The sequence below is a fragment of the Saimiri boliviensis genome, chromosome 1 (assembly GCF_048565385.1).
Source record: "Saimiri boliviensis isolate mSaiBol1 chromosome 1, mSaiBol1.pri, whole genome shotgun sequence".
Taxonomy (NCBI): domain Eukaryota; kingdom Metazoa; phylum Chordata; class Mammalia; order Primates; family Cebidae; genus Saimiri; species Saimiri boliviensis.
Genome location: NC_133449.1, coordinates 49202022 through 49346200, shown reverse-complemented (window position 1 = coordinate 49346200; position 144179 = coordinate 49202022). Strand labels below are relative to the sequence as shown.

Genomic DNA, 144179 nt, shown 5'->3' with positions numbered 1-144179 from the left:
TACTCTCATTTTTGGATATTTCTTACTAGTTTTTAAAATCAAAGCAATTTTAGCCTTATAAGATAAACAATGAAGTTTTGCACCTTTTCCAAGTAGTGAAATAGTTTAGGCATTGTAAGATTTGTTTCTTCTTTAAAGGCCAGAAAGACTTCAGGGATTAAAATCATCTGGATCTATGAACTTTTAAAATATAGGCCTTTATTATTTCACTCTCTCTATAGCTAATAATTCATTCAGGCTTTCTGTTTCTTATGGGTCACTTTTTTTTATATATTTTGACAAGAAATGTTTATATTTCCTCTTCATTCCTGAAGATATTTTTGCTGGGTGTAGAATTAGGATGAACGGTTCTTTTCTTTCAGTCCTTGAAAATGTTAGCTATTTTCTTATTGTCCCACAAGTTCCTGGATCTCTGTTCATTTCTTTTTCTCTTTGTCATTCAGTTTGGGAAACTCATAATAATCTATCTTCAAATTAATTGACTTTCTTCTGTCATCTCCATTTCTGCTATTGAACCATTCAATTAATTTGTTTTAATTATATTTTCAGTTCTAAAATTTCTATTTTTTCCTTCTATGTCTTTTTTTCCTGAATTGCAATTTTTAAAATTTAAGTGTGTTCAATTACTTTTTGAAGTATGTTCATGATAGCTGCTTTAAAATCCTTGTCAGGACTTTGTTGGGTATACATCACCTGAATAACATACATGTTTACCTATTAAGTAATTTCTTTTTTTTTTTTTTTTTTTTTTTTTTGAGACGGAGTTTCGCTCTTGTTACCCAGGCTGGAGTGCAATGGCGCGATCTCGGCTCACCGCAACCTCCGCCTCCTAGGTTCAAGCAATTCTCCTGCCTCAGCCTCCTGAGTAGCTGGGATTACAGGCACGTGCCACCATGCCCGGCTAATTTTTGTATTTTTAGTAGAGACGGGGTTTCACCATGTTGACCAGGATGGTCTTGATCTCTCGACCTCGTGATCCACCCACCTCGGCCTCCCAAAGTGCTGGGATTACAGGCTTGAGCCACCGAAGTAATTTCTTAACATCTGCTCCCCTCCCATCCCCTCACTCTTCCAAAGTCAACATTGTCTATTATTCCACACTCTGTGTCCATGTGTACGCATTATTTAGCTCCCACTTAAAAGTGAGAACATGCAGAATTTGTCTTTTTTCACTTAAGATAATGGCTTCCAGTTTCATTCATGTTGCTGCAAAAGACATGATTTCATTCTTTTCTTATGACTGAATAGTATTCATAATAGTATTCATGAATAGTATTCATAATAGTATTCATACACTGAAGTGTATATGTACCACATTTTCTTTATGCAATCATCTTTTGATGGACACATAGGATAATTCCATATCTTTTTTTTTTTTTTTTTGAGACAGAGTCTTGTTCTGTTGCCCAGGCTGGAGTGCAGTGGCACAATCTTGGCTCACTGCAACCTCCCCATCCTAGGTTCAAGCGATTCTTGTGCCTCAGCCATCCAAGTAGCTGGGATTACCACCATGTAATGATTGTACCGTCATGCCTAGCTGATTTATTTTTATTTTTATTTTTACTTTATTTTTAGTAGAGATGCAGTTTCACCATGTTGGCCAGGCTGGTCTTAACTGCTGGCCTCAAGCGATCCACCTGCCTCAGCCTCCCAAAGTACGGGGATTACAGGTGTGAGCCATAGCACCTGTTTGATTCCATATCTTTGCTATTGTGAATAATGCTGTGATAAACATATGAGTACAGGTGTCTTTTTTATATAATGACTTCTTTTCCTTTGGGTAGATGCCCAGTAGTGGATTGAAAGGTAGTTCTACTTTTAGTTCTCTGAGAAATCTCCATACTGATTTCCATAGAGGTTGTACTAATTTACATTTTCACTAAAAGTATATGAGTTCCCTTTTCTCTATACCCTTGCAACATTGGTAAATTTTGTCTTTTTAATAATAGTCACTCTGACTGATGTAAAATGATATCTCATTGTGGTTTTAATTAGCATTTCGATGGTGATTTGTGATGCTGAGCATTTTTTTTTCATATATCTTTTGGACATTTGTATGTCTTCTTTCAAAAGTGTCTATTCGTGTCTTTTGTTCACTGTTTAATGGGATTACTTGGGTTGTTGTTGTTGCTGTTGTTGTTTTCGAGTTGAGTTCCTTGTAAATTCTGGACATTAGTTGCCTGTCATGCATAGTTTGCAAATATTTTCTCCCATTCTGCAGATTGTCTCTTCACTCTGTTGATTATTTCCTTTGCTGTGCAGAAGCCTTCATTAAGTCCCATTTGTCTATTTTCATTTTTGTTGTCCATGCTTTTGAGGTCTTTGTCATCAATTTTTTTTTTTTTTTTTTTTTTTTTTTTTGCCTAGATCAATGTTCAGAAGAGTTTTCCCCATATTTTCTTCTTGGACTTTTGTAGTTTCAGGTCTTTCATTTAAATCTTTAATTCCTCAAGCTGATTCTTGTATATGGTAAAAGATAGTGGTCCAATTTCATTCTTCTGCAGATGGCAATCCAATTATCCCAGCATAATTTATTGAGAAAGGTGTCATTTCTCCTGTGTATGTTCTTGTTGATTTTGTCAAAGATCAGTTGGCTGTAATATGTGGCTTTATTTCTGGATTCTCTTTTCTATTCCATTGATCTATATGTCCATTTCTGTACCAGTATCTTGCTGTTTTGATTACTAGAGCCTTGTAGTATAATCTGAAGTCAGGTAATATGATGCCTTTAGGTGTGTTGCTGTTTTGTAATTGCTTTGGCTATTGGGCTCTTTTTTTTATTATATGTTAGTTTTTGCATGTTTTTTCTAATCCTGTGAAAAATGATGTTGGTATTTTGATAGACATTCCACTGAATATGTAGATTGCATTGGGCAGTATGGACATCTTAATGATATTAATTCTGACCCATGAACATGGGATACCTTTTTATTTCTACAATTTCTTTCATCAGAGTTTTGTAATTTTCTTTGTAGGGATCTTTTACCTCCTTGGTTAAATATATTTCTTGGTATTTTATTTTTTCAGCTATTATATATGGGATTGCCTTCTTGATTTAGTTCTCAGCTAGAGCTTAATTGGTTTATAGAAACACTACTTGTTTTTATACATTGATTTTGTATCCTTAAGTGTTACTGAATTGATTTATCAAGTCTGAGTTTTTGGTGGAATCTTTAGGTTTTTCTAGATATAAGATCATATGATCAGTGAACAGGGATATTTTGACTTCTTTTATAATTTGGATGCCTTTTATTTCTTTCTCTCATCTGATTGCTCTGGCTAGGATTTCCAGTACTAACTAATATGTTGAATAGGAGTGGCGAAAGTAGGCAATCTTGTTTTGTTTCAGTACTTAGACAGAATGCTTTCAACTTTTTCCCATTCAGTATGATGTTGGCATTGGGTTTGTCATATATGCCCTTCTATGTTCCTTCTATATCTAGTTTATCAAGGGTTTTTATTATCAAGAGATGTTTGAATTTCATCAAATGCTTTTTCTGCATTTATTGAGACGATCATATGGTTTTTCATCTCTAATTCTGTTGATGAGATGTATCGCATTTATTTATTGACTTGCATATGTTGAACCACCCTTGTACCCCCGGGATGAATTCCACTTGATCATGGGATATTACCTTTTTGATGTGCTGTTGGATTTGGTTTGCTAGTATTTTTTAAAAATTTTGTGTCTGTGTTGATCAGGGATATTGGTGTGGAGTTTTCTTTCCTTATGTGTCATTGTCTGTCTGGTTTGGGTATAAGGTATTACTGGTCTCACAGTATGAGCTAGAGATAACTCATTTCTCTGCAAATTTTTTTTGAAACAGTTTTAGGAGGACTTGTGTTAGTTCTTCTTTGTACCTTTGATAAAATTCAACTATGAATCCATCTTGTCCTGGGTTTTTCTTTGTTGGGAGATCTTTTATTATTGATTCAATCTAACTATTCTGCTTAGGTTTGTTATTTCTTCCTGGTTCAATATTAGGAGGTTGCGTGTTTCTAGGAATTTATTCATTTCCTTTAAGTTTTCTAGTTTGTGAGCATATAGTTGTTTATAACAGTCTCTGATGATCTTTTGCATTTCCATGGTATCAGTTGTAATGTCTCCTTTATCTCTTCTGATTTTGTTTATTTGTATTTCTCTTTTTTCTTGTTAATCTAGCTAGTGGTTTATCAATCTGTTTATCTTTTTGAAAAACCAACTTTTGATTTCATTGATCCTTTGTATTTTTTTGTCTGTATTTCATTTAGCTCTGCTCTGACCTTTGTTATTTATTTTCTTCTGCTAACTTTACGTTTGGTTTGTTCTTGCTTTTCTTGCTCCTTGATGTCTGATGTTAGGTTGTTAACTGTAATCTTTCTATTTTTTTGATATAGGCACTTAATACCATAAACTTTACTCTTAGCACTGCTCTTGCTGTATCCCACAGGTTTTGATTTTTTTTTTATTTATATTTGTTTCAAAAATTTTTAAAATTCTGTCTTACTTTCTCAATTGATGCAATGATCACTCAGGAGCATGTTGTTTAATTTCCATGTATTTGTATAGTTTCCAAAGTTCTTCTTGGTATTTATTTCTAGTTTTTAGTCCACTGTGGTCTGAGGTGAACTTGATATGATTTTAATTTTAAAAAAATTTGTGCTGGGTGCGGTGGCTCAAGCCTGTAATCCCAGCACTTTGGGAGTCCGAGGCGGGTGGATCACGAGGTCAAGAGATCGAGACCATCCTGGTCAACATGATGAAACCCCATCTCTACTAAAAATACAAAAAATTAGCTGGGCATGGTGGTGCGTGCCTGTAATCCCAGCTACTCAGGAGGCTGAGGTAGGAGAATTGCCTGAACCCAGGAGGCAGAGGTTGCGGTGAGCCGAGATCGCGCCATTGCACTCCAGCCTGGGTAACAAGAGCAAAATTCCGTCTCAAAAAAAAAAATTTTGTTTTGTGGCCTGTCATAGGTTTGTGTGGGAGAATGTTCCATCTGCTGAGAAGAATGTATATTCTGCAGTTGTTTGATAGAGGGTTCTGTGAATGTCTATAAAGTCCAATTTAAGTCCAATGTCTTTTTGTATATTAACCATTTCTTAAACTGCCTCTATTTCATATAGTTTGTGAGTCCATTTGCCATTGTTTGAACCTCTGAATCTATCAAACTGTCTTTGTCCCATTTTTTAATGTTTCTGCTAAGCCACAACCTATCCCAGATTTGTGAGGTGAAAATATCACCTCCAACTTATCCCTTTCATATTTTGTAGATTTCTTCCTCATCATAGAAGTAAAATTAGATGAACTTCCAAGAGAAGTAGATTTACATGTCAGTTGGTGTGAGTTAAACTATGTCGTAACTTCTGTTTACAGACTAAGAGAGATGGAGTCTTTCCTCTTGGATGATGTCAGCTCTGTGATACAGAACAAAGGCATTGAGAGAGTCATCTCACCAATGATCGTTCAGCTTTGCCATCTACTCATCTCAATGGAGAGGGAAGATGTGGGGAATGAAGTATTTGCCTCGTTGGAGAAGATGGCTGAGGAACTGGCTAAAGCCAGCGAAGACTTTGTGCAAGTTGCCAAAAGGTAATTCTTTCAAAGAACACAGTAAATTTTTACTGTGACAAATTTGCAGAAGAAGGAAAGTGTAACTAGAGATTTATTATAATCTTCTTAAGTGCTTTTGGAAAGAAGTCAGATGATAAAACAATAAACTGATAAAACACAAAGACACAAAGCAAATGTACTTAATATGTTGTTATTTATTAGTTGGGGTATAATTAAGGTATGCAAACATTTCAGAATTAATTGACTGAGTTTTCCACTAAGAAGGAGTTCTACATTCCATCAGAGGGTTTCTAGATTATCATTTCATTTCACAGATGAATTATTTTCTACTACAGGGATTAGAGTTTTCAGAGTTGTCTAAACATAATGCTCATGTCTGCCTTTTAGTGCATTTGGGCCTAATTTTTTACTAGTAAACCTGCATGCAAATTTTTTAATATTAAGTGTCAATTCCAGGGTTAATATAAAGTGGCCTAGTTATAACAACAAAACCAAAGACTATTAATACAAACTGAATACCACCACAAAAATGTTACTTTTTTTCTTTTTTTGCCCACAACTTCACGTAGGTGTTGCAGCAAACTGCCTATGTTTGAATCTTAGCACCACCATCAGTTTAATGCAATCCTATAAAAATTCCACAAGTTTTCTTTTTAAAATGTAATTTGAAAAGTTGATACCAAAGTCCATATGAAAAAATTAAACATAAGAACAACTAGGAGAACCCTGGAATAGAAAGCTGCAGAGTAGGAATAGCTTACCAAGTATTAAAACACATTCTAGACCCTCTATTAGGAAAGTGTGTGATACTGTCATATGAAGAGGCAGACTGACCACTGGAACAGAATAAAAAGCCCAGAAACACACAACTACACATGGATCTGTACACCACAAAGAATGGACTTTAGTGTATGCAAATTTAAAAAATGAACCAAGCTGTTAGGAAGTCCTGTGGAGAAAGATAGACTTTAACAAATGAATCTAACTATATTACAAATGCATGATACAGCCTCATTGAAAGGGTTGGGGGAAGAAGGATCTAACCTCAGCAACTTTAGACGACAGCCTTTTGACTGGATACTGTAACACTAATGACAAAACTGTATATTAACACAGTATTCTAGTTAGTAAATTGGTTTCTCAGTTAGCAATTTTGAAACTATAAGCATAATTAATAGATAAACATGATGCAGATAATGAAAGTCAGGGTCTCACTCTCAGAGAAAAAAGGTTACAAATAAGAAAGCAGGATAAACAATGAAATGAAGGCAGAAATAAATATATATATATTTTTTGAAACCAACAAGAATGAAGATACAATGTACCAGAATCTCTGGGACACATTTGAAGCAGCGTCTAAAGAGAAATTTGTAGCAATAAATGCCCACCAGAGAAGGGAGGAAAGATCTAAAGTCGACACCTATCATCAAAACTGAAAGAGCTAGAGGAGCAAGATCAAAAAAATTCAAAAGCTAGCAAAAGGCAACAAATAACTAAGATCAGAGCAGAACCAAAGGAGACAGACACATTAAAGATAAACCTTCAAAAATCAATAAATCTAGGAGCTGGGTTTTTTTTTTAAAGATCAACAAAATAGACTGCTGGCCAGACTAATAAAAAAGAAAAGGGAGAAGAATCAAATAGACGCAATAAAAAACAAAAAAGGGGATATCACCATCGATTCCACAGAAATATAAACTACTTTCAGAGATTACTGCAAACAACTCTATGCACATAAACTAGTAAACCTGGAAGGAATGGATAAATTCTTAGACACTTGCACCCTCCAAAGCCCAAATCAGGAAGAAGTTGAAACCTTGAACAGACCAATAACAAGGGCTGAAGTTGAGGCAGCAATTAATAGCCTACCAACCAAAAAAAGTTCAGATCCAGATGGTTCACAGCTGAATTCTACCAGACGTACAAAGAAGAGCTGGTACCATTCCTTCTGAAACTATTCCAAACAATACAGGAAGAAGGAATCCTTCCCAAATCATTTTATGAGACGAACATCATTCTGATACCAAACCCGGTAGAGACTCAAGAAAAAATGAAAACTCCAGGCCACTATCCATGATGAACATAGATGCAAAAATCTTCAATAAAATACTGGCAAACCAATTGCAACAGCACATCAAAAAGCTTATCCATCATGAGCAGTAGGCTTCATCCCAGGGATGCAAGGCTGGTTCAACATACACAAGTCTATAAATGCAATTCACCAAATAAACAGAACCAAAGGCAAAACCCACGTGATTCTCTCAATAGATGCAGAGAAGGCCTTCAACAAAATTCAACAGCTCTTTATGCTAAAAACTCTCAATAAACTAGGTATCAAAGGAACATATCTCAAAATAATAAAAGCTATTTATGCAAGCCTACAGCCAATATCATACTGAATGGGCAAAAACTGGAAGCATTCCCTTTGAAATCCAGCACTAGACAAGGTTGCCCTCTGTCACCATTCCTATTCAACATAGTATTGAAAGTTCTAGTCAGGGCAATCAGGCAAGAAAAAATAAGGGGGGTATTCAATTAGGAAAAGAGGAAGTCAAATTGTCTCTATTTGCAGATGACATGATTGTATATTTAGAGGACCCCATCATCTCAGCCCAAAATCTCCTTAAACTGATAAGCATCTTCAGCAAAGTCTCAGGATACAAAATCAATGTGCAGAAATCACAAGCATTCCTATACACCAATAACAGACTAACAGAGAGCCAAATTGTGAATGAACTCCCATTCACAATTGCTGCAAGGAGAATAAAATACCTAGGAATACAACTAAGAAAGGATGTAAAGAATCTCTTCAAGGAGAACTACAAATCCTGCTCAAGGAAATAAAAGAGAACACAAACAAATAAAGAAACATTCCATGCTCATGGTTAGGAAAAATCAATATTGTGAAAAGGGCCATACTACCGAAAGTAATTTATGGATTCAAGGCTATTCCCATCAAGCTACCAATGACCTTCTTCACAGAACTGGAAAAACCACCTTAAACTTCATATGGAACCAAAAGAGAGCCCATATAGCCAAGACAATCCTAAGCAAAAAGAACAAAGCTGGAGGCATCACGCTACCTGATTTTACACTATACTACAAGGCTACAGTAATCAAAATAGCATGGTACTGGTACCAAAACAGAGATATAGACCAATGGAACAGAACAGAGGCTTGGAGGCAACACAGCATTTTTACAACCATCTGATCTTTGACAAGCCTGACAAAAACAAGCAATGGGGAAAGGATTTCCTGTTTAATAAATGGTGTTGGGGGCTAGCCATGTGCAGAAAGCAGAAACTGGACCTCTTCCTGACACCTTACGCTAAAATTAACTCCAGATGGATTAAAGACTTAAACATAAGACCTAACACCATAAAAACCCTAGAAGAAAACCTAGGCAACACCATTCAGGACATAGGCATAGGCAAGGATTTCATGACTAAAGCACCAAAAGCATTGGCAACAAAAGCCAAAATAGACAAATGGGATCTAATTAAACTCCAGAGCTTCTGTACAGCAAAAGAAACAATGATTAGATGAACCAGGAACCAACAGAATGGGAAAAAGTTTTTGCAATCTACCTGTCTGACAAAGGGCTAATATCCAGAATCTACAAAGAACTAAAACAGATTTACAAGAAAAAAAAAATACAAATCCATCCAAAAGTGTGCAGAGAATATGAAGAGACATTTTTCAAAAGAAGACATATATGAGGCCAAAAAACGTGAAAAAATGCTCATCAGCACTGATTATTAGAGAAATGCAAATCAAAACCACATTGAGATACCACCTCACGCCAGTTAGAATGGCGATCAGTAAAAAATCTGGAGACAGCAGATGCTGGAGAGAATGTGGAGAAAAAGGAAACACTTGGCCGGGCGCTGTGGCTCAAGCCTGTAATCCCAGCACTTTGGGAGGCCGAGGCGGGTGGATCACAAGGTCAAGAGATCGAGACCATCCTGGTCAACATGGTGAAACCCCGTCTCTACTAAAAATACAAAAAAAATTAGCTGGGCATGGTGGTGCGTGCCTGTAATCCCAGCTACTTAGGAGGCTGAGGCAGGAGAATTGCCTGAACCCAGGAGGCGGAGGTTGCGGTGAGCCAAGATCGCACCATTGCACTCCAGCCTGGGTAACAAGAGCGAAACTCCGTCTCAAAAAAAAAAAAGAAAAAAAAAAAAAAGGAAACACTTTTACATTGTTGGTGGGTGTGTAAACTAGTTCAACCATTGTGGAAGACAGTGTGGCACTTCCTCAAGGACTTAGAAATAGAAATTCCATTTGACCCAGCAATCCCATTACTGGGTATATACCCAAAGGATTATAAATCATTCTGTTGTAAAGATACATGCACACATATGTTCATAGTGGCACTGTTTACAATAGCAAAACCTGGAACCAACCCAAATGCCCATCGACAATAGACTGGAAGAGGAACATGTGGCACATATACGCCATGGAATACTGTGCAGCCATAAAAAATGATGAGTTCATGTCCTTTGTAGGGACATGGATGAATCTGAAAACCATCATTCTCAGCAAACTGATACAAGAACAGAAAATCAACCACCACCCATTCTCACTCATAGGCAGGTGTTGAACAATGAGAACACAGGGACACAGGGAGGGGAGCATCACACACTGGGGTCTGTTGGGGGGGGCAAGGGAGAGACATTGGTGAGGGTGGGAGGTCGGGGAGGGATAACATGGGGAGAAATGCCCGATGTAGGTGATGGGGGGACGGAGGCAGCAAACCACATTGCAATGTGTGTACCTATGCAACAATCCTGCATGATCTGCACATGTACCCCAGAACCTAAAATACAATTAAAAAAAAAAAAAAGAAAGAAAGAAAGCAGGGAAGGTTAGAATGAGCCCTGTGGAGTACAGTGGGATGTAGGGATGTATCTCTCTCTCTCTCTCTCTCTGTGTGTGTGTGTGTGTGTGTGTGTGTGTGTGTGTGTCTATGTATATACATGTTTAATACACTAATCTGTGTAGTTTAGCTATATTTCTTCACTCTGTCTTCTGAGAAGTCCTGGAAGCAGTGACATCCCAGTATTTCTGTAGACATGCCTGACAAATTCTAGGTCTGGGGCCAGGAACAAACAAAATAAGGCTGGAACATCTTGCCTCACCAGAAGGAAAAGAAAGGAAGGAGGCATGTTAGAAGGTCATTGATGGGCTGAATGATGGCCCCAAAATACATCTAGGTCCTAATCCCCAGAATCTACGAATATGTTACTTACATGGCAAAGGGACCTCGCAAATGTGGTTAAGAACCTTTAGATAGGAGATGATCCTGGATGATCTGGGTGGGCCTGAGGGAGTCACAGTGGTCCTTATAAGAGGGATGCAGGAGAATCAGAGAGAAGAGAAAGGAATGTGATGTTGGAAACAGAGATCAAAGTGATGTGCTTTGAAGATGGAAGAACAGGCCACAAGTCAAAGTACACAGGCAGTCACAGAAGCTGAGAGAAGCAAGGAAATAGATTTTCCTCTCAGAGTGTCCAGAAGGAGCTGGACGTGCTGACACCTGACTCTAGTCCACTGAGATTTACGTTAGACCTCTGACCTCCAGAACGATGAGATAATAAATTTCTATTGATAGTAAATTTGTGGCAATTTGTTATAGCAGCAATGGAAAGCTAATACAGGACACAGAGCCACTCTGAAAGAGCCAATGGCCAAAGCTAGACCAATTCGAGCAGCAAAATAAGTAACAACAGTGTTTCATATACACTATAGAAATAAATGAATATCCATGAGCCCATACAAGGTTTCACACAATAGGGAGGGAATTCTACACTTCAAAAGTGTCATGCATGAAAGACAAGAAAAGCCAAACAACCAGTCACTGTTTGAAGACTAAGAAAACATGATTATTAAATGCAACATGATATCGTGGCTGGATCCTGAAACAGAACATTACTGGAAGAACGGGTGAAACTCAAATAAAATTTGTCGTTTAGTTAGGAATGGTGTACCAATATTAATTTCTTAGTTTTGATAAATGTACCATGATGATATAAGGTAGGGGGAGATGGGTACAAGGGTATACAGAATAAGGCCACAGGCATTTACCTTGAAGATGCCTCATCAGTATGATAACACACATATATGAGGTTGTTTATTTCAGCATTAATTGTAATTGCAGGCCATGTGTGGTAGCTCACGCCTGTAATCCCAGCACTTTGGGAGGCCAAGGTGGGTGGGTCACCTGAGGTCAGGAGTTTGAGACCAGCTTGACCAACATGGTGAAACCCCATCTCTACTAAATACAAAAAATTAACTGGGTGTGGTGGTGCACGCCTGGAGGCTGGAGGCAGGAGAATAGTTTGAACCCAGGAGGCAGAGGTTGTAGTGGGCCGAGATTGCACCACTGTACTTCAGCCTGGATAACAAGAGCAAAACTCCATCTCAAAACCAAACAAACAAAAAATTGTAATCGCAAAATATGTGGAGCAACACAGATGCCCACACATAGGAGATTCATTGAATAAACACTTAGTGATTCAAAATTCATTGAATAGTACACCCACACATTAGAATAGTATTGTACAGCTGTTAAGAAAAAAATGAGGATCATCTTTATAAGCAGATCTGGAGTAAGTTCCAAGATATAATGCATGTGAAAAAAACAAAGGAAATAATGACTTAAAGGGTAGAACAGAAGGAAAAAAAAAAAGGAAATATGTAGTGTGTATGGTAGATACCGTGATGCATCACCCACATCCCTTTGGGAACTGAGGACCCAAAGCCCTCAGATGTCAGACCACTGTGGCATCTACCTCTCCTGAAGAGAACTGCCTTGCCTAAGCTTACATTTTTTTCCTAGGGTGGCCCATGTTTAATGACTGATTAGTGCAGGGTATGAAGACCCCTGACTTTTCGCCTAACATGGGACAACTCTGAAGGGCCACCCCAGTTTCAGAATTTTCCATAAGGCTAGCTGAGGCTCTGCTGGGGCCACATGGCAGCTCAGCTTCTCCCTCTGTCCAATTCTGCTCTGTCCCTTCCCTTCTTAGGGGTCAATCTTAGGACACTGACTAGTAAATCTCCTGCTCACTAATTACCATCTCAGTATCTGCATCCCAGAGCCAGTCTGTGACAGTATGGCACCTTTTGGATAAGAAATAAGGAAGAAATTAGCAAATATATACAATTGTCTTGTTGCCAAAAGAAATACAGCAAAGGTAAAGTTGACACTAACGAGACTGGTTCCCTACGGAAGTCAGTACGCTGGGATAGAGGCGAGCAGGAGAGAAGGACCCTCTCTGGCTATACGTTTTTATATAATTTTGACTTTGGGAACTATGTCAACGTTTTCTACTTATGCAAAAACATTTAAATCTTCAAGTATAGGGAAAAACTGAAACATAAACTAATGTATCCAAGTTAATTAGATTATAAGTTGATGACATGATCACACTGAGGAAAAGTAAAAAGAGTGAAGGCAAATAACTTTTAAACAAGTTACTTTAATATCAGCCTTCAATTGAAACGTGAAACCTGCAAACCTATATCGAACTCCACTTCGAGAGTTTTAAAAATGGTATGGGTTAGAAATTCTTAAATTACTTTCTGGGTTCTATACTCATAGAACAAATGAGTAAACATACTGAGGACTTTGGAAGGCAGGTTTCTCAATAATAGAGAAGACAGATTATAAATACAGAATAAGGGAAGGATAGGGAGAACCCTGTTGTGTTGTATTAAAATTGAAGGTATCAGCATGAACTCATATTTAAATATATTTGTGTGTCTATACACTGGTGTATGTGTATTTCCTTCCTCTGTCCACTGAGAAGACTCAGAGGCAATGATTCCCAGAGAGCAATGAGCATACCTGTTACCCAGATCTGCATTTCTAAATACCGTCTGTTACCAAAAAGAGCCTGGAATCTTTGGAGAAACAGCTGATTCCAAGACTGGGGCAAGAAAAAATAAAAGATAAGCCTGGAATATCTTCCTTGCAAAAAAGTAAGGAAAGGATTAAAAAAAAAAAAAAAAAAAACTAATGGGAACACATCAAAAAGACACAACGAGTCAACTTGAAGGGGCAAATTTAGGACAAATATGGCCCAATATGGGATAATATGAGTATCAAAATAAAATGATGATAATGGATTATAATTCATGGAATAAAGTAAGAATCACTGAGTTCATAATGTTAATAAATGAATAAATAAAGAAGGGGACACTCTTCCTTATAGTAGAATGACAACAAATGAATGTAGAGGGAATCATGCAGTTAGATAATTATCATTTGGCAACTATCGTAATAATAACTGTTTTAGGCAATGTTATTTATGGATGCTAAAATTAGTGGCCAAAAGTTGAACGAGGAGCTGGATGCTTATGTTGTCTCACCGTGTCCTCCCGCAAGGTTTTCATTAATTACAAAGGGGAAAATAGTTGTACAGAGGAGAGTCGTGCCAGGTATCACCTTATCCCTGTGATCTAAGTTAATGTTACTATTATCGGGACAAAAACAGCATCACGTGCCTGCTGATGCAATGTACTGAGAACACAATGTCACTCCTGGGGAATTACTTCCCAAATGTATGACCTGAATCTATTAATAAAACATCAGACAGACCCGAATTGAAGGTCTTTCCACAAATAACTGGCTTGTACTCTTCCTAAAATATCAAAGATCAAGAAAGAGAAAATCTCAGGGACTCTTCCAGAGATAATTAAGCCCTAGGGGATACTGTGCACTTGCCTAGTTTCAGCCGATTGGAGCGCTTCTTTCTGGGATTCCTCCAAGTGGATTGGGGTTGGTTTCTGATGTTCTAGCTCTAATTGCATAGGGATCAAGAAATCATGTTTGAAGAGGTCCTGTGAATTGGAGCTGACTCATTCTAAACAGAGAAGCAAAGCAAAGGGTTTTATATTGATCCCTGTGGCACATTCTGAAAATGTAGCTGTTAATATTTTAAATTGACAATAATTATACATTTTCATGGGTGGTACATAGTGATGTGATACAATGTATAATGATCAGATCAGGGTAATTAGCATATTAATAATTTGAAACATTTATCATTTCTTTGTGTTAGGAACATTCAATATTCTCCTTTCAGCTTTTTGAAACCACATGTTATTGTTAACTATAGTCATCCTACAGTGGGACAGAACCCTAGAATTTAGTACTTTAATCTAGCTGTAATCTTCAACAAATCTCTCCCTATCCATCCCTTCCCCCTACTCTTCCTACCCTCAATTCTACTTTTTCTTCTATGAGATCAACTTTTTATTAGCTTCTACATATGAGTGAGAATATGTGGTGTTTAACTTTCTGTTTCTGGTTTATTTCACCAACGTAATGTTCTCCAGTGGCTGTGTTACTAAAACACCAGGGTTTCAGTCCAGGTTCTGCTGTTCACCACACAGAAAGCCAATCACGGAGAAAACAATTATTACCAAGGAAGAAGGCTTTAATCAGGTGCTACCACCCAGGAAATGGGAGATCAGTCTCAAATCCATCTCCCTGAACAACTAAAATTAGGGGTCTATATAGCAGGGAAGAAATACAACAATGAATAAGAAAACAAGAACTAGAGAGGGGCAAGGAAGCAATCATGATGAGAGGCCTGCAGTCTAATTGTCTGGATGTAGTGATCTGTGAGTTTCTGTTCTTAGATACTTTTTGAAAGGCCTGGGAGTTCCTTTCCTGAGGAAGGAACTCAGATGAAACAAATGGAAAGTTTCAAGCTTTAAAACCAGAAGGGTCAATTTCTATGTTTGCTCACACCAACCCCTCCAAAAACAAAACAAAACAAAACAAAACAAAAAACAACCAAAAAAAACAAAACAAAACAAAAAAAAACTGTCTATGGGAGTATTGGGTCAGTTTCAGTTGGCCTAATCCAGTTCTTTTTCATTACAGGGCTGAAGTTCCTGTTTCTTTGTTGTCAGCCAGGGGCTTCTGGTCTTTGCTCTCAGAGGCTGCCTGCATTTCATGTGGCCCCCTCCAGCAATGGCAGGTCAAATCCCCCTCATGCTTTGAAACTCTCTAACCTCTCCTTCTGCTGGATCTCCTTTACTCACTCTTCTGCCATCTTTTTCTGCTTTTAAGTGCTCATGTGATTACTTTGGGCCCACCTGGATAGCCCAGAATCCACTCCTTATTTAAAGATCAGCAGATTAGTAATCTCAATTGCATCTGCAATATCCCTGCACAGCAGTACCTAGATTTGAGCTTGTTTGACTAACCAGGAGACAAGAATCTTGAGGGGGAAGGCACGAGGGCAGGGACAGGATGCATCTTTAAAATTCTGTCAATCACAGTGCTTTACAGTTAAATGTAGTGCACATTCTCAGATTGGTAACAGTTAACAAACTTTGAAATATTGGCTTTGCATTAGATAATAGTGTAGATGGTCCCAATTTACCATGGTTGAATTTGTGATTTTTCATTTTATGATGGGACAAAAGTGATAATGCATTCAAGAAAAACTGTACTTTGAGTATCCATACAACCATTCTGTTTTTCACTTTCAGTATGGTACTCAATAAATTACATGAGATATTCAACACTTTATCGTGAAATAGGCTTTGTGTTAGATGAGTTTGCCCAATTGTAGTCAATGTAAGTGTTCTGAGCCCATTTAAGGTGGGCTAGGCTAAGCTATGATGTTTGGCAGGACAGGTGTATTTGCATTTTTATTTTTTGTTTTTATTTTCTTTCTTAGAGATAGAGTTTCAGTGTGGTGGCTCATGCCTGTAATCCCAGCACTTTGGGAGGCCGAGGAGGGTGAATTGGTTGAGCCCAGGAGTTCGAGATCAGCCTGGGCAACATGGTGAAACCCTGTCTCTACCAAAAATACAAAAAATTTGCCAGGCATGGTGGCTTGCGCCTGTGGCACCAGTTACTTTGGAGGCCAAGGTGGGAGGATTGCTTCAGCCCAGGAGGTGGAGGTTGCAGCTGAGATTATGCCACTGGTGATCCTGTCTCAGAAAAAAAAAAAAAAAAGAGAGAGAGAGAGAGAGTTTCTGTTGCCCAGGCTGAAGTGCAGTGGCATGATCTCTTTGCTTTTTAAAAACAGGGTCTTACTGTGTTTCCCAGGCTGGTAAATGCATTTTCAAATTGCTATATTTTCAACTTACAATGAGTTTCTTTTGGAACACAAACATCAAATTAATGTTTAGCTTTGTAATTGTGATGATTGATCTGTAGTTGTGAGAGTGAATACCCTTACTGGTATTTAGTGTGGATTTAGGGAATCCACACTAAACATTCTGCGATAAAGGGGCATCATGCCTGGGACTGTGTACACATGCGCACACACACACGCACACACACACACCACAGAGACAGAGAAAGAAAAGCATATGTGGAAAATTCATAACAATTGGTGAATCTGGTTAAAGGATATATTGGAGCAGTGGTCCCCAACCTTTTTGGCACCAGGGACTAGTTTCATAGAATATAATTTTTCCATGGATGGGTGTTGTGGGGTGTTGGGTAGGGGGTGGATGGTGTCAGAATCGAACTGTTCCATCTCAGATCATTAGGCATTAGATTCTCATAAGGAGCACACAACCTAGATTCCTCATGTGAACACTTCACATAGAATTTGAGCTCCTACGAGAATCTAATGCCGCTGCTGACCTGACAGGAGGCAGAGTTCAGATGGCGATGCTCACTTGCCTGCCACTTATCTCCTGTTTTGTGGCCTAGTTCCTAACAGGCCACCGACCAGTATGGGTCCATAGCCCAGGGTTTGGAGACCCCTCTATTAGACTATATTGCACAATTTTTCCAACTTTCATAAGTTTTAAATCATAGTAAATTATAAGTTACAGAAATATTGTTGAAAAATATTTATCGTCAAAAGTTATGAGAATTAGATAAAAAGTATTCAAAACTGTACATGGGTTCTCAAAACAAATAGAATTAATATATGATTCAACAATTCCCCTTCTGGGTATATGTCTGAAAGAATGGAAAGTAGGGACTAGACCCAGTATTTGTACACCCATGTTTATAGCTGCATAATTCACAATGACCAAAAGGGAGAAACAACACAAATGTCCATTGAGGGGTGACTGATAAAGGGTGGTGTTTTCAAATAATAGATTATTATTCAGCCTTACAAATGAAGGAAATACTGACACATGCAACAACATGGATGATCCTTGAAGACAACACACTCAGTAAAACAAGCCAGCCACAAAAAGTCAAATACTGCATGATTCCATTTACTTGAGGTGCCTAGAGTCATCAGATTCATAAAGAAAAGCTGGGCGCGGGGGCTCAAGCCTGTAATCCCAGCACTTTGGGAGGCCGAGGCCGGCGGATCACGAAGGCAGAAGATCGAGACCATCCTGGCCAACATGGTGAAACCTTGTCTCTACTAAAAATTACAAAAATTAGATGGGTGCGGTGGCGCGTGTCTGTAGTCCCAGCTACTTGGGAGGCTGAGGCAGGAGAATTGCTTGAACCCGGGAGGCGGAGGTTGCAGTGAGCCTAGATCGCACCACTGCACTCCAGCCTGGCACCTGGCAACAAAGCGAGACTCTGTCTCAAAAAAAAAAAAAAAAAAAAAAGAAAAAAGAAAATAGAATGGTGGTTTCCAAAGACCCCAGGGGTCAGGGGCAGAGTTTCAGTTTGGGATGATGAAAACAGTTCTGGAGATGGATGGTGGTGATGGCTGCACAACAATGTGAATATACTTAATGCCACTGAATGATACACTTGAAAAATAGTTAAAATGGTATTGTTTTTTGAGACAGAGCTTCACTCTTTTTGCCCAGGCTGGAGTGCAGTGGTGTGATCTTAGCTCATTGCAACCTCCGCCCCCTGGGTTCACGTGATTCTCCTGCCTCAGCGTTCTGAGTAGCTGGGATTACAGACACGCACCACCACGCTTGGCTAATTTTGTATTTTTAGTAGAGTCGAGGTTTCACCACGTTGGCCAGGCTGGTCTCAAACTCCTGACTTCAGGTTATCTGCCTGCCTCAGCCTCCCAAAGTGCTGGGATTACAGGTGCAAGCCACTGTGCCCGGCCCAAAATGGTAAATTTTATCTTATGTATATTTTACCATAATAAAAAAAGATATGGCGCTAAGATGAAGGTGGGGGAAATTGAGAAAATATTTATAATAATTTATTTAAGAGTTTGAGAGCAGAGTGATTTTATGCTAATACTACTTTGTACATCTGCAGTTTTTTAACATAATGCATTTTGTTATTACTAAAAGAAGTACACTAAATTTTGAGAGAAGCTAAACATCATTTTGTCTGTTTCTGTGCAAATGCCTCTGTTGTATGATCTGTTCCTGGCAAGGTGAGTTATTTCTACACAGCATTATCCATGCTCATGACCATGGGAAACGGTCCAGCCCATCTATTAAGGCAGTACTGAAAATAATGCATATTGGTGTAGCTCCTCTGACTTTCAGAGAAACTCCTTGAGCAGTTCTCAGGGAAGGCCAAATGGAGTCAATCAGCGCAAAACGTGCTAAGTGTTTGGCTGGCAATCTGAGGCTTCCCTTCTGCTGCATAAGCTCTCAGGAGGCTAGATGGAATTTGCCGCACCAGCAGTCCCTGGACCAGAGTTTGGCAGCAGGGCAGGGTGTTAGGCAGGGCCTTTCAAGATGAGACCAACACAGTATGTGTTTTCTTTTGCAGAAAAATATATGATGAACATCAAGCATATCATATAATGAATATGAATCAGCTGATGGAAGGAATTACCTGTAAGGCTATACAACCTAGAGATAAGCATTGTGAACATTTCAGTATACTGTATATTTATTCCAGATAGTTTTCTTTTCTTGCTCTCCTTTTCACTCCCTCTTCCCATCCTTTTTCTTCCCCATCTCTCATTTTCTTTTTTGAGACGGAGTTTCACTCTTGTTACCCAGGCTGGAGTGCAATGGCACGATCTCGGCTCACCGCAACCTCCGCCTCCTGGGTTCAGGCAATTCTCCTGTCTCAGCCTCCTGAGTAGCTGGGATTAATAGGCAAGCGCCGCCATGCCCAGCTAATTTTTTTGTATTTTTAGTAGAGACGGGGTTTCACCATGTTGACCAGGATGGTCTTGATCTCTTGACCTCGTGATCCACCCATCTCGGCCTCCCAAAGTGCTGGGATTACAGGCTTGAGCCACCGCGCCCGGCCCTCCTTTTTAAAAACTCATATAAAGAAATATCTATGGCCGGGCGCGGTGGCTCAAGCCTGTAATCCCAGCACTTTGGGAGGCCGAGGCGGGTGGATCACGAGGTCAAGAGATCGAGACCATCCTGGTCAACATGGTGAAACCCCGTCTCTACTAAAAACACAAAAAATTAGCTGGGCATGGTGGTGCGTGCCTGTAATCCCAGCTACTCAGGAGGCTGAGGCAGGAGAATTGCCTGAACCCAGGAGGCGGAGGTTGCGGTGAGCCGAGATCGCGCCATTGCACTCCAGCCTGGGTAACAAGAGGGAAACTCCGTCTCAAAAAAAAAAAAAAGAAATATCTGTGTAAGTATATCTACCCATATGGAAATACACACATGCATATGCATGTATATGTGTGTATATAACAGACAGGGAAGGGCCCCTGCACTGATTAACAGACAGGGAAGGGCCCCTGCACTGCACATCCCCATTTGCTCCAGGGCTAGGTGAATTGTGCCTCTGGGTAGTAGAGTGCACAGCATGAGCATCACAGCCCTCGGAAAGATGGTGGTTTAACGCATCTGGCATCCCCTCCACTTCGAACTCCAGTCTACACCAAGATTAAAGAGGAATTCATGTTTTCTTCTTCAGTGGTTTTGAATTTACCGTTAGATCCCTGATCCATTTTAGAGTTCACTCTTATGTATGTTTTGAGATATGGATCTCTTTTTTATATTTTTCTAAATGACTACCCCATATTCCCGGCAATATGAGATGCCACCTTTATCTTTTATCTTTTCATATGGAGTTATTTTATTTATTTATTTATTTATTTATTTTAAACAGAGTTTCGCTCTTGTTACCCAGGATGGAGTACAATGGCGCAATCTCGGCTCACCGCAACCTCTGCCTCCTGGGTTCAGGCAATTCTCCTGCCTCAGCCTCCTGAGTAGCTGGGATTACAGGCACACGCCACCATGTCCAGCTAATTTTTTGTATTTTTAGTAGAGACGAGGTTTCACCATATTTCCCAAGATGGTCTTGATCTCTTGACCTCGTGATCCACCCGCCTCAGCCTCCCAAAGTGCTGGGATTACAGGCGTGAGCCATCGCACCCAGCCCCATATGGAATAATTTTTAAAAATTGAATACAGTACAGTGTGTGTCTTACTCTGTCTTGACTGTTATAACAAATTCCCTAAACTAGACAGCTTGTAAGTAACAGAAACTTATTTCCTACAGTTCTGGAGACTGGGAAGTCCAAGACCAAGCTCCCAGCAGATGTGGTGTCTGCTGAGGTCCTGCTTTCTAGTTCATAGATGTCATATTCTAGCTGTGTCCTCACATGGGGGAAGAAGCAAGGAGTGTGTCTCTTGGGCTTCTTTCAGAAGGGCACTAATCTCATTCATAAAGGTTCTGCCCCCAAAACTTAATTACCTTCCATAGGCCCCATCTTTTAATACTATCACATTGGGGGTTAACATTTTAACATGTGAATGGGGGATATGTACAGATATTCAGACCATAGAGGTATGTATGCAAAATTATAGTGGCTCTGGATAGTGTTATCTCCTTCTAGTAGAAGGAGATAAATTAAAATTAATTTTGTTTTATTCTGGTGGGCAGCTAAAGCAGGTATGGCTCACCCTTATCCAATTAAAGTCCTGAAATAATTCAAGACTGGTTCCAGTCTTGTGAGATGTTTATTTCCTCCTCCTAAGGGATGGATTTTCAAGTGTCCACTGAAAGCCTAGAGTGTTTATCAGGTTCCCTCCACAATGACGAGACCTACACTCTAATTTTTGTTTTCTCAGTGCTGTGATACTACTGGTCTCAGTGTAGCTGCTGCTGGCTGCACGGTTTTTCTGCCTCTTACGGAAAGGTGCTGGGTGCTGACTGCCTTGCTTGCTCTCTAAGACCTCAAAAAAACGGTTTTATTTCACATTAAAAATTTTTTTTGTTTGTTGAGAGACAGGGTCTCACACTGTTGCCCAGGCTGAAACACAGAGGCATGATCATGACTCTGCAGCCCTCACCTCCTGGCCTCAGGCAATCCTCCTACCTTGGCCTTCCAAAGTGCTGTGATTACAGACATGAACCACTGTGCCTGGCCTAAAAATATTTTCTCCATCTTCCACAGGTGTTCTTGGTGGGAGACTTGGTCTAACACCTTCATGGTTTGAAGCAGAAGTTTGAGAATATTCACTGTTAAACATCTCAAATTAGTGGTCTGAAAAATTAAGCCAACAATATCATGCAAACCAGAAAGTAAAAGCAGAAATTATGCATGACAAAAATAGTTGAATTGCAGGATAAATCCAGGACACTCAACTTGAAAATTATGGAGCTTCTAGAAGGAGAAAAATGAAGAGATTCAGAAGAGGCAATAGTGAAGCAAATGGTAGAAGAAAATTCTTTGAGCCAATTTTGACCCAAATCTATAGATTATAACTGTACCTGGGCTCTAGGTGAGACACATTGGTGGGATTCCTGAACTCCTAGTGCTTTCAGACAAAAGGAAAATTATTTATGGAGGGAAATCATTTAGACTAGCCTCAGGTTTCTCCTCTGCAAATCTGGAGGCCTGAAGGTGTGGAATTAAGTCTCCATGCTGCTGAGTGGAAGGGCATGCGTGTGACTCAGAATGTTCTACCCAGAGAGCTCATCGTTCAGCAGACAGTGGGAAAGATAAAAACGCAGATCTGCAAGGATGTAGCGAATGCATCTCCCCAACGGAGGAAAATACCCAGACACAACTCTAACTAAATCACAAACAGCAGAGACTCCAGATAAGAGAAGGTGAAGCAGAGACAGGATAATAGTATGGTGTTCTGGGGGTTAAGAGTCAAATTTCTTAGAAGAGAAGCTGCAAAGCTAAGGATGATTCTAGTTACAGCCTCAGCTGAAGCAACCTTCAACTATCTCAGCCAAACCTAAAAGCAGGGGTAGAAGTGAGGGGAGAAAAGGGGACAGAAACATATTTTGAAGGTCTGAAGGAAGAGGGAGGAGAGTGGGGAAGTTTTACGGAGAAGTTTCTGTTGACTTTCTTCACATGATGTAGCTTGTACTCAAGTCATATTAGGACACAGTCATTGCATTGCCTTAATGCTGGACCCACTAAGGTGTCTCTCACGTGGGCACCTCTGATTCTCAGAGGCTTTGTTTCTTCCATTTTAATGTTCAGACATGAGAAAACCCAGAAAGCTAGGCTGGCCAGGTGAGGGCCTCAGCTCTGCAACTGAACAGTTGTCAGGATGTGGCACAAAGCCGTATTTATAGGCTGAGGGGCCTGAGTGTCAACGGCAGCTGATGGACAAATTCTCCTCCAGGAATTAAAAGTAAAGGAAGGGAAAGAGACAGCTGACATGCATTCTCTGCCCTCTCCCCCATCTCCCAATGTCTTGGCATTTTGCCTTGCTGGGTTATTTGTGGCCAGTAGTGTGATTCTCTGCACTAAAATTCAGGGGACATTTCATGTGAAGGTGGCTGAAATGTTTGGGGTAGGAAGGGATGAGGGGCATTGAAATTTATTGCCACTCTGTAAGAGACTTGCAGCTGGGAAGAGCTTCTCAACAGTCACTCCCCCTGGCACTCCCATGTCCTCCTAGACTACAATTCCAAAGACACGTAGCGCTGCCTCATTTCTAAAGAATAGCTACTAAAATGTATTTATTTATTTTGTAGGGTGAGGGGTTATTATTCAAAGAGAAATGTTTGAGATCACGTGGACAAAACAGTTGCTGTGGATATCTGTATTCATTCACAGAAACTGATTTTTGTTACATAAAATCTCACTTCTTGGTAACATGGATTGAAATGAGATTCTAGATTTTTTTTCTTTAAAAATAACTTTTTGTAGTTATTCATGTTCATTGCAGAGAAAATTAGAGCAATTAAAACTGAAACAAAGTATATTTTAAAATGCCAAGATGTAACAGTTTGAGGATTATCCTTCTAGAAAGACTTCTCTATGTCCACCTGTAAACAACTGAAAACAAACGGCATCTTGCCATACATGCTATTCTGTAATTTGACTATGTTACTATGTTACATTATGTTACGTTTTCTCAACACTGCATCTTGGAGAGGATTCCATAGCCAGCCTCCGGTTCCATTGTAATGGCGACTTAGTGCTCTGTAACTTCTGTATATCATGATTTCCTATAGGTATGTTTCTCTTTTGTAACCTGTTGTAAATGTAATGTGTCTGTCCAGGCTTGCAGGAGACTCTGAGGAGGACTGGCTCAGGGAGGAAATGGAGCCTGCTGCCGAGTCTCTGATGCTGTCTGGAAGGCACATCGTGCTGGTGGCTCAGAGACTCCATCTTCAGCCAGAATGTCAGCACTACCGGGAGGAGCTAGTGACTGCAGCTCAGCAGATCCTGGTGAACACCACGAAGGTGAGGCTGATGTCAGAGCTGTCTGGCTGGTCAGTCTGGACAGAGAGCTCATTGCTGTCCTCAGCAGCAGACACCTGCCCCAGAGAGAGAAACCTGCCCAAGTTTCTGCCAGAATCAGAGGCACATAGTACATTTTCAATTTAATAAATGCCAAATGCACAACCTGATTTAGAAACCTTGGTGGACATACTGAGTTAGGGTCTATGATCTTCAACCCACGTGCAACCCCCTTGCCCCCACACTTAGCCACCAGCTTCTAATAAAAAGATTTCATCAGAAGGGTCGTTTTCCATCCTGCCTTTGTCCAGGAGCTATGGGGAGAGGCTACTGAAACCTTTAACTGTCCGCCTATTTGGCAAACCTGGCTCCAAAGTGAAGGCTCTGCTGGACTGGCCTAGCTGGAATGATCTCAGGAGGCCAGGATGATGCCTCAGCCTTCAAATACTCCCCTTTCTCCATCCTGACATTCCGTCATTACTGCACAACGTTGCTCCCATTAGAATCCATATGCCTTGAATATTAGCAAATATTATTATTCATCATTAAAACTTTAGTAATGTGGGTTATGCGAAGGTATTTGTAATTTAACAGGTCATTATTAAAGGAAGGTTGGAGATAAGGAGTAGAGAGTGCAGAAGGGTTTTGGGTACCTGCTGATGAGAGGAGGACAGGCGGGAAGGGCAGGCTCTTGGAAGTGCTTGGTACCAGGTGTGTTGGAGGAGATAGACAGAGCTGTCTGAGAACGGCAGGGTCAGGCTGGGAAAGATTTCTCACAAGCACTTCCTGGACAGGCCACCCCTCTGGCTCTCACCATCCTCATCCAAATAGTAAGTCCTCCCGAAATAGCTTTTGTTGTGTGCGGGTTACCACGTAGCCCGTCCACTGCTCCACCCTTGCCTAGAGACCTGCACTCCAAAGCCAGGTTGGAACCCACAGTAAATGTAGTTCAAACACAGGAGGCCTTAAATTTTCGTAAAAGCAAACGTTTTCTTATAAACACCACTCCTAAACGACTTTTTCCCCCCGAGATTCTATACTCTTTAGTCTTCGGAGGCTAAGGGGACAACATATTTGGAAAACCGGGGAGGGATTAGCTGCCTTTGCTCTCGCCATAGCTCCGGAACCGCCAAGCACCTTCGAACCTCTCTGCCTCTTATTTCCCGAACAGGTCCTGCTCCTTGAAGACGTGGCGATGGCGAGAAAGACGGTGCGGGCGGCTGGTTGGTGCCTGACCTGCCTGGACGCGCTGGAGGCGGCGGGAGACGCGGCCTCGCTGCGCCGCCCCTTCGCCGACCTGGCCACTGCGCTGCTGCGCCTGGGGGACCTGGCAGCGCTCCGGCCAGAGGAGCGCTTGGGCCGCGCAGGCCGCCTGCTTCGGGCCTGCATCCCTGCGCTGATCGCGGCAGTCCGCGGCCACCTCCAGCATCCACGAGATCTGCAGCTGGGCGCGTCCCCTCACGGGGTTTGCGCTCTGGCCAGGAAGGCCCTCGGCGAGCTCCTGATGCGGCTGGATCCCGGCGCCGCGGCCCCGGCGGCCGGCGTGTGGAACGGCGCGCTCGCCCGGCCCCTGAGGCAACTGCAGGAGCTGCTGGTGGCGCCCGAGTCCGAGCCTCTGCACCTCGGCCTGCTGGACCCGCCGCTGGCCGCCGTGGTCTGGCACTGCATGCGCCTGGCCGCCTGCTCTGCGCCGCCGGAGAGGCGGCACCTGGTGGCCCGCTGCGGCCGGCTGCTGCAGTTGCGGAGCGCTGGCGCCCGGCGCCTCGCGGGGATCGGCAGACCTCCCGAGAGAGGCCGGGTAAGGTCGGAGCCAGGGCAGGAGCGCGCGGCGATGTGGGCCGCGACCGAGGCCCTCTCCCAGGGGTTCTGCACTGGGCTACTGCGCCAGATCCTGGACACCTTCACAGACACACAAAGTCCTCTCTTAAGGCTGGTCCAGGCGGCGGTGGCGACTTCCGCAGACAGCTCCCCTTTGGATGGCGAGGCCTTGCCGAAGAGCCTTCAGATTTTCCTTGCTGCTTTCCATGACCGGGCCAAACAGATGCTCAGAGTGGCTCACTTAGCCTTGGTTTGCTGCCCTCAACAAGAAACTGGCAGAGACATGGAGGCCGCCATGGCGGGCATTTGGGGACTTGTGGTGAGAGTGCAACAGCTTTTCTCAGGAAGCCCCCAAGGGTCTGGCCGGGACTGGAGCCCTGCCATCCTGCAGGCCCTGCTTCAGGCCTGGGCCAGGGAATCTGAACACCTGTTGGCGTGTTTTGATGACGTCCTCAATATTCCTGAGTTCCTGAATGTATCCATTCAGGAAATGACCAAGCGCTTGGACTTCTTTACACGGGCTTTGGAGAGTGGAGATTCCAGTGAGTCTTTTCGATGTGTGGCGTATCTGCAGGGCCGGGCCACACACATAGTGCAGGTAATGAGCAGGTATATGGGCCAAGAACGAGATCCCATTTTCCGGAATGGCCTGAGAGTCTTGATCCAGCAACTAGAGCAATCTTCATTGGTCTTGGGTGTAGCTGCTGAGCGCTGTTCACGTGAATATGGATCTCTGGACACTGATGAATTTTTAACCATGGCAAAACATCTGATCTATTCAGCGCAGAGCCTCAAAGAGGGGTTGGATGGGACTAATCACCCAGATATCCTCAGCCCCCTTCGGAACCAAGTCCACAGATTTGACGTTGCTAAGAGACAACCTTATTTCATTCTCCCCAGCTTCCAGAGCTCTGCAGTGCCTGAACTGAAATATCAGAGAGTGCCTGGGTTAGAGGAGAATGATCCAGGCACTTCCTATCCACCAATGGACCATTCTCCCCACCCTTTGATTCCTGATACCTGTACAAAGAGGAGGGGCTCTCCACCCTCTGCCATCAGGAAACTCATCCTTGCTGTAGAGAGCCGTGACCACCAGGCAGTGGCCTCAGCTTGCACGGACCTGCTAGAGCATGATGCCGCTGTTGGTGCAGCCCAAGAGGCCCTGGCTGGAGAGGGGTCACTGGGGCCAGAGAGGATGTTAGGACTTCAAGGCATCTCAACATTGGCACCTCCTATTATTGGCCTAGCAAAAGAGACAGCACATTGCACAACTGCTAGAACAGATCGGCTCCTGGAAGTGGCTCTTCAGCTGTCTGGCAAGATGAGGGAAACCAGGCAGGGTTTGGTAGCTATGGCTGGTGACTGGTACAGTCTGTGTCAACAACTGTTTTGCCACAACCCAACAGCTGATCTGTCACAGAGTACAGCAGTGTTCCTGGAGCTTCGGCAGAATTTAGTCTCAGTGGTTCAACTAGCAGCTAAAAGTGGGCCCATGGATTTGGATAAAAATGACCTTGATTCAACTCAGCATCCAGAAGTGCTTTTACAAATGCAAGCTAGATTGGAGGAGGCAGAGACCTATGCAAAACAGTTGTTGGACAGGGTTTTGGCCTTTGATGGTCTTCAAGCCCCCAAGTCATGGGAAGAGAGCATTGAAGATGGGTGCCTTCTATGGTCAGTGGCTGTCCAAGACCTGCTCCAGTACATGGAGCAACTCAGTGGGAAAAAAGGCCTGTTCCTACTGCCCCTGCGGCTGGCAATGAAAAACCAGCAGGGATTGCAGGAAGGGTTGGATCAGGCAGCAGATGTTTCTAAGAGGCTACAAGAGGCTGCCAGGCTGTCCAGCCTACTGTGTGGGGATGAGCAGGAAAAGGGTGAGGTGTCCTTTCTACGCAGCGAAGTTCATGTACTCACAGATGCTCTGCTGGATGTGGCACAGATCCTGGCCTCCTCCCCCAAACCATCTCCCAGCCTGTCCATACGTTTTGAACTTCTCTGTCTGGAGCTCACCCTTCAAACCAAGACCTTGACTAGCCACCTCAGCACCATCAATGCAGACTATGAATGTGCCTTCCAAGATGTTGTCTGCCCAAGGCTCTCTGTCTGCAAGGACCCCCAGACCAGACCAGGAAGCTCCCTGGAAAGAATGGTGTCTGGTATCCAAGCTGTACAAGGAATTGTGGTAGAAGGTCAGGAGTATGGGCCCTGCCAGGAAGAGCTCGTTATGGCTCTGGAGAGCATTCTCACCCTCACCAAGGAGGTGGCCCAGAGGATCCCTGTGCTCCAAGAACACCCAGAGAAGTGGGGAATGCACATCCTAGACTGGCTTCAATGGGAGTGGGCAGCCAAGGCTCATCATGCCGTGGCCCAGCTGCAGGCCTGGAAAGGTGGTCACACCAAGGCCTGGAGACATCTGGCCCAGTGCTTGAAACCTGGGGAGGAGCCAAGAAGGGCCGCAGAACAGGATCCTATCCAACCCCTGTTCTTCTGCAAAGAGGATGTGGCAGGAGCCGCTGCAGTGGGCAGTGTGGATTCTCAGACTGCTGCCCCCAGGACTCCTCCTGGGAGCTCATTGAGAATCTCTATTGCTGGAACAACCACAGTGGACCCGGGCATGGTAGGATACTCAGCATCTTTCCTTCACCCCCACCTCAGTTCTCTTTCTAGTAACCAAGGACCCTGCCAAGTTCCAGAAAAAGCGATCTTGGTGTCCATGTGTGTAATTCACACCAGGCAGGCAGCACATGCAGACTTTAGGAGCCCAAACTTGGGAAGGAGACTGCCTGGGCTGCACCTGCCTCTATCATTTCCTTGTTGTGAGATATCAGAAAAGCTTTGTAGCCATTTGGGACTTCAATATTTTTTCTAGAAAACGGGAACTTTGATAATTTCCTGATGAAGAATTAGTGAAAGCATGCAAAATATTTGCACTTGCCTAGCATATAGTAAGTATAGATGGTGGCTGTAATTATTACTGTCTTCCATGAAGTTTTTACTGATGACTCTAACTGGAAGTGATTCCCTTGCTGTGACAGACACAGATGTCCTCTGGATCGAGCTGCTGTGTGCCACCTTGACCTCTGCAGATGCTGCCTCCCTCCCCAGTCAGGGTTCTGTTGTTTGACTCCAACTTGAATCAGCACAGGCAAAAAGGAGGATTTATTGGAAGGATGTTGGGTCTACTGAACACCATTCATACATATTCATTTCTTTCCAGGGCAACAGAAAGGATACTTAGGCACTGTCGGTCCCACACATTTGATTTACCTATTTTTGCCCATGACAAAAGTCAGTGGGTGTTACCATAGGTTGACAGTGGCTGAGAAGTTCCCAAGCAGACATGCTTAGCCCAGCGATTGATGCATAACCTGAGCTATCCCTGTTATGGTCTTATGCTTAGCTGCATAGATCCCCTTAAACTGCTCCCTGGGCCTTCTCCTGAGATGAAACCGACCAGAATATGTGTTTCTCCACCCTGTTGCACTTCACTTCACTTGTCTCAATACGATGTCATTACTATACGAAGGGATCTTATTCCCAAAGGGGCAGGGAGGAGAGCAGGCATAGTTCCCTTTGCCCTGCAGGCTGACTCGTCTGTGCTCAGACCCTAACTATCTTCTAGGCTTGCCTCACTCCATATCTCCTGGTCTCATGAATTCAGGTGCCATGCAGGCTCCTCCTTTTCTTATCTGTTTCTCCATAGGGTTATCCTGGCACATACTTCAGGCCACTGGATTCACTGACTTCACATATTCTGTTTCTGTCAGTTTACCCGATACATTCCCCTTCTCATCAAAATCTGCTGAGGGAACATCTCTCATAGGTGCAGGGCAGGGTGACGCTGGCCATCCGGCTTCGGGAGCGAACAACAAGCTCAGCCCCCATTACCACTCCTGTCCATGAATGGACATTATCTCTCCCATTGGAGGTTTCTTCTGAATGAAGAGCAAAGCCTCACAATTCCACGGGTTCCACCCCAGACAAGTGCTGTCTTTGTACACACACAGTTCCAGTATGAAAACCACAGGAAAAAGGACTCTGCCTGGAGGGCATACCGTCAGGTGTGTGGGAGAATCGCCATCCCTAAGGTGTGTCTGACCCTCTCTCTCATTTTCTGGGGCTTCTGTGGTGCAGAGACACAGCCTCCATTCCACCCAGAACAGCACCTCGCACAGCCATCAGAACCTGCTGAGGGAGGTTATGGGTTTGGGAAGGGGGTTCATGTATCTTCTGGGCACTTGTAAGTCACCATCCGGAAATCCTTTATTCCAGTTATGAGAGTCTCTAATACCCAGACCCTGGTCTCTTTCATTATTCAAGCGCCTGGGGACATTTCTAGATTTGGACGTTAAAAGGTTGCTGACAGTTAAATATGAGACATGAGTTGAAAATAATACTTTCTAGTTTCCTAACTCTTGGCTCAAGGACCTCCAAGTCACATTTGCCGTTTTCTCCCTTCTTGGTCTTTGGTCACTGCAGTTAAGTCTTAGTGTCAGATTTCTCTCCCCTTCTTTTCTCTTCACCTATGCCTGGGACCCATCTTGGTGGCTTGCTGGGCCCTGGTATCATTGGCCCCACCTCAGAAGAGGGATCAGCTCAGCCCCTTGAGCATTCAGGGGACATCCCATTCTATCTAGAACAAGGCCAACAAAGCAGAACACATTGCAAAGTGTCAGATGGTAGGGACGATTAACTGAAGAAGCCAACACAAAAACAATAGCAAATCCAGGTGACTTCTCAATATGTGCTAGCTCAGACAGCCTAAACTATCAGCGACTGAACTTTATGGATTCCTTCGTACTCCTTCTTTAGATCCTTCCTGCCAAGCAGAGTATCTGGCATATTGCTGGTGCACAGTAGAGATTTTGAGTGCAGATTTTCTAAATGTCTCCTAAAAGGAGGGCAGTGTTAAGTTGAGCTTCAAAGGAAGTATGTGACTGCAATTGCGAATGAGGGTGGGAAGAACAGATAAGAAAAGGAGGTTCTCCCAGTGCTTCTGAGATTTAGATTTGCTCCTGATGTGGAAGCGGATACTGTGTGGTTGGAGAGGGAGGCAGCCTGCAGTTAGGCCTTCTCTGTGGATGCTCTTCACCCAGTTCCAGTTAGGCACATGGCTGGTTGCTGTTCTCAGCATCTGGACAACTTCTGAGTCAAGGGTGAGAAATTAGAATGCTTGGCAGCCTTGCCTCTTCTTGCCCCTGGACCACACTTGGTGTGCATCTGTAATTCCAGCTACTCAGGAGGCTGAGACAGGAGAATCAATTGAATCCAAGAGGCGGAGGTTGCAGTGAGCTGAGATCACGCCACTGCACTCCAGCCTGGGCAAGAGAGCGAGACTCCGTCTCAAAAAAAAAAAAAAAAAAAAAAAAAAAACAAAAAGATAAAAAGGCAATTGATTTCCCCATAGTATTTTAAAGGCCTGAGTGTCAGAAATTTATGAGTTCTAACCTGTCGTCTTCTTTCAGCAGCAAAGCAGCCCCCAATCTCCGTCCCCCGACTCCTCAGCCCCAGCAGCACTGCCCACTGAGCTGAACCAGCCGCTCCCAGAGGACGGCAGCACGGATGGGGAGAGCAGAATCACCCGGATCACTCGAGCGATGGCCATGGAGGTGTTCCTGATGGCTCAGAGTCTGAGGAGGAGAGGATGCGTCCTGGTACCTGGGCTTCAGCCAGCCGTGGTGGTGGGAGGACTGGGCGTGGCATGGGGATGTCGGGGCTCCCAACTGCTGCCCTTCAGGAGCGGGCAGCCCTAGGCAGCTCCCAGGATGGAGAGGCCACACTGTGGGCCATTCAGCACTCAGCATTTTATGTACTGTCTTCATTCTGGGCATATCGTAAAGTCCACCTCACGTCTCTTTCCCCTCTTCTTTTGAGCTCAGTTACTGAGGCTCTGTTTTATTCCACCAGCAAGGATAATTTCCCAAAAGCTACAACTTAGTAAAATGAAGATCTCTTTCATATCCCAGAAGGATTAACTGAAGGGAGCCACTAAGATCTTTTTAAATTCCCGGAAATAGAGGAAATAAGGACTGTAGCCACCTCAAGGATGGCTGTTTAGGGCCGGCACAGCCTGGCGGGGAGACGGCTGCTTCCTACTGGCTTCTGGGGGCCACCTGCAATCACATGTGGCCTGTTCTGTCTCTCTTTCCCTTTTCTTGATTAAATTTACTTAAACGTTGTTTAGTGTCAATGCACCAACATGGGAAAAACAAAAGCCCATCTTCTGAGTGTGTGGACCAAAAGGAAGCAATCGAATGTCACCAAGAGCCACTCAGGAAACCCCTTCCAATGTGGGTCTCCTGGGTACTATTGGCTCCAAAACTCATGGCTGGGCCACATGAGGTCCCACGTTCTCAACCTGGCAGAGAGGAGGATCCAGGAGAGAAGGGTGGGTGTCAAGGCATCCCCTGACTAGGTGACTACAAAGCCAGACCCAGCAGCCCCACCATGCCCAAGACATAGACCTTTTCTTGTCCCGTCCTCCTCCCAATCCCTGCCCACCACAGCCAGTCAGCCTGTTGAACACCTGTGTGCCAGCAGAGAGCAAGAGCCACTTCTGCAGTCATTATCCAGGTTAGGGGACTGTAGCGGTTACATGTACAAAATAAAACACCCACAGGAAAATGGCGCGGAGGGGTGTCTCACTCACCCTTCCTTCTCCTGTTCTTTTAGTATTCCTCTTCATTCTTTTTTTTTTTGAGACGGAGTTTCGCTCTTGTTACCCAGGCTGGAGTGCAATGGCGCGATCTCGGCTCACCGCAACCTCCGCCTCCTGGGTTCAGGCGATTCTCCTGCCTCAGCCTCCTGAGTAGCTGGGATTACAGGCACGCACCACCATGCCCAGCTGATTTTTTGTATTTTTAGTAGAGACGGGGTTTCACCATGTTGACCAGGATGGTCTCGATCTCTTGACCTTGTGATCCACCCGCCTCAGCCTCCCAAAGTGCTGGGATTACAGGCTTGAGCCACCGCGCCTGGCTTCCTTTTCATTTTTACCCTGAAGACCGATGCTTCTGAAATTAGGCAGCCAAACCCCATTTGGTACAGGAAGAAAGCTGGTAGATACTGCGAGCTCGCCCAGACCCAAGACTTATCCAAAGAGAAGCCAAAGATATATTTTAGGACTCACTTGCTAATTCAAAACTGATTCTCAAGGGTGTGAGGACCCACACATTCTCCTAGGAGGTCACAAACATGTGGTGCTGCCTTGGATATCTTGGGTGGGTGTTGGTTTGGGATTGCCACAAGTCTTTAAAAAGGAAGAGGCAGCACAGTGCCAAGTGACCTGGCACAGGTCTGGCTAGTTTGGCAACAGATCATGCATTTCAAGAAGGTTTCCCTGTTTCCAGAGGTTTCTACCACTGGCCTGCCATGAGGTTGGAGTTGCTTAGAATGAGGTACCGGACATGGCTGTACCCATTGCCTTCTGATTGGAATTTTTCGAATGCTGAGTGTATTAGGAGTGATTTCTTGTTGACTGGACAAGCCGGGGCCGCATGCCGCACAAAGAAGAGGGAGCCCAGAAGTGGTTCCCTACCAGGGCCAGCCACTGAAAAGCACGGGGCGGGCAAAGCTCAGTTCTGCCCTCTAAGTTAGTGTCTATTCCTCATGGCATTTAGGAGGCCCCTCAGGAGGGCAGATACAATAGCTTGATGCCACTTTTCATGCTTGCTGACAACTTGAAAGCCCCACTCCTTCCTGTCCCCTTCCTGCCCCCCATCTGTGCAGGCCAATAAGAAAGCCCAGACAACACCTCCTTTGACACCAGTGGGAAGCTTAAGCCACATAACCCCGGCCCGTGTGTGGAAGCCCTCTTCCCAGCCAATCAGCGTAAAAGCCAAGCCAGTCTCGTTTCCTTGCTCTCTCAAGCCATTTCACCGGGTTGGGAGCCTGCCCTGCTCTTCTGGAAAGCCTCCTTCTGTGAGCCACAACCCTTTTCATACCTTCTGGGTTCACAAATGGCATCATCAGTCCTGACATCTGAACCAGATTTTGGGAGGAGAAGTCCATCCTCTCTGCAGGGTGCCGGTGCCTTTACCAGCAAGACTTGTGGTGTTTCCCGGGGTTTCCTCTTCTGACTATGTCTACTTCCTATGGCCTGTTGAAGGGCCACTTTCCCACTCATCCCAGACAAGGCAGTGAGGTTTTGGTGTGGCTCTATATTTGCTGGAGCAGTCTATCTTTTATTTGCATTGGTTGCTTCAACATTCACCATTATGTTGAAAAATTTTTTTTTAGAGACAAGGTCTTGCTCCATTGCCCAGGCTGGAGTGCAGTGACACAATCATAGCTTACTGCAGCCTCAGCCTCCTGGGCTCAAACAGTCCTCCCAACACAGCCTCCTGAGTAGCTGGGACTACTAGCACACCACTGTTCCCAGCTAATTCTTTTTTTGTAAAGATGAGGTCTCACTGTGTTGCCCAGGCTAGTCTCAAACTCCTGAGCTCAAGCCATCCTCCCACCTTGGCCTCCCAAAGTGCTGGGATTACAGGCATGAGCCACTGCACCTGGCTATATTTAAGATTTTATTTGTTTTTTATTTGTTTTCGAGATGGAGTATTGCTCTGTTGCCCAGGCTGGAGTATGGTGGCTCACTGCAACCTCTGCCTTCCAGGTTCAAGCAATTCTCCTGGCTCAGCCTCCCAAGTAGCTGGGACTGCAGGGGTGTGCCATCACACTTGGCTAATTTTTGTATTCTTAGTAGAGACAGGGTTTCACCATGTTGGCCAGGCTGGACTCGAACTCTTAACCTCGTGATCTGCCCACCTTGGCTTCTCAAAGTGCTGGGATTACAGGCATGAGCCACTATACCTGGCCAAGATTTTATTTGAATAGAGGGTTCTGTTGCTTAAGAAAAAATAGAAAAGGAATGGAAAACTGTTGATTTAGTCCAAATCTCTCTTATCTCTTTTTATTTATTTATTCATTTATTTATTTTCCAAATCTCTCTTTTTAAAGTAAAGAAAAGTGAGGCCCAAAAGGGTCAAAATTTTAAATCAGCTAACAAATAGGTGGCTTCTCTCACCAGTCTCTGAATCATCCGTTCCCAGCTGGTAAGCTCTACATGTGACTGCAGTCCTCTGCCCCTTGGTGCCCGCCACCGCCCCCTTCAACCTGGATGTTTCCCACACCTGGCCCTCCCTGGCACCCTCATACCTGCCCTGGGCCTGCTGAAAACTAACTCTGAGCCTAGTGGAAGCCACAGCCTCTGTGGGGATGGGCTAGACCATGACCAGGAGGATGGGCCGCCTTCTCTTCAGCAGCCCCACACAGATGGATGGGCCCCCGCCATGTCATTCTGCTGCCTTTAAGGAGAGTAAAGTTCTTACTAACCCAGGAAGACCTGAAGCCTTTGGAGGAGGTTCAGGAGATCACAGTTTAAGCTAAAATATGTTCATTTTGTGGGCTGAAGTAAGTTGTGCCGAGCAAGTTTTAGACACTTTTGCCACCAATTTCTTGATATTCTAACTCTCATTTCTTTGATATAGACCAAAGATCAGCTCATTGCCTCTGCCAGGAAAATTGCAGCTTCTGGACAAAATTTCGCCCGACTCATCTGCATCATTGCTAAGAACTGCATAGATCAAAGATGTTCCCAGGAGCTTTTGTGTATGGTGGAGCAGATTCAAACAATGAGCAGCCAGCTCCGCATCATTTCCAGGTAGGAAGTAGCTCTGCTTTCTCAAGACCTGGGGGTAGGGGTAGAGGTAGGGGTGAGGAAATTCCTTTAAAATATATACTTCTTTATATTTTTTTGGAGATGGGGCCTCTGTCACCCAGGCTGGAGTGCATGTGCTCTACCATGGCTTACTGCAGCGCAGTCTCAACCTCTTGGGCTCAACTGATCCTCCCATCTCAGGCTCCCACGTAGCTGTGACCACAGGTGCATGCCACCACACCCAGCTGATTTTTTGATTTTTTGTAGAGACGAGGTCTCTTTATGTTGCCCATGTTGATCTTCAACTCCTGGACTCAAGTGATTGTCCCTCCTCGGCCTCCCAAAGGCTGGGCGCGAGGCATCACAACTGGCCTTCTTTTAATTTTTTTATTCTCCAAGAATTAACATTCATTTGTAAGATATCAAACAAATGTTGACAATATTTTAAAACATTACAGAGGGCAAAAAACACACTTAAGCTAGAGCCATTTCTCATTTTATCATAACTACAGTATATCTGATATTATACATAAGAAAGAAAAAAAGATTTAACTTGGAAAACTAGTTTCTTTTTTTTTTTTTTTTTTATGAGACGGAGTTTCGCTCTTGTTACCCAGGCTGGAGTGCAATGGCGAGATCTCGGCTCACCGCAACCTCTGCCTCCCGGGTTCAGGCAATTCTCCTGCCTCAGCCTCCTGAGTAGCTGGGATTACAGGCACGCGCGACCATGCCCAGCTAACTTTTTGTATTTTTAGTAGAGACGGGGTTTCACCATGTTGACCAGGATGGTCTCAATCTCTTGACCTTGTGATCCACCCGCCTCGGCCTCCCAAAGTGCTGGGATTACAGGCTTGAGCCACTGCGCCCAGCCCGGAAAACTACTTTCTGAGCAAGTGTGAACATAAAGTAACCATAAGAAATTTTTTAAAGTGAAATATGTTAGAACTTATGCTGTCCTTTAACACTGGTTTCTTCTCCCTTCAAAATGCCAGGCACTGACTTCAGTGATACTGCTGGTTTACAACACTGCAGGGTTAATCTACAAACACAAAGGACTGAGCTTACTTTAAAACAAAAACAATGCCTGAGCTGAGCGCAGTGGCTCACACTTGTAATCCCAGCACTTTGGGAAGCTGAGATGGTTGGATCACTTGAGGTCAGGAGTTCCAGACCAGCCTGTCCGACATGGTGAAACCCCGTCTCTGCTAAAAATACAAAAATGAGCTGGGCCTGGTGGCGGGTACCTGTAATCCCAGCTACTTGGGAGGCTGAGGCAGAAGAATAGCTGGAACCTGGGAGGCGGAGGTTGCAGTGAGCCAAGATCGCGCCAGTGCACTCCAGTCCAGAGTGAGACTCCATCTCAAACAAACAGTGTCTGAATTTTGACCATTACCTCTTATTTGTGTTTTTACTAATCATATGTAACAAAAAATACATTCATTGCAAAGTAAACGTCCTGCAATTGTCATGTGCCTAAGAAAAACAATGCCAGCACAGTGCGTGAAGGTTAATCTATTTGATACGCTCAAACTCTGAAATTGAGCAATTTTCATTAATTGTTTCTTTATAACAACTTCCCTATTGGTAATATAGAACATCGTAATATAATTATGGAATCAGGTTTCATTTCAACCTGAGTCCCTTCATTTATACAACGGCACATTTACCAAAAACAAACTGCATTTAGTAATATTCTTATGTTATGGAAGAGCTTAATAGTTAAAACTATTATCAATTGTTGTAAGGCATAAAAATTGTATTGTCAAAACCAAGACATATAAATTGTTTTAAAATTAAAAATAAAACCTGGTTTCTGTTCTCCAGGAAATAATATTTTAGGCACATCATTGTTTTAAGATTAGCTACCAGGCCAGGTGCAGTGGCTCAAGCCTGTAATCCCGGCACTTTGAGAAACTGAGGTGGACAGATCACTCAAGGTCAGGAGTTCGAGACCAGCCTGGCCAACATGATGAAACCTATCTCTACTAAAAATACAAAAATTAACTGGGCGTGGTGGTGCATGCCTGTAATCCCAGCTACTCAAGAGGCTGAGGCTGGAGAATCGTTTGAATCTAGGAGGCGGAGCTTGCAGTGAGCTGAAATCTCACCACTGCACTCCAGCCTGGGCGACAGAGCAAGACTCTGTCTCAAAAACAAAACAAAACAAAATAAAAAGAATTAGCTACCAAAAGTTTTCAACTGAAGATACAGCAACTACAATTAATTTTAGCATTGCAAATATGAGTATTGTACGAGTACCCGAGACTTGCTTTAATCAGGTAGGCATGGATATGAAACACTCAGACATGGAAAAGACCATCATGAAGGAGAAAGTTACACTCACTAGACATGGAAGGCACAGATGCCATGCAGGGCCACCAGGGAAGCACCAGGGTTAGTCAAAGGGCAGAAGTCAGGAGGAACCATGGGCCAGGGCATTTACTGTGGTTTTCACAGGAAGGAATGGGTGAGATAGGGAAAGTGTCTTAGCAGTTTAGAACTGGTTAGTTTGAATCATTTCAGTGGGCTCTGGGGTACTGGGGTTGTCTCTAGCTGTCTGGAACCTGGCTTGGGATGATTAGGGCAGCTGACTAGCAGCCTGGAATGTCAGAGCTTGATGACGGAGGTGGTTGGCGGGTGTGGGTTCTGGACTGGTAGGTTTGCCTATGGAAGGTGTGCTTACAGGTGAGTCATTTATCCCTAGGAGCTGACTAGCCCTAGGAACGGGCAGTCTCCAAAATACAGACAATAAAAAGGCATGATTTTTTAAAAACACAGGTGTATTTATTAAGCTGTCAATCTTCTAAAGGATCTGGAAGTCCTGAAATTTTGCACTTAAGTTTCACAGCATTTTAATTCTCAATGGTAGGGAACAACTTGTTTAACTAAATTTAGTTACATTTAGTTTCAAACAAATATCATTGAGATGTGCAATTCAATTAGGAAGTACAGGCCTGATTTTTGATGAGAACTTTTAATCTTAGCCCCCAAAACAATTCTATGCAAAGTTTCTCATTCCTTTTCATTAGATATGGTAGTTGGCATTTGTTCTAATTCTGCTGTTTTCATTGAAAACATACTTCCTGTTGATTTATAGACACTGTCATATTTTGTTAAATAAAGATGGTATTTTTAAAAGTTAATTTAGACCTTTAGAACATTCTTTTTCTGTGCCGGTCGTGGTGGCTTGCACCTGTAACCCCAGCACTTTGGGAGGCTGTAGCAGGAGGTTTGCTTGAGGCCATGAGTTCGAGACCAGCTTGGCCAACATGGCAGAACCCCATCTCTTCTAAACGTACAAAGATTAGCCAGATGTGGTGGTGCATGCCTGTGGTTTCAGCTACTCGTGAGGCTGAGGTGGGAGAATTGCTTGAACCTGGGAGGCAGAGGTTGCAGTGAGCTGAGATTGTGCCACTGCACTCCAGCCTGGGTGACAGAGTGAGACTCTGTCTCAAGAAAAAAATAAAAATAAAATAAAATAAAAAGAATATTCTTTCTCTGAATAGTCAGTCCTCACGGAAGCATCCCAGCTTTCTAGAAGAGAGTCACATTGTAAAACCTCCCAGTACTTATTTAAGATTGCATCTCTCACCTGGAGTAAGATCCACTTTTCTCCTGTACGCTTCCAAGTGTAAAGGCCTCCCTGGCAAGAAGCAAGTCCTCTGAAGAGCTCTTAGTGGAAAATGCACAGCAGCTCCTCCAGGCTGTCTTTAAGACCATGAGGGCCGCAGAAGCTGCGAGTCTCGGGGTAAGTGCTGACTCAGAGAGTGGGTGCCAGCCTAGGGTACACATGCATGCACAACTCAGGGTCACAGGCCCACAGACACATGGCAAGCTGCAGACATTCACAGGATACCCTACTTTCTTAGTGGCTATATTCAACTTCATTCCTTCCCTTGCATCTGTCACCTGATTCTTATGTGTTTCAGTTTGACTAATTTCTCTCAACCTACTTTCAGTTTCACTGATTATTTCTTCAGCTGTATCCAGTCTTCTGATGAGTCTATCAAAGCATTCTTCATAGCTGTTACCATGTTTCTTCTTATTTCTAGCATTTCCGTTTGTTTTTAATAGCTTTTATGTTTTTATTAAAATTCTCCATTTTTCATGCATTTTTGTCCACTTTCCCACGCATATTATTTTAACTTTCCTATCTGATAATTTCAACATGTGGCTTATATCTGACTCTGGGTTTTGTTTGTTTTATCTCTTGACAGTGCATTGCTTTTTTGTTTTTGTTTTTTTTTGCATGTCTTATAATTTTCTGTACAAAACTTGACATTATGTGTAGACTGGCAGAGAAGAACTAAATAGTATTTATGCCTGAAAATTTAGGCCTTTAGAGTGTTGGGTGAGCCACTACACTGAGGAGATCATCTGAGTTTGGGTTTTATTGTTATAGTCATTGCTGATGCACCACTAGTATCAAATTTGCTAGTGTTACCTTGAGTTTTTTTTTTTTTTTTGCTGATGGGAGTTTTGCTTTTGTTGCCCAGGCTGGAGTGCAATGGTGCGATCTCGGATACCGCACCCCCTGCTTCTTGGGTTCAAGTGATTCTCCTGCCTCAGCCTCCCAAGTAGCTGGGATTACAGGCATGTGCCACCACATCCAGCTAATTTTTTAATTTTTTTTTTTTTTTTTTAGTAGAGACGCAGTTTCCCCCTGTTGGTCAGTCTGGTCTCAAATTCTTGACCTCAGGTGATCCACCTGCCTTGGCCTCCCAAAGTGCTGGGATTATAAGCATGAGCCACCATGCCTGGCCTTGTTTTTGTTTCATTTTTATTTAAAAAAAATTTTTTTTTGAGACGGAGTTTCGCTCTTGTTACCCAGGCTGGAGTGCAATGGCGCGATCTCGGCTCCCTGCAACCTCCACCTCCTGGGCTCAGGCAATTCTCCTGCCTCAGCCTCCTAAGTAGCTGGAATTACAGGCACGCGCCACCACGCCCAGCTAGTTTTTTGTATTTTTAGTAGAGACGGGGTTTCACCATGTTGACCAGGATGGTCTCGATCTCTCGACCTCGTGATCTACCCTCCTCGGCCTCCCAAAGTGCTGAGATTACAGGCTTGAGCCACCACGCCCGGCCAAAAAAATTTTTAAGAGACAGTTTTGCTGTGCCATCCAGGCTAGAATGCAGAGGGACAATCATAACTCACTGCAGCCTTGAACTCCTGGGTTCAAGTAGTTCTCTGCCTCAGCCTTTTGAGTAGCTGGGACTACAGGCACATGCCACTGGACCAGGCTAATTTTTAATTTTTTGTAGAGATACGGTCTCAATATGTTGCTCAGGCTGGTCTCGAACTCCTAGCCTCAAGCTATCCTCCTGCCTCAGCCGCCCAAAGTGCTGAGATTACAAGCATGAGCCACCACGCACAGCCATTACCTTATGCTCAGTTTGCTGTCCGTCCCTTAGTTGCTTAAGGCTTTTGTTCCATAAAGGTCACAGATTTGCGTGGGGATTCATGCCTTTGTGGAATGGTGGCTGCTCTCTTTCCGAAGTCTGTGCCACAGGGAGGCATTCCCGGGTTCCTGTCCTGGCTCAAGTCTTTCTTGAGTGAAGTCCTAGACAGAACCCTATGCAGAGATGTGGACTTGTCTTGTGTTGTGGTTCCATGGTTCTAAACACTCACACTAGCCTATTCTTGGCTGTTAGCAGTTTGTTACAGTTTTGGACTAAATTTTTTTTTTTTTTTTTTTTTTTTCTGGAGACAGAGTCTCGCTCTCTCTCCAGGCTGAAGTGCAGTGGTGCCATCTTGACTCACTGCAACTTCTGCCTTCCAGGTTTAAGCAATTCTCCTGCCTCAGCCTCTCAAGTAGCTGGGACTATAGGTGCATGCCACCACACTCAGCTAATTTTTATATTTTTAGTAGAGACAGGGGTTCACCATATTGGCCAGACTGGTCTCAATCTCCTGACCTTGTGAACTGCCCGCCTTGGCCTCCCAAAGTGCTGAGATTACAGGCGTGAGCCACCGTGTCTGGCCTGGACTAAATCTTCTTATCAGATTACATGCCAGCCCACCTTCCTCCTACGCTCTGTTCTGTGTAAGATGGTGCTTATCTGTCTCTCCTTGGAGGTGGTTGGCTTTTCTAACTAACTAGTTAATTGCCCTTCAACCATAGCTCTCTAACAGGTTCAAGAAAGATTATATTTTTGTGGATTATGTGACTTTTTCCTCCTTATTAGCGTGAGAGCAACACTTTTTCTGGCTTTCTGTATCCTAAGTGGCAGCTGGAAATAGAAAATATTTAAGTGCCTGCCAGAACACCGAGCCTGGGGCCTCTGTGTGTGCTATTCCACATGTGCGAGACCCACCCTTGCCCCTGCACTTCCACTGCCCCTGCCTGGCTCCTTTTTATCCTGCAGACCTGAACTGAAATTTCGATTCCTTAGAAGGGATGACACACCTTCACTATAGCTCAACTAAATCACACTCATTTTCCTTTATCTTAGGATGTTGTAGGATTCTTTTGTAGCAATCATCAGTTTGTAAATATAAATTTGTTTTCATTTCTTGCATGTGTTTATTTATCTGGCTCTTTTCTTAGAATGTAAACTCCATGAAGCCACAGACCTGGACTAGTGGTCTAGTGTGTAGAGGTGCTGAAAACAGAATGAGAATTTTCATTTCAAGTTTAAAGAAACTTTGTACCTGTTAAGGTCATAGTACATAGACGAAACATGCTCAGTGAAAAGCATTTGAAAAGTGTGGCAACTTCGGCCGGGCGCAGTGGCTCACGCCTGTAATCCCAGCACGTTGGGAGGCCGAGGCGGGTGGATCACGAGGTCAAGAGATGGAGACCATCCTGGTCAACATGGTGAAACCCCGTATCTCCTAAAAAAAAAGTACAAAAAAATCAGCTGGGCATGGTGGTGCGTGCCTGTAATCCCAGCTACTCAGGAGGCTGAGGCAGGAGAATTGCCTAAACCCAAGAGGCGGAGGTTGCAGTGAGCCGAGATGGCGCCATTGCACTCCAGCCTGGGTAACAAGAGCGAAACTCTGTCTCAAAAAAAAAAAAAAAAAAAAAAAAAAGTGTGGCGATTTCAACTACAAGTTCCAGAGACCCTTGAATATACGGAAAGCTAAGAGAAAAACTCAGGCCTGGCCCCTGAGGAGCAGCAGCTCTCCCTCCCCGCGAGCCCTGGCCACAGCCCACAGCTTTCTACTGCTCCGACAGGACCAAGCGAAGCACTGAGGCAAGACTACTGCCTTTCCCGCATCTCTGGACCATTTGGATGCAAGAGACCCTGAGAGCCAGGCGGAGCATCCACAGCATACACCTGTGTCCTGGCTCTGCTTGGGCCATCGGCCTAGAAACCCATGGACATTCTGCATGAAACAATCCAAATAAAGTAATATTCAAAGGGAGGAAGAACTTGGAGTAGAGGAAACATTTTTAAAAACCAGCTGCATTCTCAGAACTTTCCACTGGGATCAATAGAAAGCCCTTTGGTGTGTTTTGCTGCTTCTTCCAGAATGGGTAGGCTCCAATTCAAGCCACCTTTTCAAATACGATTCCCTGGTCCCCGTACAACTAGGGATTAGGGCTAGAAGGTCAGAAAGCTGGTCCCCACCCTGCTCGGAGGAATCCCATAAGCAAGACTCCAATCAGCTGAAGCTGGGCAAGTGCACAGTGTCCCCCAGTGCTTAATTATCTCTCTCTCTTCCAGGGTTTGAGAGAACCTTCCCCAGATCCGGAGGAATTGGAAGTTGTTGCTTTCTGCCTGCAGTGGAGGAGGAAGCTGCTAAGGCACAGACTTCAAGAAACCTCAAACATGGATTGTGATGAGCTGGGCCTGCGGAAAGCAAGCGCTAAAACTCCCCCAACACTCTCTGCCCGGGTTCAGGAAGCATTGTAAAAGCTAAGAGATAGTTCCCGGTCAACTTCTTGTACCCTGTGCTCTGACTTGACTTGTACTCTGACCTGACCTGTACTTCCTGACCTGTTCTCTGACCTGACACTGGAAGCCTGTGGGAAGTGCCTTTTAAGTAGAATCCGCCTGTGGGGTCGCAGGGTGACACGGTGGTTTGGGTGGGTGCGGTGTGGCCAGGGTCCAGCCTTGCACAAGGCTGCCCTGACAACATTACTCGTTAGGGGACATCCCTGGGCCCCCGATGAGGCTGATTGCTTCCTGGGAAGGACACATGTTTCTTGGCTTGGAAGGAACAACACATGTAAACTGTGGAAGGAGAGGGAAAACATCCAAGTACCGTTAGCTTAAGCCTTTATTAAGGTGTTATGATGGGAGACAATTCCCAGAATGTTCTGCAGGGAACCAGGAGTTGAACGATGTATGAGTTAGATAGAGGTGGTGAGTCAGAGTTCCCCTTGCTCAGGTCCCCTGTCCCCTGACTAGCATACCTGTTTCCCATCAGTTCAGAATTTGACACTAGGTGTGCTAGTCAGGGGACAGGATGCAAGGACTGTGCATCGGGGCCGCTGAGCTCCAGCGCTATTTGGTAAATCTGGGTTTAGCATTTGGGATGGAGAGGAACGGTTGGGAGCTAAGGCCTTAGCTGAGGCAGTAGGAGTTTTGCAGTTCTTCAGTGCCTTTTACAAAACCTAAGTGATGAAGGAGGGCAAAGAGACTGGTGACCTTCACCTCGGAGGCTAAAGCTCACGGCCAGGAGCAGAGGACTGAGTCCCAGCCAAGGGTCAGGGAAGGAGGATGGGGGTGCAGACGGGGAGTGGGGATGCCCTGCAGGCATGGGCGAGGGCCTTGCTTTTCTGGGGCGGGGGGGGGGGGTGCTATAAGCCTCCTAGAGTCTACCATAGTCCTTTGGGAGGAGGGGCCAACTGGATGCTGCCTGAGATTGAATTGCCCTCAATTGGGTGGGATGGTGGCTTGGATTTATAGTAGATGAAGAGAAGTATTTTTCCATTTTTTTAAAAAACAGGGCACACTTAGATGAGATTTGACACACATGCCCTCATGAAACTGTCATCACACTCGAGATAACGAACATATACATTGTCTTCCACAGTACCCTAAAGCCCCTTTGTAATCACACACCACCTTCCCACCTCCTTCCCAGTCCTTACTACGACTGATCTGCTGGTTCTTCACACGTCTGCCTTAGCATCATTTTTTTCGGAGTTCATCCATATTGTAGCATGTATTAGTACTTCATTCTTTTCTATTGCCAAATATTGCCATTGTTTGGATATACCACATTGTATTTATTCATTCATCAGTTGATGGACATTTGGATTGTTTCTACTCTTTGGCTATTCTGAATAAGCATTCATTTAAGTTGTCAAATTTATTGACATAATAGGGCGTGGTGGCTCACACCTTTAATCCCAACATTTTGGGAGGCTGAGGTGGGTGGATCGCCTGAAGTCACAAGTTCGAGACCAGCCTGGCTAACATGGTGAAACCCTATCTCTATTGAAAATACAAAAAAATTAGCCTGGCATGGTGGCATATGTCTGTGGTCCCAGCTGCTCAGGAGGCTGAGGCATGAGACTCACTTGAACCTGGGAGACGGAGGTTGCAGTGAGCTAAGATCATGCTACTGCACTCTAGCCTGGGTGACAGAGTGAGACTGCATCTCAGAAAAAAAAAAATCTGTAGTATTCTTTTTTTTAAAAATTATACTTTAAGTTCTGGGATATATGTGTAGAACATGTAGGTTTGTTACATAGGTATACATGTGCCATGGTGGTTTGCTGCCCTCGTCAACCCGTCATCTAGGTTTCAAGCCCTGCCTGCGTTAGGTATTTGTCCTAATGCTATCCCTCCCCTTGCCCTTCCCCCATGCCCTTGCTGTGTGATGTTCCTCTCCCTGTGTTGGGGAAATCTGGTCTTTGTTACTCCATCTTGGCCAGTGATGAAAAACACTCACTCCCTTTTCAGCTACTTTTCCTCTGTCTATAGACATGTTTGAATTTCCTTTTTATTTATTACATTTTCTGGACTCTCTTGCTCTATTCATACATTTCTATAACTTGTAATCCATCATTGTTGTTTTGTTTACCATCCGCCAATTCTTCAAAACAATGGCTCAGTTTTTCATTGTTTCCCATCTGTCAGATCCAGTGGTCTCTTTCCAGAACTCAGACTGTTCGACCTCTTAACCCATCCAACTCTAGCGACCTCCTCTTGCCATTCGCTTCTACCGGCCTCCTCTCTACAGGTTTCTTCTTTGTTGTCCAGAGCTTTTTACTTCCTCTGCTCCATCCTACCTCTACCCATTATGGTCTCCAGACTGTTGCCATTCTAACCTCTCTAGTTTACAACTTTGAACATGTCTCTTCCTGGCTTATGACTCTTCAGTGGCCTTAACTGCAGTGCTGACCAAGCCTGGCTTGAACCATCCCTGATTTCCCTTCTCCCCATGCCCAATAGACACACACACACACACAGTTTCACTTAATTCTCACCTTGTGCTCTCACATTGCCAAGCCACCTGTGGATGCCTGGACAGAAATGTCTATTTCATACCTTCATGCTTTTGGTCTCACTGTTTTCTGTAAATAAAATGCCCTGCTCCTTGCCCCAATCCACCTAGCAAGCTTATATTTTTGTTACAGGACTCAGATCAATTGTCTCTTTCTCTGTGAGCCATTTCATTTTATTTTTTATTTTGTAGAGGTGGGATCATGCTATGTTGCCCAGGCTGGTCTTGAACTCCTGACTTCAAGCCATCTTCTGGCCTCGGCCTTCCAAAGCACTGAGAATACAGGGATGAACCACCATACCTGACCTGAGCCATTTCTTTAACCCTGACACACACTAACAACTCTACTCAGAATCAACACGCTCCTCCTGGATGCTTTCTCTGTGCCCTTCACCAACTTCTCCAAGTTCTAGCACGGTCCTCAAGAGAGCATTTGATCTCACTACTGCCTCCCTCGCCACCATCAGCCTTCCCCACCCTGTTCTTATTCTCTTGCTTAGATCTGACCATGTGACCTCATTTCATTTCCTCGGGTATAGAAACGTCCCTTTCTGACTCAGGGCCCTTGAACAGCTGTTCCTTCTCCCTGGAAAGCATCCTCCATCAGACGTCAGATCTCAGCTTTAAAAAATCACTTTCTTGGGACGTCTTTCTTAGTTGTACTCTGCCCTCACTATTTTTTTTTTTAGCACTTGTCACAATTTGTATGCATATTGGTGTGACCTTGTTATTTCTTCTCTTGCCTTTCTAGACTGCAAGAACTACAAGGATGGGGACTGTATCTGCTTTGGGATTTGGTTTTCGTTGTGTCTTACTCGTTTACCCTTAGAACCTGCAGAGCTGGTATTCGGCAGACATGTGTGAGCATTCTGCAGCATGGCCTTCGGAGGGCAAGCAGGCTCAGCCGTCCCGCCTGTAGAGACCAACCCAACACAAGCCAAGCCCCTCATCAGAAGAGAAGGGGGAGGGTGCCTGTGGCCAGCATCCCTGAGAAGTGGCACTCAACACACTTTAATTGCACGCTTCACATGCCAGGCTCTTCCATACAACTGTGAACTCAAAGCCCATCTGTCCTGTTTGCTGCGGAATCCTCATAAAATACCTTCCTGTATAGGCCGGGCACAGTGACTCAAGCCTGTAATCCCAGCACTTTGGGAGGCCAAGGCAGGTGAATCACGAGATCAAGAGATCGAGACCATCCCGGTCAACATGGTGAAACCCCGTCTCTACTAAAAATAGAAAACATTAGCTGGGCATGGTGGCACGTGCCTGTAATCCCAGCTACTCAGGAGGCTGAGGCAGGAGAATTGCCTGAGCCCAGGAGGCAGAGATTGTGGTGAGCCGAGATGGCGCCATTGCACTCCAGCCTGGATAACAAGAGCAAAACTCCATCTCAAAAAAAAACAACAACAAAAAAAAACGAAAACCTTCCTGTATAATCTTGCACAGAGTGCAGAAAACAATGCATGTGAATACCCCATTTTTCCTGCTGGTATTTTCAGTAAACAGAAATAAAATCAGGCTGGGTGTGGTGGCTCACGCCTCTAATCCCACCACTTTGGGAGGCTGAGGCAGGAGAATAGCTTGAGCCCAGGAGTTCGAGACCAGCCTGGGCAACATAGTGAGATCCTGTCTCTAAAAAAAAAAAAAGAGAGAGATAAAATTAATACTCAGTAGCAGTGCTCCAGATTGGCAGAACCACAAGCCTTGTTTTCTCTATTTCAGTATATTTTCTGGATGTAAACTTTGGATTGGAAGCTGGGCTATGGAATGACATCCACAGGTCATTCCAGGTCATTCTAGGTACTCTAATTTCCAAAGACCCTACTCTGTCATACAGCATATGACACCATGTACGTCCATGTTCCACATTGTGAATGCACTCATATATACATATATAATCTTAATTATATATAAGCATTATGAAAATAACTTTGCTTTTGAAATCATACAGCCTCGTTTACAATTTTCATTTTTTTTTTTTGGGGGGGGGGGGGACGGAATCTCCTTTTTGCCCAGGCTGGAATACAATGGTGCGATCTCGGTTCACTGCAACCTCTGCTTCCTGGGTTCAAGCAACTGTCCAGCCTCAGCTTCCCAAGTAGCTGGTATTACAGGTGTCTGCCACCATGCCGAGCTAATTTTTTTGTATTTTTAGTAGAGAGGGTGTTCCACCATGTTGGCCAGGCTGGTCTTGAACTGCTGACCTCAAGTGATTCGCCCACCTTGACCTCCTGCAGTGCTGGGATTACAGGCACTTTACAATTTCTTATAACATTTTGAAACCAAAGTCCTTTTTGAAGTCTCAAACATTATTGTAGATTTTTGAAAAAGCTGGAAGTTTGGGTGCGGTGGTTCATACTTGGAATCCTAGCACTTTGGGAGACGAGGGAGGAGGATTACTTGAGCCCAGGACTTTAAGGCCACCCTGGGCAACATAGTGAGACCCCCATCTCTAACTCTAAAAGAAAAAATATTTTAAAAAGCTAAGGGACCTGGGAGTGTGCACACACCCCGTGGATAGAGGCCCCTGAATTGAAATCTTGGTCTGTCATGTCATAGTGAGTACTGGCTGACCTCCTGCTGAGGAACAGAAGTTGTGTGAGGTACTGGGGAGAGGGAGGCAAATAGAACTCACAGTGCAACAGAGGAGGCAGATAGACAACCAGTTAAGATGGAATCCGATCAATACCATGGAAGCACACGGCGAACACTCACACCTCCCATGCAGATCCAGATGTGTGATAGACTGAATGGAGAAGCCACCAGAAAAGGGCCTTGACCGCCAAGCCAATGAGTTTGGACTTCCCATAGAGATGAGGAAGTCATGGAGGGCTTTTAAGCCAAGGAGTGGTGGGACGTGAGCTGCATTTTATGACGAACCGGTTGCTGCACAGAGGACTTCCAAGGGTGTTCGTTCCCGTGTTTCTTGCTCCTTTGAGGTGATTCAGGAGTGGGATCAAGCACCCCCACCCCAACTTCAGACAGAATGTCCCCGCTGTTACCCATGGTGTACACTTGGGTTTCACAGAAATGCTTTGTTTGGAAAACGTAGAATATGAACTCCTTGAGGACGATCTTTTCATTCACTAAGGAACCAAGTATTGGCCCTGAGTAAGTGCTCAATAAATATTTGATGAGTTTATATGAATATGTGATGCAGGGAATTGATTTGAGTGTTGGAATAGTTTGGATTATTATTCAGCAATTATTCACCAATTCCACTGTAGCAGAGTGCACTTGCCTGCAGCAAGATGTTGTTGGTCTTGGCTGTGTAATTTGCCTTGGCAATGGAATGTTAGTAGATGTGATGTGAGCAGAGACTTGAAGTGTGCTCATAGAGTTGGATTTACCCCTTTCTGTTCTTGTGTTTTGCATTAAGAATATGCCTTCAGGCTGGGCGCAGTGGCTCGTGCCTGTAATCCCAGCACTTTGGGAAGCCAAAACAGGTGGATCACTTGAGGCCAGGAGTTCAAGACCAGCCTGGCAAAACCCCATCTCTACTAAAAATACAAAAATTAGCCAGGCATGGTGGTGCATACCTGTAATCCCAGCTACTTGGGAGGCTGAGGCAGGAGAATTGCTTAAACCCGGGAGGCAGAGGTTGCAGTGAGCTGAGATCACGCCACTGCACTCCAGTCTGGGCAACAAGAGTGAAACTCCACCTCAAAAAAAAAAAAAAAAAAAAAAAAAAAAAAAAAAAAAAAAAAAAAAAAGCATTTCTTATCTCTCTCTACCCAACTCATAAATAATGGAAACCAACCTCCCACCACTCTCCCAAAGGTCTACTGGCCAATTCTTCCCTAGACTTTCTCTTCTTCATTTGTTTAACTTTCCTTCAAAATGTTTTGCGTGGTCGTCCATGGCCAGCACAAGCCAGGAGAGCTTCGTGCTCCAATAGTTCACATTTGCCAGACCCCAAAAGCTCAATCGATCCTCTCCACTTTGCCCAGAATACTGCCTTCCTACATCAGGAGCTCTCTCATGCCTTTTTAAGTGATACCTACATTTTCCTTTTTGCTGAGCTGCTCGTTAAAGTGGCCCAGGGTCCAGCTCTGAGCCTTCAGCTTCCTCCTGTAGGGAATTTCTTCTCAGCAGAGAAAATGAGTGACAAGCAGCTGGCTGGCCTGGAGAGCGCCGACACCCGCCAGTTTTTTGGCTCCTTGTGATCTTCTGGGACCCGGCTTAGGTCGGAGAAGGGCGTGGCTCCCGCCTGGACAGCGGCCCAGCGATTCCTGTGCTTCTGAGGACTGGCCATGCAGCACCGCTGCCCTGGGGGCTTCCGCTCTTCCCCCAGCCTGTGGCAGGCCTCCCCCAGTGGAGCTCAAGTGCTGGGTGGGATCAGGGGAGGCATCGCAGGATCCTGCGTAACCGGGTGGGCACAGGGGCCGGGCTGGTGGGCTGCAGCGCCCCTGCTGCCCCCCACAGATGGTGCAGCCTGGCTCATTTGCCCGAGGACTGGCGGGTCGACTCCAAGGGGTAGGCCTGTTTTGTGATTTGGGCTCTATGGGGGCTCGTGCTGCCGCTCACTGTCCTGCACGCACTGCTGGACAGCCTGCGACCTGCCTCCTTCCTCCCTGAGAGACTGCGGGGCCCATGGGCAAGGCCAGGCCCTGCTCCGTGCCTTTCCCACCGAGTTTTGGCGTGGTACTGCCTCTGCTGTCACCACACTGCCCACCAGGCATGGGTTCCGGAGCCCTGGGGGAGGGCCTTTCGCATTTCGAGGAGCAGCAATACTCGGTGCCATCAGGGCAGAAGCAGGACTCTTGGTGGCTTCCGCAGCAATCTCCTCCTCAGCACTGTCGACCACGTGGTGCTGGACGTAGAGGTGCTGCCCGAGCTTCGTCGTCATCTGCTTGGTCACAAGCTCTTGTCCCTGAGGAGGGCACAGGCACCTGAATACTGGCTGTGGCAGGGGCAGGGTGTGGCTCCAGTGGCCGTGGTGATGGTAGTAGTGGTGGTGGTGATGGTGGTGGTAGTGATGATGATGATGGTGGTGGTGATGGTGGTATTGGTGGTGGTGGTGGTGGTAATGGTGATATGGTGGTGTGATGGTGGTGGTAGAGGTGTTGATGCTGATGGTGGTGGAGATGGTAGTGGTATTGGTGTTGGTGGTGACAGTGATGTTGTTGGTGTTGTTGTTGGTGGTGTTGGTGGTGATGGTGATGACAATGGTGGTGGTGGTGGTGATAGTGATGGTGGTGGTGATGGTGGTGGTTATGGTGGTGGTAGTGTTGGTGGCAGTGGTGATGGTGGTAGTGGTGATGGTGGTGATGGTGATGTGGTGGTGGTGGTGGTGATGTGGTGGTGATGGTGATGGTGGTGGTGATGGTGGTGGTAATGGTGATGTGGTGGTGGTGGTGATAGTGGTGATGATGATGGTAATGATGGTGATAGTGGTGGTGATGATGGTGGTGATGTTGGTGACAGTGGTGGTGACGATGGTAGTGATGGTGGTGATGGTGATTGTGGTGGCAATGGTGGTGATGGTGGTGGCAATGGTGCTGGTGGCAATTGTGGTGGTGTTGGTAATGGTGGTAGTGGTGGTGGTGGTAATGGTGATGTGGTGATGGTGATAGTGGTGGTGATGATGGTGGTGATGTTGGTCATGGTGGTGATGATGGTGGTGATGTTGGTGACAGTGGTGGTGATGGTGGTAGTGATGGTGGTGGTGATTGTGGTGGCAGTGGTGCTGGTGGCAATTGTGGTGGTGTTGGTGATGGTGGTGGTGGTGATGGTAGTGGTGATAATGGTGGTAATGACAGTGATGATGGTGATAGTGGTGGTGTTGATGGTGGTGATGTTGGTGACAGTGGTGGTGATGGTGGTAGTGATGGTGGTAGTGATTTTGGTGGCAATGGTGCTGGTGGCAATTGTGGTGGTGTTGGTGATGGTGGTGGTGGTGATGGTAGTGGTGATATGGTGGTAATGACAGTGATGATGGTGGCAATGGTGGTGGCAATGATGATGATGGTGGTGGTGGTGATGGTGGTGGTGATGATGGTGGTTGTGATCATGGTGATGGTGGTGGTGGTGGTGATGGTGGTACTGATGGTGATGGTAGTTATGGTGATGGTAATGGTGGTGGCAATGAGGGTGATAGTGGTGGTAGTGATGGTGGTGATGGTGGTGGCGGTGGTGGTGATGGTGATGGTGGTGGTGATGACGGTGGTAATGGTGATGGTGCTGATGGTGGTGATGGTAATGGTAGTGGTGTGATGATGATGATGGTGGTAATATGGTGGTGGTGGTGGTGGTGGTGGTGATGGTCGTGATGGTGGTGATAGTGGTGATGGTGATGGGGGCGATAGTGGTGATGGTGGTGATTGTGGTGGTGGTTGTTATGGTGATAATCGTGGTGGTGGTGGTGGTGGTGATGGTCATGATGGTGGTGATGGTCATGATGTTGGTGATAGTAGTAGTGGTGATGGTGGTGGTGGTGAGAGTGGTAATGGTGGTGATTGTGGTGGTGGTGGTTGTGGTAATGATGGTGGTGGTGGTGGTGGTCCAGGGAGCGGAAGTGGGAGGTAGTAGTGGCCTGCACCTGGTGGCCGGCAGGCAGGGAACCTGAGGACCCTGGACAGGCGGTCATCCAGAATCGTCCGCCTGTCTTCCTCATGACTGCCAGGGGACAAGGAGGGCTAGTGAGTGCTGGGTGGGCACTGCCTCCTGCTAGCTGGAACCCCTTCTTCTCTTCATCCTGCATGAAAAGGCAGTTCAAATTCACATTTTAGTATTCAACAAAAACTGTAGGGGACCTTTACATAAACATCTGGAGTCTGTGTCTGCCAGCGCTCTCCTCTCCAGCACTCCCACAGAGCTGACCCACCTCCCCTTACGTCCGCCTTTGCTCCATTTAGCAAGATTGCTGTTCTCTGCCTGGGATCCTCTGCTCTGTGGTCCAGAATGGAACTATAGAGAAAAAGCTGGGGTGACTGCAGGGCTTACCTGATTGGTTTCCTTTTTTTAACAGAGCAATGTCTTTCATGGCCTATTATCCAGTGCCTAACAGTAACATCATTTATTTCATCCAACGTTTTACTTGTTTCTAGTTGAAGAAGAGGAATTCAATGCCTGTTACCACCTCTCACCCAGAAGCAGCAGTCCTGGTCAGTGGTTTTAATAGGAGGATACAGGCCTGTGTATAGGTAAAGTCAGTGCATTAGAGAGACTAAACAGAAAAGGGATGCCTGGAAAAGCAAATTCTTAGGGGAAGGAGGCTCTGAATCGATTTGAAAATGGGAGGAAGGGTCTGGCACAGTGGCTCACGCCTCTAATCCCAGCACTTTGGGAGGCCAAGGCAGGTGGATCCCTGATCCCAGGAGTTAGAGACCAGCCTGGGAAACATGGCAAAACCCCATCTCTACGAAATACAAAAATTAGCCAGGCATTGGTGGCTCACACCTGTAGTCCCAGCTACTCAGGAGGCTGAGGCATGAGAATCGCTTGAGCCCAGGAGGCAGAGGTTGCAGTGAGCAGAGATTGTGCCACTGCACTCCAGACTGAGCAACTGACATCAGTTTCAAAAAAAAAAAAAAAAAAAAAATCGTTGGGGTGAAGGGGAGGTAGGGCAGATACCCATTTCTCTGAAATAAAAAGAAGAAAGTTTAAAACTGTGAAAACCTCCTTCTGAACCACAGTTCTCTGTCCAGGAAAAAAAAGAGAGAGAGAGAGAAAGAAAAAAAAATTGTGAAAACCTAAGTAAGTCTGAAGATCAGAAAAGAAAAGGGGACTGGGCAGGCACACAGGAAGGTCTTCCTCTCCCTCTCTGTTCTGGTCGTTTTGAGGGTTAGATAAAATAACAATCAAACTATAATACTCAGAAAGCTTGTATTAATATACTAAGGAGAAGAAAAACATTTTTCTTCTCTATTAGCGTTATTATGAGACTTAGCAGCCTCCTGAGATGGTTTACACTTAATTCACACAATGAGTGTTATGGTGTTTCTCTTAACTTCCTGCATATAACTCTGAACTGAACTGGTACTTTTATGCTAATTATCTGAACCCAAAAAAGCAATTGGCATCAATTCTAAAACCAAATTAAACCCTGGTACATCTGGTATCAGGTACACCTGGTACATCTAGTATATCAGTACAACACGCACATGCACGCTTAAACAATAAATGCATACATAGACCCCAAAACATACATATTTATAATTTTGATTTTGAAATAATAAAATGTATCCTTCAAACTATATTTGACTGAGGAGATAACCAAATCCCATAGATGGGATCTTGATATAATGTTAATAACTTAAAATTTCCAAACTAGTCTTAGAGCACTTATGAAACAGAATGCAATCCTTTGGGAGGTCACCCCACTGCTAGCTAGGCCAATAATGTCAGTTTCAGTTGTTTTCTATACTAAGTTTATCACATAAAATCACAGTTCAGCCTGCACATCTGTTTTTCCTCTGGGACTCATTTTAATTTTCTACCTAAGTTATTGTCCAACTATGCCTGCTCAGCCTCACCCATGCTACCCTCTCTTCCTTTCTATATATATATGGAAGCCCTCCTGAGCAATGTATTACTAAATGTTCAGTGTCTGCCTTTTTGGAAGTGGATGGCAATAACTAAATCACCAACACTGACTCCTGAAACACTGAATGAGATATTTTGTCAGTAAACCCTGGTCCCTGTGTAAGAATTGCATATCCTTTGGGACATCAGGAAGACTCTCTGGGCCAGTGTTCAATGGAAATAACAGCGAAGGTCTCAGAGTAAGCACTTAGCTTCTGCTGGCCAGTCTGTTGTAGTGAGCTTTGGAGCACCTCAAATTCCAGCTGCTTGACAGGGAGTAGACTAGTCTTCAGTGAGTGTCTATTGGGTTGCTGCTACTATGGTAGCTCACAGAACTCAGTTGTGGAAAGAGTCTGCTCGTTTGCTCTATGACGTGTCTGGCCTTCCTCCTTAGCTCCTACTCACTGATAAGTCAGAAAAAAAATAAATTCCAAACTGGTTTAAGAGCTTATGGGAATCTAATCTGTCCCTAAGAGGGCATCTGGATATGAGGGAGAAGATAGGAGTGGCTTTCATGCCTTCGTGGCATTGGGGTAGGGTAGGGAGCCCTGTGGCTTTGTGCAGGTCCTGGGTGACTACTGGTTGATAATCCGTGAACTAATTACTAATCACAACAGCTGCTGGCCTCTTATGTTGTGTCTGTAACTGGGGAAACGGTGACCTTTTTCTTTTTTCTTTTCTTTTTGCTTGCAAAGTGCTTGCAGGGAGCACCAACCAGCTTCCCTCACTGTCTTTGCTTCTCCTCAGCTCTTAAGGGCTGAAGACCCTTGGGAACCCACTCCCTTGTGTAGTCACCTCATCCTATCACAAAGGCACCCACACTACACAGGAACTGAGAGTGTCCCAGGAGAGTTAGGGCACCCTGAGCAAACAGTCTTGCCTAAGGTTGGCTGCCCTACATCAGCCATGGGACTCTTGCATGGCAGTCTCCTCCCAGAATCTCAGATACTTCCCAGCACCCCCCAAAAAACAATTCTGGACGCACATCTGGTCAATGCACCCTAACCTTTTTTTTCTTTTTTTTTTATTGGAATTCTCCAAGGACAGGCAGAAAAAGACTTTCTTCCCAACTCCATTCTCCACCCCACTCCTCAACAGCTTAGCCCTCCTTTTGGTTAGACTCTAATTATTGAAAGGAGGATAAAGGAATTTAGACCATCATTTCAAGCCAGGCTAGCATAAGGCTGCAAAGTCTGGTTTTCAAGTGTCAAAGCTGAATGTTATGTTCCTTTGCTTTGCATTCCTTGTAACAAACCATAATAGTCTCTTCCTTACCTTCACCTCACTGTCCCAGTTGGATGGTTGTCACAAGCCAATGAGGCAAACGTTTGCAAGCTCAAAAAAAAAAAAAAAAAAAAAAAAAAAAAAGTGAAAATCCATTAATAATTTTAAAAATACTTTAAAGACTGTTTCTGATGCTACTTAGGGGTATCAAGTGGGTATCAGGAGTGGAGAAAGGCTTGGCTCACTTTTGGAAGAAGTGCTTCCATGGATAATCAGAGACACTTTGAGGTTACTCAAGAGACCTGCTGTATTGCATGCTTGTAAGATCAGTGGAGACATCTGCAATCTTTGGTTGTGGCTAATGTGTTCCATACTGGAATTCTGCATTGCTTTGTGGGAGCATTCTTATGTATTTTTGCTTCTTAGAAGCCATTAATATGACAACATTGCCCATGTGTCATTGCTCCAAATCCAACTTCAGCAGCTGATTGATTCATTGTCTTGGAAACCCCAGGGGGAAAAAAATCAGCATTCTTTCTTACTCATTAAGTACTCAATGTATAGTAGAAAATAACTGCAAGTGTGTGAACCTTTCCAAAGCTTTATTTATTGATTTATTTTGTCGAGACAAGAGTCTTGCTCTATCACCAGGTTGGAGTGCAGTGGTGTGATCTTAGCTCACTGCAACCTCTGCCTCCCAAGTTCAAGCGAGTCCCAGCTACTTGGGAGGCTCCAAGTAGCTGGGACTACAGGTGTGCACCACCATGCCCAGCTAATTTTTGTATTTTTGGTAGAGACGGGGTTTCACCATGTTGGACAGGATGGTCTGGATCTCTCGACCTCGTGATCTGCCCACCTTGGCCTCCCAAAGTGCTAGGATTACAGGTGTGAGCCACTGTGCCTGGCCTCTCTAAAGCTTTTTCTTAATTGAAATTAATTTTTTCAGTCGATAAATATTTAGTGAGCACTTTATTGGTGGGGTTTCTAATAACTTACTGCAGTAAATAAAAGTAACCTGCATGTATAGCTCAGGGTGAATGTTTAATGAATACGTACTTCTGGTCTGTAGTTATTTAACTCCTCTGGTCCCCTACTTTAGCTTAAACTACAATTGTAACCACTGGCATAAACTTGACTTCTTTATCATTTCTAAACCCTTGGTTATCAGATAAAGAGAGGGATTTGAGGTCATCTAGTCTGAAGTCCCTTTCAACACTTAAAAAGGAACCTTTATAATTTAATTATTCCCTAGATAAAATTAAACTATTCTTTGACTGTAAATGCCATGTCTTGAGTGGACAGGAAGTTTTGTTGTATATGGAGGAGTCAAACCCCAGCCTTTGGACAGCAAAAGTGAATCTGTGCAGCCATCCAAGAGTGACCCAAACTAGCCCCTTATGGAAGACGTGGAAGGAGTGAGGGTGGCAGATTCGATTTTCAAGTATTGAGCTGCCAAAGGATCTATTTGCCATTGACTTCAACAAAATACAAAATGTGCTTCTAAAGCCCCAGGAAAGAACCTGGAGAGAACACTGAAAATGGCCAATCCCAGTTCTCATTTTGTAAAACCTGAGAACATCATTACTTGAGAAATTATTGTTGGATTGACAAAGTCAAATTAATTTTGCGCTAAGTAATGATAAATATAAACACCTGCCAAAAGCCACTTGCAGACAACGGAATGAGGTCTTGAGAGTTGCAACTAAAGTTGGAAATCGCTCTTCTAAGAGTTTATGCTGTTCTCTGAGTATTGAAAAGCAGTCATGTTGTTGTAGTTAAGAACATTGGTTTGGACCCAGGCAGGTGTGTTTAAATCCCAGCTTTGTCATGTATCAGTTGTGATCTTAGGCAGGCTATCTACCCCCACTATGCTGTTTGCCCTTCTCTAAAATGGGAACCAGGGCTCACCTTGCTGGATTGTCCTGGAGCATTCGAAGTATGTCCTGGATACTAGCTATGGGTTTGATAAGATGATGCACATAAGCCCATGAGCACCAGTTTACCCAGTTCACATATATTGAGGCTTTACTGTAATTATCATAAGCACTTGAGAGCTCAAAAACGCTGGGTAATGTGCCATTGCGGAGAATGAAGTCAAAGGGGTGAAACCAACACACCAATGTGAGGATGGCAGAGATGGGCATTGTTTGATTTGAAAAAAAAAAAATATGTGACCCTACATCCACCATACTTTTTTTGGTCCCTTTAGTTACTAAAATATGTGTGCTTGATCATTTGATATTCACCACAAAGCAATGTGACTTTATTCACTTTGCAGTAAGCCGTATTCAAAAAGCAATCCATCTTATTACTCACCTCTGTATCGCAACACCTGATAGTATATGCCAAGTGCTCAATTTTTCTTAAATGAATGAATAAATCTGCATTTTGTAGATGAGGAAAGCAATGGTCACTGAAGTCCTGACTTGCCCAATATTACATTGCTCAGAAGAGAGGGTACCAAGTCTAGACCAGGCTATATCTTAAGGAAGAAGCTTCTGATAGAATTGCTCAGGAATTACATCCAGTAATCTACTAGGCTCCCCTGTTTAAGACCGTGCGTTCTTGACCATTGAACATGTTAGAACAGAGGCCAGAAAGCATCTTTTAATGACATTTCCTGACTTCGAGGGAAGCATGAGCAGTTCTCAGAAAGCCTTTCCTTCAATGAGATCCCATTTTGATCCCAAAAGAGTTCCTGCTCTCTTAAGCAGTACATTTGCTAACAACTTCTTACGTTCAGATCTTCTAATAGAAAATTAACTTTGGCTAATGTAAGAGACGCTTCCTGGAATGAAGGTAATATCAGGAAATAGGGCTTTAAATGCTAACAGCATCTATGTAGTTAAGTGAAGCACAATTTCTGTGTACGAAAGATAAATCAAAGGACAAACAATTTAATGCTATCTCCCTTTTTTTCCACGAAAGTCTGGGATGGGTTCCATTTATAAGCTCTTAAATGTGCACATGGTTCTCCTATGTTCTGTCTTTAAATGGTGACGATTTATTAAAGCAAAACATCACACTGCCAGACAGATATTATTAGAAACATTTTTATTTAAATTCAGACAATAGAAAGGTATTGCAGAAAAAATTACAGAAACTTGCAACAATGGAATGCAATTTGGAAAATTTATTGGTAAAGAAGGAGGGGAAAAGTTATTCCTAATTTTACCCAGTACTTTGTTAGTCCTTAATAGAATAATTTATCAATTCAGCAAAGTATACCCCCTTGCTGGTGTCTTGAGCAGACAGTAGATTAAAACAATGTCATTAATCTATGAAACTGGTATCTAGTAAAACCTTCTAAAGTAAAATAGTCAAGGCAGCATTTTCCCAACATGCGAGACACAACTTGGGGGAAGTGAAATAATTGCAGTAGAAAGTTAAAAAAAAAAAAAAAAAAAGTCATACTGAATAGGTATCACCTGGATTTCAGCCCACAGATAGTGCTTGTGTATCTAATAGAAAATGAACAATCTTAAACCTGGAGAGCTCCCACCCTCCCCCATCCCTGGCCCCAACCAGCAGCACACATACAAAGATGCCCTACCTAGACTGTGCATGCACAAAAGCCCTAGACTAATAACAAAATGACACGAGCCCTGGAGCCCTGGATCTATGCTGAGCCCTTTCTGAATCCTGGATGGATAGGGCAGTGGGTTTAGGGTAAGGAATGTAAAAAAATCTTTAAACTTTGGCAAGTAAGTATACAAATTACTCTTTTGATTGTCACTTTTGTAAGGAAATAACATTCTACCTGTTGAAGATATTCTTCTATCACATGTGACTTCCCTCTCAAACATTTGAGGGCAACTTTCTGTAAAATACAGTTGGACTGAAACTTCTATTTTATAATGGTTTATCATTTTTTACTTTCTCTATTTAAAAAAGGTATAAAAGGTATAGTCTAGGCTAGGTGTGTTAGCTCATGCCTGTAATCTCAGCACTGTAAGAGGTTGAGGCGGTCGAATCATTTGAGGTCAGGAGTTCGGAGACCAGCCTGGCCAACGTGGTGAAACCCCGTCTCTACTAAAAATACAAAAAACTAGCTGGGTATGGTGGTAGTCGCCTGTAATCCCAGCTACTCAGGACGCTGAGGCAGGAGAATCACTTGAACCTGGGAGGCAGAGGTTGCAGTGAGCCGAGATGGCACCACTGCACTCTAGCCTGGGCAACAGAGTGAGACTTCCTCTAAAAAAGTATAAATAACCCCCAAGATGTTGGTGGTAATGGAGGTTTGAGAACAATATGGTTAATTTTTTAAAAACTGGCCCTCTATATATTTAATTTCTTTACAATAAATTACTTATCAGACCTCTGATAATGCAAATTTCACCACTCCTTTCACTCTTAATACTCTTATGAAGGTATTAAAATCAGTAATGAGCCAAGAAGTATGGGGCCTATCTGCAGAGCTGGTTTTTTCTAAAATGCTATAATCAGCTATGTATTCATTTTTTTTTCTTATAAACCCTAAGCTTAAAAAACAAGAGGCTCAAGAATAAACAATGCTGTAAAATACTGTTCCAAGAACTCACAGTCTTCTTTGAACTCACAGCTCTTCTTTAAGCCTACAATAATTTTGCCAACAGTAGCATGGTTGTTCTGTAATGAAAGGCATTTAAAGATCAGATACAAGATCGAAAATTAGAGTCGAATCATAACTTGAAAGGGAAAATTATTGTTCATGGTGTCTAAATAAAAGGAATTTTAAATCCTATTGATAATTCACTGGTTAAGCCTAATTATTTATTTTAAAATAAAAGACTGGCTAAGAGTAGTGGCTGATGCCTATAATCCCAACACTTTGGGAGGCCGGGGCAGGTGGATCACTTGAGGTCAGGAGTGGCCTGGCCAACATGGTGAAACCCTGTCTCCACCAAAAATACAAAAAATTAGCCAGGTGTAGTGGTGCATGCCTGTAATCCCAGCTACTCAGGAGGCTGAGGCAGACAAATCACTTGAACCCGAAAAGCAGAGGTTGCAGTGAGCCAAGATCATGCCACTGCATTCCAGCCTGGGTGACAGAGCAAGACTCCATCTCAAAAAAATAAATATATAAATAAAAATAATAATAATTAAAAAAAAGACTGAGCCAGGTGCGGTGGCTCATGCCTGTAATCCCAGCACTTTAAGAGGCCAAGACTGGTGGATCACTTGAGGCCAGGAGTTCAAGATCAGCCTGGTTAACATGGTAAAACCCCGTCTCAACCAAAAAATACAAAAAATATCCAGGGGTGGTGGCACATGCCTGTAGTTCCAGCCACTCGTGAGGGTATGGTGGGAGAAGTGCTTGAACCTGGGAGGTGGAGGCTGCAGTGAGCTGAGATTGAGCCACTGCACTTTAGCCTGGGCTACAGAGTGAGACTGTCTCAACAAAACAAAACAAAACAAACAAACAACAACAACAACAACAACAAAAAACCAGGCTGGGAACATTGGCTCATGCCTGTAATCTGAACACTTTGGGAGGTCAAGGTGGGTGCATCACCTGAGATCAGGAGTTCGAGACCAGCCTGACCAATATGGTGAGACCCTGTCTCCAGTAAATAAATTTTAAAAAAAACTTAGCTGGGTGTGGTGGTACGTGCCTGTAAGCCCAGCTACGCGGGAGGCTGAGGCAGGAGAATCACTTGAACCCGGGAGGGAGAGGTTGCAGTGAGCTGAGATTGCACCACTGCACTCCAACCAACCTGGGCAATAAAAGTGAAAACTGACTCAAACAAAAAAACAGCAAATAAGAATTACCGAAAAAAAAAAAAAAAAAAAAAGACTGGCTATGCAGTTACTTTTCTGGTTACGGAAAAAAAAAAAAATGCTGATTTATAGGAATAAATTATTGATCAATCCAAACTTTCACCATGAAGTAATCTTCTCAGTCTGAAGGACTCTTAAAGTTATGAATTATTACAGAAACATGGAGCTCCTAAGTTGCCATAACCTGTCTTCACATTGTTTGGGGTGAAGGTGAGGACAGAAAAGAGCAGGTGGGCTCTCTGGGTCTATCGAAAGAGATGTAACTTGTAAGCTGCATTCTTTTCTTTCTAATGTGGTCATGGAATGCTTCTGCCACATCTGTTGTAATGGGTGACAGCACCTGTAAAACTGACACTTGGATGGATGTCAGGAAGCCATCAACAAGCAGTTAACAAAGCACCCACTGTGTGCCTGTGTCCCTACAACTAGGCCTGTTTCTATGGGGAAGTATAAAAATAAGGAGATAGACACAGGTCTTGCCTCCAAAAGCATAAAATAATACTTTAAATATGCTTTTTGTTTCTTATTTCAAAGTTAGAAATTCTAGGAACTATGTAGATGTTAACCAAAAGTCCTTTCTTGGGTTTGTATCCTTTCTTGGGTTTCCAGGAAAGGCAGGTTAATATGGGCTTTGTCACAACTGGCAGATGCTGCTGATAAATGACATAATCAAACACAAAACTCCAGCAATATAGTGATTGGTAGCTGCCAAAACTGTTTTTGCAAACCACATTAAACTGCTTGGGGAAAAGGCATTATGTAAATGCTAAAGAGTAACACCTAAGAAGAAAATAGCTTTGAACCCTCAGGCTGTTTGGTTATATATGTCAAAGCATAGATTTCCTAAACTAAGTCTTATTTAAACTAGTTTACAAATGCTTATATATTCTACTGGACTTAATTTTGAACATAATATCATCAAGTAGTGCCAAACCATTTTTGAAAAGATAATTTGAGAAATTAACAAAAAGCTCAATTACTGAAGCTCGTGGGGAGGGGGACCCTATCAGTGGGCCACATGACTGCAGACCACCCCGCCAAGGTACAGCCTTCAGCACAGTCCAGCCCTCCAAAAACATCAGGGAAAACATTCCCACTACAGAGTCTATGTCATGCAAATGGAAAGATTGTCACAGCCTAAGATCTCATATCCTGGTCCCTAGGAGCTTCCTAACTTCTAATGGTCATTAACTAAAGAAACATAATACCTAAGTGGTCACTCAGGAAGACCTCAATGTGACATGCCTGAAGAAATACATATTACAGACTGGGTGTGAACAGATCTGTTGTTTCTAAGAGCTGGTGGCTCTCATATTGAATGAGCTGGCCACTCTGCCCAAATATGCTATGATTTAAACAAACACATCATGCACTATGAACTGCTGTAGGATTTTTAACCCTTCATCAATATCCAACCTGTATAAAATGGGCAGAGAAGTCAGATCTTGGAGAGACACAAGTCTATATAGCTCTAAGGTAGGGAAGTCCTATGTCTTCCTGATACACATTTAAGGAAATTGCTAGCTTGATGGGCTAATACTCACTTGAACAGCTTCTCAGGAAATTCTACTGCTGTGTATTCTGTGCATGTCATCTGAAGCTTCGTAAAATTGCAAACCATACAAACTACATCATGTTATTTTGGAATTTGTACAACTTAATGCACCCTAATGGGAGCATAATGATTATGTTCATTCAAGTTATAAGCAATTTTATATTTACAAATACCTTACAAAAATAATTATTCTTTACATCAAATATGTGATCAAAATTAATCCCATTTCATACATAAGCAACTAGATATTGATATAAATGCACAGAAATCAATTCAGAACAAAAATATGAATTTATTCTCTTTAAACTTCCAGCCCTTGTAAAGCCTTCCTACCTCTCTCTAATTCAGCAGAGTGGCTGAGCTAAAAGTTCACACAGGATTTCTTTACTACCCAACTGTTCTTCCACTCTTAAAATAAGTAGGAGGAACACTACTATTCAAAGTTCCATGGCTAAAGGATTAACAGACACCTAAGCACACATCATTTCACAATTAGACTCTTTCAGTTGCAGCCTAATTTGGGGGTTTGAAACATTCAGCTGGGAAATACTGAAGAGGCTGCAGATAGAAACAGACCCAATTTTTGAAACAGAGTTTGAAATCACACCAACATTTGATTTGTTTTTAAGGTTCACAATGAAAGCTTAACCAAGATATGGGAAAGCAGTTGCTGAATCTAAATTTTAATGATCTTCTGTGTGTTCCATTTCAACCCTCTGATAGATCCACTCTATTAATCATCAGAGTAAACAGGTATAGAGTTTTCATCGCAAACAGTATGAATAGTTAAGTTACATCTTAATGGATGAGCCTAGCCAGACTCTTAAGGCTCAAGTTATTTCTGTTATCTCTAAATGTGTGGCTTCTAACAATAGGAACATAACTTACTTGTCCATCTAACAGTGAAATTCAAAGTACATGGATTCTAAAAATACGATTCACCTTAAAGAAGACCTATTTAGGTGGCTCATGCCTGTAATCCCAGCACTTTGGGAGGCCGAGGCGGGTGGATCACGAGGTCAAGAGATTGAGACCATCCTGGTCAACATGGTGAAACCCCGTCTCTACTAAAAATACAAAAAAAATCAGCTGGGCATGGTGGCCCGTGCCTGTAATCCCAGCTACTGAGCAGGCTGAGGCAGGAGAATTGCCTGAACCCAGGAGGCGGAGCTTGCGGTGAGCCGAGATCGTGCCATTGCACTCCAGCCTGGGTAACAAGAGCGAAACTCCGTCTCAAAAAAAAAAAAAAAAAAAGAGAAGAGCTATTTATTAGGGGAAAATGGCTGCTTATTCAATTTGTATGAGAAAATGGGAAAAAATATTAAAATAAACTATGTTTACAGGGTATGACAGAATATCCCATAAAGTAATGCTATCACAATAAAAATACTGTAACATAAATAAAAATCATTATTTTAAACATAAACACTTTCATATAAAATACATTGTCAAATTTGAAACTAAGTTCAAACTTTTTTGTAAAATAGCCTCTAGGACAATAGTTAAGATAACAGGGACTCAGAATACTGAATAAATGAACATTACATAATTTGCATTAGTAACTTTTAAATCTTATTTTTTAATAAATCTTGGAATATCTTTTTTAGTTGTAAAAAAGATATTGTTAAGAGTTTAGATTCTATTTTGATCTTTAGCAAGCCAAATTCTCTTATGCTTAAAATGTATGATGCTTAAAATGTAAATATCATTACTTGACACAATAACTATAAACTACATAAATAAATTAAAGATTTGCTAAAAATTTCGTTTACTAAAATCAGCCATTTTTCTGATTTTATCCTGACAAAAAAGTAAATTACACTTTGGGATACACACACACACACACACACACACACGTATATATATATATATATATATACACATACATATATATACACATATATATATATATATATATACATACATATATTTTCTGTCAGTTGAATCCATTTTATTGACTTCTCAATTAACGACAAAATTCATTTGGAGAGTAAATTAGAAAATACTTTGTATGGTGGCTTTAAATTACATTTTCAACCCAAAAATGTTATCCAGAGTCATTTCAGACAGCAAATGTATCCAAAGTACAAACAGTAAAAATTCACATTCCCTTCAGTAACTCTCCTTCCACTTAGAACACAATGAACTTCTTACGTAGGCAGAGTTCTTGTTCACTTAACCACAACCCCATTTTAGCACAGAACTGAAGCAGAAAGAATTGAAGAAGTGATTAGAAAGGATATGTATTATTAATAAACGATACGCTATCTGAGTGTTAGGTTCCCATGAAATATTTTACTGTATATTAAAAAAAAATTGCTTCTCAAGGGCAGCTGTTTTCATTCAAGGACTGATTTCATTACTTACTTTCTCCTTTTCAAGTTATTAATATGTATTGGAGTTGTTACCAGCACTGTTCTACACGTCCAGTTCAGAATATGAGTAGCAGTGTTAATACTTAGTTTCAGTTATAAATTATGTATGTATAAAACAAAGAGTTGCCATTATTTATATATCGCAATAAATACACAAGAATGAATACACATTGTTTTTCTTAAAATACAGTTTCTAATCAGTTTAAGAGATTTCCACACTATGAAGACATTAAATACTTAAAACACCAGGTAATCAATCCCCTCTGTTAACAGAACGCCAGCCAAGTGAGATCTGAAAGATTCTTTATTGATAGCCAAATGCTGCTGACTATACTTGCAATCTCTGTGTTTTCTTGCTATTTAAGAAAAAATACAGAACCTACACATTTAAAACATTATCCGTGTAACAATCACTACAGACTCTCACTGGATCTTTAAAAATTTTGTTAAAAATTGCCAAAGTCAGGATGAACACAATTATTGCAGCTACATCATTTGAAAAAGCAATATAAACTATGCTGCTAAAGACGAAAACACTGACATACATGAGTATCACAATGTAACACAGCAGTAACTAATTGCTATTTCATATGAAAAATTAAATTTAAAAAGTTATGCTAGAGAACTTGGAAATTTTTCACTTTAGCAAAATGTTCTATTTATATACCTCCAACTTCTATGATACAGTATACAATAAAATACTTTAAAAAGATATGACATTCAAATGCTTCATTTACACAAATAATATTGCCAATACTAGTAAAAGTGATACTGATACCCTTAAACATGAACTGCTCTGCTAACTGTGATTTTAAAATGTTTTCTTTACTGGATTTTACATTTTAATTAGCAGTTAGCATTACATATTAATCAGTTCTGTGCTGGCAAATAGAGAGGTCCTAGTCAAAATACTGTTTCTCAAAAGTAATGTACATCATATTGCTTGAAACTAAACAACCATATAAAAAGTGGCAATCATTTATCTAAACATTGATTATGAAAGACAACTGGCATATATTCAAGCAGAGTGTTGAGTTCATGATGGTTTATTTACAATAAAAGTACTTTTACTAAAGCTAACGTAAGTTTTTAGGTCAATTACTACAGTCTCTTAAAGTTATAAAAATATTATATAAAATACCACAGGCTTTAGAGGCTATAACTTCATGTGGTTCTGATACTAGCAGCTGAAAAGTGTTTATAATTTAAAAATAAATAAACTATAGAGGTAAACCAGTTACAAAACAGCAGAAGACTGAGATAGTCACAAGAGTGAAAAGAACTGCTTAATTACACAATAGCTAACAAAATGGTGAAGCGGTTGGATCAAAAGTTTTAAAAACCTCTTTCAGAGATTTGTCATCAGTTTCTCTACCGGAATCATTATCTGGGGTGGGGCTCCCCTGTCCTGGCTGTCTTGCCTGCCTTGGATCACTGTACTGGGGTCTAATTAAGCCTGTTAATGCCTGAATAGGAAGGCTGTGCACTGCTGGGACCTGAACCTTACCAGAACTCCTGGGAACATCTGCCTGTGGGTCAGCTGGCCCGTCAAGAGGGACTTCCACATTTGGAGTTGTTTTCTGTGGCAGGATAGCTTCTCCAGGAGAAGGCTCATTTTTGTCACTACTTTTTAAGCCACCACTTTTTTTCTGGTTCTTTGAGTTTTCTCCTAAAGAAACTGTTGCAAGTTCTGCTGTGGATGATGAACCATGATCCCTAGGGTCATACAAACTAATACCACTAAGAACTGAAGTTGGAGTTCCCAGTGGAAGGCCAGCTGAGGAAGACAGTTTAGGAGCATATGGAGGCAGAGCCCCGGAACCAGAATTGCTAGTTCCTGCCCCTGAGGGCTGTGACGAACCAGGGTTTGATCTGGCTAGGTGAGAGGTACCCTTTGATGTATGTGAATCCTTCATAACTGCTTGATGAGACTCTGTATTGGGCAGTCTGTGAAGCCTAGGATCAAAATTTTTTTGCAGTCTAGGATCTCCTAATTTACTTCCTGAACTGTGTGAGTCTCCAAATTGTTCTAGGTAGCCTTCTCTGTTTGTTGTATTAATTTTGGCTTTGGCTGCTAATTTTGGATCAATGGACACTGTATTTTGATGAAGATCACTTTTTGTATTCCATAACCTATTTAGCCTCTGGTCAGCTATAAGTGGGGGCAGAGGTAAATTGATTGAAGACACTGGATCAGGTTTAGGTAAAGGTACTGGAAGTAAATCTTCCGGAGCCCACACAATGTGTTTTGCAAAGTTGGGTTTGGTTAGAATAATGTCCATCTTAATGTGACTGAACTGTCTCAATTGTGACCTTGGATCCTGAAGTATTATGCCAGGTGAGGCATCCAAAGGTATTAAGAAAGCTTTTTCTCTCAGTTCTCTCTCTGTATCTTCATCATCATCATCACCCTTTTTGTGTTTGACATTAGTGCCAGCATTTGCATGGTGCACATCAAACTTTGTTCCACCAACAGAAGAGCCTACGTGACCACTTCCATTCCCTCTTAATTTCCTGGGATCCCACGCAAGTCTAAGATCCAGTGGGGCAGACTCAGAAGGCTTTCTGATGTCTTGCCTTGGGATAGTCCTAAGTCTAGGGTCAACCACTTGGTTTCCTTTACTTTTCTCTTTAGCAAGTCTTGGATCAGTAGGAGGACTGAGTTCTGTGGAAGGTTGTTGCTGATTCCTTAAAGTTTCTGTTTGTTTCTGTAATGTTTTCAGTATTGACTTGACACTGCTTCCTTCTTCCTCTTCACTACTGGAATACCAGTTAACTGTATCATCTAAATGTAGACAAAAACTTATTATAAAGAATGAAGCATTTATATGTAGCCTTAATTAGTATTACAAAAACACATACTATTTCTGAAATAAGTATAGTCTAACTTCAATAAAATGCATAACAAAAATGACAGACTTCAATGCTGCAACAAAATAAGATATGGTAAGAAAACTATCAACTCAGTCATTACACCCTGTAAAGGAAGCAGGGTGATACTAGAATATGTGTAATGTCCTTCCAGTTAGAGAAAAGGCAGGACCTTTTCCTTCTAACTGGCTCAGATATGTGTGTTGTATGTGTGGTGGATTGTAGGAGAAGGAAAAATGCTCTCAGCATTCTGAAATGTGCTAGATCTCATCAAATCAAGTATTCCTTAAGCTTCCTAGCTCTGAATTTATCAAGTTTTAGTCCACTGTTAAATGGACTAAAAAGAAAACAAAACACTTAAAGTGATGGTTAAGGTGGCCATCACTACCTTAAGAAACTGAGCAAATGAGGAATGGGGTAGAGACTTTTCATTTACTCTTTATTATATGTTTAGATATTTGACCTGTGTGAATATATTAGCTATTCAAACATTAACTTTAAAAATAACAAAACTAACACCCTAAAACGTATATACTTTATGAGAACACTTTAGTCTTACTCTTTTTTTTTTTTTTTTTTTTTTTGAGACGGAGTTTCGCTCTTGTTACCCAGGCTGGAGTGCAATGGCGCGATCTCGGCTCACTGCAACCTCCGCCTCCTGGGCTCAGGCAATTCTCCTGCCTCAGCCTCCTGAGTAGCTGGGATTACAGGCACGTGCCACCATGCCCAGCTAATTTTTTGTATTTTTAGTAGAGGCGGGGTTTCACCATGTTGACCAGGATGGTCTCGAGCTCTTGACCTCGTGATCCACCCGCCTCAGCCTCCCAAAGTGCTGGGATTACAGGCTTGAGCCACCGCGCCCGGCTAGTCTTACTCTTAAAGCCTATTTAACTCTAGAGTGTTAGACACAAGTTTAAGAAGCCTACCTAAGTCTTTTCTCTAGCAGAAGGAATTATAAACTGATGTTTCAGAAGGGTGATTCTCCCTCCTCTCCATTAAAATATACACAGGTTGACTCTGAATTGGCCACAAGGTATCTACTGTTCACATTCTTGCCAGACCATAGAGTCAGAACACGGAATACAGATATGCAGATACACTGCATATGCATATATGTATCTCCATCCTAGAGTGTCTTGGACCAGTAGACTATCCTAGATATTCTCATTTTTACCTTATCTCACTGCTCACCCATGCATGCCTACTACATGAAACTTCAGTGTTACAGGGTTAGTTTGAAAAAGGCAGTGCTTACAAAACAAGCATTGGTATTTAGGGTAGAATGTGGTTTAAAACAGCATATGGTATGTCACAATTGCAAAGTTTTTCTGATCTCAGTATCTGAAAAAAAAACTACCTCTAGGCTGGGCACGGTGGCTCAAGCCTGTAATCCCAGCACTTTGGGAGGTCGAGGTGGGCAGATTACGAGGTCAAGAGATCAAGACCATCCTAGCCAACATAGTGAAACCCTGTCTCCACTAAAAATACAAAACATTAGCTAGGCGTGGTGGCGTGCACCTGTAGTCCCAGCTACCTGGGAGGCTGAGGCAGGAGAATTACTTGAACCAGGGAGGCGGAGGTTGCAGTGAGCTGAGATTGCGCCACTGCACTCCAGTCTGGTGCCTGGTGACAGAGCAAGACACTGTCTCAAAAAAGAAAAACAAAAAAAAAACCCCCAAAAAACAAAAAAAACTAGATACTAGACCTCTTTTCTTCTCTTTGATATCAAGGAAACCTACAGATGGATTTGTGATTCACTTTTACCTGCTGCACTTATTTTAAGTATTTCTGTGTAGTTCACTCCTCACAGTTTGTGTTACTTCTATCCTTACTTTCTTTTCATTCCCACATCAATATATTTTAAAAGCATTATATATATATTATAATTTATAACATGTTTAAAATATTTCTCAAATGAGAGTGAATATAGTAACAGAGGGAGAGTAGAAGAATAGAGACAGGCCAGTGGAAAATAGATAAAATATGACAATTAGCAGCTTTTTATCAAAGCAGAGATAAAATGCATAAAAACATTCAAATCCATAAAAATAAAACAAACAAGTAAACCTAGTTGTTCAAAATATTTCTGTATCAGGGCCAACAACTCTCATAGAACATTTCCAATTATATATTATAGTATAAAATTTTATATTATCTAAAAGTTTTAATCTCCTTGTTTATGAACACATAAAACTGTAAGACTTTACTGAACAATTACCATTAAATGATTCTTTTTTAACAATCATTTAAAATTATTAAATTGTTTATAATTTAAATTATACAGGAAATTCACTTACTAGGAATCCTTCATTCTCCTGTGATGTTAAGTAAACAAAGAATTAATAATACCTTCTTTGAAAATGTAACAAAAAATGTTCATAAACATTGAAGCAAGAAACTGAAGAGGACACCGAAAATTGAAAAGATATTCCATGTTCATGGAGTGGAACAATCAATATTGTTAAAATGTCTATACTACCCAAAGCAATCTATAGATTCAATGCAATTCCAATCAAAATGTCTATGACGTTCTTCACAGATATTAAAAAAAATCCTAAAATTTATATGGAACCACAAAAGACTCAGAATAGCCAAACCTATCCTGAGCAAAAAGAACAAAACTAAAGGAATCACATTACCTGATGTCAAATTATACTATAATTTGATGAGCTACAGTAAGTAAAACAGCATTGTACTGGCATAAAAACAGACACATAAGCTGGGCGCAGTGGCTCACACCTGTAATCCCAGCACTTTGGGAGGCTGATGCAGGCAGATCACTTGAGGCCAGATGTTTGAGACCAACCTGGCCAAAATGGAAAAACCCTGTCTCTACTAAAAATACAAAAAAATCAGCTGGGCATGGTGGTGTGCACCTGTAGTCCCAGCTACTCAGGAGACATAGACTTGGGAGGCCGGAATTGCTCAAAACCAGGAGATGGAGGTAGTGGTGAACTGAGATTGTACCACTGCATTACAGCCTGTGCAACAGAGTAAGATCTTGTCTCAAGAAAAAACAACAACAAAAAACACCCAAACTAACAACAACAAAAAAGACACACAGACCAATGGAACAGAACAGAGAACCCAGAAACAAACCCATACATCTACAGTGAACTGATTTTCGACAAAGGTGCCAAAACCATACACTGGGGAAAGAACAATCTCTTCAATAAATGGTGCTGGAAAAACTGGATATCCATATGCAGAAGAGTAAAACTAGACCCCTGTCAGGCCTGTAAATAAAATGTACATGCCTATAAAATTTACAACCCCGTAAAATAAAGTTACTATCTGATCCAGCAATCTCACTGCAAGGTATACACCCAAAAGAAAAAAAATCAGTATATCAAAGAGATATCTGTACTCTCCCATTTACTGCAGCACTATTCATAATAGCCAAGATTTGGAAGTAACCTAAGTGTCCACCAGCAGATAATGGTCAGGTGCAGTGGCTCACACCTGTAATCCCAACACTTTGGGAGGCTGAGGTGGCCAGATCAGCTGAGGTCAGGAGTTTGAGACCAGCCTGGGCAACATAGTGAAACCCATCTCTGCTAAAAATATAAAAATAGGCCAGGCATCTATCAGCACTTTGGGAGGCCAAGGCGGGTGGATCATAAGGTCAGGAGATGGTGATCATCCTGGCCAACATGGTGAAACCTCGTCTCTGCTAAAAATACAAAAATTAGCTGGGCATGGTGGTACATGCCTGTAATCCCAGCTACTCAGGATGCTGAGGCAGGAGAATTATTTGCACCAGGGAGTTGGAGGTTGCAGTGAGCCAAGATCAAGCCACTGCACTCCAGCCTGGTGACAAGGTGAGACTCCATCTCAAAAAAAAAAAAAAAAATTAGCTGGTGGTGCACACCTGTAATCCCAGCTACTCGGGAGGCTGAGGCACAAGAATCACTTGAACCTGGGAGGTGGAGGTTGCAGTGAGCTGAGACTGCACCACTGAACTCCAACTTGGGCAACAGAGTGAAACTCTGTTTTTCTTTTTTTTTGCAACCTCTGCCTCCTGGGTCCTGGTTCCAGCAATTCTCCTGCCTAAGCTGCCCATGTAGCTGGGATTACAGGTGCATGTCACCATGCCCAGCTAATTTTTTTGTATTTTTGGTATAGACGGGGTTTTACCATGTTGGCCAAGCTGGTCTTGAACTCCTGACCTCGTGATCCAGCCGCCTCACCCTCCCAAAGTGCTGGGATTACAGGAATGAGCCACCGTGCCTAGCCAAGACTCCATCTTAAAACAAAACAAAACAAAAAAACAGACAACAGATAAAGAAAATGTGGCACATATACACAATGGAGTACTATTCAGCCATAAAAAGAATGAGATCCTGTTCATTTGCAACAACAAGGAACTGGAGGTCATTATGTTAAGTGAAATAAGCCAGGCACAGAAAGACAAACTTCTCATGTTCTCTCTTCTATGGGGGAGCTAAAAATTAAAACAATTGAACTCATGGACACAGAGAGTAGAAGGACGGTTACTAGAGACTGGGAAGGGTAGCTGGCAGATAGGGAGGAAGTGGGGATAGTTAATGTGTACAAAAAGTTAAAAAGAATGAATAAGACCTAGTATTTGATAGCACAACATATAGTCAATAATAATTTAACTGTGCATTTAAAAAAAACTATAAGGCTATAAATGGATTGTTTGTAACACAGAGGATAAATGCTTAAGGTGACGGATACGCTATTTACCCTGATGTGATTATTATGCATTGCATGCCTGTATCAAAATATTTCATGTACCCCATAAATATATGTACCCACAAAAAATAATTAAAATATTATAAATATATATTTTTAAATGTTCATATAATGGCTTGTAGTGTTACATAGTTTTACATAGTTTTTCATAAATGTCATGTTTAAGAGTCGCCAAACATCATTCATAAACAGAACTGGATGCTTTAAACTTTTCTCACCTATTACTGAATTAACTAACTGTTGTATACTTACCAATATAAAAAATAATAAGGTAAACTTAGTTTCCATATAATCTTTTTATATTTAAAAATATTTCTTAATATTATAGCAGATCCTTAAGTATATAGCCTATGCTGCAAAAATGTCTCTAATAACTGAATCATTTTGAAATTAGGCTAGAATTTAAAATCCTCAAACTGAAAGGTGTCTTTTTCCTATTTCTTTTCTTCAAAAAAAAAAAAAAAAAAAAAAAAAATAGAGGCCGGGTGTGGTGGTTTATGCCTGTAATCCTAGCACTTTGGGAGGCTGAGGTGAGTGGATCACCTGAGGTCAGGAGTTCAAGACCAGCCTGGCCATCATGGAGAAACCCCACCTTAAAAAAAAAAAATAGCAAAAGGCTTAATTGCTTGCAAGTCTGTACAACCTTAAACTCTAGCTTCAGATCTTTTCACTACTTCAAGTCAAACCTTTTGCAATTAATTATTAACGCAATTAATGACACTGAAGCCACAATCAATCACAAGAAGATAGTGGCTATGAGATAAATTGGAAATATAAGAGAGAGCTCGTTTTTAATTATTACTATTTTTTTTCAGAGTCTTGCTCTGTTGCCCTGGCTGGAGTGCAGTGGTGCAATCTCAGCTCACTGCAACCTCCCTCTCCCAGGTTTAGGCAATTCTGCTGCCTCAGCCTCCTGAGTAGCTGGTAACACAGGCACATGCCAGCACAACTGGCTAATTTTTATATTTTTAGTAGAGATGGGGTTTCACCATGTTGGCCAGGCTGGTCTCAAACTCCTGACCTCAGGTGATCCACCCACCTTGGTCATTTTTAAATTTTAACCCATCCAAATAGGTAAGATGCTATTAATAACTTCTAACACACCTTCTTCCTTGCTTGGTGCCCTATGATGCTGGGTGCTGGATTGTTCTTCATCTTCTTGGTATCTCTGAGTGAGTCTGACAAAAAGAGCTCTTTGTACTGCAGGGAGGAGGCCTGGTACAGGCAGAGGGCCATGGCCTGTCCTGGTGCTGCTGCCATCAGACCCACTTCCATGATTAGGTGAGTCTTGAACAACAGGAGGCTGCTGCTGGGCAAATTCACCATGCCATATCCCATCTACATGTATAACATGGGAAGAGACAGACATTGAGTGAGCACAAAACTCCACCAGTGTCATAAGAAATAACAGCTTTCATAATAGGCACACTGGATTATCAAATTACGTCATTTTAAAGTATTTCTAAAAGTTATCTAAAGTTCTATTGTTCCAAAAGTTTGGCAAAGTGAAAACATTTTAAGATTTCAATCTTAACAATTTTAATTAGCATTACTTAAAACATATATTTCTATCATGCTTTTAAGGAAAAATAGGACTGTATTTTAAATCATGAATAAATTATTTCAAAAAGTAAACTTACCACCAGAGTTATTGGGTGGCTGAAAATTATGTACAGAATGCTGTGTATAGTAATTATCATAAAACTCAGCTGGGTTTTGCAGGGATTCATAATTGGTGTTGAGCTGCATTTCACTAGGACTTTGCTGGTATGATGAACCTGGAGAACAGTGATTCTCTCTGGGTACTTTCATCACATGTCCTGGAAAGCCTGGTGAGTGGTAAGCCCCACCCATGCTCGGTGGTGTCAAAGTTGTGTCTGGTTGAACAAGTACTCCAGCTTGATTTTGAGGACCTACAATTTCAGGTGGACCAGGTGGTAAAGGTGGGCTCTGTGGCACTGGTAGACCAGGAGGTCCTGCACATGGATGATGTCCAGGGGAGCCTGGGTGCATCACAGGACTACTGTGTCCCTGAGACATGTTAGGTCCAGGACCTGGACTTGATCCAGAACCATAGATATGTTGAGGGTGTGGGCTGCTTCCCTGAAATTGTGGTCCTGGTGGTGAGGCACTGTTATAAAATGCTGGTGGCCTGTAGACAAAAATAGTATTTCTTAGTTCAAAGAAAAAGAAACGAGAATGTTAACACTTCTAAACAGATATTGGTTAAGTATTTTTTTTTATATCAGAATAGAATACTGTGTGCTTTAGAAACAATTTGTTCCATATTGTCTATAGGTAGAAACACGAAATAGACCTCTTACTGTCCTTTCAGCCCACCTGCTTACTGTTAGCTGCTTTAAAACTTACTTTTTTGAAAAATACAGAAAAGTACAAAGGTAAGTAAGAATCACCCCTAATCCCACTACCCAGAGATAAAATTTTTGATTGGTTCTCTTCTACTAGTCCTTTTTTAAAGGCATATATAACTTTTACAACAAAATTAGAATGTACTATATAAACATACAACTTTTTATGACAATTTATAATTGGTTATTGTTGTCATATAAAAAGGCTTTCAGTTTTTGAATGTTGCTCTTTCTTGACATCTTGCTAATTTATTATTTCCAATAGTTTTGTCTGTTGATTCCTTTGGTTTGAGGGAAACTTCCCAAATAATGAGGCTCCACTCCACTTCTAATCTTTGTAAGTTTTCTCTTTCTCTTATTTCATTGACCAGGATACCATATGTAATATAGCAAAATAGTGGACATATTTATCTTCTTGACATTAGTAGAAATACTTTTAATGGTTCAAAGGAATTATGGTATTTGCTGTAAATTTCTTGCTCCTCATTGGCTGAGACCTCCTTGCTTTCCTGAGTTGTCAAGTCTAAACAAATACTCTACGATGTGACTTAGGGCCCAGATGCACAGACCCTAGGGGACAGGCAGCTGGGCCGGAATGGTGGTGTTAGAAAATGACCATCTGGATCCAGAGGTCTTCCTCGAATAGCCAAAGGAATTGCTCTTTGCAAAGAACCAAATATGTGGAGGCCTATTTCCCACAATCTGAAGGCATTATCAATGACAGTGCAGCCTCATAATCGAGAATGCCAAATCCACCCACCAGGCAGGGTCCTTCAGGATTACTACGCTGAGAGGTTTCAGAAGCCGTATAAGGATTCCACATGGGAAAGCATTGACGGCAAGTAGCGAGGGTGGGAATGTAAAACAAAGGGGGAAGCAGCCATCTGCAATGCGTGCCAGATATGTGCTATCTCTACCCAAGTTTAATTACATGATTAGCTTGTAATATGTCTTAATTTCTTAATGATAGTTTTCAGGAAAAAAAATTTTTGATGTCATTTTGAAAGTTTTCACTTACTTCCTCCCAATTTTATGTGCTAAATCCACAGTAGGTTTTACAACTATTTCAAAAAGAGATGGAATTTTCCTAAAATCATCAGAGAAATCTGTCTGAAAATCGTCTTCAGGATCAGAAAAGGGAAAATGCTCTGGAGGGGTTGGCAGAAGCCCAACCCCTGGAGGTGGTTTGGGAAGAGGAGTTATGCCACGCTTTCTAAGTTCCTCTAATTCTCTTTCATCTTCATTTATGAGTTCTTCATCAGTATTCAACACCTAAAAATAATTGGCAAAGATTACTATTTCAAAGCGAGCTCTGTTCCTCACATTTAAAACTAAGAAGACGTAAGTTTTATTAGTAGAAAAAATTACATTAAAGTTGAAATAGGCTGGTCACAGTGGCTCTCACGCCTATAATCACACTTTGGAAGGCTGAGGCAGGTGGACGGCTTGAGTTCAAGAGGCCAGCCTGAGCAGTATGGAGAAACTTCTGTCTCTACCAAAAATGCAAAAATTAACTGGGCACCGTAATGCCTGCCTCGGGAGATTGAGGTGGGAGGATGGCCCCAGGGGCAGGGTGGGATGCACAGGGTGGGGGCGGGAGGGGGAGGTGGTGGTGGTGGCATGGAGCAGGGCATGCAGTAAGCTGAGCCAAGATTGTGCCACTACACTTAGCCTACGCAACATAGCGAGACCCTGCTAAAAACAAACAAGAAAGAATAGAAAAAAAAGAAGAGTGAGTGAAAGAAAGAAAAAGAGAAAGAAGAAAAAGCAAGCAAGAAAGAGAAAAAGACAGAAAAAGAGAAAGAGAGAAAAAAGAGAAAGGAAGAAAAAAGTTGAAATCATTTGGAGATAGCTAACTCCTCATTTTTTATAAACAGAATGAAGTTCAAAAAGGTAAAGAATATTGCTCCAATAGAATAAAATATAAAACAAACCTTCAATTTCTTAGCAGTTTCATAAAATGTGGTTTATAAAATATGATTCAAGTCAAATGTATTTGTGGAGATATCTAATCAAGGTACAAAAATATTACTTACTTTGTCCAAAAGTTTCTTTGTTTCTTTAGTCAGATCATCATGGGAAAATTTACAGTTGTCCCCCTGGTAACATTTTGCTCCACTATGATAGAACTTGCATGGAAATTCATGTAAATGAAAATATTAAGGAAAACACCAAGTAAAATCAAGTTCTAATTTTTTTTTAACCAAAACCCACAACTGTTAGACAAAATGGTTAAGTTCTAGAGATCTGCTATATAACATTGTACCTCTAGTCAACAATACTGCATTGTATACTTAAAATTTTGTTAAGGTAGTAGAACTCATGTTAAGTGCTCTTAATATACACACACATACACAACCATAATTCTGCTGAATTAATAAGGCTGTATTATAATACATTACACTGAATCTACTATAATCACATCAGCTTATTTATTTCTATTAAGGTTAGATGATTATATAAAAACATTCAAACAGCTTTTTTCTCTATTAAAACTAAAAAGCTACTCTTTTTTTGGAGACAGAGTCTAGCTCTGTCGCCTAGGCTGGATTGCAGTGGCACAACCTGGGCTCACTGCAACCTCTGCTTCCCGGGTTCAGGTGATTTTCCTCAGCCTCCCAAGTAGCTGGGATTACAGGCAGGGACCACCATGCCTAATTTTTTTGTATTTTTAGTAGAGATGGGGTTTCACCTTGCTGATCAGGCTGATCTCAAACTCCTGACCTCAAGTGATCTGCCCACGTTGGCCTCTCAAGGTTCTGGGATTACAGGAATGAGTCATGTCACCCGGCCTTGAAAGCCACTTTTTAATGGAGAAAAAAAAATTATAACTGTTATAGCAAACACTGTTATATTTTAATTACATAGGCTGTGTTACTTTCCACAATGAAATAAAATAGTATGTAAATTTTGTAGCAAGAGCTTATATTTATAGGCCGGGTGTGGTGGCTCACGCCTGTAATCCAAGCACTTTGAAGGCAAGGTGGGCGAATCACCTGAGGTCGGGAGTTCAAGACCAGCCTGACCAACATAGTAAAACCCCGTCTTAAAAAAAAAAAAAAAAAAAAAAAAAGAGCTTATATTTATAAAGAAAATTAAGAGGTTTAATATATTACACTAAAGGAAAATATCCCAATAATAAACTACAGACTAATCTTAAGATTTTGGAGACAAACTTGTAAAGAAAATACTAAATCTAGAGTATAGTGAAAAATATACCACTCTCAGGTGGTTTGTGTTCAGGGAACAGCCAAATTGTGTTTAGGAAATTTATTACTGTAAATACTAATAAGGTCAAAAAAAGTCCTATGCATTTTGGCAGATGCAAAAGGAAAATGATAAAATTCAAAATCCTTTTTAGATTAAAAAAAATCCTCTTAGTAAAATAAAAGTATACTTTAATTGATTTTTAAAAACCTACTTTAAAATTGCAGGCACAAGCTAAAACAAAAAGGCATTATCATTAAAACATGCTTATGTCTGCCACAATTGCTACTATTTAATATTTCCGGAAATGTAGCCAATACAATTAAAATTAAAGGTATATATGTTGTAAACGAAGTAAAATTATTATTTACAAACAGCATGACTATGTAACAAAAACTCCGTAAGAACAGACTGAAAGCTTTCGGATACAGAATTCAATAAAATATTTGTTTTCTAAAGAAATATGTCAAATCCAAAAAATTTTATTTTTCTTGAATAGGACAAATTTATTACAACATCTTATTTGTTTTTATTTTTATTTGCCAAATCACTTCTCACCTGAGAATATTACAACATTTTTTATAAAGAAGGAAGGCATATATGCCTTACCAAATATCAAACATATTCTTACAGAAGGGAATAATCAAATACCACAATAGATAAGAGTAGTATGGAAGCAGAACTGTGTAAAAATGAGAATTTAGGGTCTGGAAAAAATGCCATTTTAAATCAGTAAAGATGAGACAATGAGTTAATCATCTGGAAAAAAAATTAGGTCCCTGAAACACATAGTATATTAAAATACAGTCCATATGAATTAATGCAAATGTTAAATTTAAAAGTACAATATTCACAATCATTATAGATTTCATTTATGTAAAAAATTATGTGTATAAACATATACATATCATTCATACATACATACCGTAGCATAGAATTAAGTCTGAAAGGCTTTATGCCGTACCATAAACATGGTTATCTCTATAGGATGACATTACTTAGAATTGTTTTTCAAGTTTGTTTGAAAGTTATTCACCATACCAAAGTAGAGAGAATAATAAAATGAACTCCCTCTCATGCTGACCTCATAGGTTCAACAACTTTCATCATTTGCTGTAAATATTTCCATATCTATTTTGAACAGATGAAGAGATACTGTTTTTTTCCTTTTTTTTGTTTTGTTTTTGAGATAGAGTCTTGCTCTGTCACCCAGGCTGGAGTGCAGTGGCACCATCTTAGCTCACTGCAACCTCCATCTCCCAGGTTCAAGTGATTCTCCTGCCTCAGCCTCCCAAGTAACTGGGATTACAGGCACACACCACCACACCCAGCTTATTTTTGTATTTTTAGTAGAGATGGGGTTTCACCATGTTGGCTAGGCAGGTCTCAAACTCCTGACTTCAGGTGATCCACCCGCCTTGGCCTCCCAAGTGCTGGGATTACAGGCATGGGCCACCGTGGCCGGACCCTTTCCTCTTTAAATTAGTTTTTATAGAGATGGGGGTGGGAGGGGTGTCTCACTATATTACCCAGTCTGGTCTCAAACTCCTGGCCTCAAGTAATCCTCTCACTTCGGCATCCCAGTGTTAGGATTACAAATGTGAGCTACCATGTCTGGCCAGGAATACTTTTTCTTACCAATCACGACTTCATTATCAACCTGACAAAATTAATGTGTTAATTTCAACTAGTACCCAGTCAATGCACAAATTTTCCAGACTTAAAAAACGTTTTTATAATTTCTTTATTCAGATCAGGACACAAAGATGATTCACAAATTGAAACTAATTAATATACCTCTCAAGTTACTTTTATTGATCTCGAGAAGTTCCCCTTTCCCTTTTATTTTTGTATTATTTGTTAATTTTAATATTTGTCATAGATGGTATTTGAATACTCTCTACTGTATCGTAACAAAAGGCATTTAATATCTGGTTGTTTCTTTTTAGTGATGTTAAGACTGATCAGTTCTTTCAGGTGTTGTCAACTTCATCCATCAATTGTAAAATTACTAATCAACTTTTCACCTCATGATTTTAGAAGCCATCAGTAATCACTGCCCAGGTCTATTGGTAAGAACTGGCAAAACGTGAGATTGCTGGGTTAAAGGGTAAATGCATGTGTAATTTCACCAGATATTGCCAGGCTCTCCTCCATAGGAATGCACCATTTTGACGTTGCCAGCAACAAGGTATGAATGTATCTATTTTCTCACATCCTTACTAACAAACTTTTGCTGTCATGGTTTTTTTATTTTTGCAAACCCGACACAGCTGCAAATGTTATCTCAATGTAACTTAAATTACATTCCACTTATTAGGAATATTGAACATCTTTCTATATGTTTTGGACTATCTACATTTCCCTTTCTGGAATTATCTGTATCTCTTGCCTCATTTTTCTTCTCAATGTTTAGAAACTAATATATTAAGGGTATTACCTCTTCCTAAGTGATATAAATTACACATAATCTTTCCCGCTTTATTATCTTTTTGTTTAGCTCATGTTATATGCATTTGTTCTGCAACCGTTAAGCTTTTTCATGGAGTCAAAATTTCAATCTATTCCCTTTTTGCCTCTGGATTTTGAGACACAGGAAATTTTTCTGTTCTCCTGAGCTATAAAGGAATTCATCATGTATTCCTCTGGTAATTGCATAGTTCAATTTTCTGACATTTAGATCTATGATAACAGGCATTTTTCATTTTCTATTTTATTAAACTTTTTTTCACATTTTTTGAACACGCCATCAGAATTTAAAAATCTATCTGGAAAAATAAACGTGAAAATCTACCAAATATCACAGTGTGCTGTTGTGGCAGAAATAATCACAGCGAAGCAACACTGACATTAGGGTGAACAAATCCATGGAGTCAAACACAAAGTCCAGAAAAAACTCCATATATATAAACATTTTGTCTCTGATAGAGTTTCAGTTCCATGGGGGAAAACTTCATTAAGTGGTAGTGAGGAACCTGATAGATATTTGAGGGGAAATTAACATGGAAAATTGCAGAATACATTTTTTTTTACAAAAGGACAAGAACAACTATATATAGTGAAATTCCAATTTGGGTAGGAGCAGGAACACTATTTAAATGTATATATTTCCCAAGGGAAAGTGGGGAAGAATATACAGCATTTATCATTGAGATAAGATTTGATAAGATTTTTATAATTTTCACTATGATAATTTATTATTCATGAACTTAAGTAAAATAATTATGGAGTAAGTATTTTGCCAACTAGTCTTTCAGGAAGCACAGTCTCTTGAAATACTTTAAGCTGATTACATGAAATATAAAGTAACTTCACTTCACAGAATTTTTTCCAAAGGGCAGTTATCTCATTTCCCTAAAGAATAAAAGTCAGTTTGCTCTTTTGAAGTACAAATTCTGACTAGACTGGGTTTATGTAATGTGTTAAATTTAATACCAAACTAGGTTTTCCAGGGTGTATTTATTATTTTTTAAAACCTGAATGATGCTTTAAAATCCCCGCATTTTGTTTAACATAGATTTTAAATAAAGGATATTATGCATATAAATGCAGTTCTCTCCTTTGGTACAATATCCTTGTAAATAAAATTTGCAGATCTCTTTTCTTTTCTCCAACTCTGCATCATGATCAAATTTACACTGATCTCCCTATTCACAAAAAGAAAAAAAGAGAAAGAAAAAAGATAAGAAACAAAGAGAAACAAAGAAACAACAACTGAATTTTCTCCGTGGTGTCTCATGGTAAAATTATGATCATTATCTTCAGTCTTTAATAATGAACAAATAACTCAAATGACCTTTTAGAATTCCTGCCCAAGACAGTGGATATAGCTATGTGCACTGAGGCAGCACAGTGAGCAAGACCTCAGAGGATACTGTCTGAATTCAACCAACACTCACCATTTCCAGTTGAGCTACCATGGGTACTTACTTAAGCTCTTTGTGCCATGAAAAAAATGGAGATAATAACATTAACTTTGTAGGTCACTGTAAGATTAAATCATTTAGTATTAGTTGTACTTTGAACAGTACTTGTCACATAGCATTATGTGTCTTTTAAATAAAATCTGATTTCAACAAATTATGTTACTGTCCCAGAACATAATTAAATGAGCTTTAATGTACAGTATTTCCATAAAAGATACATTTTAAAGACCCAGTTTTATTACAACCACACTGAGAGGAGAAAAAAACTAACCATCCCCCAAAAGACTTTAATTTTACAGATTATTTGGGAAGTTAAAATGATTTATGATACACCTATAAATTTACCTTAATACATCTCCCTTCCAGGAAGTATTTACAGATTTGTTTTCCTTTGTGTTCCACTGTGTGCTGATTAATAAATTCCTGAGTCATAACCTTCCATTTTTTCCCTGGTTTACTATACTGCAAGAAAAAAATTTCATTTGAATGTAACATATGAAATATTAATAGGTGTTAAAATGTATAATTAAGTTGATCTGGAAAAAAGTACATATTGACTATAAAAAGTGATCAAGATTAAACATTCTGATGCTATTCATTTATTTGGAGACAGATATGCATCTGGTATTATACTCCTAGTGGCTGCAAAAAAGCCTATTTCTTTCTATTTTAATGAAGATACATAATTATTTTAAAATAAAATTTATAAAAGTTTGAAAATTCACAATAATTCTCAATTTGGGCAAAGGTACAATAAAATATGCACTCATATATTATTGATAGGCATGTTGTAAAAGACTTTAAAATATTCTTATTGTTTGACACACAATTTTGTACTTTTCCGGATTATTTTGAAAGAATTATCAGGGAGACATACCAAGATTTATTCTTACAATCAATTACTGCAGAAATACTAACACAGTAAAACAAACAGCAAAACTAGAAACACTCTACAAACATCTAAAACTAGAAGACTCATCAAAAACATTTTGGTGGTAGAATATTATGTGGTCATTAAAAAATCAACAACTTTGAATCATAAAAAATGTGTACAAGTCAGGCATGGTGGCTCATGCCTGTAATCCCAACGCTTTGGGATCACTTGAAGCCCAGAGTTTGAGATCAGCCTGGTCAACATAGTGAAACCCTGTCTCCACTAGAAATACAAAAAATTAGCTGGGCATGGTGGCACATGCCTCTGTAATCCTGGCAACTCAGGACCCTGAGGCTGCGGTGAGCTGAGATCACATCACTACACTCTAGCCTGGGCGACAGAGTGAGACTGTCTAAAAAAAAAAAGTTTACAATATCTTATGAAGTAAAAAGTTGATCCCAATCCTACAATAATAGAGGCAAAAAAATGACAAAAAGAATATACCCCCATATTTTACAGTGTATGCCTCTGTATGGCAGGATTAGAGATTTTATGTGTGTATGGCTATTTTGTACTTTCTTTAGAGGGGAAAAAAAGGGCAAATAAACAGGGAGCATGTATTACTTTTAACTTTTAAATTTTAAAAGTTAAGAAAAAAATTAAGAAAATTTAAGGAAAAGAAATCTCATAGCCCTACTTGTTTTCCTTACTTCTTCTGAGTCCCCTATTCAACTTCTGCTTTAAGTATAAGACTGAGTAACAAGACAGAGTATGAGGCTTAGCCATGCTAAATGAAATGAGTTACATTCATCAACTCTAAAAAAATCAACATTATTTTTCAAGCACCTGGCATGCATTGTGCCCTATACAACATGGGAGTTCAATGACTATTTACTCTTCTGATTTGATTTATTTTCCCTTTTCTCTGAATTTGCTAAAAGATGGAGCATAAAGGTCAATGAAAACAGTAACTTGCCTCACAGCAAATACTGAGGCAATAGATGTCTACACTGAAATCTGATCCTCAGCACTCATAGCTAAAAACCACATTTTACTCTAAGAATTCTGAAAAAGGCACAAGAATACCAAGTTCATTTAATCCTAGAGGTTCATTAAAAAATATAATATACCTAATTTGCCCCAGAAAAACACAATGAAATTAGTTATAATATACTCTGATAGAATTAAAGTGTCTCAAATCTATACAAATTTGATTCACGAACATTTTCTATGTTTACAGATTTGTTTAGAATAAGCGGATATAATGACCAGCTCAAACAGGCATTCTGTACAAGGAATCGTGGCTGTTACAAAATAAAATAAACAGCCAAAGAGACTGCATTATGCAAAATCAATAAGCCAACTTGAGGAATATAATTCTGAAATTAGTAAGTAAAAGAGTTAGGTAATCACACACACACACCCTGAAAAATGCAAGTTGTACTGACATTTCATTAATAACTTAATATTTCTGTATACATTACTTTCAAATAATGTTTCGCTGTTTTAATAGAGAATTGTGGGGAGGAGGTATTTAACAGAGGATTGCAGGGGGAGAGGTGTTTTGTTTTTTAGTTTAGTTCCATTTAAATTGAGTACAAAGTATCACAGTGTCCACAGCTATGGGAAACCTGACTATAATCAAGGTACTATAGAATTTCTAAAATAAACTTTAAGAAATAAATTTTTAGGGCAAAATTAAGTGCCTAGAAGATAAACCTTTTAAGTTTGAGCCTAAGGAAGACTCAGAAATGTTTTCTACCCATAAAATCTCTAGTAACATATGAGTTAGAAGAACTACATAAGTAATGTAGTTCATCACCCTCATTGGACAAACATGAAAATGAATGATTAGAGAAGATAGTGCCTTCCCAAAGATCACATGGTGAGTTACCAGACTGACAGAACTCAGGAACTGTGCCTTGCAACTCCATATTGTTTTCATTACAAGGATGGAGGAAGACAAAAATCAAGCTACCCTTCTGTACTTGTTCGTTTTAAAATTTAACTTTAGAAGATATATTGATACAAGAGACAAGAGCATAATACATCAATACATGTATCAGGTAGAGGAAATGTAAGGATCTACCAGGAAAAGAGTATTTATTACAAAAACTGTAATAGATAAACACTAAAATAATTTAAGAGTATTATGGCCAATAAAATGAAGTAGCCTTCAAAATTCAGTGAAAGTTTGCTTCTTTCTGTGACAACTCTTGATTTTTCAAAAAAAATTATGATGAATCTGAAGGTACTCCTGAACCGATTTGGCTTTGGAGACTCTCACAGTCTCTGAAAGGCCTAGGATGGAGATGGATCTACGTTGGCCACTGTGGCCTGCACGTTCACGCTATTCTGGATGGGCCACCTACAGACCATTCCTGAACATGAACTGCTTCCTTGGGCTCTGGTGCACTCCTAGTTGCTTCTGGAATCGTAAGAAATGTCTCTCATGATAGCCAATAAACTGACATGATTAATAATGTATTTTTATCCTAATTTTTCTGTTACATGATTATCTTTTAGGTATAGCCCAGGTCTACAGACATGTCAAATGTTGTACTTGAAGGAACCCTTAATACTATGCCCTCATTTTGCAGATTAAGCAAACTTGAGGCCCAGAGACAGGTATAACTTGCTGAAAGTCACACTTTCCTGGAAGCTAAATTTTTTAAAGGTATAGGGTATAAGAACTGGGTATAGGAGCAGGCCTACTTAGAAAGCATTTGTCCTAGTTTGGGTTACAAAAATCAGCATATTCTAAAGGTCTACATCTAAGAAGATGACAGGGCAGGTTTTTAGTCACCCCAAAATTCTAAAATAGTAACTATAATAATTCCAAAGCTGTTGTTCCATGGAACAGTAAGTGGCTCAGTGAATGTCAGTAGGTGTGTAGGGGAAAAACAGTTTGTGGCTGAGTCAATGATGGGATGAACAAAGTAAAACAGGCTTCTTTTTGCCTAAGCTGCTTAGAAGCTTTACTACATTAATGTCAACTGAGAATCTCCAAAAGCAGATGGCATATGCTGGGTTTTGCAAATTTATTTGGGCCTAACTTCTTTTTTTAGGTCACACCTGTTAACATCTCCTTAAACAGTATACTAAGGAGTATGTATTAAGAAATCTCTGCCCATTATCTTTAAACTGAGAGATCAGAAAACCATGTCTTTTCAAATTATAGTATACAGCTTAGCTCCGTGAGCTATATTTAGCTCTCACTCAAAGTTGCAGCTTTATTTTTATTATTATTATTTTTTGAGATAGAATCTCACTCTGTCACCCAGGCTGGAATGTAGTGGAGCCATATCTCGGCTCACCGCAACCTCCACCTCCTGGGTTCAAGCGATTCTTCTGCCTCAGCTTCCCAAGTAGCTGGGACTACAGACGTGCACCACCATGCCTGGCAAATTTTTGTATTTTTGTAGAGACGTGGCTTCTCCATGTTGGCCACGCTGGTCTTGAACTCCTGACCTCAAGCGATCTGCCCAACCTGGCCTCCCAAAGTGCTTGGATTACAGGCATGAGCCACTGCACCTGGCCAAAGCTGCAGCAATTAATGACAAACCCTTGCCTCTATAATTCAATCAAATCTTACTGGAACAGCAGTAGAATATAGGAATTGGACCACTGTAATTTAGGGAGTCACTACAAGGTTAAAATGTTCATGTTCAGCGTTCAACTCAATTTAACATAAATTTATTGAATATCTACCACATGTAACATACATAAGTTTGCCTTTCCAACCATTTATATCCCCCTTTCTTCTCTTTAATGGTTTCAACTCTAACAAGAAAGTTAATTTACCACTGCCTCCCTTTTTGTCCCTGCTACTTATTGAGCTATTAACATTTTATTGCCAATTACATCTGGGGAAGATGACTCTTAGAAAAGAAAAGCATAAAAGAAGACTAATAGAGGATATATTTTTGCTTTCAAACTTATCAACTTTATTTTGAGGTTCTTTCAAACACATCAGTTTTATTTCAAAGTTACCTAAATTAGTACTTCTATACTAGTATCACAACTAATAAACAACTATTTTTTGGAGGCTACAGATGCCTCATTTTATCTGAGCTGGTAATTTTTCATTTACTAGGAATGAATCATTAAAATCACAATGCTCTGCCACCAAATAAATTAAAAGATGAAAAAGCTTCTCCTTCCTTATATCTAAATTCTCAGTACCTCTTGAAAGTCATCCGATACTGAAAACACATTAGGCCCTTTACTGGTTCTTCCCCCACGGTCTTTTCGTTTGATTTTCTTCGGCAAGCCACGTCCACGACCAACATTAAAACTTTTAACCCTCTGTTCAATACCTAGAAAAGTTAAAACGTACTTAAATTTAAAAGAAAAACAGCATGCCTGTCAATTTATTAGTTTATAAGGAACAGCATATTTTAATAGTCTATAACATAGAGTGCATTCTTTTTTTCCCTTCTAGATTCAATGAAAACAAATTAAATCTTAATACATCTCCTTGGTACTGTTTCTTAAGGGACGTTAACAACATAGGAAGGCAAGGAACTAGCATCCACATGGCTAGAGAAGCAAAAGCAGGTTTTATTCTTTTTATTTTCCTTATCATAAGATCATTAACAAGCCCTTTTGTTTTTAAGAGAATCAAATATTATATTCCTATTTAAGGAAGACATTGTAGATATCAGTGCTTAATTAATAGCAAATCAAATTTCTACTGATAATTTTGAGTAGATATATACACATGTATTTCCAGGAAAAATTATACTTTTTTTAATTTTGAAAAACTTGGCATTTAAAAGTATGTAAAAAGATACCCAAATTACAAAAATCATGTTTTTCTTTTTAGAGACAGGGTCTCACTCTATCACCCAGGATGGAGTACAGTGATGAGATCATCGCTTGCTGTAACCTCAAACTCCTGGCTGGGCTGAAGCAATCCTCCCTCCTCAGCTTCCTGAGTAGCTGGGACTTTAGATGTGAGCAACTTGGCCTGGCCAATACTCAGTTCTTTAAGAGGACAAACAAGTAGCAGCTTGAAAAGAAAAGCCCCAGGTGGGAAGGGATGAGCAAGACTTCTCTACGTTACCCTTATTCTCCAAGTGGGATGATCCCTGATACCACAACATCTAGACTATAGGACCAAACTTACTCAGTGCAACAACATACGTGTAGAAAAATTCTTTTCCCTTTATTTCAGCTAAAGCCTATGTTAATATTTTTCAAAGACATTTTGCTGGAAAATCAAGAAAAAAATAAAGTCATAGAAATAACCAAATTTACTCATAACTGATTCCTGTATGCAACGATAATTAAAGGGTAGTTTTATAGAGTGTGGCTCCTCACTACTTCATTTCAGTCTCATATTGCTCCACTTTTCCTGAAGCAGACATACTGACTAGCCAATAGTTAAGGCTGATTTGAGCCTTACATGCCCCATACATGGTTTCTTCACTTACTGTCAACAGCTAGCAACTTGTCCTGGTCTCTCCAAGGACCATGTAATTCAATACAGCAGACAAACAGGTAATCAGTGTAAAAATGTCTTTAGATTATGTTTTTATCTCCAATTTTAAAGGATGTTAATAGTCCATGCACATGTGCTTGGCAAAAATGACTGCTGTATTTTAAATCCTAATATAAGAATAGCTTCCCAGAATTCTCTTCTTTCTGCTCTAAATTTAAAGCAATACGTACAGTGGCCAAGACAACTGTATACTGATATCACATAGAAGCAAGGGGAAAAACATAAACAAGTTGTATTAAATTTTTATGTATTTTTAAATTATTAGAATATCTTTCCAACTAAATTTTCATATATCATACAGATTGAAATATTTCTAGATTTTGTTCTCAAGGTCTACAAAATAAAAGAAAATGAATTTAGGTTCTACAATAATAAGCTAATCTTGAGAGGGGATAAGAAGTTTCTAAGTTTTTACTCCATAGCTTCCTGTTTTAATAAGGTTCTCATATTCTAAGGCAGACTGTAATTTCAAACTTACCTTGCTGAACTCCTTTCATTCTCTGTTTTTTCCCTGATTCTTTAGAAAATGATGACCCTAAAGCAGTATTTGAGGCTTCTTTAGCTTGTCTGTATTGTTTCAGCTGATTGGCAAAATCTTCCTCTGTTTCCTGACCGTAGTTACCAAAGTTGTCATCACTGTAGTTACCGAAGTTGTCATCACTGTAGGTAGTACTGTACTCATCATATTCTTTACTTTTAAATTTTTTGTTATGTTGACCCTTCTTTGATGTCATGTAGCTTCCTGATATATGTCCACGCTAAGTGAAAATGGACAATCATTATCAGGATTTTTCAATTATATACAGCAAGTAACAGTAGCACAGGACGTCCTTTTCTCCTTCAGCAAGTTTGGATAAAGAAGGAGAAGGGATAGTTATTAGTTCTGACTTGATTAGTACTTACCTATGATAATACTAAGTTCAAAAGCCTAAAGATTACGCTGAAATAATTAAATCTTGTAATCTTTATGCTTTAGCCTTTGTTTTCTATGTTCTGTGTCTCAATATCTTACATACAGGAAAAAGTAAAAATATATACCATCATACATAAATTCTTCCTCCAGAAAATGAAAGGCCTTTTTGAAAATAAAGAAAAGATAGTAAAATAGCTTGGAGTCGGGGAGTGTGGAAAATGTGATTTCTCCTAACCCTGGAAAATTCTCAAATAACATTATATTTAATAAAAAACTAAACGTGTGGAAAATTTTGTAAAAAGAAAATGTGTGTATCAAGGGTCTAACAGAAAAAAACAGAGCTTTCCCTAATAGAGAAAAACATCTAGTGAATAAATTGCTCACTAGAAACTGTTTATTACAATAAACATTTTTAAGTTTATTGCTTCCTTATTAAAGCATGTGAAAACAAAGAATACACTTTAGTACTAGAAGTTTATGTAATGACAGTATTCAGGTTTGTCTCTATTCACTGACGTATTTTCATTAGTTCTATCGTATCCTCTGAAATTTTTTATAATAAAGGAAGAAAATTTGCACATAATTACAACTCAAGGATCTAGAAAAATCCGAACCATAATTCATCTTTAGCTTAGTGCATCTTTTTTTTAAGTGGGAGTCTTGCTCTGTTGCCCAGGCTGGAGTGCAATGGCACAAACTTAGCTTACCACAACCTCTGTTTCCCGGATTTAAACGATTCTCCTGCCTCAGCTCCTGAGTAGCTTGGACTAGAGGCGTGCGCCACCATACCCAGCTAATTTTTGTATTTTTAGTAGAGACGGGTTTCACCAGCTGGTCTGGAACTCCTGACCTTGTGATCTGACCACCTCAGTCTCCCAAAGTTCTGGGATTACAGGCATGAGCCACAGCACCTGGCCAGCTTAGTGCCTTTTAAATGTGATATGAAAATGCTATTCTGGCCAGGCATGGTGGCTCATGCCTGTAATCCCAGCACTTTGGGAGGCCAAGGCAGGTGGATTACTTAAGGTCAGGAGTTTGAGAAGAGCCTGGCCAACACAGTGAAACCCTGTCTCTACCAAAAAATACAAAAACTAGCTGAATGTGGTGGTGTGCGCCTGAGTCCCAACTACTCAGCAGGCTGAGGCAGGAAAACTGCTTGAACTCAGGAGACAAAAGGAGGTTGCAGTGAGCCAAGATTGCACCACTGCACTCTAGCCTGGATGACAGACTGAGACTCTGTCTCAAAAAAAAAAAATAAATAAAATAAAAAAATAAAAAAATAAAAAAAATACCACTCTGGCAAAATACCAGTATGAGACTATGTATTTAATTAAATGCAGCAAAGTTATTAGATCTTTCTAATTATAAAATTGAGAAAAAATGTATAACTAATCAAGAAAATCAATTTATCAATTTTAAATTTTAAAAACACTGTATTATATTTTTTATTGTTTTAAGTACTACCTTTTAAAAGTTTATAAACTCAGTTCTTAGTCTAGCACTTCAGAAGTTCAGAAGGGAATTTACAATTCTAGCCAAAACACAGTGTTTCTGACATTTTTTAAAAGCCACTATGAAAACTAAAGCAAAAAATAATTGCTTAGATTAGTTGAAGATTAGTTAAATGATGCTTATATTTTCTTTTATTAAAACTGTGGTTATATTGATACTTGATATATTTCAATGATTTATGATTGAAGACTACTCTGTTAATAGATGAGTACAAATTTTTCTCCGGAGATTAGATGCTTCTCATAGAAGTTTTAAATGTTGGCTGGGCGCAGTGGCTCACGCCTGTAATCCCAGCACTTTGGGAGACTGAGGTGGGCAGATAACCTGAGGTCGGGAGTTCCAGATCAGGCTGACCAACATGGAGAAACCCCACCTCTAATAAAACTACAAAAAAATTAGCCGGGTGTAGTGATGCATGTGTCTAATCCCAGCTACTCAGGAGGCTGAGGCTGGAGAATCGCTTGAACCTTGGAGGCGGAGGTTGTGGTGAGCTGAGATTGGGCCATTGCACTCCAGCATGGGCAACAAGAGCAAAACTCCAGCTCAAAGAAAAAAAAAAGGAAGTTTTAAATTCTTAATATTAATTCAGTTCTTTGATTTGCATGGGTTTATAAAAATAATCTCTGCATTCCTACTTTTTTAAGCAGAATTATCCCTAAACTTTCATCTACCTCCTCCCTAGTTTCCCAACTGTAAATATTCTTAATATCCTCCTAAGGATGCACATTCTAGCCCATGGCTTCTTCTGTGGCTAAAGACTTCTAATGTGGACTGCTAAGGTCTTTCACATTTGAGTCAGAGTGCCACCCATGTGGTGTGAGTTTTCCAGGAAGCATGAAATGAATGAAGGGTTATAGAGCAGCCCCACTTTTCTAGAATAGAAAAATTCTCCCTTATGGTTCACATACTCATCACTGGGATGAACAAAATGCACTCAGGGGCAAGAGTCTAGCAAGCATTTCTTCAAGCCCAACTAAGAGAAGATACATGAAAAAGAGAATAAATTCCACCAAAATAGATAGCTTTTCTTTTTTCTTTTTCTTTTTTTTTTTTTTTTTGAGAATAGATAGCTTTTCTAATCACTTTATCGACTGATTATTAGGCTATACAAACTGCTAGAATGTGACAGATCTAGTTTCTGTAAAACAAAAATGGGCCTCCAGCAATCACTGGAAAAAAATAAAGAAATAGGAGGCCCTGAAAAAAGATGAGGAAAAAGGTAGCTACATATTAAGCCCTCTAATTTAACTGCTAGATGTTAACAGTGTATTCTATTTCTGCCCTGCAACTGTAGAAGTTATATAGCAGATACCTGTTACCTAAGAAAATGGGATTTTTAGATGTAGTTAGGTTATAATCTAATTCTCAATGAGTCAACTCTAAAATATATATATGAAAGAAATGGTATTGAACTTTCTCTTCTTATAATAGCAGACTGGGTAGTTCAGACTAATTGTCCCGCTTAACAAAGTAGAAAAGATAGACAAAATATTTTCTTAAATCTGTTTGTAGACATCAGACAGCTAACAAATTAGTGAAGGATTACTAGACCAATACCCATAGAGTAGACGAAAATCCTGAGAAGTGGGCAGCATTTGGAGCTGCATTTGCTCCGAGAGTATAACCCCATCAGGAAGAATCAGCTGAAAGATCCAACAGCACTTTTGACTGTCTCTGTTGTCTATGGTAAACAAAAGGTGGAGTTCAGAGTCTGGAAAAGGTAGAAGCTTAGTAATCCCCATCCTCAATTACAAGGGGATCTCAAAATGTGAATCAGAGACTGCAGCCCAGCCTTCAGGAATCTGGGTAGCCCAGAAGTCTCAAATCCTGAAATTGGAATAAAGTTTGTAAGGGTCACCAGAAATCTGGCAGAAGTAAAAATCTTTTTTGAGTGAAAAAAACATCATCCTAGGCCTAAAAATATTTCCACAAAATGCACTATATTTTGCAAATACAATGCTCAGCACAGAATAGAAAAAACTGAAAACAAAAATAGGCCTATGAAGAGATTGGATCACAGGAAAGAGAACCAGCAAAAAATAACAGGCAATAGAAACACAGACTTCAGGCCACGCATGATGGTTCAAGCCTAAAATCGCAGCACTTTGGGAGGCTGAGGTAGGTGGATCACCTGAGGTCAGGAGTTCAAGACCAGCCTGGCCAACATGGTGAAACCCTGTCTCTACTAAAAATACAAAAATTAGGCGGGCATGGTGGCACATGCCTATAGTCCCAGCTACTTGGGAGGCTGAGGCAAGAGAATCGCTTGAACTCCGGAAGCGGAGGTTGCAGCGAGCCAAGATGACGCCACTGCACTCCAGCCTGGGTGACAGAGTAAGACTGTTTCAAAAAAAAAAAAAAAAGAAAAGAAAAGAAATACAGACTTCAGATACAGAAATTTATTTATATCTGAAGTCTGCTATTTTCAAGTAAAAGACAGTATGAGAATTTCACCAGGGAAGTTGATCCTTTAAAAATGACTTAGAAGATTTTAAAAGAATCAAATGTCTAGGTATGAAAAATACTTAATAGACGGGTAAAGGCAAATTACACCCTAGCCTGGGTGACAGAGTGAGACCCTATCACTAAAAAATAAAAATAAAATTTTAAAAAAGGCAAATTAGATCTCTCTGAAAGGAAGAGAAGACTAGAGAAGAAAAGATTAAGTTAAGCGTATCTAGTATAATGTTAACTGGGAAATCTGGATGAAGGATATACAAGAGTTCTTAGTGGCCGGGCGCGGTGGCTCAAGCTTGTAATCCCAGAACTTTGGGAGGCCGAGGCGGGTGGATCATGAGGTCGAGAGATCGAGACCATCCTGGTCAACATGGTGAAACCCCGTCTCTACTATAAATACAAAAAATTAGCTGGGTGTGGTGGCACGTGCCTGTAATCCCAGCTACTCAGGAGGCTGAGGCAGGAGAATTGCCTGAACCCAGGAGGCGGAAGTTGCGGTGAGCCGAGATCACGCCATTGCACTCCAGCCTGGGTAACAAGAGCGAAACTCCGTCTCAAAAAAAAAAAAAAAAAGAGTTCTTAGTAACATTCTTGCAACTTTTTGGTAAGCCTGAAATTATGCCAAAATAAAAAGTTATTAAAAATGAGGGAAAAGGGCCGGGCACAGTGGCTCACGCCCTGTAATCCCAGCACTTTGGGAGGCCGAGGCGGGTGGATCACGAGGTCAAGAGATCGAGACCATCCTGGTCAACATGGTGAAACCCTGTCTCTACTAAAAATAAAAAAAATTAGCTGGGCATGGTGGCGCGTGCCTGTAATCCCAGCTACTCAGGAGGCTGAGGCAGGAGAACTGCCTGAGCCCAGGAGGCGGAGGTTGCAGTGAGCGGAGATCATGCCATTGCACTCCAGCCTGGGTAACAAGAGTGAAACTTCGTCTCAAAAAAAAAAAAAAAAAGAGGGTAAAATTAACACATTGGCCCAACAAATAAAAGCTGAGAGAATTTACTGATAGCAAATTGTGCTATAAGATATGCTAAACAGAGGCTAAACGATGCAGTCCATCTGGTTAAAGGAAAATGGTATCACATTGAAACTCAGATTTCTACAAAAAAGTGAACACTAAAAATGAAATGTAGATAAATATAAAAGACTATCCTTTTTCTTAATTTCTTTAACTGATTTTTTGAAGCAAAAATACTAACAGGATGTCTATAGGGACATATGATAGTCAATGTCATATTAATAATATGTATTTATTAACAATAAATAACTGCATAATGTTTAAAAAATGTGAGATACCTAAAACAACTGTACTATTTTTTATTTTTTTGTTTTGGTTTGTTTTTTTCTTTCTTTCCCAACATAAGCTGTTTCAGATGAACTATTGTTTATACATACAAATTGATTTTGTCTCCCACAGTGGCCACATAGAAGCCTATGTACTTATTACAATAATGCTGCCACTATTTTAAATATTTGGAACTTCCTCTTTGCGGTTACTTTCAGTGACAACTTATGAATCCAGAACCTTGACATTTTCAAATGTCTTCTTACATGAAATAATAATGCATATCCTGAGCATCTTTTCATTCATTGTAAAAGTCTTTTTGAATTTTGAATATTTCTAAAGAATAAATCTAACTGCAAATGATGAACTGCAAGTACCGTATCAGTGTTGCTGAATTAAAAGTTTTGTCATTTGTGGTAAAAATACTTTTAATGAATAGTTATAAAAATGTTCTGAGAAATAGCAACAAGCACTGACTCTAAAATCACTAGCTATATTGACTATATAAACATTCTGATATTTACCTAACTAGCTAAAATTATTAACTAGTGTAGAATTCTTTTCAAATTTTAAGAGAAGATATTTTAATAAAACCTCATTTATTTAATCGTCACTTAGCAATCTCAACTATAAAGGTGGCAACAGTGTCAGACAATAGAAATAACTCTAACAAAAATAGTATTTTGGTTTCTAAACTCACAAGAGATTAGCGACACCAAGTTAGGAGAAACAATAGTACTCTTGCAGACCAGAACAGTGACAAACTGGCAAAAATGAAAACTCAAACTCTGGGTCTTTTCAGAGAAGTGCACACTGATCTGAATACTTCCTAGTGCTTCTGAGAGCATCGTTACTTGCCCAGAACAAGATATTGTATATCTGGAGATAGGGCCTTTAAAGAGGCGATTAAATTAAAATGAGGCTGTTAAAGTAGTCTCTAATCGAGTTTGACTGCTGTCCTTACAATAAAAGTAAATTTGGACACAGACAGACACCAGGGGTGCCTGTGCGCAGAGGGATGATGACGTAAGTAAGGACAAAGCAGTGAGAAGGAGGCCATCGACAAACCAAGGAGAGAAGCCTAGAACAGATCCTTCCCTTATGGTCCTCAAAAGAAACCAACGCTGCTGGCACCTTGATTTTGGGCTTCTAGACTTCAGACTGTGAGAAAATACATTTCTATTGCTTAAGCCACCCAGTCTACGGAATTTTGTTATGTTAGCTCTAGCAAATTAATACATTATGTATTCTTTATATGCAAAGATTTCAAATTTATAGCATATGTCTGAAAAAATACCAGAAAGAATAAAATTGAAAGTTTGTTTTTTCTCTTAAAAGGGCAATACTCAAAACCACAAAGAAATGTCACTTCATACCTATTTGCTGTTTCCAAAAGAAAAAAAAAAAAAAAAACCGTGTTGGCAAGGATGTAGACAAATTGAAACCCTCAGGCATTACTAGTGTGAATATAAAATAGTGCAGCCACTGTGGAAAACAGTTACATGGTTCCTCAGTTTCATGGTTCGTTGGACATAGAATCACCATATGATCTAGCAATTCTACTTCTAAATATATACCCCAATAAATTGAAAGAAGTCTTGAAAAGGTATTTGTATACCCATGTTCATAAGCAGCATGATTCACAATAGCAAAAAGCAGAAGCTTTTTTTGATGGACATCCACATGTCCATCAATATATGAATGGATAAACAAAATGTGATGTATACATATAATGGAATATTATTCAGCCTTTAAAAGTAATGAAATTCTGACACATGCTACAACTTGGATGAACTTTAAAAATATTACGCTAAGTGAAATATGCCAGATACCAAAGGACAGATACTGTATGATTCCACTTACATGAAATACTTAGAACAGGCAAATCCACGGAAACAGAAAATAGAATACTGATTTCCAGTGGCTGGGGGCAGGGGAAAATAAGGTATTATTGCTTAATGAGTGCTGAGTTTCTGTTTGGAATGATCAAGAATTTCTAGAAATGGGTTAAGTGGTGATGACTGAACAACACTGTGAATATACTTAATACCACTGAATTGTACAGTTAAAAGAGTTTAAATGGTACATTTTATGCTATCTATGTTTTATCACAAAACAACAAAATGTCAATACCTGAGTAAATGGAATGTCATAATCCCTGTAGAAACCAGTTCTTTTTTTATGGAAACTTTCTGCATGTTCAACATCTGAATCAAGGCTGTAGTCGGAACTATCATCACTAGATGGGGAATTATGCTGAAGAGAGGGAAAAGACAGACATGTTACATTTGCAAAAGGAAGTAATTAGATAAGCTTGTTTTAGCCAGAGGTACCAACCAGTATATTATATTATTCCAGAAGACTCTGAAGTACTACTGAAAAATTCTTGTTCAAAACGCCACCACCATTCTAACTTTGCTAAGGGTTTCTGAGAAGAAAGTACATCTTCCTCTCTGCTCAGAGACTATAACATTTTCCTTATCATTCCTTTGACCTAAAGAGAAATACTCTGCCCGTGTGCTCTAAAATGAACTACTTTTAAGCTAACCCTAAATAAAGTAAAATTGGCTCCTGGATCACCAAAAAGGGTCCTAGAATATGAGTAGAGTATGTATTAATTTGTTTTTACCTAAAATGGCTTTGGAGTTCTTATTCTATTACAGGAGTACTCGAAAACTAAAAGATACCAAAACATTACTAATTACAAAAATGAAATAAATCTGGTCCACAAAATAGAACAAAAGTGAAATGAAAAGCATAAGTAATTGATAATGACTAACAAATATCAAGAGTAAGCTTTTTCAAGTATTAATATAATTTCCAAAAAAATGACCAAATCTCCTCCATCTGGTCAAAATGATTACTTTCCCAACTTGAGCATTCTCTTTAAACAGTTCTTAAATTTCTTGGCAATGAAGACACTGGCTCTGTGTACTGTCATCCTTACATTCCCAGCATCTAGATTTACAGGTAGTGATCGACTTACGACCTATGCAACTTACGACCATTCGACTTTACGACCACAATCACTAGCCACGACTGCTCTGCGTCTGGCAGGGCAAACGTTGCCCAGCTGGGCGTACGACAGTGCGGACCAGCTTCTGGCAGCACTACCATCTCCGCGTGCACCATTTCAACTGTACATGTGGCCTACTCAACTGACGACCAAGTCGTGTTACGGCCGTCCCGTGGTCGTGTAAGTCCAGCACCACCTGTACTACAGACTCAGTACAAATTTGCTGAAACGATTGAACTCTGATGCTCTTAGAAGGATTTGTTTTACTCTACCCCATTTCTTAAATGTTCTTTTAGGAAAGACAAATTGCTTTCCTCTATCTTGTTCCTAAATGGTCTGGAGTTTGGTTTTTATGGTTTTATTGCTTTTGCCTTTATTGATTTGATAGGTGATATGAAGAAATCTTTTTATAATTATGCGTCAAATGCTTCAACTTTAATATCTAATCATTCTTGGCTAGGGTTTAAAATAGTGTCTATTTAAAAGCCCAGTTTGCTCAGTCGCTATCAGAAGTCAGCTCCAGCTCTACGAAAAACCTTTCACTGAAAAAAATACTAATAGAATTATGCTCTGAAAAGATTTGGTCCTTGTGTTTCTTGGTAGGATAGATTACAAACTCCAAAAAGTCTCAGATTTTTTGACTCTCTGGAATTAATTTTGTTAGGTAGTACTTTTTAGAAAATTTTCCATTTCATCTTGGTTTTTATATTTATTTTCATAAAATTATAACATGGATTTCCTATTATTTTAATTTCTTCTTTTTTATAGTTATTTCACCCTCAGCATATACATTTTCTCCTTTTCTTTTTATTATTAATTGGTTTGGTCAATGATATATATGTTGTTAACCTTTTTTTAAAAACTACTGGTTTTCATTCTAATTCATTAAAACTCTGCTCATAACTTTATTAAGTACTTCCTTTTTGTTTGCTTTGTTTTGTTATTATTCATGCTGTTTGATCATGGCTTAAATTGTTTTCTTAACTTTTTGTCATTTCAAAATATTAGGTTAGGCCAGGCATGGTGGCTCACGCCTGTAATCCAAGCACTTTGGAGGCCAAGGCAGACGGATCACCTGGGGTCGGGAGTCCAAGACCAGCCTGACCAACGTGGTGAAACCCTGTCTTAAAAAAATAAATAAATAAAAATAAAATATTAGGTTAAATTTTTCATATGCTTTGTGGGTATTCCTTCTTTTCCAGAAGACTTATTCTCTTCATTATCTTTATTTCAAAATAACAACCATGGAATGTGACCACAGTCCTATCTTGCTGCTAATGTGAAAAAAATAGATGGAATGGGCCAAGAAAGCTTTCCTGGCTTCATGGCTCTAGGGTTATCTCTTCTGATGTTAGCATGAAGCATTCAAAAATATGGCTATTTTCTGAGCTATGTCTCTTCTGCTTCTTTCCCTCATTCGTTATCTGACAATTTCTTTCCTTGGTCCTATATGCCTGTCTCTCAGTGTAGAGTCTACCTCCAGCAGTTACCTCCTCAGTGTGGGACTCTGTCATAGAAAGGGATCTAATTGATTTTTATTAGGGGTTCGTTCGTTCATCAGGTCCGGACCTTTTCAGCACCATTCAATTTCTGTGGTCACCTCACATTCATGCATAAACTTGTGGGTCAAGATGGCCAGGAAGAGACCTGTGTTAATTAAATGTAAATAGCTATAAGCTTGCTTGGCTCAGAGAAGCAAGTTTACAGTTAAGTTTATACACTGAACTAAACTATATTATTGGTGCAGTTAATTAGAAATCAAGAGGCAACAGGAGGCCTAAGGTAAAGACCATCCAAGAGCACAGTAACACCTGGGAACACCTCGAGGTGGTTGCAGAGCAGGGAATACTGCTGTGGTCCCACAAATGTCTTCTCAACATGGAGACTATATAAGGGCCCCCTAAAGAAGGCTTATGCAAAGATCTCTGAGGAGGGAGGCGACCTCTGCTCAAAGGATTTAGGAGGGTCTTTGCAGATGGGAACTGGCAAGGAGGAGAAAAGCCTTGCAGGACAGAGGATCACCAAACACCTCAGGCTCTGCCTAGATTCTCAGAATATGGAGTAATTTTAATTGCTCTATGTCCTCAATGCGCAGGAGATAAAAGCCCCTTGATGCACTGGGAGTGGTCAGACTGGGTGGCTCTCAATCTGCTATACTTCTGATGCAGCTGCACTCTGATAACAATTAACAATCAGTGATAAACTCAAGAGTACCAATTTAGCATGTCTTAAAAGGATCTCAGGTGCTCTCCCCACCCTGGCTATCTTACCTACAGCTTCACCCTCCCCTTCCACTCCCATAAGATCAATGAGATTGTGCACCTAATAAAAGCATTTGGAGCCCAGAGCTCATGACCAGTACGGTTCCCACACTTGTGTTGGTCCCCTGGACCCATGCTGTAAATTCTACTCTTATGTCTCTGTCTTTATTTCCTTCTCAATCCCTCGTCACTGCTGGGACTTAGGGAACCCACATATGGGGTTGGACTGGTTCCCAGCATAAACTGGTGGTAGTACAGCCCCCTCCCAGTTTCTATCGCTGTTCTCAGATAGGCTCATGAGGTTTCTGGGCTAGCCATGCACCATTTGAGGTGAATATCTGTTGGCAACTTGGTTTCTGTAAGTCCTTTTACTTTCCCTCTGCTTCATTTGCACCGATGCTGTTACTACACTGGTCTTGTTGCTATCGATGGTTTGGCCCTAATCATTTATATTTTTTAGGTTTATCAGAGATAACTTTTTTTTCTTTTTTTTGTAGATGTTATCAATAGGTTTTGGTTGTGTTATCCTAATTGATGTGTTTTTAATGGAGGAAATCCAGGGAAGTTTCAAAACCTGCTCCTCCATTGCTGCCAACTTTTCTGTGATTGCTCAGTCAGCATAGGTTCCCCTTCTTCCCTATCCCAAATCCTCCAGTACTCTGTTGTTGTTTTTTTTTTGACAGCATTTGTTTTTTTTTCATTTGTGTGTTGCCTCTCTCCTTCCCATTGCAATGTAATCTCTTTAAGACCCAACTGTTTCACTATTATAACCCTCAGCATACAGTATAAAGGTTTCCATAGTAAGCACTCAATAATACATATAAATGAATAAGTAAATAAATAAACAGATGGACAAGGCCAATGCTGCTAATCTGTATCTGTAGAGAATGAAACTCTCTTTCCTTAACCTTCCAATATCCATGTATACAATCTTCCATCAATTAAAATACTGTTTATTTTAATCTGCATTAAGATTTAACCTGAAGCCCAACATGGTGGCTCACACCTGTAAACCTAGCACTGTTTAGGTTTAGGAGGCCATGTTTAGCAGATCACTTGAGCCTAGGAGTTTGAGACTATCCTGGGCAACACGGCGAAACCCCGCCTCTACTAAAAATATAAAAATTAGCCAGGTGTGGTTGCATGGTACCCATAGTTCCAGCTACTCAGGAGGCTGAGCAGGGGCTCACTTGAGCCTGGGAGGTCAAGGTTGCAGTGAGCCAAAATTGTGCCACTGCACTCAAGCCTGGGCAATAGACTCTGTCTCAAAAAAAAAAAAAAAAAAAAAAAGATTTGACTTAATTACTTTTTAAATCTTTACGATAATTCATATGATCTTTGTTTAAAAAGTTTAATCACATAAATAAAAACATCTAATCCATATGTTTTATAATAAAATAATGACTTCTACTTCATAATTTTTAGTATTTTATATTTCATAAAAATTTATCAAAAGCATAAAAAGATTCTAACCTTATGTTTCTCACGTTTTCTCCTTTTGGATTTTTTCTTTTCCCTTTCCTTCTTGTGCTTTTTTCTTGATTTTCTGTAGGCTTTCTCACTTTTCTGCTTTTCATTCTCTTTTGCTTCTTTTTCTTGTATTTCTTCAAATCCTGCATCATCTATTTCACCATCTTCTAATTCGCCATCTTCTCTATAGAAGAAAAGGAAAACTTTAATTTTCAAATATTAATTCTAAAACAAATCTGATAGAAAGATTTTAAAAAGAAAAAAGGCATATGCCAAGAATGTATGTTATATTCATTTAGACAGGGATTGAAAAAATTTCTGTAATGGCACAGATAGTAAATATTTTACATTTTCAGGCCACATATGGTTTCTGTTGCAAATTCTTCTTCATTTAACATTCCTTTAAAAATGTAAGAACCGCCGGGCACGGTGGCTCAAGCCTGTAATCCCAGCACTTTGGGAGGCCGAGGCGGGTGGATCACGAGGTCAAGAGATCGAGACCATCCTGGTCAACATGGTGAAACCCCGTCTCTACTAAAAATACAAAAAATTAGCTGGGCATGGTGGCGCATGCCCGTAGTCCTAGCTACTGGGGAGGCTTAGGCAGGAGAATCGCCTGAACCCAGGAGGCGGAGGTTGCGGTGAGCCGAGATCGCGCCATTGCACTCCAGCCTGGGTAACAAGAGCGAAACTCCGTCTAAAAAAAAAAAAAAAAAAAAAAAAAAATGTAAGAACCATTCTCAGCAGCCAAAGTTTGCAAACCTCTAATTTAGATTAAAATCACTGATTCTCACAAGATGAATGCATGAATAAATACAGTGCTATCCCAAAGTACTGCGACAGTTACCATCTATTAAACTTCCTTCAAAAAAAGGAATTAAACTAAAATGCTTTAAGAAATACTCTACTTACAGGAAAGTATTTTTAACTTAGTGGCCCATAGATAGCTAAATAGTTTTAAAATAAAAGCAATCTAAGAACCAAAAATGGGCTGCTGTTGGGGAAAGAGGATCTAGGATCCAGTTGGTGCAGCTATGGCTTATCCCTATGCATATAGTTCTTATTCTTTCTTCTATTTTTATTTCTAGAAAATAATTATTTAAATAGATAAGATAGGCATGTGGCTTAAAAGGAAACCTCAAAAGGCACAAAAGGATTTGTCTCATTTTAAGTTAAAAAATACTGTATCAGTATCAAATAATTAAACATTTCTTCATTTGAATATTAACTTCTTTTTCCTTTATTGTATGTTCCCTTTCCTGTGCTTATGTATTTTCAGAAATTTTAGTTGGTGTGTATACCACAATCTGTATTTTGTACTTAAAGATTATACATTTCATGGCTGTATATTTATTTGGTCAAGTTATTTTATATCATAAATAATTCACGTAGAGCTGGGCATTTGATTGCTGGCCAATAACTCAGCAACTCACATTTTTTAGCATGAAGTTATTCTTTGGTTGAATTTTATTCTTGATATGGGGCTTATTTAGGAGTGAGATTTCTGGTCTATAGATGACCATGCTCATGAATTTTGACACGTTATTACCATGATGCTTTGCACAAGGGCTCCACAAATTTAGATCATCTTTAGCAGGGAACGAGTGGATTAGTTTTACTACAACTTCACTAATATTGGTGGTGGAATTTCAGTTGCTTTTTTTTGCTAGCTTACTAGGTCTCAGATTTTACTTTCTTTGATGACTAGTGAAGTTGAATTTTTCCCTGCCTGTTATATTGCTTGTGTACTTTGCCTGTTTGTGTCACTGTTCTTCTTTTGGATTGAGGTCATACTATTTTTTTAAACTTATCTGTATAAAACATTTTATTCAAAACAAATTATTGTTGGTCATATTTAATACAAATGTTTTTCCTAATCTTAAAAAAATTTTTTTAATAAAATAAAAGCAATCCATATTAATTTTTTTTTGACACAGGGTCTCACTCTGTTGTCCAGACTGGAGTGCAGTGGCACGATCTTGTTTCACTGCAACCTCCACCTCCTAGGTTCAAGTGATTCTTGTGCCTCAGCCCCCACCAGTAGCTGGGATTACAGGTGCACACCACCACGCCTGGCTAATTTTTGTATTTTTGTAGAGACAAGGGTTTCACCATGTTGGCTAGGCTGGTCTTGAACTCCTGACCTCAGGTGATCTGCCTGCCTTGGCCTCCTAAAATGCTGGGATTACAGGCAGGAGCCACCATGCCTAGACAGTCTATATTTAATTTTTACCAACAAAGAAAACAGTAAGCAAACAAATTTTCACAGATAGATAGTAACAAAATGCAAGACCCAAACAGTTCCTCAACTTGAATCTGTAAAAAAGATTCATAGTAAAACGATAAATCTAATTCCTTTCCAAATACTAGTATCGTTGCGATTATAAAGGCTAAATCCCAGAAACAAACTGACTTTTATATTATGACATTTTTATAGATAGAAACCAAAATATTCATTAGTAGTATTTTAAAATGTAAATAAACCAACCAATACACATGGAAAGATGAATACATAAAACAATTTTATGTTTAATCATACTTCCAAATCGTTATAGTTTGAAAAAAATGAAACTACTGCAAATAGTACACGCAAAAAGGCGAATGTCTATGTATAAATGGCAGCAAATGAAAAACACTTAAACGATGATGTGTGCATTTTAAAGGTAATTTAGAATTACCAGGTATGTGTAATTTCTAAAATACAAAACTAATCATGTCACTCTCCTGCCATAAATGTTCAATGATATGATATAATATCTCAAATATGCTTCCAAAGAATCCTCTAGGGATAATGGGTGTGGTCTTAATAAGATTGGCTATGAGTTGGTAACTGCTGACACTGTGGCATGTGTATGTATATAAGGATTCATTCTATTATTTACACATTTGAGATATTCTATAATAAAAAGATACTCTTCAATGGTTCCCTTTGCTTACCCAGCTACTTTCAATTTCTCAAGTCTACAAGCCTTAAAAACTGCCTAAAATCTCTCAATGCCTAGCTTACCTCACCGGCCTCACCATACGTCCTTCACCTGGCTAATTCCAATTCATTATTTAGGATGCAGTTTAGACGTAATTTCCTACAAGATGTCTCCCGTTACTACCCAGTTGTAGCTGAGACGCTTCATTCCAAGTACTCCTCTAATAGCTCTCATTTCTCTTATCATTGCACTCTGTACATTATTTCAAATGACTTGTTTACTCATTGGTGAATGTAGGGTGTATCACTGTCTTTTAGAGATATCTCTAGCAACTAGCATGGCACCTTGGTATTTACTGACTGACTGTTTATAGCCATCACTCTTGAACAGGCATATGATACCATTCTAAAGTGGCTGTAAAGTCACTAGAATTTTCCCCAGCTTCTATTATAAATCAAAGGTATATATTCACTCAGACTTGAAAACTGTTTGTGAGGCAGTCCTGGCATTCTAGCTATTTCAATTAAAATGTTTTGAACTTTTATAAACTATAAAACCTTACAGTCCAAGAATATGAGTGCACATATTCACCAAAAGACAAGAATGTTTTTAGCAGCTCTAGTCATAATAGTAAAAAATTATAAACAACAAATCTCTATCAACAGGCATATCGATATATAATGCTCTATTTATATCACAGAATATTACAAAGAAAAAATTAACAACTGCTACAAAAAACAAAATAGAGGAGTCTTAGAGACATATGAGGAGTGAAAGAAACCAGATACAAGACACCATTGTGTGACTTAATTTACATGCACTTCAAAAACAAACAGACAAACCAATATATGACAGAAGTCAGAATAGTGATTACCTCTTGCAGGAGTGCAAGTGACAAAAATTGGGGTACTAAGAAAACTTCTGAGGTATTTAAATATTCTATATATTGATTTGTGTGGTGATTACTATATACACATTACATATATTTGTAAAAACTCATCAAGTTATACATTTAAGAATTGTGTACTTTGCTGTCTACCTTTATACCACAATAAAATTTAAAACACAAATGACAAGAAAACGTCTATGAGTGTCTATCCTTTCTTTTATTATCTCTCTCCTTCAACTTGAGCTCCTTAAAGCATAAAAAAAAATACATCTGGAAATGACTGCTTCATATTTAGTATTTTAACTAGAGCTATTTAAAAACAAAGTATACATGCTAAAAATGCCCATAAATTCATGTCCTACTTTACATACATTATTTAAGTGTGAAATATGGGCCGTTTATATTTGTTATGAGACATAAAACATTGCAAGTTTTAAAAATGTTTTTTCTTTTCCCTTAGCCTACTTATCATTTCAGCATTCATATAATAGCAGATTTAAACATGTACATTTTTGTATGGCTACAAAAAATGCGAGAGAAAGAGAGGAAATAAAGAATACTGATTCACACTATGAACTGCTTCCAAACCCTTTAAAAAGTCAGCTTTGGACACGGGGAAAGCATATATCGTATAATGTAAAGAGAAGGAGATTTCACGAGAGGAAAGCTGGATTCCAATTCCAGCTCTATCACCGAAATAAAATAAAGCTTTCTTAATTGAGCACCTTAGTAATGTATTAGATACTAACCTTGTGATACTGAGAAATTCCAAGAATAGAAGAGGTAACAGAAGTAATTAAGAGTGCTTATCATTCTCTAGATTTTGAACTTAATACTATTATATGAGCTATTTTGTTTACTAAACACAAGATTTTTTAAAAAACATAATACATCAAACAGTTAAGTTCCTAAGTCAATTAATTCTATCTAGGTGATATTTATTAACATAAACCAACATAATAGAGTGATTATGTCCTTTTCAAAAAAGGAGCATATTCATGTTCTTGTACCAATGACTAGTAAATAACTTCCAGTTAATAAACAAAATTAATTTTAAAAGATTTTATCTCTTAAGCAAATCTATATAGATACCAAGTAGATTAGGAGTTTCCAGGTAGATTAGGGGAAAAATGGAGTGTGTGCCAATAGGTACAGGGTTACTTTGTGGTGCGGTGAAAATGTTCTAAAATTAAATAGTGGTAATGATTGTACTACTCTGAATATACTAAAAACCAGTGAACTGTACACTTTAAATGTGAAATATATCTCAATAAAGCTGTTATATTTTTTTTTTTTTTTTTTTTTTGAGACGGAGTTTCGCTCTTGTTACCCAGGCTGGAGTGCAGTGGCACGATCTCGGCTCACCGCAACCTCCGCCTCCTGGGTTCAGGCAATTCTCCTGCCTCAGCCTCCTGAGTAGCTGGGATTACAGGCACGCGCCACCACGCCCAGCTATTTTTTTTTGTATTTTTAGTAGAGACGGGGTTTCACCATGTTGACCAAGATGGTCTCGATCTCTTGACCTTGTGATCCACCCGCCTCGGCCTCCCAAAGTGCTGGGATTACAGGCTTGAGCCACCGCGCCCGGCCAGCTGTTATATTTTTTAAAACAGTTAATATTTTTTCTCTAGATTTAAATATCTAGATTGCAGAAAACTGGGGAAAATCATAATACACTATGGTATAACAACTCAAGACTCTGAAAATGGTTAGTACCCTCATCGTCTATGATGTTCTTATTCTAAGGTAATTTAAATTTTTATAAACTGCTATGCCTTAATAGAGGATTCTACTTTTTTCCATTCTGATATTGCTGGCTATTAAAATAAATTAACCTGAACTATTCAGTCTTACCTCCACAGGTAGTTTCTGCTTTTTCCTTATGCTTGCCTAAAGGCTCCTGCTACAAGCTACAGATCAGAAACTGAGTCTTCTGGAAGAAACACAAAAGCCTCTATAAAAGACTATACAAGTACTCCTGATAGATGATAGCACAAAGACATTACTCATGAATGCATATTTCTTGGGATAATATGAACACCATAAAAAAAGACAATTTCAGAACATACCAAGTGACCATGTCAGAATCTCTAGGATTTCCTTCCAGTCCAGAAGCAAACAACTTAATATTAAGTAGACTGCTTATTCTAAAACCAGCAGAACAAAGTATCCTAGATGTTTGAAAAGATTATTTGTAACATTTTTCTTTTCATGCTTTTGTACTAATTCTCACAGTCGTTTCTTCCTTACTATGGATGATATGGTAGGGTAACTGCTCTGTACTGGTGCCCTGGAAAACTTGCATGTCTCCACACAGGCCACTTGGGTAAGCCCAGCGATAGGCTGACCTAAGCCTTGACGGAATGCCCTGTGTTCCTTCAGAATATGAAAAGATAGGCAGTCTTGTGAGGTGCTGCTATAAAGCTATTTCTTACCTACCTCCATATTTTGTGGGAGCCTGCGAGAAGGCAGTTTCTCATCCACCTTCCCTTGTTCCATGAGGTCTGAGATTCACCACCTTGCCACTCCTCAGGATATAGCTGTAGGCTAAAAAGTTGCTTAGCTACAGGATGGAACCCGTTCCTCAGCAATAGAGTACCCGTCACTCATGTTAACCTATCTGGCCCCGTTTGGTTTCAGTGTTATCCTACAGGATGAGGGACATGATGAGCTGATACCATGCTGATTATCCATTTGTCTATGTAATTAATAAACTGTCTGAATCTGTCAGAATGCTTGACAGATAACTTGATTGCGTCTAGGCTTTGCCCATGCCTATTCTCATCTTTTCCCTCAACCTAAATAGCATATGTGTAGTCCTCTTGATTAACGCTTAAACTAACTCCCTACCTTACCCCTACCAAACTAGGTATTTTCCCTCAAGGAAAACACTGTCTGGTCACACTGGGACCATGTCCATCCACCTGACATGAGTTTTTGTGGTTTTCTGTTTATCTCAAAACTTGGCCTTGGGCATTTATATTTTGATGGCTTTTCGTATCTCCATTTTCACTTTATAGTTTCAGAAACAGTTCCTCTTTAAAAATTATCAGTTGTAGGCCGGGCGCAGTGGCTCAAGTCTGTAATCCCAGCACTCTGGGAGGCCGAGGTGGGTGGATCACGAGGTCAAGAGATCAAGACCATCCTGGTGAACATGGTGAAACTCCCGTCTCCACTAAAAATACAAAAAATTAGTTGGCATAGTGGCATGTGCCTGTAATCCCAGCTACTCAGGAGGCTGAGGCAGGAGAATTGCCTGAACCCAGGAGGCGGAGGTTGCGGTGAGCCGAGATCGCGCCATTGCACTCCAGCCTGGGTAACAAGAGCGAAACTCCGTCTCAAAAAAAAAAAACAAAAAAAATTATCAGTGGTAAAATCTGATGAGTATCAATAGTCTTTTTATCCAATACATTCTTACACCCTCTGGAATTATTTAGTTTGCAAAAACTTAGCTTACCCCTTTTTGACTATTTACAGCCATGGCAATTTTTATTTGATTGTTTTACTCATCAAGCCAGTCTTAGAATTTGTCAAAGCCTCAACCCAAATACAAAATCCTTCAGGAATGAGGCTTAGTACAAATATATGGGCAATATATACTTTAATTACTGTAATGTCCTCCATAGTCCTATCACAACCTTTGCAATTTTTGATGAACTCTATGCAAGGTTTGTCTTCCCAAGAGATAACTGAGAATTCTTTTCTTATTTATTCACTTTTGTTACAAGTAATTCCTCTTTTGTTTTTGAAACTACATGTGGCTTTCCTAGTTTTTATTTCCTGAATCAACAACATATTTACTCGTATTTGCCTCATTAGAACCCAACTTGAATATACACATAACTCTATGTAACAATGTAATAATTAGACGATTTAAGATGCTTCCTTCTGTTGTCTTCCAGGAGATCATGCTAATTTGGAAGTTTCTGAAGGTACACTGATCCCCCTGCATGGGGCTTATAAAATTTGTAAAAGCTATCAAAACTTAGTTAACAATGCCGACTGAAAAGATAAATAAAGCCATAAAGCACTGGAAGTATCACAAACCTAAAACAATTAATCCAAGCGGTTACAGGTTTACAACATAGCTTTAGATTTCTTAATGGCACACCAAGGAAAAAATATGACATATTGCTAACATTCCCTGATGAATGTGCAAGGAAGTATGACCTATAGTCAAACTGAAAGAAAAGACAACTTGGCTAATCAAAAGTGGACTCAGAAGGACCCCTGAGATCTAATCTCCTGGTTAAAGTAAGGAAATCTTTGGTGATCAATCTAAAGTGACTTCCAGTCTCTCCTTATCATCATCCTGGTTATTCTTGTCTCACAGCCTTCTAATGCCTGATCTCCAGCGTTGTACATGCCAGTGCACAGATGTTATTTCACTGATGGTATTAAAAAAATCATTTTGCAAAGGAAGGAAAAATAAAGAGATTCTGATATTCAGTCAGGCCAAATGCCAAGTCCTTCAGTCAGAATTCCTACAAAGGTAGTAGGCTGTACAGCAGTGAATACATAATCATCTGCTATATTTCTACAGGACCAAGGGATGGTCAAAATAGGGGAAGGGATTGTTAAAATAAAACTTTGCCAAGTTCCCAGTCTGTGCACTCAGAAGTGTTGACCATACGTCCCTGATCTTAACAAACACTCATATCCCAACTCAGATCTCTTTGTTAAGCAATGTCTGTGCTTTTCTGACATAAGCAGAAAATAAAATAAAAGGGAGAATTTCCGGTCTCCAAATGAACTAATCAGAACTTAATGCCAAGAATTGGGCATGGGGGCTCATGTCTGTAATCCCAGCACTTTGGGAGGCCAAGGTTGGTGGATCACTTAAATCAGGAGTTCAAGAACAGCCTGGCCAACATGGTGAAAACCTATCTCTACTAAAAATACAAAAATTAGTAAGGTGTGGTGGCAGGTGACTGTAGTCCCAGCACTTGGGAGGCTGAGTCAGGAGAATCTCTTGATCCTGGGAGGTGGAAGCTGCAGTGAGCTGAGATTGTGCCACTGCATCCCAGCCTGGCTGACAGAGTCAGACTCTGTCTCAAAGAAAAAAAAAGTATTTTATTGAACAAACTATAAAATATGTAAATAATCACAGTTAAAATTCTAGAGATTAAAATGAAACTAAAACTGAGATTAGTTTGCATAGGGTATGCCAGAAACCCCTACATAATTTTTAGATATGAGTGTCAAATCTGGCTTTGAGCTTCAAGAAACAAAAATTTGACCTAAGACAACAGTGTTTCCAAGACAAAAACAGACCAGTTGCTCTAAAGCAGCACATTTTTTTTCCGGGAGTAAGATCAGGGAGAAACTTCTCCTCTGAGTCCTCATAATGACAATACTACCTGATATAATGGACAGTACCTGATATGACAGACACTGTCCTCAAGAGTGCCCATATAATCAATGCAATATTTTATTACTTACAGCATTTGCCAATTTGAGCCAAGGGCACGCTACCGAAGTTCGATTAAGAAAAAGCAATTATGTAAAGGAAGAAAGTACTAATGTGCAAGTATATAATCGTCTGACATTCAGACTTAATTCAGAGATGAAATCCAAAATATCTAGAGCTGCAATTCTTTAAAAATATATGTAAGAATTTTATGTCCTTCCAGCTAAAAAGCAAAACAAAACAAAGAAAATCCATTCATTCATTTAACATGTATTTATTCACCACGTTCTAGGGGGATACAATGGTAAACAAAAATAAGAAGAAAACATGGTTTCTTCTCTCATGGAGCTTTTAACCTTGGGGTAGCATAGACAACAATCAAAGAATCACACAAATAAATATAAAATAACAACACAAGTATATGAAAGAGGTAAATGGTGCTATGAGTGCACACAACAGGGGAAAGTCATCTGTCAGGGAAGTGTGGAAGGCTTTCCCTGAGAAAGTCGTGAATAAACTGAGATGAGGAGTTTGAGAGATAGGGGATAAGGAAAGGACCCCTGCAAACAAAGGAATAGGACGAGGAAAACTTCTATGCAGAAAAGAGTATGACATCCTATAGGAACTAAGACAAGGCCAGTGTCACTGGGTCCTAAATGTGACTTACTTCAATTCCTCAGGAGCTTTTTTAATGTTTGTCAGGAAACGGTGGCCACCAGGGCAGACCAGTTGGGTGATGGTAGGGGATTTGGAGTTATAAGATGTTACAGGTTTCTTTTTGTTTTGTTTTGTTTTTAAATTGAATAGCATTTTTTTAAGTGCTCAAAAAACATCAGTCCAAACTTTTTATTGTACATATTTTTCAAAAGCTGGGCATGGTGGTTTATGCCTACAATCCCAGCACTTTGGGAGACTGAGAAAGATGAACTGGTCAAGCCCAGGAGCTTGAGACCAGCCTGGGCAACATGGTAAAACTCCGTCTCTTCAAAATATACAAAATGATCCAGGTGTGATGGTACATGCCTGTGGCTCCAGCCATTGTGGAGGCTGGGGTGGTAGAATCATCCGAGCCTGGGAGGTCAAGGCTAGAGTAAGCCGTCATTGGGCCACTGCACTTTAGTCTGGGTGACAGAGATGCTGGCTCAAAAAAAAAAAAAAAAAAAAAAGGAGGTAAAAAGACTTAACCATATGAAGCTAGAAAATCAAATAAAGCTAGAAAATGGGTCCTTATTTCATTTCAAGGTCCCAGATAAGTTGATAAAGAGTGGTGCAGGGTTGGGCACAGTGGCTCATGCCTGTAATCCTAGCACTTTGGGAGGTGGAGGTGAGTGGATCACTTGAGGTCAGGAGTTCGAGGCCAGCCTGGCCAACATGATGAAACCTCATCTCTACTAAAAATACAAAAATTATCGTATTTTTCGTAGAGATGGAGTTTCATCATGGCGTGGCAGCGCTGCCTGTAGTCCCAGCTACTTGAGAGGCTGAGGCAGGAAAATCGCTTGAATCCACAAGGCGGAGGTTGCAGTAAGCTGAGATCGTGCCCCTGTACTCCAGACTGGGCAACAGAGCAAGACTCTGTCTCAAAAAAAAAAAAAAAAAAAGTGTTTCAGTTCAGGGAACAGCCCACCAGATCCACCATATAAAAGCCTCTACATCAAAGCCAGTAGGACAGGGGTAGGGGGCCAGGAGGTGTGAGAAGAGGAATGCTCAAAAAAATGAAAACTATTTTATTAATAAGGTTTGCAGTTCAAAAAAGGGCTGAGCACCACCAATATCCAGAAGAGAGAGTGCAATATAGTGAAGTAGGTGACTGCCAGAACAGGAATTTCTACCTAAAGAGGTTCCAAACTGAAACAAAAACCAAATGAAATCTCTTATTTAATGAAGACCTAAGGTTCTGGCAAAGTGAGGTCACCTGAACCTGGAAATTAAAACAGGAGTGTTAAACAAGAATAACCAGCAACAAAAGATTTTTTAAAAGGATTACTTAAGGCTTTAAACTTAAGTGGCATGTTAAAACTAATCATTTAACATCATAGTAAGGTAGAACAAAAAGCTCTAGAACCAGAAAGATCTGTACTTAAATTCTGCTTCCCAACGTACTACCTGTATGAACATGAACAAATTATGCCATCCTTCTAACATTCAGTTTCCTTCTCTATACAATGGGTGAATTCACCCACCTTACCACTGCAGAGTTGTTTAAGGATTAAGTGAGAAATAAAGTTAAGTAATTATCTAGCATTGTACCACCTAGTAGATAGCCCTCCATGAAAGCTTCCTTTCCCCTTGTGACTTACCTGAACTATACATATTTGAATAGAATTACTATGCTGGACTACAAGTACTTCCACAGAAATTAACTGGAAAAGGTTATAAATCCAAGCAGAAGGGATTCTAAGAGGAAATTTCTCTTATTTTCCTTCAGAGAATAACAATGAAAAACTATGTGGAATAGGTTAAAAAAAAAAAAAAAAAGGAAGCTGGAATAGACCAAGTTTGGAGTCTGTTCCTGAAGGATCTGTACTTCATTTCATCTCTATGCAACACTCAGCAGCAGTATGCATGAACACCTCCCATATCCTCAAAGTCTCCCCAAGGCAATAAAAAAACATAAAATGGAGCATGACATCTAGTGTTCACAGGGATATGGTGATAATAGATGTTAATGATGATTCAAAGTAACCAAATAAAAGATAAATCAGCAACTGTCTGTTTAGGAAAACAGAAAGGCATTCTATGTATTCTATTCACAAAGAGTTCCTTCAAAATGTTTCCAACAAATTGGGTTTTGATAAGAAAATATCTGGTAATTATTAATTCTCTGCCCCATCCAATGCAAGATGGAAGCAGTAGTGCTCAACGTTAATCTAGAAAATTAAGAATTTTAAAATATATCCATAAGCTTGTATGCTTGACATCATGAAGAAAACCACACTATTCCTAAAATATATTATACTTCGTCATAAGCAGAAGCAGACTATTACGTGAATAAATCAAACGTGAATTAGCTTGCCATAGGTTTTTTTTTTTTGGAGACATTTTGAAAATTATTCTTTTTATATTTCATTTACTCTCTTTGATATCTAAGCTAGAATTGATTTACTTTCATTACCTGTCCAATTATCCTCTTGATTTAGGCTTTCCAGTGCAGACTGGAGAACTAGAAATTCCACAGAAACAAATCTCAGAAAATAAAATTCCCTTACAATATGAGTATCAGAAAATAATCTAGGTTTCATGATATCAAAACAAAAGTTTTAAAAGTTGATACTTTCCACAATATTTTCATATAGCAGTTCTCTAGAAATGCTCATCGGATGAATCTACAATGAACCAGAATGAAACAGCCTCTTATCTAGTAATATCCCAAAAGAGCATTTGGTCTGTAAATATCTAGTATCTCAATCCAGTATCTGCTACTAGATTAACTATAATTATAAGGTACTGCAACTGGGGGATGTGGGGAAATAGACTTTTTAAAATAAATGTTCCGAATTATTACTTTGGCCTAACAATTCAGCCAAAGTATGCTTCTTCAATTCTGCCTTGGCCCATCTCAGCTCATTTTTGGTATCCCTGAATGTCACATGGTCAGAGATTGCATCATTCAGTTACCATGATATCTAAACAGTGTAATTTAAAACCTAGCCAGGCACAGTGGCTCATGCCTGTAAACCCAGAACTTTAGAAGGCTGAAGCAGGCAGATCGCTTGAGCCCAGGAGTTCAAGACTAGCTTGGGCAACATAGCAAAACCCTGTCACTAACAAAAATACAAAATTTAGCCGGGCGTGGTGGTGTGCGCCCGTAGTCCCAGCCACGTGGGAGGCTGAGACAGGAGAATATAGAACTGGGGAGGCGGAGGTTGCAGTGGGCAGAGATTGCACCATTGCACTCCAGCCTGGGTGACAGAGCCACCCTCGTTTCAGAAAAAAAAAAAAAAAAAAAAAGTGCACTGGGTCGCCAAGATGTCGTTCCCAAAGTATACTCCGTTGCGCCTAGCCACTATGCCCTCGACCCAGCCGAATAGGAAATATTTCCAGAAACCCAGCGCCCGCAAACCTAGTGGTTGGCTATTAAGAGCTCAGCTGAAACCTGCTTCAGTACAACGACCCTAACTGCCGAGGGCTGATTGAAGATCCTGTCTTGATTCATTAGACCTATGCAAGACCAGCAAATGTCTATCCTATAATTTCAGACCCACTCCTAAAAACTCACTCTTGGGAGCTCTGTGTGGAATTGGTATTTTCTTCTGCTATTATGTTTTCAAAACTGACAGGGATAGGAAAGAAAAATTTATCCGGGAAGGAAAATTAGATCAAACATTTAACCTGTCATATTAAGTCTGGCAATGATGACTATATGTAGTCTTGCTTAAATAAACCGTCTATTAATCATTAAACAACAACAACAAAAAAAAACCAGAATGTCTTTTCTTTTATTTATTATTATTTTTTTTTTTGAGACGGAGTCTTACTCTGTCGCCCAAGCTGGAGTGCAGTGGTGCAATCTTGGCTCACTGCAGCCTCTGCCTACGGAGTTCATGAGATTCTCCTGCCTCAGCCTCTCAAGTAGCTGGGATTACAGGTGCCGGCCACCACGCTCGGCTATTCTTTTTGCATTTTTAGTAGAGATGGCGTTTCACCATGTTGACCAGACTGGTCTTGAACTCCTAACTTCTAGTGACCGACCTGCCTAGGCTTCCCGAAGTGCTGGGATTACAGGCGTGAGCCATCACACTCAGCCCAAAAATATTTTTTTAAGTATGAAAAACCGACGTCATTTAGGTGCAGTGGATCACGCCTGTAATTCCAGCACTTTGGGAGACCAAGGCCAGCAGATTCCTTCAGGTGGGAGCTTGAGACCAGCCCGGCCAACATGGTGAAACCGTCTCTACTAAAAAATACAGAAATTAGCCAGGCGTGGTGGCGCAGGCCTGTGGTCTCAGCTACTCAGAAGGCTGAGGCAGGAGAATCATTTGAACTTGGGAGGCAGAGGCTGCAGTGAGCCAAGATCGCACCACTGCACTCCAGCCTGGGTGACAGAGTTAGACTCTGTCTCAAAAAAAAAAAAAAAAAAAAATTTTACTCTTACTATCTGAATATTCATTTTCCAATTTAAGGTATTTTAGATAGAACTTGGAATTAAAATTTTTTGTGTGACTCTATATGTAGAAATTTTCTCAATTAGATGAAGTATAAATGTACATTAATGCAAGAGAATGAAGTATAAATGTACATTAATGCAAAATATTCTTTTGCTACTTTATGTACAAAAGAAATTTTCAAATGGGCAAATAATAGTGTAATAATATTGAGAGTTAGTGACTTTAGGAAGAATATTCTTTTTCAGATGACAAAGAATTATAAAAACTTTAATGAAAAATACAAAGCAGAATAGAGATTTTATATCATAATTTTTATACCAGTATTCATAACACTAAACAAAATCATTTCTAAAGACTATGCCTAATTTTTAATTATTTTATTCCACAAATCTTTTTTCTTCCTTTTTTTTCTGAGATTCACTCAAAATCCATGAATATTCTAAAGAGAAAATCTGATCTGGGGATTCTTCATTTTTTGTGGACAAAAGTAGAGTGTTAACTCTGTCACTTCAGAATTTCACGAGGAGGAAAAAATCCAAAGTTATGTACAACATAATCATTTTTGCTCTAGATATTATATATGTTTATACATATTTATATACACACATATATAAACAGACACATAGAAAGATGTTAGAGGAAGAAAGTTCCTCTACCTATTTTGTATTCCACTAACTTTAGTGGAAAGTGACCTTCTATTTAGTGTCTGTACGTGCATTAGAGCAGGCATCCCCAAACTTTTTACACAGGGGGCCAGTTCACTGTCCCTCAGACCGTTGGAGGGCCACCACATACTGTGCTCCTCTCACTGACCACCAATGAAAGAGGTGCCCCTTCCTGAAGTGCAGCGGGGTCCAGATAAATGGCCTCAGGGGGCTGCATGTGGCCCGCGGGCCGTAGTTTGGGGACGCCTGCATTAGAGCAATCACAGGAACAATGCAGCAAGAGGCAGCACTGAGAAATTATCATTACTGCACTATAATGTCCTACTCTTAAAATAAGATTACTAATATTTCTAAGAATAAACTATAATAACTTCAGGGATAACATTTCGTATCTTCACATATGCCAGAAGTTTATGATGAAGATACTGACTTCTGCTCCAGCCTTGACAAATACTGGTTTTCACATTTGGCCATTTGGCATTCAGAAAAGAAATATTTGGTGCACTAAATGTACAGCCAAAATGTGTAGGTACTTCCTATATCAATGCATTATTTACTTCCATTTTAATGTGCTTACACAAAACGTAATTTTTAAAGAGGATCTTATATATTCCAAGGGCACAGAAATCAATTAACAGCCTCCCTTATGGGTCTAACAAGAGATATTATAAAAAACTCAACCCCACACAGAAGCACCAGTGATCAAATAACATTTTATTGTTAACTACCAATAATCAAGAAAAATCCATGCAAGAAAGGTAGTAGTTCTTCTGATCTATATGCATTGTCAATGAAATCCCTTCAAAGGCTGAAACTTGTACACAACAGAATTGCTTTCTACAGCTAAAAACTTAGAGATCTAAGTTAGCTAGACCTGATTTCATATTCTCTTAAAATATGTTGTAAAGATTATTAACGTCCTTATACACTGAAATTTTAATATATTTTAAGATTTAGAAAAAGGTGTATTTTAAGATTTAGACAAAAGTGCACAAGATAAATTTATAATTACTAACATGAAATTGTCTGTGATTCAGTAATATCCAAAATGAAAAACATTTATAAATGTCCAATATCCCAATCCAGCATCTGATACCAGAGTAACTATCATTATGAGGCAATGGAAAGAGTACCGAGATAGACTGTGGTTCTCACTCAGCTGTTGAGTCATTCTGGACAAGTTATTTGCCCTTCCAAGTCTGTTTCCTAAACTATAAAATAAATATATTAATATCATCTTGGTCTATATGTATCAAATGGAGTCATGGAAATTATAAACTATGATATATGTGAAATATTGAGTATCATGAGGGTTCCAAATCTAGGTTTATTTTCATACCAACTTTATGAATAGACTGTGATTGATTTTTATGTAGTTTTATGTTTACTTTTAATGTTTACTCTCTGTAGAAATTAGTTGGGACTTGATTATTTACTTGTCACTCAAGAACGTAGATATGATTTACAAAAGTGTATTAAGAGTTATCTCAGGCCGGGCGCAGTGGCTCAAGCCTATAATCCCAGCACTCTGGGAGGCCGAGGCGGGTGGATCACGAGGTCAAGAGATCGAGACCATCCTGGTCAACATGGTGAAACCCCGTCTCTACTAAAAAAATACAAAAAATTAGCTGGGCATGGTGGCACGTGCCTGTAATCCCAGCTACTCAGGAGGCTGAGGCAGGAGAATTGCCTGAACCCAGGAGGTGGAGGTTGCGGTGAGCCAGGATCACGCCATTGCACTCCAGCCTGGGTAACAAGAGTGCAACTCCGTCTCAAAAAAAAAAAAAAAATGAGTTATCTCAAGTATTAATGTTAAACTAGAACTGAAATTACAAACAAAACTAAAACAAAACCAATATAAAATCATTTATAATACAGAAAGCTTGTTCTTTGCCAAGAATAATAATAATCTGCTGAAACTGTTATTGTTAGTCACTTAATAACTACTTTCTTGGTTGGTACACATCAGCAGCAGTCAAGTAACACCTCCGAGAACTCAACCACCAAAAAAAGATAGTCGGGAATAAGAATGTCCTCAGAAAGCTCAACTGTATAAACCAGAACATATATTAGGAAGTCAGGTACAAGCACCAAGTGAAAGATAGGACTAACTGAATTTAAGATATTAACATGCAATGAAAAGAAATGTATCTACCAGAAATATGGAGGTGAGCAGTTTGGTCAGCCATGGAAGCAGTGAAAAAGGAAAAGTACAAAACACTATCATGTAAGCATTACCCAGGAGAAAGGATATCCTGTAAGGCAGACTGATGTAAGTAACTGCTTGACAAGTATATTATGGAGATGGGATTATCACTTTATCAGAGTTGATGCCATTTCAAACTTCTAGTCATTTATAATGAACTCCCTTGTTATCTCATGATCTTACTCAGTAGGCAACTATTGAAATTTAGTTTTCCATTCAGCATTCTACATGGAAAGAATATACTCAGTGATGTAGATTTCTAGTCCTTTTTTTACTTGAATAAACTGGCATTCTCTTGTGATGGGGATGTATATGCTCAGATAAAGAGTATGGGCTCTGTAGTCAGGTTACTTTGAGTTCCTACTAATTTACTTTGTGATCTTGGGAAATTCACCAACCTGTTGTCGGTTTCCTCATGTGTACAAAGGGGGTTTAATAATAGGACCTATTTCCCAGGGCTGTTGTGAGGATTCAACAATTCATGTGGCCGGCCATCAGTGGCTCATGCCTGTAATCCCAGCACTTTGAGAGGCCGAGGCAGGTGGATCACCTGAGGTCAGGAGTTCGAAACCAGCCTGGCCAACATGGCGAAACCCCATCTCTACTAAAAATACAAAAATGGACCGAGTGCAGTGGTAGGCACCCATAATCCCAACTACTCGGGAGGCTGAGGCAGGAGAATGGCTTGAACCCAGGAGGCGGAGGTTGCAGCAGTGAGCCGAGATCATGACACCGCATTCCAGCCTGGGTGACAGAGTAAGAGTATAAAAAAATAAATTTCATGTAAAGCACTTAAAATAGTACCTGTCATATAGCAAGTGCTAAACAAATGCTAGCCTTGTTATTATTTTTGAACATGAATTAACATTTCTAAGTCTGATCGCTCTGACACTGATCAGTTTCTAAATATGAAAAACTAAAGCAGGGCTACTGTGTTGTATAACTCCAAGGGCATCAATGCACAAGGGAACAGAATTCTCTGCAGCTCTGAACTGAAGGCACGACCTGGTAAATTCAAGGTCACCCACCCCTGAGGTTCTTTTCGGTAGCCTATCTGTCCAGGTGAAAAACTGACTTAATATGTAACAGTCATAAACCTAAATGTCTACCATAGAGAGGCAGATCCCCTAAAGAAGTGAAGCACACCCTGAGTGGTAAGTTTGCCAAGGAACGATGAGTGACAAGGCTGTGGAGGGCAGAGGGCACAAGTCAAGCCTTAAATGCTTCAAATACAGATATTTAAAAATATCCTGTCAGGCAAAAACAACAGTAGAGACAGATTTTAAGCCTGAAGGCCAGCAGTTTGCAAACCCTTACAGCACCCTTTCATTCAAATCTTAAAATATTTTAACTTAAAATAACATATATCCTGTGACCTATTTTTAACCTTTTTCTTTATTGTTCTGTAACTGTCCCTTCTTTTGTCCTCCCTTGGCTTCCAAAACCTTCTGTGCTCTTCTCCATAACCTCTTGACACACATACCTTGAGTAGTATCATTCATTTCAACTAACATTTCAATCAGCTAAAAACTCCAGATATTTATATCCAACTCTATCAATGCTAAGAAATACCTCATGAATTTTATCTGTCTACTTTCTCATTGCCAATATCTTTGGTCAAGTCTTCATGTGATTTCTAGATGTTTACAATAGCTTTGGCCCGTTCTATTTTCTCATTGTCCACATCCAGCCACCAGCAAATCCTACTGGTTCTAACACCAATTGAACAATATCCAGAATCCAACTATTTTCATCTAAACCATCATCATCTGTCACCTAAATTACCACAGCAGTTCCTTTTATTACTCACTTACCATACTACTCATTTACCACATACCATAGAGGATCCTGTCCCTCCTCTGTTCAATCTCCCAGTGGCTCCCAGGACACTCAAGAGTGAAATCCAAGGTCCATACAATGGCTTACAAGGCTCTATACAATTGCCTATCACTCCTCTCGTTTCTCTTATTACTCTCCCCCTCGCTCATTCTTTTCTCTGGCCACACTGCTCCCTTGGTTTTCCTCAATCACACCAGGCTCATTACTGGTCCAGGTTTTGTCTACCTCCCACTCCCTTTATCTGGATACTCTTTCCTCAAATGTCTTGGGTCTGGATTGTTCCCTTATTTCACGGCTCTTTGCTCAATTGTTACTCTTTCATAAGTGCTTCCATAAACACCCTCTCGATATCCACTTGACTCCCCATCTCCATTTCTGCTTTATCACCATCTAACACATCTGTTTTTCATGTTTATTTATTTTGTCTCTCCCAAGAAAATGTAACCTTGATTACAGCAATAATGTTTTTTTCTGTATTGCTGTATTCCTGATCCTAGAACAGTATGTATTAAATGTTAAGTACTTTGTGTTTAATGAAAATGACTGAAAAGCTTCCTAACTTATCTTCCTTCTACTGATCTCCCCTGCTGTAGTCCACTTCCTCCTATCTCCCAGGTAGCATACCAGAATATGCATCCAATCATTCTCCTGCTTAAAAGGCTTTAATGGGATCCCCACATCCTTCAGAGTCTGGCCCCAGATTTAATCCTTTTCCCCATTCTCCAAAATAGTTTTACACTCTCCACATACTAACTTTTATCATCCTTGAACCTACTTATGCCATTTCTCCATGCTTTTCATTTATCTCTGCATTTACTTGGCCAAAGTTTTACTCATCCTCCAGATCTAGCTATGCTATGTCTCCCAGAAGCCTTCATTTGTACCCCCATAGCACTCAGTTCATACCTCTATTATAGTACTTGCTATAACTATGTATTTACCAATCTGTTTCTGTAACTTCAGTAAAGATCCCAGAGAGCAAATTCATGATGTTGTGTCCAGAGCTGTTTTGCCAGTGCTTAACACTATACTTAGCAGAGAGGAAACACTGTAAGTCTGTTGAAGAATGAAAATGTAATGAATGAAATTTTAAAATGAATGAAACAATTTGTTTATGAGAGGTTGGGGGAAAAAAAGTCTTCCTAAGAGTCAGAGTGCTTTCCAACATCAAACCTGAGGCCTGATATGAGTTTTTACATTTGCTAAAGAAAAACATCCTTTAGTAACTTTAACAATAAATTAGTGGATTCAGGAATCAAAAATAAATTAATGGCTAGTCAGGAGAGGTATTTACTCCATGGAACATACTAATTTACAAACCAGATATTATGTAGAGCAAAAAGTATACTCTGATCTGAGAAAAGGCATCTTCAACTTTTTAAAATTAAAATTGTTTTTAAAGTAGGAAGGAAAATTGAAAATGATCTAGTGTAACTACCTCATTTCACAAATGAGAAAAATCATGAAAAGGGGAACAGCATTAACCAAGTTAGAAGATCAGGATCAGAACCAAGGTTTTATTCGAAATGAAGAGCTTGCTCTCAAATGTAACACATTACAATACCAGACTACTCAAGAATTAAAGCCCAGGACTTATTCCATTATTTTGCTATGCAAACTTAATGAAGAGTGAAATAATATTGCAAGTAGGAGTTTGTATACCTGGGTTCTTATCTAGGCTGTATTTGTGAGATCTCAGACAATTCCCTGAACCTTGTAATACTACCTTAATTAACTACCACGTGGGATTAATGTGAGAATCAAATGAAAGCCCTGTTGCAAATGAAAAGTATAATCATCTTTTCCATCCTCATCCCTTCAGATTCTCCAGTGCAGTCTCTTAACAAGTTATCAATCTATATGGGGGGGGGGGTCATAAACCACTGGCGATTCTGACTAGTTGGAGTTTTGTTGTTCTTGTTGTACAGAAGGACAGAAAGCAGAGAGAGAAGGGTGGGGAAGCTGTTTATACATTATAAACCTCCTCCCAAAGGAGAGTATTATCCATATCACCTATCAATTAAAGACTCTTTTGAGACTCACAAGCTCTTAAACGGTTCATGTTAAAATTCTTTTTCCCCAGTACAGGCCCTACAAAACCTTTTACCATTAGCATATTTCAGAAAATTCTGCAACAATTACTTGGATTATATTTATCTTATCCTACTCTACTGTAGATGTGTCCAAAGCAGGGACTCACAGTATTTCATCTTCAGGAGTTGTTTGTGAATTGTCTTAAGTGGGTCAACATCCAGCTGAAATATAAAGCTAAGTGGCTGGATTTGTGCCTGAGAGAACTGAATGACAAGAGACAAGGATTATACCTCCCTCTGATTTCCCCCAACTCCTTCCTCCCCATGTCTATTATTTATTTCCAAAGACCTTTTAGAAACTAGGCTCCAGGCTTATGCAAAAGTCCTCTACTACAATCTACATAGCCACAAGTATATTTACAAGTATTTTTAGATTAACATTTTATAAAATACAATGTTTTGCCTCTAGGTGTGAAAATATTTAAAGGAAAGTACACTAAATGGATTTTTCTTTTCAAGTTATTCATTTGGCAAACAATCTTGAGCAAAATGTTCACCATATAACACATACAAGGCTGAGCATGGTGGCTCACACCTGTTAATCCCAACACTCTGGGAGAGGCTGAAATGGGAGGATGGCTGGAACCCAGGAGTTCCAAGACCAGCCTGGGCATATAGCAAGACTCTCTTTCTTTCTTTTTTAAAGACGGGGTTTCACCATGTTGGTCAGGCTGGTCTTGAACTCCCCACCTAAGGTGATCTGCCCACCTTGGCCTCCAAAGTGCTTGGATTACAGGTGTAAGCCACCACACCTGGTCTGCGAGACTCTATTTCTTTAAAGGAGAAAAAAATCATGCATTCTGTAAATTCCATTTACATTTAGAATCTCATTCTCACATAAACAGTAATATTTTGTATAAAATCAAAGCAATTGTAAATATAAATCATAGACTTCATTTTTTTTTCCTGCACACACAGTATACCTTAATTTTTGAAAATGTTATATGAATATCATTGGCTGGGTGCAGTGGCTCACACCTGTAATCCCAGGTCTTTGGGAGGCCAAGGTAGGTGGATCTCTTGAGGTCAGGAGTTTGAGACTAGCCTGGCCAACATGGTGAAATGGAGTGACTACTAAAAAAAAAAAAAAAAAAAGCCAGGCGTGATGGTTGGTACCTGTAATCCCAGCTACTCCAGACCCAGGAGGCAGAAGTTTCAGTGAACAAAGGTCTTGCCACTATACTCCAGCCTGGGTGATAGAGTTAGACTCTGTCTCAAGAAAAGAAGAACTAAAGAAAAGAAAGAAAGAAAGAGAATATCCTTGAGACAAAGCCTAGCTCCATATACCAAGTTTCATATATTTTTCTCCACTTAATTCACAGAAACTTTCATTACAGTATAAAATAGCCATAATGTAGAAGGATAGAATATTTGAAGGGCCCACAGATTAGTCCATTTTTTCCCAAATTTCTTAAGAATTATCCAGGGATCCTATGAAAAATACCCTGGAGATTCTGATTCAGTTGCTCTGGGCAGATTTATTCCCCAAAGTGATTTTGATGATTAACATTAGGAAACACTGATCTAGTATAGCAGTTCTCAACTGGGCACATATTAGAATTTCCTGGGGGGCTTCTAGAACTCTTAAAACCCAGGCTGAGGTCCAGACCAACAGAAATAGCAGCAATACTTTGAAAAAGTTCCCCGGGGAAGATTTAGAACCATTGATCTGATCTTGCAGAATTTCTCCTGACTTCTAGTTCACTTGGTTTTTGATGTAGTTGTTTTGTTTTTTATGTGGGTTGACAAAAAAAAGTGTGAAAAAAACCATCGCTTTTGCCTCGGAACAATGATGCCTCTTAACAATTGGATAGGCTGGGCGCGGTGGCTCAAGCCTGTAATCGCAGCACTTTGGGAGGCCGAGGCGGGTGGATCACGAGGTCAAGAGATCGAGACCACCCTGGTCAACATGGTGAAACCCTGTCTCTACTAAAAATACAAAAAAATTAGCTGGGCATGGTGGCGCGTGCCTGTAATCCTGTAATCCCAGCTACTCAGGAGGCTGAGGCAGGAGAATTGCCTGAACCCAGGAGGCAGAGGTTGCGGTTAGCCGAGATCACGCCATTGCACTCCAGCCTGGGTAACAAGAGCAAAACTCCGTCTCAAAAAAAAAAAAAAAATTGGATAAGTTAAAGTGGAGCTAACCTTTTTATTTCAGATATCATTAGAAAATATGTTTAGTCCTAATTTTAAATAAAATGGATTAATCTTAACCCTTAGCTCTTACTACCAAACTGTTAACATATCTTACAAATAATTATTTACAGTTTTCTTTTTAACCTCTAAATCAGTATTTTTATTTTTATTTTTTTAGAGACAGGGTTTCACCATGTTGGTCAGGCTGCTCTCAAACTCCCGACCTCAGGTGGTCCGCCTGCCTCAGCCTCCCAAAGTGCTGGGATTACAGGCGTGAGCCACTGCGCCCAGCCTTCTAAATCAGTATTTTAAAATTTCAAATTCTTTAAAAGGTCTATCATCACAGTTCCTTACTAGCAAAATTATTTTGATACCTGAATTTGACATGATTTTTTCATAATGTACAATACGTAACTCCATATATTTAAGTTACTCTGTGCAATGAGAGAGAATAGATTTCCTTCTTCCACATAAAAGAATTTTACGCTCCATTAGCAAAACCCCATCATTGGTTTGTCCACAGATACTCGAGTGGGAAACTGCTCAAGATATTAGTCAACCCATTCTAAAAATGTTCTTTTTAATACAAAAGATAATATTTTAAAAAAATCATTAAAAATATGCCAAGTGCAAGCTTATGCATCTATCATTTTTAAGAGTGCATTTTACTTTGTAAAAATTACCACACTTTTGATTGACGTGCCCTCCGGGAATCTACTGTTACTATTGCAGTATTGAAGTTGTTGAAATATCACCTTCATCCCTCACAAGACCGCTAGGTATTTAGATATTTCAAATTTCGGCGATGTTTGTCATTTTTGCTTCTGGGTTTTAAAAATGTGTTTAGGATGCTTTACCAAGCAGATCACATTACTACAGATAACACTTCAGCAATGTATATAATCTACAGTACAATGTATATTTTTGATTACTTCTATGAGGTTCTAGATTTTCAAATTAATATTCTAAGTAAGAATCAGATGCAATGAATTTTGTTTCAGTAAGTTTAATGAAAGCCCCCGTTTTCATTATTAAAGATACGTATTAATACATACGAATGATAAAATTTGAAGTCTAACCAAAATTTAAGTATGCTACAGTATACTTTGCAAATGTCCCCAAACTTGAATGGAATCAAGAATGTGCCGCTTAAGGCACAGAGCAAAAATAAAAAATCAGAATCTCAGTTAAATATTCAAGAGATACACACCATCTAGAAAACTGGGCTAGCCTGAATAATCCATGGAGTTTTTCCTTTAGGGTAAAACTGTGCTACACTAAGTTTCTGCAAAGCCTAATTATTTTGTGTTAACATAACTGAACTTGAAACTTGCCATCTCAAATTCCACGGGATAAGACTGTATACAACAGCTGGCCTTTGGGGGCTGCTTAAAAATTTCCTGAAAGCCAAACATGTTTATTTTTTAGAGGTGTTCTCGGTTCTCGGGTAGTAGTCAAATATCAAACACCCGTTCCTGAAAATTCCTGGCTGGTCCTATCCGGCCGGGAGCACCGACCCCTGGACGGGAAGAGGCAGGACCGCAGCACCGAGCCGGGACACTGAGAGCCGCCCGGCGCACACGGAGCCCGCCCGGGGGCGGGGGGCTCGCACGTGCCGGGCCGGGGGCGGGGCCGGCGCCGGCGAGCAGCGACCCCGACTCGGGAGGCGGGCGCGGCCGGGCAGACCTCCCCCGCGGCCGCGATCCAGCGGTTTACATAAGGGTGCGCGTCATGGAACTGATGGAGCCACACAGAGACGTCTAGGTCATGCAGGAGGCGCCCGGCCCCGGCCCGCTCCCGCCGCCCCAGACCCCTCCTCTCATCCGACAGAAAGACAGACAAGAAGGGTTCCCGACCTGTCGTGCCCTGCATGTTCAGAGTCTGTCATGTTTGGTCAAGAACGGGGCGGGGCTGGAGGGCAGGTCTGCGAGGCCGGCGGCGGCGGGGCGCGGGGAAGACCCCTGCGCCGCCTGCGGGAACCTGCTCCCGGCCGCCGCCGACAGGTGACGAAGTGGTAAAAACTCACGGTTACTAGTGAGCGACACAGACACAGACTTTCCAGTCTATTAACAACCACGCCAGAGAGGTGGGGCTCTAACTGCAAACACTGGGCAACGGCCCCGCGCTGCCGGCGCTGCCGCTCTAGTCTCTATTCGCCGCCGGTGGCTGTGGCGTGGGAGCGGGCGGGCGGCGTGCAGCGACGCGGGGATTTGGACAGTGGCCGTAACGGTGATTTCTCCTCACCAACATGGCGGCACCCGAAACAGGCAGCTTGAGAAAATGGCGCCGGCCGCAACACTTTGCCCGGGACTAAAGGGCAAGAGAGATTCCTCCGCGAGCCGCGGCCCTTGCCCAGCCCGCCGGGGCCGAGCGCGTTGACCATTGGATGAGACTGCCCGTCAATCACCTGCAGGGGCGGGTCTCCACCCTTCCCTGTGCAGCGGCGGAGGCGGCAGCCTAGTGGCGGGGAAGGGCGGCGAGAGACGCGGCTGAATGGCTTCTCCAGTGGCTGCAGGAGCGGGAGGTGGCCCACGGGACCAGCGAGGGCCACCAGCGCCTCTGCTCTGGGCAATTTTTTTGCTAGGAGACGCCCGCCGCCTGAGGAGTTCCAGACGCATCAAGCAAAGGGGCCCCAAAACCGTTATCCGAGGGGGTCATGGGTGGGATCACAAAGAACAGGCGGCTGTCGAGTGCTTAAAAAAAAATTTTTTAAACCTTTGTTCTTGCAGTAATGGGGAAATGCAGTTTCTCCTTCACAGTTGCAGCTATTATCTGTTTTTCTAACGTTCAGTGCTAAGAATCGTGAAGGAAAATAGCTTGCCATGCAATTTTTTCTTATACTTGCCGCTAAATTTACCCAATTATTTCTTAAAATAGGAATAGCTATTAAAATAATTATATGAACTTTACATTATTTCGTAAGAATATTAACGTCAAATATATGCGAGTATTTTATAAATAACTATTAGGCATGACTTTTTTTTTTTTTTGAGATGGGAGTCTCGCTCTGTCGTCCAGTGTGCAGTGCAGTGGCGTGATCTCGGCTCACTGCAACCTCTGCCTCCCAAATTCAAGCAATTTTCCTACCTCAGCTTCCCGAGTAGTTGGGACTACAGGAAGCGCCTCCATGCCTGGCTAATTTTTGTATTTTTGCTAGAGATGGGGGTTTCACGATATTGGCCAGGCTGGTCTCGAACCCCTGACGTCAGGTGATCCACACGCCTCTGCCTCCCAAAGTGCTGGTATTGCGTGAGCCACCGTGACTGGCCATGCATGACTTTTTTTACTTAAGAACGTGGCCTTAAGAAATTTTTAAATGACAAGTCAGTGGTTTGGCCCCTGAAGGAAGGTTCCTTGCTTTTGACTAAAATGATAGACTTAATGATTAATCCAAATATCTGACTTCATTTGTCTTTCCTTAACACATTTTGCTAGCATAAATGGAATGCATCCAGAAGCAACTGCAATGAGTGGATTAAATTAGAAACGTAAAGTTTTTTAATTAATACATACCTTGAAAAGAAAGGCTGGGCCGGTGGCCTTTCCAAAAGAAAAAGTAGGGCTTTTTTTTTTTTTTTTTTTTAAAGTTGAATGCAGCCAGTGACAGGAAGTCGCCTCATCTTACGTTAATACATTTCTGGGAAGCTTTCAAAAAGTAGATCTGAAGAAACTATGTTAACATTTGTAGTTACATTAAAATCTCAAGACGGTTTTATTCTATTTTACTTACTTTAGGCCTTACTGTAGCTAATTTGGGTAGCCAGTTTCTTTGAAGTTATCCAAAGGCCTTTGAGATAAACAGTTGCTGTTCTTTCTTGCACTTCTGTTTTCCCTGTCCCCTATACCTGGAGGTTTCAGAATTTCTTTCAAACCTTTGTTAAGGTGTTTGGTTTGTAATGGTGTGGGACAATGTACTTCTCTCTGGATGAAAAGCCTCCTTTTCTAACCTTTGGCATGCACCACTTAAGAAGTGTGATGCTGAAATTTGTCGTCAGGCCTTGGTCTTTTTCTTTAGGTAACAGAAAGGGGAGGTGTGTGTGGGTGAGCATTGAGGGGCAGTGCCCCTCTGAGGCTATGGGCTTTTAGAAGCTAGAGATCTGTGATCCCTTGTCTTTAATTGCCTCAGTTAAGGAGCAATGTATGTATTAAAAAGATTACACTAGATAATTAATTTTCAACCTAACAGATTTTACCTAACAATGATATATGGACCATGAGAACTGCAGAACTCTTGTCATATAATGACCTTGTCCAAACCTCAGCAAAAAGAGACCACCAAACTGTACCAAGGCTTGTAGCAGCATAAGGTCTTGTTCTTAGGATGACCGTAGTACCCTCTCCAGACCACTCGGTTAAATGTCTCCCAGAGAAGGCTCAACACTGCCCACCTGGCCATAGGCCCTTGACCCTCTTTCTTGGAGCGTTTACAAAAAAAGAGCTTACAATTTTGAGTCCTTCTATCCTCTTGACATGTATAACTTCTTTCCTACAATTCAGGAGTGTCTGAAAGACCTGACAGCCATTACTTTGAAATTTAATCATCTGGAAGGTTGCTATCTCCCATTCTTGATGGGAGGGTAGAATCCTCACTTCGATGATAATTGCCAGCTAGCAGACACAACTGGTCTAATCACTTTTATACTGACTGACTGTAATTTTTTGTATGCATTCTTGCTCTTCCACCTCCCTTATTCTGTCTTTAAGCTGCCCAATTACTTCTGCATTTTAGTGGAGCACTGCTCTTTCCCTACTGTTAGTAATTACTGAATAAAATTGGTTTTCACCACTTTAATGTCCAGTTTTATTTATCTTTGACAACCATCTCCACCCCCTATGCACCCCAAAATTGTAACGCACATAAAGGTACCAACATTTTATTTTGCTATTTAAATAAGGACATCTTAAATATCTTACGGTTATTTCATAAAAGACATTTTAACATCAAGAAAGTAGAAAGGATTTTTTTTTTTTTTTTTTTGAGACAATTTCACTTCATCAGCTGGAGTGCAGTGGCATGATCTCGGTTCACTGCAACCTCCACTTTCTGGGTTCAAGCAATTCTTGTGTCTCAGCCTCCCGAGTAACTAGGACTACAGGCACGCGCCATCGTGCCCGCTAATTTTTGTATTTTTAAGAGACAGGGTTTTCCGCCACGTTGGCCAGGCTGGTCTCTTAACTCCTGACCTTGATTGACCCATATGCCTCGGCCTCCCAAAGTGCTGAGATGACAGACATGAGCCACTGCACCTGGCCAAGGATATACTTTTTTTTTTTTTTTTTGAGACGGAGTTTCGCTCTTGTTACCCAGGCTGGAGTGCAATGGCGCAATCTCGGCTCACCGCAACCTCCGCCTCCTGGGCTCAGGCAATTCTCCTGCCTCAGCTTCCTGAGTAGCTGGGATTACAGGCACATGCCACCATGCCCAGCTAATTTTTTGCACTTTTAGTAGAGACGGGGTTTCACCATGTTGACCAGGATGGTCTCGATCTCCCAACCTCGTGATCCACCTGCCTCGGCCTCCTAAAGTGCTGGGATTACAAGCTTGAGCCACCGCGCCCAGCGGATATACTTTTAAAAGCCAATTACTTTACATTGAATTCCTTTACATTTAGCTTTAAGAAAAAGTCATTTTATTGACCGTGTTGTGTCCCAGATGATAAGAATAAGCCTTGGTATTCCAAGGCTCCCAATATTGGCACAAATTACAGTGCAACAAAGTGACACAGGAGCTGCAGACCACTAGACACATTCAGAGACTGATCAGGCTTAGGACAAAAACAATATCCTAGTGATCATCCTAGCTGGAGGATTAGGGGACCTTTCCACACCTTTCCTGGTAGTTTACAATTCCTAAATGTGTATGTAGCCCTAGGCAGGGGGAGGCTGACCCAGTTGCAACTATTTTCTGCCTACATACCAGAATAGGAGCTTAGAGTTAGAACGAATTTGGCGGGAATAATTCCCTGTACAGTACACATTGAGGTTACAAATGAATATTTGTGTTATTCACACTCACTGGAAAGTTTTTCACACATATTTACTTAAAAAAAAAAAAAACTTTATTTTATTTATTTATTTATTTATTTATTTTTGAGACAGACATTTTTGCTCTTGTTACCCAGGCTGGAGTGCAATGGCACAGTCTCGGCTCACCGCAACCTCCGCCTCCTGGGTTCAGGCAATTCTCCTGCCTCAGCCTACTGAGTAGCTGGGATTACAGGCACACACCACCATGCCCAGCTAATTTTTTTTGTACTTTTTTTTTTAGGAGAGACGGGGTTTCACCATGTTGACCAGGATGGTCTTGATCTCTTGACCTTGTGATCCACCCGCCTCAGCCTCCCAAAGTGCTGGGATTACAGGCTTAAGCCACCGCGCCTGGCCTCACACACATTTTCAAATTAAGTTGTAGACTTCGGAGGTTTTAGTCTGTTTGGGCCACCATAACAAATTATCATAGACCAGTGGTTTATAAATAACATAAATTTATTTTGCTACAGTTCTTGAGGCTAGAAAGTTCAATATCAAGGTGCCAGAAGATATGGCTTGCTTCCTGATTCATAGATAGCTGTCTCCTCACTGTTTCTTCACATGATGGAATGGGCAAGGGAGCTCTCTAGGTTCTCTTTTATAAGGACACTAATCTCATTCAAGAGGGCTCCACCCTCATGACCTAATCACCACCCAGAAGCCTCATCTTCAAATATCATCACACTGGAGTTTAGGGATTAGATTTCAACGTATTGAATTTCAAATTTTTAAATTTTCAACATAAATTTGGGGTGAACACAAACATTCAGTGTATAGCAACTTCGAAACACTTCAGCATACAAATCATTAATTATAATGTATTTTTAGCAGTATCATTTTAAGATAAATTTTACGTACAGTGAGGTGCAGAGTCTTGAGAAAACAATTTGATGAGTTCTGAAAAATGCAGAAAATACATACACCTGTGTCACCCAAATCCTTATAAAAGCATATAACATGACCATACCCTAGAAATTTCCCTCTGACCCTGCGCATTCAAACCTCATCTGCATCCAGAGGCAATCATTTCTCTGACTTTTTTCACTACAATTTAGTTTTGCCTGATTTAAAACATGGTATGGTTTATAAATAGAATAAATGCTGTTTTGTATAAGGCTTTTTTCATACAGAAAAATGACTTTCTTCATTTATTTTTTATGTTAAAAATTACCTCATTTTCAGCTTTTTCAAATCTCAGAGGGAAAACATTCAGTCATATGAAGTATGCAATTAGCTGTACTAATGACATAGTACATAAAGGGTGTGACTTTGACATTCCTTATCAGATGGAGGAAATCTATTTTTTTTGTTTTGGAGATTTTTTATTTATTGATTTCTTGTTTAATTCCACTATAGTTAGAAAACATACTTTATATCATTTCAATTCTATTACATTTCTTTTTTTTTTTTTTTTTTTTTTTGGGACGGAGTTTTGCTCTTGTTACCCAGGCTGGAGTGCAATGGCGCGATCTTGGCTCACCGCAACCTCCGCCTCCTGGGTTCAGGCAATTCTCCTGCCTCAGCCTCCTGAGTAGCTGGGATTACAGGCACACGCCACCATACCCAGCTAATTTTTAGTATTTTTAGTAGAGACAGGGTTTCACCATGTTGACCAGGATGGTCTCGATCTCTTGACCTCGTGATCCACCCGCCTCGGCCTCCCAAAGTGCTGGGATTACAGGCTTGAGCCACCGCGCCCGGCCTGGCTTATTACATCTCTTAAGGTTTATCTATTAAGAAAATCTTTCTGCTGAGGAAATCTATCTATTCCTAATTTGCTGAATTTATGTTAGTTATTGTCAAATAATTTTCTGCATCAGTTGATGAGATCATATAGTTTTCTTCTTTTTAGTCGTAACATGTTGGATTGCACTGATTGATTTTCAAATAGCAAACCACCTTATATTTCTGGTATGAACGTCACTTAGTTGTTACATATTATTCTTTTTATATTGTTGGATTTGATTTTTAACATTTAGTTAAGGATTTTAAAATCTTTGTTCAGGAGGGATATTGGTGTACAGTTTTCTTTCTTTGTCTTTGACCATTTTTGGAATTGGGTTAGTGCATACCTTTCTATTTTCTGCATGAGAGCATGTAAAACTGATATTTCTTCCTTAAATGTTTGGTAGAATTCTCCAGAAAAACCATCTGGGCCTTGAAATTTCTTATTTTAGAAAGTTTTAAGCTATGAATTTAATTTCTTCAATAGTTATTGTTCTGTTAGATTGTGTACTTTACCTTAGGTGAGTTTACATGGTTTGTGGTTTGTGAGGATTTGGCCTTTTAATCTAAGTTGTTGAATTTATGTATGTGGAGTGTTTCATAATATTGACTTTTTTTTTAATTGTTGGTGGAGTCTGTACTGAAATATCCACTTTCATGTGTGACTGATAATTTATATCTTCTCTCCTTTTTCTTTTCAGTTTTGCTAGAGATTTATCAATTTAATTATCTTTTCAAATAATTAAACTTTGGTTTAACTTAATGTTTTTCTGCTCTTTCATTGATTTCTGCTTTTATCTCTAATATATCATTCTTTCTGCTTGTTTTTTCTACTTTCTGAAGGTAGAAGTTTATTTGAGATCTTCATTTTAAGTATTTAGAGCTCTAAAATTCCTATAAACACTGCTTTAGCAGTGTCTCACAAATTTTGCTATGTTGCATTTTCACATTCATTCAGTTCAAAATATTTTATTTTCTTCTTTTTTTTTTTCTTTTTTGAGATGGAGTCTCACTCTTCACCAGGCTGGAGTGCAGTGGCGCAATCTCAGCTCACTGCAACCTCCACCTCCTGGGTTCAAGCGATTCTCCTGCCTCAGCCTCCTGAGTAGCCGGGATTACAGGTGCACGCCACCACACCTGCCTAATTTTTTTGTATTTTTTATAAAGACAGGGTTTCATCATGTTGGCTAGGCTGGTCTCAAACTCCCGACCTCAAGTGATCTGCCCCCTCAGCCTCCCAAAGTGCTGGGATTATAGGCATGAGCCACCGCACCCGGCCTCAGTTCAAAATATTTTCTAATTTACTTCATGAATTCTTCTTTAACCTTTGGATTTTTAAGAGGTATGTTGTTTAATTTCCAAGTATTTGGAGGTGGTTTCTTTTTGTTATCTATTTTGATTTCTTGTTCAATTCCATTATGATTGGAGAATATACTTTGTATTATTTCAATACTGTTACATTTGTTGAAGTTTATTTTATAACCCAGTATATGGGTTATCTTGGGTGAATTTTCCATGTGCTTTGTATATTTGTGCATATGTATTAGGATTATTGTGACTTTGAGGCGAATTTATCTTTTTGTAATTATGTAACATCTGTATTTTTCTCTGCTAGTTTTTACTCTAAGGTCTACTTTGTTTGATATTAATACAGTCAATTCAACTTTCTTTGGTTTAGTGTTTCTTAGTATGTGTTTTACCAACCTTTACTTTTAACCTACTTATATCATGTTTAAAGTGAGTTTCTTGCCAGGGGTGGTGGCTCACGCCTGTAAACTCAGCACTTTGGGAGGGAGAGGTGGGAGGATCACTTGAGCTCAGGCATTCAAGACCAGCCTGGCTAACATGGTGAAAACCAGTCTCTACTAAAAATACAAAAATTATCCAGGCATGGTGGAGTGTGTCTGTAGTTCCAGCTACTCAGGAGACTGAAAAAGGAGAATTCCTTGAACTTGAGAGGTGGAGGTTGCAGTGAGCCAAGACCATGCCACTGCACTCTAGCCTGAGTGACAAGAGCAAAACTCTGTCTCAAAAAGTAAATAAAATAAAATGAGTTTCTTGTGGAGAGCATATAGCTGGACCATATTTATCCATTCCGAAAATCCCTTGGTTTTATTTGGTAAATTTATCTCACTTACACTCAATGTACCTATTAATATGTTTGATTTTAACTTTGTCTTTAACATTTTTTTATTCATTCTCTTGTTTGCTCTCCTATTTTTTCTTTTCTGCTTTAATATTTTGGGATATTCCATATTTAATTTATTTATTATGTCTTTGCATATTCATTGAGTTTTTTAGTTTTAATATTTTTCAGTTCTAAAAATTCTATTTGGTTCTTCATGTCTTTTTTTTTTTTTTTTTTTTTTTACTGAGATGCTCTACTTTTCCATTTGTTTCAAGCGCGTTTAGTGTAACATTTTTATAAAAGCTGTTTCGAAGTCTGTCAGATAATTCCAACCTATAAGTCATCACAGCCTTGGCATCTGTTGATTGTCTTTTCCCAGGCAATTTGAGATTTTTCTTGGTTCTTTGTATGCCAAATAAGTTCGAATTGTATTATGGAGATTCTGAATAATGATATACTATAAAGCCTCTGGATCTTATTTAAATCTTATGCAGAATGTTTATGTTTTTGTTTTTACAGGTAATAGGCCTGTTTAGGTTCAGGCCTCGATTTCTAACCTACTGTGATTCCAGTGCCTGTTCAACTGAATGCCTTTGCAATGCTATTTAGAATCTTAGATGTATACTACCCAGCGACCAGGCAGGATAAGGATGAATCATGTATATTCAGCTTCCAAAAGTCTCTAGCATACCAATCAGGATCAGATCCATGCATGTACAACTCAATGGTAAGCCCAGGGGTTCAGAAATCTATGCTGTCATTTTTCATTTTTTCTTTTTCTTTTTCTTTTTTCTTTTTTTTTTTTTTTTTGAGACAGTCTCGCTCTATTGCTAGGCTGAAGTGCAGTGGCATGATCTCAGCTCACTGCAACCTCCGCCTCCTGGGTTCAAATGATTCTCCTGCCTCGGCCACCGAGTAGCTGGGACTACAGGCGTGTGCCACCACGCCCAGTTAATTTTTGTATTTTTAGTAGACAGGGTTTCACCATGTTGGCCAGGATGGTCTCAATCTCTTGACCTCGTAATCCTCCTGTTTGGGCCTCCCGAAATGCTGGGATTACAGGCATGAACCACAGCACCCACCTATGATGTCACTTTTCTAAGCCCCTTCTTGATTATGGTCTCCTAGAAGTTTTCCACATCCCTGGAGCTTCTGTTCTTTGGTAGTCCAACCAGAAAGCTTGAGCTTCAGTTACCCCAACTTCTGCACACATTTGCAGTTGTACTTATGTCTAGGCTAAGTGGCAGGAGGACCACGGAAAAAAGAAAATGAAAAATGTAATACTATTTCAGTGACACTTTGAATTCTCATCTTCATCACCAATCTGCCTGCTTCAGTTACTTTCTAGAAGGCCGGGCACGATGGCTCGGGAGGACAAGACAGGTGGATCTCTTGAGGTCAGAGCTCAAGACCAACCTGGCCAACATGGTGAAATCCTGTTTCTGGCCAGGTGCGGTGGCTCAAGCCTGTAATCCCAGCACTTTGGGATGCTGAGGTGGGTGGATCACGAGATCAAGAGATCGAGACCATCCTGGTCAACATGGTGAAACCCCGTCTCTACTAAAATACAAAAAAAATTAGCTGGAGCCGGGCGCGGTGGCTCAAGCCTGTAATCCCAGCACTTTGGGAGGCCGAGGCGGGTGGATCATGAGGTCGAGAGATCGAGACCATCCTGGTCAACATGGTGAAACCCCGTCTCTACTAAAAATACAAAAAATTAGCTGGGCGTGGTGGCGCGTGCCTGTAATCCCAGCTACTCAGGAGGCTGAGGCAGGAGAATTGCCTGAGCCCAGGAGGCGAGGTTGCAGTGAGCCGAGATCGCGCCATTGCACTCCAGCCTGGGTAACAAGAGCGAAACTCCGTCTCAAAAAAAAAAAAATTAGCTGGGCACGGTGGCGTGTGCCTGTAATCCCAGCTACTCAGGAGGCTGAGGCAGGAGAATTGCTTGAACCCAGGAGGCGGAGGTTGTGGTGAGCCGAGATCGTGCCATTGCACTCCAGCCTGGGTAACAAGAGCGAAACTCCGTCGCAAAAAAAATAAAAAATAAAAAATAAAAAATCCTGTTTCTACTAAAAATACAAAAAATATGCATGGTGCCAGGTGCCTGTAATTGCAGCTACTTGGGAGGCTAAGGCAGGAGAATCATTTGAACCCAGGAGGCAGAGGTTGCATTGAGCTGAGATCACACCATTGCACTCCAGCCTGGGTGCCAGGGTGAGATTCCTTCTCAAAAAATAATAATAATAAAATAATAAAATAATTACTTTCCAGCTACTCAGGAGGCTGAGGCAGGAGAATTGCCTGAACCCAGGAGGCGGAGGTTGCAGTGAGCCAAGATCGCGCCATTGCACTCCAGCCTGGGTAACAAGAGCGAAACCTCATCTCAAAAAATAAGTAAATAAATAAATAAATAAATAAATAAAATAATAATAATTACTTTCTAAAATCTTCAAACAATTTCATGAATTCTATCTAGGTATACTTGTATTCAGGGGATATAATGTGCTTTTACTATGTTACCCAGAACAAGAAATCCTATCTCATATATATATATATATATATATATATATATGTATATATATATATATATATTTGAACCACCAAATACATTAGTAATATTGTTTTATTCACTGAATATTTACTTAGAATGACTACTTTCTTCTTTCTCCATTTTTTCCTTAGAACTCAAACCTTTCACCTCAGATTTTCTGTTATCAAATTAATTCTTTCTAATTTATAAACTTATTCTTTAGAATCTCCTAAATAATTTGCTCATAGCGACCTCTCTGCTTTTGTTTTCTTAAAAATATCTTATAGTTCACCTCTATTTTTGAGTAATATTGTTTCAAGATATAGAATTCTAGTTCAGAAGTTTTATTTTCTTTCAATTTATTGAAGATATAATTTTATTATCTTCTGGATTCCCTTGTTACTGTGAAGACAACTGGCAGTCTAATTGTCATTCTCAAGGTAAACCTTTAAAACTTTTCTATAGCTATTTTACGTATTTTCTTTGCTTTTCTGTAGTTTCAGTATGGTGCGTCTTAGTGTGGATTTCTTTTAATTATCCTGCCTAGTATTTGTTTAATGTCTTGATCTGTAAATTGGTGTGTTTCAACAATTTGGAAAAGTTTCAGCCTTTTCTTTTCTTTTTTGAGATGGAGTCTCACTCTGTCGTCCAGGCTGGAGAGCAATGGCGTGATCTCAGCTCACTGAAACCTCTGCCTCCTGGGTTCAAGCAATTCTCCTGCCCCAGCCTCCCAAGTAGATGGGATTATGCTCACGTGCCACCACATTCAGCTGATTTTTATATTTTAAGTAGAGATGGGGTTTCACCGTCTGGGCCAGGCTGATCTTGAACTCCTGACCTCGTGATCCACCCACCTTGGCCTCCCAAAGTGCTGGGATTAAAGACATGAGCCACCATGCCTGGCTTCTTTTTTTTTTTTTTTTTTTTAAGACAGAGTCTTGCTCTGTCACCCAGGCTGGAGTACAGTGGTGCAATCTTGGCTCACTGAAACCTCCACCTCTGTCTCCTAGGTTCAAGCGATTCTCCTTCCTCACTCAGCCTCCCAAGTAGCTGGATTACAGGTGCATGCTCCCACACCTGGCTAATTTTGTACTTTTAGTAGAGACGGGGTTTCACCATGTTGGTCAGGCTGGTCCTGAACTCCTGACCTCAAGACATCCACCCGCCTTGGCCTCCCAAAGTGCTGGGATTACAGGTTTAAGCTACCACACCTGGCCAGCCTTTTCTTTTCAAACATGTGCTCTTCCTCATTCTTTTTTTCTTCTCTTCTTATGCTTATTATTAGTTATATGTTGGACATTTAAATCTATTATTTATGTTTTTATAATAATCTCTTTTGTAACTTCCCTTTTTTGAGGTGGCAGTCTCTCTGTGATGTACTTTAGATAATTCTTCTGACTTATCTTCCAGTTCACTAGTTTTCTTTTCAACTGTCTCTACTCTATTAAAGCCATCTTATTACTCAAAGTCTAATCGAATACTCAGAATCACTAGAAGATAAATAGATAGATGATAGATAATATGTAGCTAAGTTTACAGGGATTTGACCTTCTGCAATTGTGGGAACTGTTTAAAACAGTCTGTAAAGCTCTTTCTGATACTGGAGCTTCAGATCTTCAAGGTGGGACCAGGCACAGTGGCCTATGCCTGTAATCCCAGTACTTTGGGAGGATGAGGTAGGAGGATTGCTGAGGCCAGGAATTTGAAACCAGTCTGGGCAACACAGTGAGACCCCATGGGAGTGCAGTGAGCTGTAATTGTGCCACTGATCGAGCAAGACCTTGTTTAAAAAAATTTAAAAATTGGCAAGGCACATATTCAGGAAGGGAAATTGGATGTAAAGTGGAGGAGAATGAGGACAAACTAGAATCCCTGAGCATAAACCAGAACCTGCATGAGTCTCTTAGTCTGCTCTACTTTAATGATGTAGGTGTTGTGCAGTAGAATCTTGGGCCCTTTATCATGGAACTAAACACATGCTTGGCCCAAAATTTAGAAAATCTGAAGGAGGATCTTGGGTGAGGTATATCAGGTCTTATTGCTGTCCCATATCAATAAGGTAAACCAGTAAACAACAATGTGCATGAGTTGCAATAGCATCTGCTGCCCCTTCACTAACCTCCTGAATATAAAAAGCAGTATGGCTGCTCTTTTACTTCCAGCTTCCAAATTTTAAGCAAAATCCATCTTATGGTCCACCCTAAATAGAAATATGCAGGATAAGAATCCTGGAAAACATGGTTCAGACTAGCTAAGATGACATGCTACAAAATCACTAAGTATGCACCTTTTTTTTTTTTTGAGACAGAGTCTTGCTCTGTTGCAGGCTAGAGTTTAGTGGCACCATCTTGGCTCACTGCAACCTCTGCCTCCTGGGTTCAAGCATTCCCCTGCCTCAGCCTCCTGAGTAGCTGGGACTACAGGCTTGTATCACCATGCCTGGCTATTTTTTTGTATGTTAGTAGAGATGGGGTTTCACCATGTTGACCAGGATGGTCTCAATCTCCTGACCTTGTGATCCACCCACCTCAGTCTCCCAAAGTGCTGGGATTACAGGTGTGAGCCACCGCGCCTGGCCCAAGTATACACTTTTTAACTAGGTGCCTGTAAGTATCTCTTTAACCCATACTTTTCAGATAAAAGCAATAGCAGTGTCATGCCTCTGCCTAAAATGATGCAACTCTCCCCCATTCAACCAAAAACATGCTACCCATTTTCCCAAAAAAGGATAAAAAGTTCCTTTTCCACTTTTGGGTGATGTTCATTCTTCTTCAAATTCTTCTTTTAGCTCAGTCACGTGACTCTTTATAACTTAAATAGAGGTATAGAGATAACTACTATTAACTTATTTCGTGTTAGATGGTAGGGGAATAGTAGAAGGGAAAATTTTAAATATATATGTATGTGTGTGTGTGCCTGCATATATTTCCACAAATTTGTGTCAAGAATGATATATTCATAACTATTGAAATCATTTTTGCTATGGTCATGAAGTAATGAAGCAGCATCATTTGTCTGGGGTAATTCCTGAGGTTCATCATCTCACGCCAAGGAAATTGAGGATGCAGACACACAACGGGTGAGTTTAAGAGCAGAAGTTTAATAGGTGAAAGGAAAATAAAAGCTCCTTCATGGAGAGGAAGGGGTCCCAAATGGGTTTCCAGGTTCAGGGCGAGATGTGGTTGGTTTTATAGATGAGCTTGAGGAGGCAGTGTCTACTTTATTTAGGGTGTAAAGGATTGGTTGGACCAGTTGTTTCATTTACACAGTGCAGGAAGAAGCTAACAACCCCACCCTAATTGTTTTCTTTTTCTTTTTTTGAGGTAGAGTTTTGCTCTTGTTTCGCAGGTTGAAGTGTAATGGTGCAATCTCGACTCACTGCAACCTCCGCCTCCCAGGTTCAAGTGATTCTCCTGCCTCAGCATCCCGAGTAGCTGGGATAACAGGCATGCACCATGACACTCAGGTAATTTTGTATTTTTAGTAGAGATGGGGTTTCTCCATGTTGGTCAGGCTGGTCTCGAACTCCCAATCTCAGGTGATCTGCCTGCCTTGGCCTCCCAAAGTGAGCTGCTGCACCTGACCACCTCACCCTAAACTTTTATTAGGCAGTTGGGTTCTTTACCTGGCTAGCGCCATGTTGCCTGTTCCCTGACTGTACACATTGTGACAAAGAAAAGGAAGATGGAGTCTCCATGTTGGATATGCCTGGCTCGTCGGTAGCCCTTTTCTATTGACACAGCTCCCGGCATTTGCCTGAGCAAGCTTCTACCTTGCTTTTCTACATCTGCAGCTTGATTTTTCAGGCTGTTTTTTATTAGAAATGATTTTCGGGCTGCAAGGGAAACCTTACCGAGAACTCTCTTAGCCTCACTAACAGCCTAAACAATTTCTTTTTAGCTCCTGTATCAGTTGCCGCTGATATGTGTACAACTGCCTTCTGCTCCTACCCTTTGCCATGTTCTCTTTGCTCTCCCAAGCTGGTCTTGACTCCTTGCTGGGTGTGAGGCAGAATGGGGTCTGGAGGCAGGGAACTTAAGGCCAATTAGTGCTGGTAACTAGGAAAAACACCAAGCTCTGGGTCGGGGAATCTGAAGACAATTCACACTGACTTTCCAAAGCTGGATCAAAAGGAAAACACCTGGGTGTCGGGGAAGGGACCCTAAGGCCAATTAATGCAAATCTCCTGAAGCTGAACCAAAAGGAAAACCCCATCTCCTCACACCAGAGTAGCAAAAGATCAAAGGCTATTCTCCCTACAACTCTCACATGGAAAGGGAAAGTGCCCTGGATTGGCCGAGGGCCAAGCAGGGACCATGGCTTCATCTGCATAGGGCACCAATTCACCTCAGCCTTTAATTAGCCACAGACCAAATCCTTCATCTAGAAAAGGGGTACCCTATAGAAACCTCAAAAGGAGTACTTAAAACCCAGAAAACTTTGCAGCTGGGCCCTTAAGCTGCTTGCTCGGGCCCATTCCCACCCTGTGGAGTGCTTTCTTGCTTTAATATATTTCCTGCTTTTGCTGTTTTATTCCTGTGTTTCATTCCTCTGTTATTTTTGTTTGTACGTTTTGTCCAGTTCTTTGTTGAAAAATGCCAAGGGCCAGGACAACTTACACTCAAGTGCCTCCTTCTGATAACAGGTGAATAACCCAAACCTTCATTCCTGAAGGGCTTGGGGTACTTTCAGTGCTGCCTGTGGTGGTGGTGTTTTCTATTAACTTTAATCATAGAACATAGGATTACTTAGTCCCCTGCCCAGGAAATCACCTGCATTCTAGACATACTTTTCCTTAACCTCATTGTGTAGTCAGAATAACTTGTTAGGATTAATCATCCCTGCCAATACAGAAAGCCCCTTCTTCACCTGTTAATTCACCAGCATGAGGGGCCTAAGGTGGCCAAATGGGGACTCCTTGGCATGCCTCTTCTTGGAAACATTCCTGCTTTTGGGATCGACTCTACACCGGTGGTTCTCAATTGAGGAAGATTTTGCTCCCCCTGGAGGACATTTGGCAATGTCTGGAGACATTTGGGGCTGCCACAACTGGGGAACAGCTGCTACTGACATCTAGCGGTAGAGGCCAGAGATGCCACCAAGCTTCCTACAATGCGAAAGACTATCCCTCATAAAAGAGAATCATCCAGGCCAAAAAGACAATAATGTTGAGGTTGAAAAAGTCTGCTCTAAACCAGCAGAGCCCAGAGTTGTGGAGATAGGAAGCAAACATTTTTTCCAGGGTATCACTAGGAATAATACAGAGAGGATCTTCTCCCATTTGCAAGCCTTGATTCCCAGACTCCATGAATCTTGGCTGTGGGAGAAACAGCACCATGTATTGGTGATTGATGATTTATAGCGCATACCCACAAGGTATTGTACCTAGCTCATACTGGAACTGAGTTATAACGGGCCATTTCACTATTTTAACATGGCAGCTGCTTTATCGTATTTTGGTAAAAGAAATTAGCCCGGGCTGGAGTGCAATGGGGCCATCTCGGCTCACTGCAACCTCCGCCTCTTGGGTTTAAGTGATTTTCCTGCCTCAGCCTCCCTAGTAGCTGGGATTACAGGCGCCTGGCACCATGCCTGACTAATTTTTATATTTTTAGTATAGATGGGGGTTTCACCATGTTGGTCAGGCTGGTCTTGAACTCCTGACTTCAGATGATCCACCCACCTCGAGCAACTGCATCCAGCCAGCCACTTTAAAGTATATAATTCAGCGGCATTAGTTATATATTCACACTGTTGTGCAACCATCACCATTTGTGTTTCCAAACTTTCCCATCACCTCAAACAGAAATTCTGTAACTTTTAAGCAACAATTCCCTGTTTTACCCTCTCTCAGTCCCTGGTAACCTCTAATCTACTGTCAGTCTCTATAAAATTACCTATTCTAGATATTTCATATAACCGAAATCATATAATATTTGTCCTTTTGTGCCTGGCATATTTAACTTAGCATACTGTTTTCAAAGTTCAGCCAGGATACAAAATTCAGTTCTGATAGCAAGTATCAGAGCATCATTCCTTTTTACGGATATATAATGGCCCATGTGTATATCACATTTTATTTATCCATTTATCATAGGATGGACACTTGGTTTGTTTCTACCTTTTGGCTATTGTAAATAATGCTGCAGTGAACACGAATATACACATATATATTTCAGTCCCTGTTTTCAACTGGGTATATACCTAGGAGTGGAGTTGCTGGGTTGTATGATAATTTTATGTTTAGGCCATTTACTTTATAATAATGGGGAATATCACTTATCTATTGCTATACAGGATAGGAAATTATCCTAAAACTTTGTGTTTAAAACAATAAACATTGATCCTTCCTTCCTCCTTTCCCTTTCTCTTCCTTCCTTTCTTTCTCTCTTTCTCTCTCTCTCTCTCTCTCTCTCTCTCTCTCTCTGCAATGGCAGGATCTTGGCTCAGTGCAAACTCTGCCTCCCAGGTTCAAGTGATTCTTGTGCCTCAGCCTCCCAAGTAGCTGGGACTACAGGTGTGTGCCGCCATGCCTGGCTAATTTTGTATTTTTGGTAGAGATGGGGTTTCACCACGTTGGCCAGGCTGGTTTTGAACTCCTGACCTCAGGAGATCCATCTGCCTCAGCCTCCCAAAGTGCTGGGATTGCAGGTGTGAGCCTGACCCAACACTGATCTTATATCCTCCATGAGTCATGAATCTGTGAGCAGCTTA

At 40.6% G+C, this 144179-nt stretch overlaps 2 protein-coding genes across 2 annotated transcripts; one reads left to right on the top strand and one right to left on the bottom strand.

Moving 5' to 3' along the window:
* Positions 1-25849: 25849 nt before the first annotated feature.
* LOC141584096 (uncharacterized) lies at positions 25850-44206 on the top strand. Its single transcript, XM_074397040.1, has 5 exons — positions 25850-28504; positions 31353-31541; positions 35376-35548; positions 39176-39293; positions 43217-44206. Exons 1-5 carry the CDS (start codon positions 25901-25903, stop codon positions 43403-43405), a joined length of 3273 nt encoding a protein of 1090 aa, XP_074253141.1. The 5' UTR covers positions 25850-25900; the 3' UTR covers positions 43406-44206.
* An 18874-nt stretch (positions 44207-63080) lies between these two features.
* ZC3H6 (zinc finger CCCH-type containing 6) lies at positions 63081-127357 on the bottom strand. The gene is made up of 12 exons (XM_003942492.4): positions 126909-127357; positions 101786-101966; positions 97169-97291; positions 89344-89623; positions 87545-87678; positions 82831-82947; positions 82095-82206; positions 77389-77498; positions 76371-76624; positions 74624-75135; positions 74088-74321; positions 63081-68178 (listed from the first exon to the last, which is right to left on the bottom strand). Exons 1-12 carry the CDS (start codon positions 126938-126940, stop codon positions 66695-66697), a joined length of 3573 nt encoding a protein of 1190 aa, XP_003942541.3. The 5' UTR covers positions 126941-127357; the 3' UTR covers positions 63081-66694.
* Between the last annotated feature and the right edge of the window lie 16822 nt (positions 127358-144179).

Excerpts from the sequence above, each read along its gene's own strand:
- LOC141584096 (XM_074397040.1), top strand. The coding sequence starts at position 25,901 with ATGTGGGCCGCGACCGAGGCCCTCTCCCAGGGGTTCTGCACTGGGCTA. Across the intron at positions 31,542-35,375 it reads GGAGGAGAGGATGCGTCCTG|ACCAAAGATCAGCTCATTGC; the intron begins GTACCTGGGCTT and ends TCTTTGATATAG. Across the intron at positions 39,294-43,216 it reads CAGAAGCTGCGAGTCTCGGG|GGTTTGAGAGAACCTTCCCC; the intron begins GTAAGTGCTGAC and ends TCTCTCTTCCAG.
- ZC3H6 (XM_003942492.4), bottom strand. The coding sequence starts at position 126,940 with ATGACAGACTCTGAACATGCAGGGCACGACAG. Across the intron at positions 87,679-89,343 it reads AATGAAAGGAGTTCAGCAAG|GTATTGAACAGAGGGTTAAA; the intron begins GTAAGTTTGAAA and ends TAACTTTTCTAG. Across the intron at positions 75,136-76,370 it reads GCACATAAAATTGGGAGGAA|GCCACCAGCATTTTATAACA; the intron begins GTAAGTGAAAAC and ends TTTTGTCTACAG.